This window comes from Arvicola amphibius, chromosome X, assembly GCF_903992535.2.
Source record: "Arvicola amphibius chromosome X, mArvAmp1.2, whole genome shotgun sequence".
NCBI classification, from domain to species: Eukaryota; Metazoa; Chordata; class Mammalia; order Rodentia; family Cricetidae; genus Arvicola; species Arvicola amphibius.
This window is the reverse complement of record NC_052065.1, coordinates 23,418,271-23,562,449: the sequence shown is the minus strand read 5'-3', so window position 1 is coordinate 23,562,449 and position 144,179 is coordinate 23,418,271. Positions and strand designations below refer to the sequence as shown.

Sequence of the window (144,179 nt, the reverse complement as noted above, 5' to 3'; positions counted from 1 at the left end):
AATAGCAGAAGCAAAAAAAGAATTGATGGTTCTTAAAGAGATATTACAGGAGGCACATTTTATCTACATGTGAATCCAAATCTTAATTGTATTCTAGTCATATGGCCTTCCAGAATTTCCTCTACAGGAATTTTAATGCAGAGATAAGATATTATCTTAGAATGGATCTTTTTTACCACATAAACCAAGTAAAAAATTTAAAACGTATGTGGAAAAGTCTCTGAATTAATTATACAAAGAAAAGTAAGACTTCGTCAACTAGCAGGTATAGACCCAACAGAAATTATAGTTCCTTTTACTACTGATGAAATAAAAAAATATAGGAAACAATGAACCATGGCAAAGAGCTTGTGCTAATATTTTTAGAAGAAATTAATAGCAATTATCCCAAAAGTGATAGAATTAACTTTATATAGAGAACTATTTGGATTCTTCCCAAAATTGTACATGATGCATCAATAACTGGAGCCTGTACATTTTATACAGATGCATATAAATCATTGAAGGCAGGTTACAAATCAGAAGAATTAAGTAAGGTGGAACAAAGCCCTTATAATTGTGTCCAAAAGGCAGAATTATATGTTATTCTCATGGTACTAAGTGATTTTAAAGAACTTCTCAATATAGTTACTGTTCACAATATGTAGAAAGTGTTGTCTTGCATATTTAAACTAATGAATTTATTTAAGATGATACAGAATTGACTTCATTATTCATACAGGTTCAAGATATAATCAGGAATAGGCTTTGTCCCATATACATAACACACATCCAATCCCATACAGGTCTACCAGGTCCTCTAGCACAAGGTAATGCAGAAATTGATCGATTATTGGTTGGAAGTGTGCTGAAGGCCTCAGAATTTCATATGAAACATCACATCAATAGCAAAGGTTTAAAGAAAGAATTTTCTATTAAATGGTGACAAGCTATGGAGATTACAAAGAGATGTCCTACTTTCTCTCTATATAACCAAACACCATTACCAGCAGGGAGTAATCCAAAGGATACTCAGAGGAATGAGATCCAGCAGATGGATGTGTTCCACTTTACAGAATATGGAAAATTAAAATATGTATACCACACTATTGGCACTTATTCAGTTTTTCATTGGGCAATTGCCTTGAGCTTAGAAAAGGCTGATTCAGTAATCAGGCATTTATTAGAAGTTATGGCCATCATGGATATACCTGCACAAATAAAGACAGACAATGGTCCAGCATATGTGTCTAAGAAAATAAAACAGATTTTGTGTATTAAAATAGAAAGCATATTATAGGTATACCAAACATTCCTACTGATCAGGCAGTTATAGAAAGATCAAATCAAATTATAAAGGACATGCTAAACAAACAGAAAGGGATGGAAACTACCTCCAGAAATAGATTTCATAATGCTTTATTAACCTTGAATTTTTTAACGCTAATGAGAAAGGAACAATGACAGTGGAGAGATAGAGAAAACTTCTTAATTAAATCAGCCAGTATAATCTACATGGGAAGAAGGAAAAGATAAGATCTCTTGAGTAAATTGGGAGCATGTGTACCTTGGGAAAGGGTTGAAGTAGAGGGAAGAGGCAGGGAGGGGAGCAGAGAAAAATGTAGAACTCAATAAAAAATAAATAAAAAATCAGCTGGTATATTTCAAGGATGTGTTGACCTCACAATGCAAACCAGGAGATATGTTACATTGGGGAAGGGGTTTTGCTCTTGTTTCTATAAGAGAAGAAAAACTATGGATACCATCAAAATTAAAAAAAGATCTGGTTTGAAAAAGAGAAAACTTTTGAGAAAGAGAAATGACAGCTCAACCACAGAGGTGACAGATGTGGGAGTCCCCTCTGTGCGTTGCTTGTATTGGTTAATGAATAAAGAAACTGCCTTGGCCTGATAGGGTAGAACTTAGGTAGGTGGAGAAGACAGAACTGAATTCTGGGAGAAAGAAAGCAGAGTTAGAGGAACACATGGAGCTGCCAGAGACAGACATGCCAAATCTTTCTCAGTAAGCCACTGCCATGTGGTGATATACATATTAATAAAAATGGGTTAAATCAAGATGTGAGAGTTAGGCAATAAGAGGCTAGAAATAATGGGCCAAGCAGTGATTTAATTAATACAGTTTCTGTGAGGCTATTTCTGGGCTAAGCTAGCTGGTCAGCTGGGAAGAACAAGTAGGCCCTCTCCCTACAACAATTGGTGCTCCAACAAGGTCAACTAACTCCACGTAAAATCTGAAAGGGCTTTAAAAGGAATTCTAAACAACAACAAATATATATATATATATATATATATATATATATATATATATGAAGAGCAAATATATATATATATATATATATATATATATATATGAAGAGAGAGAGAGAGGGAGAGAGGGAGAGAGAGAGTTTAACAGATTTTTGCTGTTTGCTGGGGGCATGTCACAGCTCCTTTAGGAGAGATTTTCCTGACTCAGCAGCCATAACATAAAAAAGTGGCGGTTTTAAAATGCCAACTTTCTGGGCTATGCTGCTGGTGCAACCTCTGTCTCTTGCAGGAGAGATAGAACATTTGGATGGGGTTTGTGTGTAAAGTTCTACAGCTTGCCTGCTGGAAACATGGACTCGCTGTGTGCCCAGAAGTGAAGCAATGCATGCGGCTCAGAGGCACAAGCAGCTCACAGGCACAAGTAGCTCAGAGGCACAAGCGGCTCTGCCATGATGAGCTGTGCAAAGCACCAAGCAGGAACTACCATATTTATCATAGTAAGAGCACAGCTTAAGCTTTAGACTGGGCAGGCAAACAGGTAGTACCATATTACCCCTACTAATGGCGCAACTTAAGTTTTTAAGAAGTGCTCCTGGACAGTAAAAAATTACAAATTCAAAATAGGACAGATTCAGACATAAAAGAACTCTAAATGGGTCACAGTGTTGGATAAATGTACATAGACTTGTGAGAGAGAAGAAAAAAAGTATAGAAAGTCATAAAATAAAGTAATGCTTTAAAAAGGATAAAGTCTTTAAAGAGACGGAGTACAGATAGTGAGAGATTAAAAGTAGTAAAGAAAAATAATCCACGTAAAGATGGAAAATTCACAGAGAGTCTGGATTATGTATATTATTGTGTTTCTTTAAATTTTTGACTGTAAAGGAGCTAAGTACAGAGAGACATTTTATTGTATGGGCTGCTAAGCTAAACCAGAATGTACATTATAAAGGTATCTTGACTTCAAAATTTGAGTCTAAGGATATGTTGCTTTGGAAAAGAGGTTCTTCTTTTGTTTCCACAAAAGATGAGAACTAATGGAATACTTCCAGACTAATATGGTATGATAGACCACGCCCTCATGAAAGGTTGCTGTGAACACCCTCAAAAAATTGCTTTGCCCAACTGATCACTGAGATGAACCTAGCACACAGGATACACCATGAAAGAGCTTATTAACAGCACCCCCAAACAGCAGGAAGCAATATGGACAAAACTACTCCCATATTCCCAAATATTATTTATAATTATTTGCTTACATTTAAAGGGGGATATGCTATAAAGATTTGCATTTGTATGGACCTTGCTTTGTTGAGACAAATTTAAGGTTAATTTTGTTATATGTATATTTCTGCTCTTGATTAAAGTATTGTGATTGTGTAGTTCATTATAAAATGTAATGTATAATTAAGAAATACAGGTTAATAGATAATCATCTGTAATAGTCAAGACTGTAGTTATGTTAGTTAGGTTTTCTAGATGTATAGAGATATGTTTCAGTTAGTTAGCTATTCTTCAAATCTTTCAGAGACCGTCAAAATATGGCATTTAAATATTTTTTAAATTTAGGACTTTCATGACAATGAGACACATCTGCTCCTGGCAGAACCAATTACTTTGAGAGAAAAATGGGCATCGAAGAGACTTCTTAGCTATTTGGGCAAGAAACTGCTCTTGCCTGAATTGCTAAACTGGACATGCAGTACCCGCAAAAAACTGACTACTAAACTTGACTAAAGGTGAGATGATCCTTCAGGGTTCCTGCTTCATAAAAGACTCTGCAAGACATTCTGCAGGATGCAGAAGAAAGTGACTGAGCTGTCTTTGAAATCTTTTGCTTTATGAAAAAGTCTGCTGAATACTATGGGCTTGAAGCCAAAGATGGATGCCCCAATGTACAAAAATACTTTGGGTGACTGTCCACACAGCAAGATGTCTCTGTCAATTCTAGAGTTTGGGAGTTGCTTACAATGTACTTCCTGTTTACTTAAGTAATATTATATCCTTCTGGAGTCTTTGATGGAGTTAAAGAATAGATAGATAGCTATAGTTATAGTTTTACTTAGTTATGATAAAAGATATAGTAAATAAAAATATTGTAACTATCATTCTTGCTTGACACCTGTTCTATGTAATTTTACTATGTTAAAGTTAAAACCTTCCTTTTTATTTAAACAGAAAAGGAGAAGTGATGTGGGAGTCCCCTCTGTGTGTTGTTTGTATTGGTTAATGAATAAATAAACTGCCTTGGCATGATAGGGTAGAACTTAGGTAGGCAGAGAAGACAAAACTGAATTCTGGGAGGAAGAAAGCAGAGCCAGAGAGACGCCATGGAGGCACTAGAGGTAGACATGTCGAATCTTTCCCAGTAAGCCACTGCCACGTGGTGATATACAGATTAATAAAAATGGGTTAAATCAAGATGTGAGAGTTAGCAAATAAGAGGCTAGAGATAATGGGCCAAGCAGTAATTTAATTAATACAGTTTCTGTGTGGTTATTTTGGGCCTAATCTAGCCAGGTGGCCAGAAAGAACAAGTGAGTCCTCTCTCTACAACAGTGACAACCATACAGGTGGTAAGAAAACCTCATAAAGGATATATAATTTTACAGTTGTATTTTATGGGTATGCATGTTTTGCCTACATGCATGTCTATGTACCACATGCATGTCTGGTGCCTTCAAAGGCTAAATGAGGGCATTAGATCTTTGAGAACTAAAGTTACAGACAGTTGTGAGCCACCATGTGGGTGCTGGGAATCAAACCCAGGTCCTATGGAACAGCAGTCAGTTCTCTTAACCACTGAGCCATCTTTTCAGCCCCCCACATATATCACTTTAAAAGATATTTTACAATTTAGTGTATGCATGTGCCTACATGAAGTTATGTGCACCATTGACTTGCCAGGCTTTCAAAGGTCAGAGGGTATCAGACTTCCTGGAACTTGAATTACAGGTTGTTGTGAGCTATCTTATATTGTGCTTGGAACTGAAACCATGTCCTCTGATAGAGCAATAAGCATCTTATAACTGAACTATCTCTTTAGCCCCCGTGTCTACCATTTTTCTCCCTTAACTTTTGCCAATACCCCACATCCTCTATTATGCCTTTAGTTATATAGTGTCATAATTAATAACTTTGTATTTCATTTTATTTATGGTTAGGTCTTCTGTGATTTGCCTATCAATTGTAAATTTAGATAATCAACATTTACATTCTTATGACTTTTCTCACTTTGAGCTGAGTTGTATGTTTTAGTCATTATAGATCTAAAGATCCAATGTACTAAATGCACTACTTTAAGGAATACTTCTATTGATGGAAAGGTATAGCTCTACAGAGCCAATGTATTAGATATACTACTTAAAGGGAATATTTCTATTAATGGAAAGAGATACAAAGTTACATTGCAGACAGATGATGTGAATATAGAGAGAAGTGTATATGAGGGGATAAATTGCAATTAATCTAAGCATTATTCACCTCTTTAAGAGCCGGTAAGAGATGCAATGAAGCCAGCCGCCAGGTCAGACATGCTGAACTTTCCCGGTAAGACACCACTCATGGTGTTACACAGATTATTAGATATGGGTTAGTCAAGATGTGAGTAAGAGGCTGGAAATAATGAGCCAGGCAGTGTTTAAAAGAATACAGTTTCCGTGTAATTATTTCAGGTAAAGCTAGCCGGGCGGCCAGGAGCCGGGTGGCGGGAAGCGGCCCACAGCCCCACACTACAGAATGGTGCCCACGTGGATAACTGAATCCACAGAAAGCTTGAGAAAGCTTGGGAAAGAATAGAGTAAAGCATGGCTTCTTGGTAGCAGCAATTTCTCGGGTCTGAACATGTGTTTTTCGGTTTTCAGCCGTAGCAAAAAAAAAAATAGTTGTGCTGTTTTAAAATGCCGGCTTTCTAGGCTGTCCTACCAGGGCAAACTCTGTCTCAGGCAGGCAGTCCGACAGAGTGTGGTCTGTGAGCAGAATGCTGCAGCTTGCTTGCTGGCAGGGACCTTGAAACGCCATAGAGTTGTGGCAATAAAAATGGCTACAGCGGGTACCTCTGTCATGAGCCTGGAAAGCTAAGGAATGGGCTGGATCTAGCCGGCAAAGCCATGGCTTGAATCCTACCCATATTTCTCAGTAATTTAAAGGCTCATATGGTCAGAAAAAGAGAGATAGAGTAAAGAGAGATTCAAAAACAAAGAAAACGTCTAAATGATTTACACTGTGTTAAAAATGTATGCATGCTAAAGGTTAAAGTTCTTAGGGTAAAAAAGGAAGAAAGTAAGTAGTTGGGTGTGATAGTACACACATTTAATCCCAACACTTGGGAGACAGAGATTGACCTCTGTGACTTCAAGGTGTGGTAGAACACGCCTTTAATCCCAATGCCTGGGAGGCAGAGACAGACAGATTTCCGAGAGTTCAAGGACAGCCTGGTCTACAGAGTTATTCGAGGACAAAGATATACAGAGAACCTGTTTCAAAAAGTAAAAGTAAAAATAAAAGAAACAGAGGTTAAAACAAAGCTGCACAAAGATGTAAAATACACAGAGAACCTTGATACTGTATGTTATTATGCTCTTTTTGAATTGTTTGAATGCTGAGGAAGAAGCAATAGCTGCTAAAAGATATTTGTTTATAAATGCTGCTGAACTAATCCAAGATAGATATTTTGAAAATACCTTGACTTCAGAATTTGGATCTAAGGATATGATACTTTGGAAAAGAGATTTTTCTTTTGTTTTTACAGAAAATGAGACCATATGGATTGCTTCTATCCCAATATGTTATGATAGACCACACCCTCCTGAAAGGTTGCTGTGAACACCCTCAAAAAATTACTTCGCTCAACTGCCAACTGAGATGAACCTGGCACACAGGTTACACCATGAAAGACCTAATTAACAGCGCCCCCATTCAGCAGGAAGCATTTGGAGAGAAAAAACTGCGCCCATATTCCCAAATATTGTTTATAAATGTTCTTTTACATTTAAAGGGGGAGATGATATAGATATAAATAAGTTGGATTGTTGTGAATCTTGGTTAATGATATTAATTTAAGGTCAATCTTGTTATATGTATTTCTGATCTTGATTAAGGTATTGTGATTGTGTAGTTCATTTAAAAATGTAATGTATATAGGTTGTTAATGGATAATCATCCATAATAGTCAAGTTTGTAGTCATGTTAGTTAGATTTTCTAGATATATAGAGATATATTTCAGTTAGATAGGCATACTTCATATCTTCCAAAGGCTACAGAATATGGCATTTTAAATGTTTTAATAACTTAGATTTTTTATTACAATGAGACACGTCTGCTCCTGGAAGCTCCAATCAACTTCAAGAGGAAGATGGGCATCGAAGAGGCTACTTATGGAGTTTGATAGCCATTTGGGCAAGAAACTGCTCTTGCCTGGACTATTGCATAAACTGGACATAGAGAACCCTCAGAGAGAGGACTGCTGAACTTGCCTAAAGATGAGATGATCTTTTGGGGTTCCTGATTCATGAAAGAGTCTGTAAGACATTCTTCAGGACACAGCAGAAAGTGACTGAACTGTCTTTGAAATTTCCTGATTCATGGAAAAGTCTGCTGGATACTATGGTCCTGTAGGCCAAAGATGGATGCCCCAACAGTACAAAAGAACTTTGGGTGACTGTCCAGGCAGCGAGAAGTCTCTGTCATTTCTAGAGTTTTGGAAGTAGCTTACTTCTTGTTCACCTAGGTAATATTGTGTCCTTCTGGAATCTTTGATGGAGTTGAAGAATAGATAGATAGTTATAGTTTTTCTTAGTTATGATAAAAGATAAAGTAGATATAAATATTGTAACTGTAATTTTTGCATGATAACTGTTTTGTTATATGTAATTTTACTATGTTAAAGTTAAAGCCTTTCCTTTTTGTTTAAACAGAAAAAGGGGCAATGATGGAGGCGGGTCTTCTATCAATCTGTTGATTTCATTGGTTAATAAAGAAAACTGCTTGGCCTAATAGGTTAGAAAATAGGTGGGTGGAGTAGACAGAACAGAAAGAAGGAAGTGAGGTAGATGGCTCAGACAATTGCCCTGCCTCTACAACTAGATGCAATGAAGCCAGCCGCCAGGTCAGACATGCTGAATCTTTCCGGGTAAGACACCACTCGTGGTGTTACACAGATTATTAGATATGGGTTAGTCAAGATGTGAGTAAGAGGCTGGAAATAATGAGCCAGGCAGTGTTTAAAAGAAAAAAAAAGAGCCGGTAAAATGATCTATTTATATTCCACTGTTCTATCTAGTTAATGATGATACCATCTGTTTCACTTTTCTTTTTACACCCATCTCCTAGCCTTTGATATATCATAGCCTTAAGTAGAAATTAGAGGTGTTTTTTAATGCATCTCATATGTTCCAAATAGTAAAGTTTGCTGATTATTTTTTTAAGGGAAAACATACTTAATTTCCAAAAGGCTTTAAAGCTGACTTCCTTTGTAATTTGCTTATGGTCAAGCTTGCTGTTGCCTTTGATCTGAGAAAATTACCAGATGCTTAGCAGAATGGAGCACCTAGTAATGAATGTGTCAGGTAGTTGACAACACAGATGTCTGGGTGTGATGTTTTGGCCATAACTGATGCTGATCTTGCCACTGAAACATAGGAGGATCAGCTAGCTCTGCTGACCTTTACACACCAGATATGGATTAACTTCTATGTCAATAGAGTACCATGGTGGTTTTCAACCAATAGATACACAATTCACGGTGAGAGATGTTCAGATAATATTTTTCCTTATAAATCTACACAAGCACAAGCTGAAATTTGGTCTACAATCTTGAGAAAAATGGATGATTTATTCTTGTATCTTGGCTTGTACACATCTGACTCTGAGGAGTAATGTTTAGATGATTTTTGCTAGCAATTGTACTGTTACTCAAGTGGGAATTGTGTAACTGAAAAGGGGAAGTGATGCTTAGCAATCAAGTGATCTAACAGAATGGAAAAAAAACCTATAGATTATTAAATCTAATGTGATTGTAGGATTTGTGAAGATGTTTTGAACTTAATTTTTTCATATAAATAAGGTTTGTGCAATCTTTCCTGAAGGATAATGTTTCAGAATATAATGCTTGGGGCATTTCCCCAAAATTAGACAAGCACAACTATTAGTTCTCAGGGTAAAATCCCCCAAAATTAATTCCCAGTGGTTTCTTCTCATATATTGCTATTCCTAGTACTTCCCTTTAGCCACAAAACAGTTACTTGGGGGTTGAGTTCTTTGTGGTACAATTTAAAATATTATGTTTCCTTAGTTATTAATCTATTTTCAATATTCTAAGATGGACTATTGGTTTATAATTTTTCCACATTTTAGAAATTACCAGTGGTCAGATTGCCCAGTTACTGCCAGAACAGCACTTAAAGTTGAGAAATCATGTCATTTTTTAAATTTCACTTCTCCCTCATGAAAACTTATTACATGTGTATACATGTGCACAAGCACACACACACACACACACACACACACACACACACACACACTTCAAATAATAGACGGCTATTTTATGAAAGACATAAAAATATATAAAAAGTAAATTTAAATTGAGTCACTAAAGCTTTCTTTTTTCTTTGTAGGGTTAAAACAGGGTCTGGATATATAGGCCAAACTGGCTTTGAATTTCTAATTCTGACTCAGCCTCCTGAGTGCTGGAATGTGTGTATCAGAACACCTGGATCTTCACTTCTTTTTTAAAATATATTTTTACATATTTTAAATAAAATTGTATCACCTCTATGCCCCCTTCTTCCCTCCAGCATCCTATTTTATTTTAATTTAAAAGTGAAAATCAACATGGATTCAATTTTTTTCATTGACATACCAAGATACTGGTCTTTACTGGCACCATGATCCAATCATTCTCAGTGCATATTTTGGTTCCATGAACCTTGTTTAATTTGCTAGTGGAAAGGACATAGACCCTATTACGAGAAAATGTGAATTTATCACTGACATACATATCCATTAACTGTAGGACCCTTGCTTATCAATTATCTTTCCTTGGATAGTTTTCTTATCAACAAGATTAAGATTAAAATGTCTACATTGTAACGTTGCTGAGGGAGTACCTGAGGTATGCAAAAAATGTTTGGTATAGTAGTAGCTCAATAAATGTTTGCTATTTCTATTATTACCATTTGCCTTAGGTGCTATTCTTTTAATCCATAATAACATCAGAAAACATGTGTTCACAGCTCCATGCATTACCTGGACAGTGACAGCTGTAACTGATGGACTCATTAGAATAACTCTCTTGCAAAGAGACAGGGTGTCTGCTAGCCAGATTCACCCTTGAATAACAAGTTCAATAACACAGACGCAAGGAAAGGATACTGATGTCAACATTTAAGCAAGCTTTAATAGCTGTTTCTAAAAGTTATTCCCAGACAATCTTCTCCCCCAAACTATTCATATACAATGGCTGCAAGTACTAAAATTCCATAAACACAATATTGCAAAAGCAAGAAAAACTAAGACAAGCATGTATAACCTTATTTTCTCATTTGATACTTGTTACTAAATACAAATCTCAATATCTGTTACTAAATTCCAAGAAATAAATGCTGAAAGAGCTATGCTGGCAGCTGGCAGCTGGGAGCTGGGGGCTTGGGAGGGAAAAAAGGAAGTTCTCAAACAAGAAGCACATTGCACTCACTTTCCATCTCATAACCAGAATAACACAGGGTAGATCTCTATTTTGGGAACTATGTTTGTGTCTTTAGAAAACTGGAGAGACATTCTTGGAGCAACAAACAGAGAGACATTATTTAATAGCACTTGGAGACATATGTTCAAATTCCATGTAACTGATGTCTCCCTCTAGCTCAAACTTCACTACAAATAATTAAAATTATGCACAGAGTATCTTAGTCATGTTAATTATACAAAGAGAATATATGTTCAATGATTGAACTAATGTCTAGGGTACAACATGAAGGGGCTGAACCTTTCTAAAGGAGGAACCTTTATTGTGGTGCCATGTGCACATCTAGGAAGGTCTTATTTGCTGCATCCAACCTTCAGTATTCTAAGGATGTTAGCAGAACAAGGGCAGAAAAGTAATACAAGGGACATCGGAGCTCTCACTTCATCTAGTCCCTTCAAAATGCCCACATAACATCAAAATTTGGACCAGAATTGAAAAGATTCAGCACTATATGAAGTCAAAATAAGATGACTCCAAATGCCTCTTTCAATTGCATGCAATATATACACCACAGAAATGGAGGATGAAACATGACCACTCTGAGACCCCTTCCCCCTGCCTTTTCCTTTTGAGGGTACTTTATTTTCTCTTCTGTTGTTTCCACACTTCCCCTTCTCTGCACTAAGACCTCTGCCCTTCCCTCTGCTCTTTATTCCTTATTGCCAAAGCTGTGTAGCTATAAATATCTGTATCCTTGGTGGTGGGACAATCATAACTATTTTTAAAGAACTTGTGGCTACTCTAGCAGTGATTTAGACTCTGTTTTGCACTTCTGACTACCCATCAAATATTGGGTGTGATTTCACTATTTGAGGATTACAGTTTCTATGATTTATATTTCAGGAAGATGGTGACATTGGTAATGAAAATGCTGTAGTAAAAACAACTTATTATATACACACATGAGATTTATTTGTATAGGCATTAAATCAAAAAGAATAAATGGACAATAAGCAGGATACATATTATCAGATACATATTTGCTAGAATTCAGTTCAAATTTACAAGGGTTAGCTAGAGCAGAGCATTTCTGGCAATAAACAGATGTGTTTTTCTTTCAGGCTTATGGACTAGGACTAGAAGTGTTAGCCAGCAGCATCACAGGAGTTTAGGTCTCTGACTTCATCCATCCTGCCTCCAGATAACAACAGGGTAAATTCACTAGGCCAGGCTATCCCACTGGTTCATATCCTGCTTTCTACCCCCAGGGGAATCAGAATCCTCTGGTCTGTAAAAGTAACAGAAGGGTAATTTTGTCTCTGATCTTAAATGAATTCCACTCTGACATTGTGTAGTTCTACATGCTTGCATTTGTTTGTTCACTCATTTATTCATTCAATAAAGTGACCTTGAACCCCACTCTGCCAAGCACCTTGCTAAATGCAGACTGCTACCTTAACTCCAGCCAGTCTAATGGTCCTTTGTAGGAATAATCTCTGGCGCAGTTAAGCTGCCGTGCTGGTAAACTTCCATGTCAATGCTGTCACTATTAAGTATTAAGTCATTGCCAGCATCATTATCTCTTCCATAAAAAGCACTCTCCTTTTGCATAATGCTAACTAATGTTAAAGATGAAACAAAAATGAGGATTGATAAACTACCCTTTGTAATACTCTCTTGTAGGAGAGGGCAGAAAAATTGATTCTCGAGACAACCTGGTATTAAATACGAAAAGATGACCACACATGGGGAGTCAAGTGGCATAGATCGGGTTTCAGCTTCTGAATGTGAAGGAAGGTGCTGAAATTATTTGAACTTCTATTGTTTATCCAACAATGAGTCCCAGACAATTCTTGCCTAACCCTCTTCTGGCATGGCAGAGGGAAACGTGACATAAAGCAACATAATAATGTTTGTAAACGTGCTGTGAAAGCCATGAAACTGCATGCAAGTGTGACCTAACAAGCAATCTTTGCAATTCTTATAAAGGGGTGGCTATGTCATCATCATTCACTTTCCTCCTCCTTTCTTCAGAGGATGGAGCTCATATAGTCAACCAGCAATATTGGGGCATTTGGCAGCATACACTTATTTCTTCATGAAAGAGCCGAGTTAGAAGTTTTCCTTGTTGAAAATGAAATGCACTCCACGAGGGCCGGACTCGGAGTTGGAGATGCTTTGTTTGTTGAGGGTGTTAGCCAAGGCTTCAGGACCACAGAGGAAAACTCCTATTCTGGTGCTTTTGAGAAAGAAAAGAAAGTTTCAGGTTTTGGCATGAGTTGAACAACAAAGTATGCAGGTAGATTTTTTTATTAAGTAGAGCCCCTTCTAGTCCTATGTTTTCCATAAATGAGAAAAAATGTTCACATTGATCACAAGGAGCAGGCTTAGTTCTGATTGTAGGGTCAGCTGGAAAACTCAAAAGTGGTTGATACCCCCAGAAAATGAAATCCAAATAGAGATTTTGGAAATTTCTACCACAAGAATAACAGGGCTAATATGTGAAGCTACAATGTACTTTTCTATAGAACTCTAGTCCCCCACCCAAATCTTTCTAGTATACTAAAATTAGTAACAAACCTTCATTGGGTACCCCAACTCTGACAGCAGCTTCATCCCTTTAAGTCTCATAGTTGAAATCCTTGCTTTTCAAAATGTGGCCCCACGCCATTTTTTTTAAAAAAGCACCATGTTTTTTAATAATGCAGGTTCCTAGGCCTACTTCACACCTAATAATTCAGAGCCTGTATGTAAAAACATAGCAAGGTATATATGTGCCATTCAAAGAGTGGAAAACATGGTCCAAATAAAGTAGGCGTACCAAACCTGGGGCCAATGGGCCACATGTGTATCAAAATAGCTGTGCATGCAGCCCAACACATTTGTAGATCATGTTGCAATGGCAAGTCAAAGTGTTTGCCACATCTATTCAAAAAGATATATTTATGGCAAGCTCATGGGTTTTTCACGTGTTCTAGGAGACAGGGGAATTTCCTCAAGGTTTCATGAGGGATAAAACTGTAGGGACACCAGAAAGAAACTTGTGTCATCTGTCAACTTATGATTTGACTCAGACACTTGAACTGAAAGTGAAGGTATAACATTCTTAATCATAAGCATAAGCAGTACTCACTACTTAAACATATACACTAGGTAAATTTGGGCAACTAAACTAGAGAAATTCTATCGTGCAGCTTGGATTAGGACGTTGAGAGGATTACTCTCCACATAATTTTGCTATGGTTTAAAGATTGTTTCTTAAAGTCAGAGATATCAGACATCTGTTGGAGAAGAACTCAACCCCATTACAGTATTTTGGAAATGTTAATGCTAACTTTTAGACTATAAAGTACAGTCAGTGCTCAGAGCTGCTGCTTTATGGCAGACCACAAGTTTCAAGACCACACTGCTTACTTAGGGTGTTGACTTGCAATTGTCTTGAATTCATTATCCCAGTTGGGCCGTCCATACTGAGTCTTTTGTTTTAGGCCTGTGATTACATCTTTCTCCTCGTCGTGGTGTACAGCAAAGTGATTGGCCTGTTACAAAGGACATACATTCAGAAAAAATAAACAAAAAACATGGTATAACACACATTTTACAAAACAAGCTCTTAACACACACACACACACACACACACACACACACACAGGTTATGATCATAAGGGGTACTATCTATTCCGGAAGAAAGGGAATGAAAGGGTCCTCTATACCCGTCTGCTATCCAGATTCAATACTAGACATATGGATATCAATAAGTCAGTTCTTTATGAGACAATGGCATAATCAATGGTCAGTAACTCCTTTTACAGAAGGTGCCTTTGTAAAAAGCTTTGTAAAAGTTCAGGTGTAAAAGAGATAACATTTGAAGCAAAACACCCCCTGCATTAAAGAGAAAAATCCTCTTTTGCAATCCAAATAAGGCCAACTAAACTCGAAGGTAAAGGAAATAGAATATAAAGATGAGATAACAAAATGAGAAGAATAACTGCGCCCTGAATGAAACGTGGCCTTGATGCATTACAAAAGCCCTGTAGAGGCAGGTGCCTACAGACCTTCACTGCTGGCCCAGTTAGCGTAGGCGGGGAGTAGAAAAGTTGAAAGGAGATGAATTTCAAATGCTATGACAGGAAATCTCCCAGCTGCTTGTAATTCATTTTCAAGTGCTGATCTCCCATTGTTGGGTCAAAAAGAAATCAGCCCCAGCCTTTCAGTAAGTGATCTAGAGCCACAGCTGCTTGTGAGTCATGGCAGGGCTTAAGATGAACCAAGGGCCGGGACTCTGAATGGCTATGGAGCCAAAGGGACACTGGGACACTGATGACAGGAACACAGTGAACCTTTCTGTCCTGGTCCTAAGCTAACAAAGCTAGGAGGTAAACCGATGACAATAAATACAGCTAGTTATTATTCCTTCCTGTCTTAGACACATCCTGACCTCAAGGTCACATAGAGCAAGTTTTAGCTGGTTGCAAGGCTAAACCAAAGAATACTAAAGTTAACTATTTCCTCCTTGGTTGACTCAAAAATTCTGTTTTTGCCTTCAAGGACTGTATTGCCTTCTAAGAAAAGAAACTGTATACTCCAGGGAACCTGACCTAGTTTCCTTTCATGTTGACGTCATAAAGTGTGATAAAATCTACTTAGGAGAGAAAGGGTTTATTTGGTTCACAATTTCAGATTACAGTTCACCATTGTGGAGAAGGCAAGGTGGAAGGGACTGGAAACAGCTAGTCATATTACAGTCAAGAGCAAGAAAGAAAGGAGCATGCTGCTTGCTTTCTGCTCCTATGTAGTTTTCTCCTGGCCAGTATAGTTCAGGACCTCCTGCCAAGGGAATGGTGCCACTAGCAATGGGCTGCATCTTTCGACATCAATTAGCAACTAAGGCAATCCCCCACAGATATGCTCCTAGGCCAATTTGATCTAAATGTTTACTTAATCAATTGAGATTCCCTTCCCAGGGAATCTAATTAAAACTTATCATTATAGGCCCTAATGAGGCTTCATACAGAATTTCTTAACATTGTCAACTATAAGCCGTTCATATTGCTAGGTGTTCTGTGAGGGAGGATGTATTGCATTCAGTTGAAGACAACTAACTTATTTTATTTTAGTAGTCTCCAATTATTTTTCACCACACATTCATATACATAATATATATACGAATTGTTCTCCATTATATAGGTAGATTTATTTATTATTAATAACTGCAAATTGCTGAGAGTTGCTGACTGCAGGTTCTGGAGCAGTCAGGCGGACATTTACTTGTTGGATGCCTTTAAGCAAATAACCTACTCAGTTCTAGGCTTTTGACTGTAACGAGACAATAAATTTAACAAATAAAATTAGACAATCCACACAAGCACTAAAAACAATGCCTGGGGACTGGACCGTGGTGGCACACACCCTTAGTTCCAGCATTCTGCAGACAGAGGCAAGCAGATCTCTGTGAGTTTGAGGCCAGTTTGGTCTACAAAGTGAGTTCCAGGACAGCAAGGACTATTATAACACAGAAAAAAAAACCTGTCTCAAGAAAACAAAACAAACAAAACAACAACAACAAAAGTCTGGAACAGAATTCAGAGTCTGCAAAGGATTAGTTGTATGACCCGAAATCCATAAATGTTCAAGTCTCTTACATACTTTAAATCATATCTAGATATTCATGACACTTGAGACAATGTAAATACTATGTAACTAGTTGTTACACTGTACTTGAGAGCAATTACAAGGAAAGAAGACCGTGTATGTTCAGTATGATTACTTTTCTCCCAAATATTTTGATTAGGTTAATGAAATATACAGAGCAGAACCTCAGTCAGATGGAGAGCTGACTGCATATAAATTTATTGAATATATCATAAAACATGCATAACATTAATATACAAGACAGGGACAGACTTTTCTTCTTATTTCCATTTTGTTAGTTCTGTCCATCTGTTTTGAGATTCCTGCTCCTTGGTGGGAACCGTGTTCTAATGTCAGCACAGGCCCCTTAGTTTGGAATCAAGTCTCAATGGTTTAAATGTTGTGACGGCGCAACTGAGTGAGCGTGAGCAAGCTGGGTCACTTGAATCCATTAGCTGTTCCTGGGGAAAAAAAAATGCCATGCACAGAACATACCAATAGGTAAAAGGAAGCCAGCAAACTCCGGGCACGCTAAGAAAGCCTGAGAGCTATCTTCTTGTCCTCACCTGAGCATCATCCCAGCCAGTAAGGTAGATGTTGTAGCTGAGGAAGTCGGCGTTGTTCCTTTCCTGCATTTGGGTCTCCAGCAGCTGCAGCAGGTCTGCAAACCACTCAAAGGCATGTGTGTCCCTGCACAGCCAGTAGAAGTAGATCTGGAGAAGGGGACACAGATTGGATTATATAAGGGGTAGTCTTTATCACCTTCAAAGAATGGGTTTCTAATGCTCTCAACATTTTCATGATGCCCACAAGGCCTAGAAACAGGGTTTTAGAAATCCGATGGTATTTGTCATTGTTTCAAGACAGGCTCTTTAATATAGAACTGGTCCCAAACTCGGCATCCTCCTGTTTCTGCCTCTCAAGTGCTGGGATTGCAGATGTGTATTACCACACTGTGGACTCATTACACGAACCTTCTTTGTCCTTCAAGCATGAAGATCAGTAAATAGCGTTTGGAAGCTACTGGAGAGTTGGTTCAGTGGGTAAGAGTGCTTTCTGCTCTTCCAGGGGATGAAAGTTCTGTTCCCAGCACCCATGTCAAGTGGCTCACAGCTGCCTGGTACTGTTTCTCAAGGGCATGTGTACTCTTCTAGCCTCTAGCAGCACCTCTATACATCTGGCATACACACGCATAAGTGTGTGTGTGTGTGTGTGTGTGTGTATGCACGTGTGTACACACACAGATGAGCACACACACATAAAATAAATATTTAAAGGTAAATCAATAAATAGATGGTTTAGTTAATACATAGCTAATCCCCATCTTGTGGTTCTCTAGCTTCCCTGTGTGTGTCAGATGCTACTTCTCTCCCAGAGTTCTTGGCTTCCTATGTATCTGCTCTGAAAATGCCCAAAGGAATCAACATAGTGACTACCATAGGACATCCCTGCCTGGGACTGTCAACCCCCCACCAAGTTCCTAGGGGAAAAATTAGTTTTACTCATACCTTCGTCACATAGAACAAAAGTAAAATAGAAGAATGAAATACGAAGCTAGCCTCAATGTCCCTATCAGAACCTATCTTAACAGTTATTAGAATAATCTGAGATTTACCAAGACATCTTTCATCAAATAATTGACATGAAACAGTCCCCTAGGAATTTATCCCGAAGAGACATCCACAGGCAAGTAAAAAGTTCCATGTCTCCCACCTTATTCTGCTAAACAGCAGTATTGAAAAGCTGAAAATAGAGTCAGTATGATTATATAATCTCGTATCATTATATAAGGTAGGATGGGGCTAGGGAGATGGCTCAGTCATTAAAAATAGAAAAAAATTAAAAACAGAAAAAATGTTTTCTCAAATTTGCTGAATTTTTAATACTGCTAAACAAATACAGCATGTTACTTTTGTTAACTGGTCTGTTTATATGCAAGCACATAAATTTATCTGACAATCCTCTGAGGAGAAGTCTGCCTCTCTGTAATCACTCAAACCTTTCCCCCACTTGCCCTGATCTCTTGCTTTTCAGCATGGGATCTAATCTAGGCCCTCCAGAGAATAAGAGGAACTTACCTTTTTGAGCCTCAGATTTGTGGCATTATTGCAATATTTGTACCAGACAGACTTGAGAATGGAGGCAAAAGGCGTGACTCCGATCCCCGCTCCCACTAGCATCACCACTTCATAGCTGAACACATCTTCACTGGCTGTGCCAAAGGGCCCATCAACTGCTATCCTGAATGGAAAGGGAAGGGGATAGTTGTAGGTGTTCCTTAATCTGCACAGGAAGTAGAATACATGCTGTTGTTGGACATGGGTGCTATGCTGAATCTGCTGAGATAGTGTATATATGGGGAGTCTCTATAAAATGGCTTTCCTGTAAGTCATTAATGCCACCACTGGGGCTGAAAGTAAGACTATAAATGATTATCTAACTGAAAACCTTTCCTAGCTTACCATGAGCTTTTTTCCATTTTTTCTCTTCTTTCCCTCTCCACACACAACACACACACACACACACACACACACACACACACACACACCTTTAGATTTATTTTCATTGTGTATGGATGTTTGCCTGCATGTATGTCTGTGAACCAGGTGCATACTTGGTACTTATAGAGGCTAGAAAAAGGATAGTGGGTCCCCTGTAACTGGAGTTAAATAGTTGTGAGTGCTTAGAATCAAACCCAGGTCTTCTGGAACCACAGCCAGTACTCTTAATGGCTGAACCATCTCCCCAGCTCACCTTTGTCTCTTGTTATGGGGAAATATATCTGATTTTTTGCTATTATTATTATTACGATGATGATGATGATGATGATGATCTCTCTCTCTCTCTCTCTCTCTCTGTGTGTGTGTGTGTGTGTGTGTGTGTGTGTGCGCGCGCGTGCACATTTGCCAAAGTGCACATGAGGTCAGAGAATAACTTTCAGTAGTTTCTCTTCTTCAACCATGTAATCTAGGAGGACAGGGAATGGACTCAGGACATCTGGTCTGCACAGCAAGCTCTATTACTCATCAAACCATATGGGAAGCCCCTTGGGGTTTTTGTTTGTTCATTTGTTTGTTTGTTTTGTTTTTTAAAACCAATCTCAAGCAGCCCAGGCTGGCCTCAAAAGTTTCTGTGTTATCAGGGAGAACCTTGAACTCCCGATCCCCCTGCTTCCACTTCCCAAGTACTGGAATTATAGGCATGGACCCCATATCTGGCAGGGCAATCCAAATTTGAAATTCCTAATTGCATCACACATTTAGGTAAGAATGTTTTGCATAATGACATAGTGTTGAGTTGATAGGATCACTTTTCATTTGTTTATTCTCTAAATAACTTGAAAAGCCTTTCTTTAGTGTCTACTCTGTCCCTAGTACTGTGTGAGACAAGTGGAGAGAAGGATGCAAAACAAATAATACTTTCAAACAAATGACATCATTTAAAATTTAAGAGTATCTCTGATATAATTTTTGTTTGTCAGAAAAAGTTAACATAACTTGGCCTTGACCCTTACATATTTAAAGAAAGTTGAGGGTATTACTAATACTTGATATCAATGCTTTCTAGTTTACCTAAGATATCTAAACATACGCATAAACATACCACATGCAATGGTAAACAGACATACATTATATTCTTTGAACCAATGTGCTTTGTCTCTAAGAAGATCAGGTAGTGAGATGGAGAATCACAACCATTTAGCACCAATTCTCGTAAACTCATGCACGTTTCCCATATGTGTTCTGTACTCACTTAGGTAATTTCCAGGCATCTTGGAACTCTTGTTTATCACAGCCACAAGCATTGAACAGCCCTTCTGTCCAGTCTCCCACAATACGGATATGAATGCTAAAAAAGTCTTCCTCAGGCGCAGAGGTCAGGGTGAATGGGTGCCATTCCAGCTTGGACACCTTAGGACACTTGACAAAAATGTACTGTCCTACCTCCATCTTGAATCCTTTCTTCTTCATCTGAAGCTCAATGGTTTTGAAAGGGTGGGTGACCACCTATGGAATAAAACATGACCCCGAAAATTACATGGCACCAAAACATTTGCATTTTTAGGATTCACATGGATAAAATAATTAAGATGCCCTACCTGTGCTTCTTTTTAAATACCAACACAGAAGCAGATATATCTGTCATTTGGGATTTGTCCTCAATTATAGCCACTGGTTAAGGATAGACTAAAGGATGGGCACAAAGTCCTAGTTTTCTCTCTTCAGTCTGAGACAGCTCCAGCTCTCCCTTGTAGGATCAGCTGACATTGCAGCTGTAACCACAGTGGGCACCAGGTCAACTCCTCTCTCTTCCTCATTTTACCCTTTTTACCTCATTTTAACTGTTTGTCTCTTGTTTGTTTTGAGATCTGGTTTCTGTATGTAGCCCACGGTAGCTTGTAACTCGTGATGTAGCTCAAACTGGCCTTGAGTTCAGGCTCTCCTTCTTCAACTTCCTGATTACTGGGATCATGTGAACGTGCTACCACATCTGGTTTAACTTTCATTATGAATATAGCTCCTGAGAACACACTCCTAATAAGTCTTTTACATAGAGTTTTGTTTCAGAGTCTCTAGCAGGAAATGAAAACTATCCGTCTGTTGTGATTTTTCTCTCTCTCAGATGCTAAAAAAGGCACAAAAAAAGAAAGAGAAGTTTCCAGTTCATTCTTTCTGTCTTCCCTGGTCATGAGAGAGGGCGTTGGCACATAGACAGAACATAGAGATTTCACTGACTACATATATTGCAACAGCTCCCAAATGAAGTCAACCATACTGTCTGTTCTTGTACTGAATCACATCTTAACGTGCCCTGCTTCTGCACTTCTGCTCCCAGAGAGGATGCCATCCATCTCTCCCCAAGTCAGCCCATATATTCTCCATATACACAACAGTCCATTTAAGGTCTGTCTGAATTATCCAAATGTAGTAAATGGATAGCTAACTCTAAAACAGAACAAAATGAGGGAAACAGAAAGTAGATCCTCTTTTTTGTGAAAAGGATATCATCACTTCCAAGTCAATTTCAGCACTACAGCTATGCTCTGGAATCAACCTAACTGTGGCAACCATGACTGGAGAAAGAAAATGTGCTGCATTTTCACACTAGATGGCTATTAAAAGCTTTCAAAGGCTGGCATCTGGCCATGCGCAACACGAACCTGAATGACATAAGTGAAATAAGCCAGACATGAATGCAGCATAACCTCACTCATACAATGAATATGAGAGAGTTCTGCTCATAGAAATTGAGTGTGAGAGGGCGGGTGCCAAAGGATAAGGGGAGCAGGGCGGCAGGAGGCATGGGAGTTCATAGGTACCTGACTTGCAGTCAGGTAAAATGACTAGGTTGTGGTGTTCTGGTGCTGAATGATAGGTTGCATATGTCAAGACTTCTGGGACCCTGGGCATTTTTATAACAGTGAAATCATGTATGTTTGACTTGAAGCTGTGCTACTGCTTTACTTGGTTGCACAGGTACAGCACAGGGGAACACTACATTGTAGCTTATAAAGATACACAATTATGAGCTAACTGAAAATGAAGTCAAACTTAAAACCAAATGGAAAGGTAATGTCCTGCTCGAAGACACCTACCATACCTAGAAGAATTTCAGAGGTACAAGTACAGACAACCCAAAGGACATCAAAGGAGGGAAAGTTCTAGAGAACGGAAACAGCTTCTCTAAGCTCACTGATATTGCTGGGCTTTTCTGTCCACGAGTAACTTCAGAAATGTGGGGATTGCTACCAATAAAAGTTACTATTAAGGCTGCATCCAAGTGCCAAAGTACATGCTTAGCATATGTGATGCCTGAGTTTAACCCGTAGAACCACCAAAACATTGTAAAACATTTTCAAAACTTGGGATTTAAGTGTATCTCATACGACAAGGCTGCAAACAACTTGCTCTGCTCTGAAATACAGAATTGGAAAGCATCATTTGAATAGAGAAAATTATGTCGAAAATTGTTTACCATGTTGTAATTTTGTGTAGTAAAAACAGTTCTTTCATGTTGCAATTTTATTACACAAGGAGGATTTAACAAAAACAAGACATATTAGTAGACAGCACTCTCACTGGAGGACTTTTGGATAACCCCTCTTTCTTGTATTTCACGAGAAGAAAGTGAACGTTTATTTTCCTCACAAGATAACAAATTTACCCTAGAAATACATTAAGGAGAAATATTTGTCTGGTTTGGTCATGTCTTATTTATGAATGAAAAAAAAATTGTGGCAGGCCCCTTTGTCAATTGCTAGACTTTTAAAAATAACACAATATACATAACATAAAAGGAGAGCAGTTGCGTGTTCCTACATTGCAAAACTCTCAATGCCAGCAGGACTAGCTCTACTATGACTCTCCGTAGGTATCAACTGAAACAAGTTTGAAGGAAGACGGAAGGAATTTTTGTGTCTTTCAAAACATGACCTATAATAGGCTTTTTGTAAATCCCTTTTGAAGTGAATTGATCAGAATTAAATTTTATTTGACAAAACAATCTTGTTGGGTGTTTACTGTAACGAGGAACTTTCCTATCTATCTATCTATCTATCTATCTGTCTGTCTGTCTGTCTGTCTGTCTGTCTGTCTGTCTGTCTGTCTACCTATCATCTATCAATCTGATAGAGTCTATCTAATTGTATATCTCTCTCTTTATTTCATAAGGAAAAATAAAACACAGGAAAATAGAGAAAAAACACTCCAGACTTGGAGCCTGGAGACCAAATGCAAGGTAAAAAATTATGTCTTAATCCACTTGATATATTGAATACTGCAGCATTAATACACTGTGGTTACTTATAAAGAATGGAAAAAGAAACTAGAAAGGTCTTTCAACCTCCTTTATAGGTTTCTTGCAGTTTTTAGTACCTGAAAGTTTTTGTCTCACTAATACATTCATTTCATCATTAAGTTAAATTCATTAAAATAAACTGTAGGCTTTCTGTCTTCAGTTTAATAAAAATAACATGGCAAAGAGATCTTTTTGAACATCAATATAGAGAATGTGAGACTTGCCCATGTGATACTTAGCTACTAAGAATTCCGACATGAGTCAATACCTTGGTGATGACCACCTTCTGTTGTGATCTCCAAAACCGGACCAGTCTCTCACAGAGATACAGGAACATGGGACCCACTATCCATTTCCAAGTCTGTAATTGCATCAAATACAAACATGAGATGTGTTAAGGGAGTGGTGACAGCTAGTTAAATATTAAGAAGAAGAAATCATTTTATAAGCCAGGCTAACCTCTGTAAGCTTGTTTAAGTATTTACTACTGATGAGCAGGCTTTTTTTAAAAAAAAAATAAAATAAAACATAATATATTAAACTATCAAAAGTTAAGATAAAGTGTAAAGTCAGTAAAACAAACATTGGGATTATATGTTGTGTGATCTGTAGCTGTGGTGTGAGGCTTTCCAAGAAGAATTTCCTACAAGAATGAGATTTCCTCTCAGTCTTACAACCAAAGTTGGATTAGCCTACAACTGAGGACAGATGGTACCAGAGTGAACCTGACTCTTTCCAGCAACATGAGATTTTTTTAACGCAACGTTGCAATTGTTTTCTCCCGGCCATTGAGTCTCCAATTAATCTTTTTCAAGACGACAAATTTTGTGCAAGACTTCCGCTATCTTCTTCAGTATTCTGGTAAACTCTAGGAGCTATGCAGTGCTTTTGCTGAAGAGACACACATGAAGATTCTAAAGCTTCTATCTAAGTCTCTGATTAGAATATGGAAATTGCTTCATAGATTTTTAGGCTCCATATAAACATTTAGGCCCAACAGTTCTGCCTGTTGGATTCCTAATCTAATATTTAAAGTACCAAAAAAATTAGAAATATCTAAAATTTATTTTTTCTAGAATGGAATCTGAAGTAGAAAATAAGAGCCATATTTCTCGTGTATTCTGGTTGGTTTTGTTATTGTTTTTCTTGTCAACTTGACACAAGCTAGAGTTATCTTGGGAGAGGAATCTCAATCGAGAAAATGCTTCCATCCAGATTTCCAAGTCTTGATTGTTGATTGATGAGCGAGAGCCCAGCTCACTCTGGGCAGCATAACACTTGGGCTGGTGATCCTGGTTTCTGTAAGAAAGCAAACTGAGCAAGCCAGGAGAAGCAAGCCAGTAAAAGCAAGCCAGTAAGCAGCACCCTTCCATGGCCTCTGCATTAGTTCCTGCCTTGTGTTCTTGTCCTCACTTCCTTCAGTCATGGAGTGTGACCTGAGAGTTATAAACGGAAATAAACTATATTTTTGACATTATATTGTTGGAAAAATTGAAAGTACTCAGATTCTTCACACCACTATTCAAAACTGAAGAATATCTGTAACAGAGGTATGGAGTATTCTTTTGGTCTACCTCATCTTTATAGGATGGATATTTAAAAGTCTCCCATCTATTTCCTGGTTGATACCATAGAGTGACATCAAATAGCATTATACTTGGACATTTCCTTTGATATCCTCAGAAACCTAGAAGTAATTTTGTGACTGTTGCCTGCAAAGGTAGGAGAATGCACTCTAGCTGTCATCAAGGAACTGTGCCTTCCCTAGCCCATAAAATAACTGAAAATAAGGTTTGTTTTTTACCCTATTAATGGCTGAATATAGTAGGGGCAAGTCACTGCTGAGTCAGCTTGATTTCATTTATGTACAAGGATACTCAAAAACATTAAGCTGCTGTAGAGTGATGGGCATAGTAAAAGAATATTCCCATGCCAAAAGAATAGGAGAAAACGGGATGGGAGATTTGTCTTTATGTTATACAATGCAGGAGAGTTGTAATACTAGTTATACAAAAGAGTTAGAGCACTAGTCAGAAGTCCCAGACAAATGTTGACCTTTGTTTCATTTTACAACAGTGGCTAGAACAGCAACCAAGAAATTATAATGTCTACCAATGAGAAGAAAGATAACATGAAGATTATAAAGCTTGCTTTATGGGGAAGAGATATCGAAGAACACTCAGAATGGAGTTCAGAAGAACTCTCTATGGGAGAAAGCAAGAATTTCACCTTGTTTCCCTGTTTGCCCTTGCCTTGCCCCTCCTCTTTCACAAGGTGACTGCCTTTGGTGTTTGTATGATTTTGGCTGTGCAACTTTTGTCATCCTGATAGATAGAATCCTCTGATGAATAAATACAGCCCAATGTGCTACTTCATCTGTTTTCTTAACAGTTCTGAAAGCCATATAGAATGCCATATAGACTTCCTGGTAACCAAAGAGATTTATTTGAGCCATACAACTCATATCAGGATAGAATCCCTAAGTGCACCTCTGAAAATCATTAACTGATATTATTGTGATCTTCATAGCCAGAAGAAGAGGAGGAAATGGTGGTAGTGGTGGCTCTTAACCCCAAAGAGCAATTTAAAATCATTGCTTTCCAACTTCATTCTAGGACATTGACAGCAGATCAATGTAAAGTTTGTTTTTCAAGAAAAAGTTCTAGCCAGTTCACATAGTAAAGTATCTATAACAATATTTGTACCTGTTTCTTAAACCTACCAGTAATAGCACTCTAAAAGAAACAATAAAAATACATACCATAGGAGGGTTTCCAGAGAACTTGGGTACTGGGCACTGCTTTATTGTTCCCCATTGTGAGATTTTGTCTTCACAGAATTTTATATCATGCTCATTCAAACTATCTGTAGTCTGTCCACGTACAATTCGTCTGATGAATTAAAAAAAAGTCAGTCTACATCACTTATTAACAAGACAGTAAGCTGCTTGAGTGTTTTAGACTCTTGGAATCCAGGGCCTCATATATGCTAGGCAAGCACTCTAACAATGAGCTGTACTCCCTTACACTGATTGTGGACCTATTGCAAGTATTTTAATGAGGGCCCTGAACACTTTTATATCACCCCTTCTGAATAAGTCAGGGAAGGAAATGAAAATCTAGGTGGCAGTACAAAGAACATGGATGTGAAACATTTTATGGATTGTGAGTCTTGGATTACCAACATGTGTTTTTCTTTAAGGATAACTTGCTTCCTTTCAAGTATCATTTTTGTGTTTAGACAAACAGAATCCAGAAAACTGATAGTTCTAGTAGGCTGATGGTTAACCCTTCATGCAGATTTGAAAAGGGTCTTTTGTGAAGACCCTCCCACAAGCCAATGTGTGGCCAGCAGAGAGCAGACTACCTTTCAACCTTTTAGGCATTTTATATTCTGGACAACTCACACAACCATACACAATGGCCTTGAGGGTAGCAGAAGTGCTTTATTTGTAGATCCCTAACTCGTCTAGACCAGGCATGGTGCACACGTGTTTCCCTGAACTCTACATGTTAAGACATGAAAAGCATAAGCTTGAAGATTCCAGGCCAGCCTAGTCTACAAAGTGAGACTACATCTGGAAAATGTTTAAAAAATGATATCTTTCTGAAAAGGAGTTAATCATCCTCACAGATACAAGCAACCAGTACCTTGTTTCTTAAGGTGCTTTGAACTCAGTAATTATTAGGTAAGCAAATATTAGAATATTAGGCAATTCTGAGTTAGTGATGATGGAGAGAGGGAGGCACAAAATGGAGTAAGTTATTTCAAAGAATGCAAATGCCATGATCTTCAGAATATATTAATAGAAGGGACAGGGAAGTTCATTTGTAAACTTTATTTGGAATGCCTGAAATTTAGCATATCATTTAGTATATTCTGAGAATGGTTTAATTCATGGCTATTAACCATCTTCCATCCTTTTGTGAAACAGGGTCTCATTAGGTCGCTTTGGCTGACCTGGAACTTACTGTGGAAACTAACCTTTTCCTACTCCTATGTCTTGGTGAAGAGACTTTCCTTGTATGAGTACTAAGGGGTAGGTTTGAGGAAAAGCACTATTCATCAATTATCTCAGTTAATTTGCGGAATAAGATTGAGAAACAAGTATTTTTTTGCAAATTTTACATGAGGGTACTAAAGCAGAATGATTTGTTGAAGATAATTCTATTTTTCACCCAGATAGCCTTGACTTCAAACTTCAATTCTACCCATTCATACTTTGGTAGTCTTGGTAAAACTAACTTCTTCTGAGTATCTAAAGTTACTTCATCTGTAAAACAGGTACATTTCCTCTCCTTAAAGATTGCATTTAGTGACCAATGGACATGGCATGTGAAAAGCAGGAGCCTGAGGAATAGTGATCACAAAAGATATTTATTCTCTAGCTCCCATGGGGAATAAATAATAGAAAAATATGATTTTTCTCCTTGTGCTCTACATAATAGGAGCAAAAGTCTGCAAATCAGAATTTCAAATCCAGATTAACGGTTACCTAGCCATGAGATCCTGAGCAACCACTTAACCAGTGTCAACGGCAACTGTGACTTAGAGAATAAAGCAAATACATCTCTGTCTGATCCAAAGGAATGCAGCCCTCTGTGCCACTCTACAAACAGAAGTGGTGGGATTGGTAAAGGAGGGAGAGGAAGAAATGCTTCACTTTTGTAGGATTCTCTGAGATAGCTGGATTGTGGGCAAGGTCTACCTTAAGACACTCGGTTACGTTAGGGGATTGTTCATCCCACAGATTTCTCAGTGCTTAGAAAGAGTTTATGAGGGTTTCAAAGCGGGAAGTAGACTAAGAATGCACACAGAAGGTAGCCACTTCTTCACATCCTTCCTCTTTTCACTCTCAAGTCACCCAGAGCTGACTTGGCTTGAGTTTTGCATATTTACTTTCCCCACCCTTATGTTCCTGGAACTCTATACCCATCATGGAACTTCCCTGGGCTTGGCTTTTCTGTGCAGGTGGTATAAAAGAGTAGAAAAATGAAACCTGATATTAAAGCAGATTTTTCCAAGCATACAGTCTAGCACTGTGTATCTTTATGGGAGTGCTCACCACAGCCCACTCTAGACCACCTGTTCTCTAGGCTACACACCAGTTGGGAGTGGTTCGGCACATGTATTTTACCATTTTTACTTTGGGGTTCCACATCTATACATTAGAGGAGTTAAAAGAAACATTGAATGTCAAGTTCTTAACACCTGATATAGAGCTTGGTAGAAGTTATTACTTTTATCATATTCAAAAGTTTAAAGGCAATGCCCACGTGTTTTTCTAGCTAGCATTTCTCCACTGTTCTGCAGATAGATCCTCATACTCAGAAGGCAACCAGTAATGATTGTTTGCTTAAATCAACAGAAAACCTCTTCAACTGATTAATCACTAACTCTTTTACTTTGGGATTTTGCTTAACCTACTTGTGATTTACCCATAGGAAACACTGTGGTGGACAGTCAAGAACCTACCAATGCTTTCAATAACGTATGGCCAGCAGAGTGCAGACTACCTTGCTTCTCTTTAGGTAGGACTTTGTAGTGGTCAGTCTACACAGTCATACGTGGTAGCCTTGAAACTAAACATAGACAGTTTATTTTATATACTAGGTATATGTTTCAAGCTTATTTTAAGTAGCTGCATTATAAATTAGATGGGTACAACAAGAAAGCAAAGATGTTGTTGTTTCTTTTGACTGACCTCGGCTGTCCTATTACATCCCCTCGGTAGAAAGGATGACCACACAAAAGCAAGGGAGCCACTGTGCCTGTCACTGGGCAATACATATAGACAGTGAACCCAAAGCCTTTGGCAATGGAGTTAGAAAACTCACTCAGCTCCATGGATGGCAAGGCCGATGAAGAAGATCACAAAGAGATGGTGCGTATACCAAAATACTTCAAAGTAAGACCTCCGGATGGTTTTGGTAGAGGATGTGATAATTAATATGAGACACAGTGTGATGACAACTCCGGTGATGCCAGCCAACCGAGTCACGGCCACGTAGAGGCCTCCTTCAGGGTTCTAGAAAATAGAAACATGAAGGCTCATAACTGCAGGACTGTCACTATTAAAGCTGTTGTATAATTTATTTCCCGTCCCTTTGGCTACCCTCATCATATCGCTCAAGGAGATATGGTGTTGAGGCTTCCAAATTTAAACTGTTCACATTGTTGAGGTGTCATAGATAAATAAGAACTATTACATTCCATGATTCTGACGGAGTTCAACTAGAAAGGACTGGCCTAGTAAAAGTTGTCCTCAAAGTGTCAAAGTGTCAAAGTGTTCTCTTTCTCTTTGATTTGAAAAGGTCACAGTGCTTAGTTGGCCAATGAATTTAGAATAGCTGCCATCTGAGGCTGGGCTTTACCATGCTGGATCCTGAGATGATAGTTCATGGGCAAGTGACTTAGAAACAAGGTGTTCCTAGAGAAGCTGCCCAGTAAAGGCACAGCTCGGAGAAAAGGAGAAAGCCAGGCAAGGGGGAACTCATGGACATCTCACAGGGCTAGCTTTAACTTGACCTTAGAGATGCTCTCTCATTATGTCTATTTTCAGGAAACTTAAAATAAAAATGGTAAAGTGTGTAGGTCAGATCTCTTAGCAGATGGCAAAAGAAGGCCGTGATACACAGAGATACACAGGGTCAGGCTGAGGCTGACCCTATTTTGTTTGTTTGCTTTGCTTTGTTTTTGTTTTTGTCTCCAATCTCAGAGAGTTCTATTTAATAAGGCTGAGATAATGTCATCCCCTCAGGCATGCACAAACCACTCTGAGAGTAAACTATACCTCAGAGTTTGGGAAGAAGCTATACTTCAAGGCCTGCATTCATCAGTTATTTGCCAAAGGCATCTCAGGGAGAAGTAACTAAGCAGATCCTTTCAGATCTCATCCTTGGGCAGAGACACGGCAGACAAGCTAAAGAATTGAGAAGGCAAATACTGTGGGGAAAGTTCAGACCCAATAAAAGTGACCCAAGGAAACTGGGACAGAGTATGACAATGTCAGTTCAACTAATATAGTCAAATTGTCATCCCTTAACCAGACTACAATCCACAGTTCCAGAGAAGCTAGGTAACAAGGAGAACCCTAAAAGGGACACATAGATTACCCTGGGAAGGGGAAATAGATAAGATCTCCTGGGTAAACTGGGGAGGGGGGGGGCAATAGAGGGGAGAGGATGAGGGAACATGTGGGAACAGGATGGTAGAGTTGGGGGAGGGTTGGAGTTGGAGAGCAATGAAAGAGAGATCTTGATAGAGGGAACCTTTATGGGTGTGCCTGAAGTGACCTTTTCCTGCAATCGGATTGGCGAATACTCTGTCATCCCAGAGCCTCCATCCAGTAATTAATGGAAGCAGATGCAGAAATCAGGCCAAGTACTAGGCCAAGCTTGGGAAGTTCAATCAAAGAGAGGGAGGAGTATTATATGGGCAAGGGTGGGAGGCAGTCAAGATTATGATGGGGAAATCTATAGAGATAGCTTACCGGAACTAGTGGGAGTTCATGGACTCTAGACTCTCGGCTGGGGACCTGCATGGGAACTGAACTAAATCCTCTGCATGTGAGTGACAGTTGTGTAGCTTTATCTGTTTGAGGGGTCCCTGGCAGTGGGACTAGGCTCTATCCCTGGTACATGGGTTGACTTTTTGGAGCCCATTCCCCAGGATGGGTTGCCTTGCTCAGTCTTGATGCAGGGGGGAGGAGCTTGATCTTGCAGCAACTTGATGTGCCAGGCTTTGTTGACTCTCCATGGAAGGCCTTAATCCTTTCTGAGGAGTGAATGGGGGTGGGTTCTGTGGGGGAGAGGGAATGGGAGAAAGGGTGGGGGAGGGGGGACTGTGGCTGTGGCTGGTATGTAAAATGAATAAAAAAATTAAAAAAATTGTCATCCTTATACATCACAATGAACAATGGAAAGAAAAATTACCCACGGTATCACAGAAAAAGCATTTATGAATCACTTCAGTTTTTCTTATGTCAGTTTGAATGTAAACATTTTGGAAAAATTAAAGTTTTTCTTTGTCTTGTAGATGTTTTTCTAACCTCAGAAAATTTGTTTGAAATTCCATGGGAAATTTAATTAATCTTCCTAAGCCACATGGTTCATAAAAATGGCCAGAGCTCCTTTCTAAGTGGAAGAAGCATCAGAAACTCATGGTATGAGAACCCATAGATACCATGGGGGTTCACAGGTGCCCACAAAAGCAAAAGTAATTAAATAAATCTTAAAAAAACAAGACCTTTCTGAAATCATGCTTGAGTTTAGACAAAACGTGGGTTCTTTACCTATTTCAGATAGCCCTGTTCTTTTCTTTCTGCCTCCCAGAAAAATAAGTAAGACAGTAGTTCCAGGGCTACCCCCAATTTCAGATCATATATGATTCATACAAATACTGACTTTCTTTTTATTTTATCTTTATTTTCTAAAAAGGAAAAAAACTATCTTTTTTTCATTATACATATCAATCCAAGTTCCCACTCTTTCCCTTTCTCCCATTCTCTCCCCTTACCCCCTACTTCCATCCACTCCTCGGAGAGGGTAAGATACATTGTTTAAGGGAAGGTCCAAAGCCCTCCCTACTATATCTAGGCTGAGCAAGGTATTCATTCAAAGATAATAGGCACCCAAAAAGCCAGTACATACAGTAGGGATAAATGCTGGTGCCACTGCCAGTGACCCCTCAGTCTGCCCCTGCCATGCAACTATAAAGCACATTCAGAGGGACTAGTTTGATCCTATGCTTGTTCCTTTCCAGTCTGGTTGGAGTTGGTGAGCTCCCATTAGCTCAAGTAGACTGTTTCAGTGGATGAACCCATCATGGTCTTGAGCAAAGAGGCTCATATTCTCACTCCTCCCACTCTCTAACTGGACTTTAGGTGCTCAGTTCAGTGCTCGGATGCAGGTCTCTGCCTCGGTTTCTATCAAATACTGGCTTTCTTAAACCCTCCCTCAAATCATCTAATATAAGCCTAAATAGCCTAGCAAGTCCCTTATAACATCCTCTGCAGGTATTCACTTGGATTTCTTTAAGGCATGAAATCTCTTTCATTGTGGCAAACAGTGAAGCCAACTTTGATCGCACATGAATCTCTTCCTTATTTTATTGGTGTGCACAGTCATGGGTGAGAGGGAGTTACTACAGGATCTGCATACAAAATCTCTCCCGGAGAGTTCAGGGATTCAGGAAATACCTGAGTAGTCTGTGCACATGCCACCAAGAGGGCTGACATTCTAAGCCATTGGCAAACTCTCATTGTTGACTTTAAGGGACAGATTACAGCTTTTCCTTGTTCTCAGTTTTACTAGCCCAGAAAACATTTGAATCAGAAAAGGGGAGGCTTACCTTGATTTTTTCTCTAGCAAAATTGAGATACTCTTCATTGTCCTTGTCACCAATTTGAGAGAGTGCTACTGAATATGGGTCAGAATTGTTGACTCTGGCATTCACACACCACTCCACATTGAACAGATGTGCAATGGTGTGGATCGCTGAAGAGGGCAGAGAAGAGAAACAAAGCAAAGGAGAGGTATGCAAACATTATTGGAGTCAAGGTTTCTGGCCACATCCTCTGACTCCCAAGTGAAACAAAGGGATGGGGTCCAGGATGCTGTCAACAAAAACTGGGTCCCAATAACCATGAAAGCAAGACCGTTCTAATAGTCTAGCTTCTTTTGACCTGTGGGACTGTGGGAAAATCGTGCAGCCTCTCTGGTATTACTTCCCTCATTTGTAAAATGAAAGTGTTGAACTAACAGTTCTGAAGAGTCAACCAATTTCTAAGATAGACATTTGATACAGTCACATCTTCTCTTTTTCCCTAATGTATCTGTGCTCAAGTGAGAAAAGAAATCATGTGATGTCTGATAAATCACCTCCAGAGAACAGTGACAAACATAATTGAATTAATACAAACTGATGATCAACAGCATAAATGTCTTAAAATAAGGTTCAAGGAAAACTGTATTCACTATCTCATTATCACTTGCCTAGAACTTCCTAGGAGCCTGCTACTGTTATAAGTGCTTTACAATTACTCAGTCCTTATATGAAACCAATGAGCTAAGTACATTTAATATCAGGTCACTTAAAAGATGAGGGAAACGGGGCATAGAATGCTTTAAAACCTTGCCTAAGGTCACCTAGCCAAAAAGCACCTGAATTAGGGATCAAATCTAAGCTGTGTGTCTGCATTCTTACTGGTATAACATGCTGCTTTCTAACAGAATATTACCATTAATTTCTTTTGAAGTATTTCACTTAGTACAACTCAACGTCCTGCACAATCTTATAGAAGAGGAACCCAGTTAAACACTTCTAAGGTAAGCTCATTTTCATCAGGTAAGAGAGATTCCTCACAGGCAGACTAAAGCCTTTTTTGTTTATTACTATTTGTGTCTATTTTCTGGCATATAAAATATTTAAGTGAATTCATGGAGACTGTATAACAGTTCTAGGCACATCCCATACCACAACAGTGATAATATAATACATTACATATAAAAACATATTGTACGCATACATATATGTGATAATAGTAATAATCACTAAGGCATGTAGGTGATAAGGGGTTCCTTAAGATATTTTCAACTTATAGCTCATATTTCTGCAGATTTACTGCAAAAATCCACAAAGTCTACATTTGTAACAATGTAATTCGGTAGAATTAATAAAATTTTTTGTGTGTTCACTAACAAACATTTTTTCATATTAAGATCATAGAAAATGGTGAGAATACAAGAGCAGACTTTATGGCATATTGTTATTTTATTTATATAAGAAGATTGTATGGTTTCCAAAAACCACCGTTAGTGTAAATCCTAACATCAGAAAATAGAGTTTGAATGAGTTTGAACTGAACTCATCTGACCACCATATAATGGACATAATGGACTTGTAGAGTCTGATACACGTGTGTATCCAAGAATAGAGGGCTCCTCTGTTACAACTGGTTTGCAATTCAAACATCTTTCCACTCTTACCAGTGTGAAGCGCTATCATCCATGCCACCATTTTATGGAAAGTGAGGTTCCGATCCAGTTGTCTTCGAATTCTTGTTGAGCAACACTTTGGATGAAGAGAAAAAAGAATGGTGGAAATTGTTCATGTCAAAGCCGTCTATGTCCCAGGTGCTGTACATGCATCATCTCATGTAATTTTCATAACCGCTCTACGAGGATATAGTTCCATCCACTTGGTTGATGAGAAAATGGACGGAGGTAGTAAGTCATCTCTCCCCATTCAAACGCCAAGTTTAAGTAATATAGTTCCTGTTCTCATAGTGACATGAAGCCCTCTTTCAAATACCTTTTTCATTGTATAAAGTTTTGAATTTTTGACACAATATATTCCTAGTTATGAGGAATTTATTTAAAGGGGGCCTACGATTTCATAAAGAATTGGCTTATTGTTTGTTTCCTAGGAGTCCAGTGGGGACAAAGATGAGTGAACAGTTCTAGAACAAGTGAGTAGGTCTTTAACCCAATTGCTCATATAAACTATAGAAGGAGGAAAGTGGACTCACTTGCTCATCTAGGTCACAGACATTACAAGGAAGATCACTGTCACATAATAATAATTAAAAATAATGATGATGATGTTGATGGCAGCAACAATAACTAGCAGCTACTGAGTGCTTGTGGAAGAACTTCTCTAAGCCTTTTACATGTATTGGCTTACTTAATTCTTACTCTTATGTCAGTTTTATTAAGGAGAGACCATTACCTAACAGCTGAGAAAACAAAGGTGATTATCCTGCCTTATGTGATATAGCCCAGAATGGACAGAGATGAGATTAAATCCAGATCATCTGAGAAATTTTTGTATCAATATTGCAGTAATTTAAATCATCCCTTGACACTCAAAATAGAAAGTTGTCGAGTGCATTTGGTTCATATCCATATGTTAGAGTGCATGGATTTGAATCTGGAGTCAAGTCAGTGCTCAAAGCAGAGAAAGCAAAACCTTGTTGATGGTTGAATAGACGCTTATCCTCACAAAATCTGACAATTGGCTTGTTCTAGCTGCTTTGCACCACAGTATAAATGTACTGTCATAAAAAGTTAATGTTTTTTAAAGAGGACAGTGACCTTCTAAAACAATTTAAGGTATTGTCAATACACAGATCTAAATTTTGTATATAATTTAAATAAGGAGGTTACTTATTTTTAATAAGATATTCTGACTTTGTAGAAAGATATGATTGGTGGAAAATTGTACCTGCTCTACTGTTTCTCAGTTCATTACACCTAAAAGGAAGGAAGGCTACATAAAAGGTGACTCTTTGAATCACAAAAATACTAGTAAGGAAGACGATAAGGATTCCAAATAAAGAAGAAAAGCTTCATCAAGTATCTTGGGGGACCCAGGTAATTTACTTATTTATTAATCACTCGATGCAATAATACAAGTATTCTTGTCTCCATTATAGACAAAAAATTAAAATTTCACTTTGGCCGTCTAAAGTCCACGTCCTTTTCCATCAAATCAGATGCAAGGACACGATCACTATTATTCTAAGTGCCTCAAAAATCTGACTTAAATTTTAGTTTTGGGATCCTTAGTGGAGAATGGTCAAAGAAAGTGAGGGTAGGAGAACAAAGACTAGAATGGAAAGAAGCCAATAAAGGGCATATTAAAGGGCTACCACTGTGCTTTAACAGTGTGGTCAGTGAGCCTTGACAGTTTGGTTGCTCACCTTCCTGGACCTGGAGGGAGTTGGGAGGACCTTGGACTCAACATAGTGTAGAGAACCCTGATGGCTCTTTGGCCTGGAGAGGGAGGGAGTGGGGGTATGGGTGGAGGGGAGGGGAGGGAAGGGGGAGGAGGAAGGGAGGAGAAGGCAATTTTTAATAAAAAATAAATAAACTGGGAAAAACCAAAAAAAAAAAAAAAAACCCAGTGTGGTCATTCAGACTAGGCAACTCCTTTATAGTTTTAAGGAAATAGCCTCCTGTTTCTTAGCTGCCACAGTCCTTCAGTTTTTAAGAGTCCTTCTGATAGGCATAATTCTGGAAGACTTGTAATGACGTTGTGAATCTTCTCCCTTGACTTTGGATGAGACCTGTGACTGGGGTGTATGATTTTGTTAAACAATAATGATAAAATGGATTCTGCAGATGTAAAGTCCGAAATTGTCTTAAAGAGGGAGTTTTTCCCTCAGGTATCCGACACTATCAATAAACTCTTGAAATCTAGGACTAAAAGTTCCAAGTGGAGGAAGTCAGAGATTAAAAATACAAGAAGGATTTAAGGTACTGTTGCTGAAATGGCGGGGCATGTAGGCTCCAAAAGTGACCATGGGAAGACTACTAGCAAGGAGACAGGGACCTGCAACTATAATGAATGGAATTTTGCTAAGAAGGAGCTTGGAAAAGGGTTTTTTGGTTTGTTGTTTTTTGATTTTGTTTTACAGAGCTGAGGAGGAACCCAAGGCTCTGTGCATGCTAGAAACATACTCTATCTTTAAGCCCAGACTTTCAGAAGAATATTTTAAGCCAGTTTCCAGGTACACTCATTTCCTCTCAGCCCGCAAACATGTTTTTAGTCTTAATTTCACAGAAGGCTGAGTAGAGAAGTCAAACAGGGTGCTGAACCTCTGATCTACACAGCTTCCAGCTTGTAAATGAGGGTTGTTCAAAACAATTGCATTCGGGACAATTCATTGCACAGGAGTAGATAACTAATAGCATCCTTCCTGGAGTGGCAAACTGGGTTGGACTCTTAAGAATCACAGGATAGGGGCTGGAGAGATGGCTTAGTGGTTAAGAACACTGACTGCTCTTCCAGAGGTCCTGAGTTCAATTCCCAGTAACCACATGGTGGCTCACAGCCATCTATAATGAGGCCTGGTGCCTCCTTCTGGCTTGCGGGCACACATGGAAGGAATGCTTTACACAAAATAAATAAATATTTTTTTTTAAAAAGAATCACAGATGTCAGCACTCAGGAAGCAGAGACAAGTGGATCTCTGTGAGTTTGAGACCAGCCTGTTCGACAGAGCAAGTTCCAGGACAGGCTCCAAAACTACAGAAAAACTCTATCTCTGAAAACCAAAACCAAATAAAGAATCACATGATGGGAATTAGTATAGTTGAGAGCAGCCATGAATTATTTTTTGAAAGGAAATTTTGTCTTCATATGTATCTGTTGTGAGTCACAGACCTACCACTTAGTTGTAAACTAATTTTCTCCCCTGTATGATAATTGAAGTTCTTCCCTAGGAAACATGTAGTCATTGAAAGATGTTTCATTAGAATCTGATGTTATTTTGCATCATTGTGTAACTAACTTCTCAACTAATGTACCCTGAGTCTCCAGCTAGAGGGCTAGCATCCTATACAGAGATCAACATGCTATGTACTTTAAAAATTGTTCTTTAATAATTGTTTGGTCATGCAAATGAAGCACACTCTTTACTGCCTTGAAAATAAAATAATCATTAACCCTATCTACATTTGCCATAGCTTCTTTTCCAGTTTCTTGAAGGAGGGATTGAGAGAATAAATTACTAACTTCTGCATTATAACAAATTTGAAGAGAAATAGTATGGCTTTGTTGGGCCCCCTATATCATCTCCATAGCCCCATCTTTATTGCTATCATTAGCAGTGATAAAATTTGTGAAATAATACATGTTGATGCCCTTGCTAACTTTGACATGAACATGTAGAAAAACTAAATGCTGTATCATAACAATGGAGAGATAGGATTAGGTAATACAGAGTCCATTCAGAGATAACCATTATATCTTAACATGCATTAATGAAAAGAACATTTGATTCAAAGAGAAAACTAGTGAATCAATGGAATAGGTCCCACCAAGACAGCGGGCCTTCATTTTTCCTAACCACTGTCTTCAGTGTAGTCAGGAATGGTAAACAACCCTAAAGAGAAGCCACAAGTCATGCTGATGCTGAACTTTCAAGAAAATGATCTCTTCACCACTTCCTGAAAATGAGGTGGGATGATCAGTTTGTAAAGTTTGAAAGAAGGGCTTTATCTTTGATTGCTTGGGTCCTTTCTGTTCCTCCTTACTATAAAAGATACCATTTCTGTGCTTCGGCTCACCTCTAAATTATTACCAGCCATCTCCCAAACAGCCAAGCTGTCATCATGCCTTACAGCTTCCTCATGGAACTACCTCTTTGCCTTTGTCCACTAACTTCTAAAAGGAAGTTTCTCTGTTACTGTCACAAAGAGCCTTGCCCAATTTCAACAATCATTATAGTGCAAGGGCAATTGTTGGGACATCCTGGCAATTTGCTATGCTCTATTGAAACTGAATTTCAAAATAATGAAAAGTGGAACTAAAACGAAGTACTTATTTGATAGGGTATATCTTAAGCTTTTTAGCTCTGTTTTATGTATACTTGGTCTGATTGTATTTGCATTACATATTTATGAACATTTTAGGTAAAATGTCAAGAGCTATCCTTACATCTCCTGACAGAACTCAGGTAAAGAATCTGACAGTAATGTCCACACATGGTGGCAGTAAAACTATGTGAAAAATATGAAGGATAACACTTTTTATGGAACTCTTTATAATTTATATAACTTTTTTTATAGAACTCTTTATAATTTTGAAATTCCATGTTAATTCTAGATCTCTTCCACAAGTCTCTAAGCTTTTAAAGCTTGTGGCTTTCTGCCTTTAATCACTTTGTATCTCCAGTTATTAATATATAGAAAGCCCTCTACTACGGTGACAACTTAATAATCAACAAACATAAATAGTCAGTATATTTTATTAAGAGTATATTCATTCATTTTTCTTCTTTTTTTCAACACTGGAAATGGAACTTAGAGCCTTTTATACTTGGCATGTTCTTTACCACTAAGCTACAGTCCTTCCTAGAAAGGCATATTTATGTTTAAATTTGCATTATTTGACCTGTTTCCCTGCTAAAATCATTGCTGAGACGAAAAGCACAAAGGGGCCCCCTCTAGGACACATGGTTTGAGGCAGAGCCATGATGAGGCCTTCTGATTCTGAGACTATATAAGGCAAACGACCTTACCTTTTAACCTTCCTGTTTTAGTCTGACCTGAAGATTAGGATGGTCACAAGTTAGAAATTTGTTTCTACACATGGAAGTTCATCAAAGATTTCTGTATGCTTAGGCCTATCCTTTTTCCATCTCTCTCAACAAAGCTAGATGAGAGCCTTTACCTCTATCCTTTTGGGAGGGGCCTAAGGATACACAGCCAGAGGGCTTTTTCTCCTCTGGGTACCCAGAAGAATTCAAAACCAAAGCCTGAATGATTCAGACCTCTAAAACTGAACAGAAATTCTGTGTCTGTTTAGTTAGTATGGTGTTAATGGAACAAGTTTTTGAAATTATTATATCCTTATCATTTCTAGAGTAGGTCATTTAGCAGGCTCAAATACTCATATTAAACAGAGCCACAGGGAGAGTTCAAGATGTTTAGTTGACACATGCAAAAGCAAACAGTCTCTGGGAGCACAATTTCCTGGCTTTGAATCCTCCCAGTTAATCTTGCTCCTACCTCACTCCCTCGACATGAGTTCTACATCAGTGAGCTGTGGCCGGTCCCACTTCCAACATCAGTCACAGCACACTCGTGCACTTAAACCGCGAGCAGAAAGCAGCTGCAGTTTTCAAAGTTCACACGTCTGCTTGCCTAGTTCAGAATGAAGGGCATGCCATACCTGTCAGAGACCATTGCTCTTGAGGGAGGGGAAGTAGGCAGGAGTAACAGAATAGACCGTATGAAAGCACCAAGAGCAATTCTAGGGGAGGAAGCGTAGAAATGGAGATGAATGGCAGAGAGACGGGTAAGGGAAGCAGTGGAGCAGCTGATGAACAATATTCAAGAATATATGAAAATACCAGAAGGAGAACCATTACTTTGTCTGCTAATTTAAATAAATGCATAAGTAAGTGGCGGAAATTGTTCTTTTGTGTGAAGATCTATTTGGTTATAGAATTGGGCTTTACTACAATTTAATCACTGCTATTAAAGGTTCTCATGTGGGTCTTCACCTGTGGGCCACAAGTTGCCCCTAAGATGACATTTTATATGTGCTGCTCATGGGACATGGGTCCTCAAGGCAATGCAACTTCGGGTTGTGAGGTAATCAGGATTTCTTAACTGACCACCTTGGTGAAAACGCTGCCTGTTTCTCAGGCTTTACTTCCTCTAAATAGAAAGTATTCAAATGGGGACAGGAGGAATTTTTTTTAAAGGCAACCAAATCAAGTCTCCATAAAAACAAAAAGTTAATGTGCAATGGTTTCATCTAGCAAGGCTTCATGTGGCTCCTGTACTATTTAAAAGATAAGTGGGTAGCTTGGCTATCCGTCTTTCAATGCAGTGAGATTGCATCTCCGTGGAGTCTTGGGAGATTATTTGGGAAGCCTCATGGTCGATGTCTAACACCGGGTGCTCTTGTTAGGTTTTGCCCTGGTTTTGCTCAGTCTGCAAGATCAAATTGTGACAAATTGAAATAATGACTTAGACAAAGGAGCATTGTCACAGAATTTTCCAGATGAAGAACCTGATCCTTTCCAGAGAACCTCCAATGATTTTTTTCAACATTCTTCTTCTTTTTCTGCCTGTCTGACTTGTTGTTTTGCTGTTGAGCAAAAATGAGTCTAAGATTTTACTCAACTACATATGGCCTTGCAATAGTGGAGGCATGACTTGGGTCCTGCGTGCTAGGTTAATGCTGTACTACCGAGTTACCCCTTTTTCCTGACTCTTCGTGTAAAATCAGAGCCCTGAGGGTGGAGTTTAGGGAGTATGTTTAAGATGAAATGGTATTTTGTAAAGAGGTGGGTAGTATCAAAGCTTAATTGTCTGCTCATGCCCTTTTAGCAAATTGAGGGTTGCATGTTTCTAGATACAAACTCTTCTTTGGACTAATAGGAATGTTGTGTGACTAGGAAAAGGGAGGCAAAGTGAAACACAAATTGTACCTGTAACTCACCATCTAGTTCATATATTCAGTAATTGTTGGATCAAGCGTTAATTCTTTAGCTATACATTTAAGCTTCTACTTTGGCAGTAAAATCCCTGCTTTCTTTCCCAGTCTTATTTTAGAGCAGTGGTTCTCAACCTGTGGGGCATGACCCTTTGGGGGATCGAACAACTCTCTTTCACGAGGGATTGAAAGATTTGGATGGTTACATTGTGATTGACAGCAGTAGCAAAATTACAGCTCTGAAACAGCAAAAAAATAATTTTATGTTCTCCACAACATGAGGAACTGTAGTAAAGGGTCGCAGCATCAGGAAGATTGAGAGCCATTGCTCTAGACAGTTACCCATCACAATTCCTGTGGCCCAGAAGCATAGTTTGCTTGCCGTTTTCCTTCAAAATTGATTTTAACTTAAATATTTTAAGATTTTAGGAGAGAGATGGGGGAGGGGTAGATATTTGTGTGGTAGTCAGAGGTCGATGTTAAATGTCTCCCTCTAATTTCCACCTTAGTTTTGAGGCAAAATCTCTCACTAAATCTGGAGTGCACCAATTCTGCAAGGCTAGCTGGTCATCAAAACTCCAGGTCCCAGGAGGGTGCTAACACCTAAAACTTCATCAGGAATTTTTTTCAATGTAGAAAAATAATCCAAAGTGAAGCAGTGTCTTGCTGATAATTAGATTTTAAAGGCAGTTACATGAAAATATACCCAAATCAAGCTCAGGATGCTGCCTGTCCTTGACTTGAGTAACATGTTCAACCTGCCCAATTCTGTGCACTGTTCTATATTTCTTCCTATGGGAAGAATATACTACCTCTCTTTCTCCCAAGCCAGATAGAACCTGACTGTATTCATCTTCATTCTCCAACTATACAAACGTTCATAGAAGGAAAACAATCTAGCCATCAACTCATACATTGGGTAAATATTATCTTTTGTGTTTCTTTTGGTACTGACAATTGCCATAGCCTCATGCATGGTTGGCAATCACTGTACCAGTGAGCTGCACCATCTGCCCAACAAACCACATTTAAATAGAACACAATAAAGAGTGATACAGAAAGTATTATAGTATTTCTCATTTTTTGATAATAAGATTTCTCACCATGGTCTGTGCTTTTGCCCATGCTATCTCTTGCCCACATAGAACACGTTTCTGTTCCATCAACAAATTCTAGATGTTGATTTATCCTCACTACTCAGGCTACTTTCCCTCTGCAACCTTCCTGGCATTCCCTGCCCCATCTAATGTCATTTCTGACTTATTTGATCTGTCATATCTGATCCTCAATGGCTCTTTATTTTAATGTTTTATGGGACCTACCATATTCTTTTCTGTACAATGTTATTTGAACATGTATTAAATTTTAAAATATAAATGATTATTTTTATTTTCATATAATGTTACCAGTTATATATATATGTATATATATGTATATATACATATATATATATATATATTCTTATAGGTTAAAAATACTCTTTCTATATCAAGGTGCTCATTGAAACATTAATGTAAAGGGGCTCTGGGCATGTAGAAAGCCCTGATACTTCCAATCCCATGGGACTATAAATGTTTACTTTGTTTTTCTTTATTTTTGTTTTATTTTATTTTTTAAATTTCACTATGTAGCTGAGGCTGGCCTAGAGCTCCTTATGTAGCCTGGAATAGGCTCAAACTTAAGATATGTCTGTCTCAGGCTCCTCATTGCTGGGCTTATAGACATGTGGCACCCTAGGAATCAACTATTTCTCCTTGTATTTTCATATAGTGTGTTTTTCTGTGCATTGATTTAATTTGCTTGAGATGTTACACAGAAAATGTGTTTTCTATGATAAAATTTTAAAAATATTCTTGAACAGTTCCTAAATAGCACATGTCTGGCTCATATACTCTTAACACATGTATGTTTACTTCATTACTATTGTTGATGTATAGTTTGTTTAGCTGCTTCTTAAATTTTCCAAATTAAATGACTGTTTCAGGGATGTGTGTGTGTGTGTGTGTGTGTGTGTGTGTGTGTGTGTGTGTGTTTGTGGAGATATATGATGTATATTACAGCATAGGACATGGTGCATCTCATGAATATTCTACACAAGGTAAGCTTCACAAAACATTACTTTGTTCTGCCTTAGAAAGAGCATTTGGCATGATGGATTGAGAATTTGAGGCACTCCGTAGAATGCTTGCTCTTACCGCGCTGGAACCCCTGAGGAAGGAGAGCAGATTTCGACACACTGGTAACAGGATCAGCATGCAGTTGAAATTCAGGCAGGCTGCAGGTGCCCTGGCCAGAGCCAGTGCTGACTAGAAGAGAGAGGATTGCGAGCAGAGAGACTTTGGTGAGCAGAATACCCATTCTCCTCTTCCCTGGAGTCCCATCATGGAACCCCCAAAAAGCTCCCTTAAGACATCTGGAATGGAATTTCCTTCACAGCGGAAGAGTTTTCTTGGGGTCCACTGATATGCTTTATTTTAACCTGAAGCTGCCTATTTACCCAACTGAACATTTTAAAGTTTCAAACTTGAAGAGAAGTGGAAATAAATTGACTTTGAGTTCTTTTTAGCTACCTGCCGGACTAAACGTTTTAAATTTTCGCTTGTGTGCTTTATCATCTACCTAGCTTTCCACCCCTTTCTCCATCAGAGGAGAGTATCAGGTGTCCTCCTGTATTTCTATGGTGCTCTGCTTTATTGCTTTGAGACAAGGTCTCAGCTTGAACCAGGATCTTACTGTCTTTAGTTTAGTCTGGTATTCAGCAAGCTCTAGGGATCCTACTATCTCTACTACTCCCTTGCCCTTCCAGTGGTGGCGTTATAAGTGCCTGTGGCCACACTTGACTTTTTAAATGGGAACTGGGGAACTGAACTCTTGGCCTCATGCTTGAGCAGCAAGAACTCCTATCCTTTGAAACCCCTCCCATATAGTTGATACATTTTAAAGTAAGTTGCATGCATCAGTTTACTTCCTCCTAAATCTTTGAGCATGTATACTATTAACATGAGGTCAGTATCAAAACTAAATCTTTGATTTTAAACAAAGTCCTCTAAGCTGGTATGGTGTAATACTTGAGCAAAACTGGTTTAGCAATGTCTAAAGAAGTTGCCTATGATACAAGAACAGATCAGCATGAATACAGTAGAGACAATTTTAATAATGTGAAATGATTGTTTGGCAATACTGACATATATGATTATAACATATTATTAATGTAAGTAATATTTTCAGCATTATATAACAAATGATGTGCTCTGGGAGTGGCTGTAGTTCTAATTATTTTCATTTTCATTCTAATTATTCTTCATTCATGAAGAGACCTGACATTTCAAGGAAACAGATTACTTAGGGACTCAAGGAAATTCAAGGACCTCTGCTTGGCTGGCCTACTGAAGTGACGTAGTACACAAACAAGTTCCTGCAAGTCTCCAGATAATAGCTTGAAGTTGATTTTTTCAAGATCATTTCACATGTCATTAGGAGGAGGACTTCTCCATGCCAAAAATATGATATGAACCATTTAACTTAGAAAAAATATAGGAAATTTCAATTGTCAAACCAGTGTCAAACCTTTATGAGTGGCTCCCAGTAGGCTTTCCATTCTAGAGATTCCTATGTTAAGTTGGTATATATTGGTAGCAAGAGATGCAGGTAGGACCCTCTACCACACTTCAGTTTGTTACACTATCAGGCCTTAACTGATTCTTGCCAAAGAATTTGCAACTGGGGAGTGAAGCTGGTGATGTTGTCTTGGTTGGTCAGAATATTCATTCTAAATCTTAAAAGGAATAAATAAATACGAGCACATCTGCCTACAAGTATGAGCTGGCTGATATTGCATGAGGAGGAAGTTCACTTACCCCGAGAAGTTTTCGAGTATAATAGTACTTAGGTCCATCATCATAAACCTTGTAGGAGTTGACAAAGAGGAAGACATTCAACCCCAACCACACCAGCTGCACAAACAGAAAAAGTTGGATGAGGTTTATAAACCTAAATAAGTAGAGTCCATATGATACTGGAGTCAAATGAAGGACAGGACTTCCCCCACGTTCAGACTTTGACAAAGGGGGTTATAAAGCTGAGCACAATCAGCTTCGAGGCAGCTCTTTCCTATCCCCCCACCACCCAACTCTTTAGTCACTGGCTTGATCTTCCCTTGTTGTTTTGCATGATTGCTTCACTACTTGGTCAGCGTGCGAAGTTAGGATCAGCCTGCCTTGTCTCTTTTCATCTTAAAATCAGAGAGGTAACAATGGTTGATAAGTAAAGTGAGATCACGTGGAAATTAGGTATTGTTGCTGACCCTCGCTCGACATGTAGGAAATTGAACTCTCCTCTCCCAGATGCCAGTCACTGACTTGCAGCACATACAGCTTACCATTCTATTTGGTAAGTTTTCCTTCATTTTTAAAGGAGGGCATATTGAACATGGGCAAAGGGGTCAAGGTCATGGAATTTAAACAATAAACTTTTTAGATTTTAAGTTGGCATTTGACGTTAACAACAACCTTATCAAGGGCTGATACTGCCCAGTCTTCTACCTTCAGTTCCAAAGTGATTTTCTTTCAATATGAAATTACTAGCTATTATTAATACTAGCTATTAAATACCCACAAATGTTTCATAACAGTCTCTCTTTACAAGGAAGGCGCTACAGAAACTTCCTCTCTTGCCCTGTCACTCTCCCCAACTCTGAATTTCTAAACCATGTCTTTACTTTCAAATATATGCATACACAACTTAAGAGATTACTTCCTGGGGAAACTGTAATTAGAATGAAAATTCTATTTCAACTTGTTTCTTAAGAATTAATTACAATGGTAGTAAGGACTCAGGACTCCAGTTTTAAATCCTGATGTTTCTAGCTTGCATTGGAATGTTGGTTTGGCATGAACTAACTTTCAATCAAATATTTTTTGTTTTAATTTTACTCATGCTACTTATTTATTTATTTATCTCTAGAACTCAAACATTCCATGCATTACATGGTGAATTTTTACAAAACTTCCATTCATAAGCGATTTTGATATCATGCTTCATTAGCTGTTTGGCAAGAATAGATACCACATTTCTTCCAACTCAGTTAATCCATAATTGCTTTGCTGAGAACACTAACTTAAAAGTATAAATCAGAAATCAATGTGTAATTGAAAATTAGCCACAGCCTTATTTCCAAAATTGTTTCTCAAGATAGATTAATAGTTTATATATAATTCAATATTATATACATACTTTATATGCACATAAATGCATATAATATACACACTACATATATGAGTCTAAATAATTTATTTAAATTCTTTCATCTCGATTTGTTGTAAAATTCACAAGTGACTACAGTTCAGAACTCTTAGGGAAAAATGTGCTTATTTTAAAAAGAAATTTGAGAACTTTGGTTGTTTTGGTGCTATTACTGAAGTAAAGGTTCTTTTCCCATCCAAGAAATTTTTAAGAACAAATATTATTCAGAAAACAGTAAGGTTTTAATTGAGCATTTTAAGTAGGTAACATAAAATGTGGACAAATTTACCTCCGAGTAACTAAGAAAAAATATCTCAGAGATCTTTAGTATGATCTTCTATTCTCTCTGTTAAATGCTGGCTAATTTCACAGTCTTAGTAGCTCAGAAACAAACTGGGAGAAATGAGAGATGTTGGTGCATAGTTTTAATTAAGAAGTTTGGAATGGGAGGATTAACTCAATCTACTTACAAATTGATGCTTGTTCACAATGTAAGTAAATTTCTCAAGCAAACAACAGCAAGAAAACCCGTTGCTCTATGTTAGCTCCCAAGAAAACCCCAAAACATTAAAGAATTATAATTTATCTCTTTTTGTTACTTACAATGACAAAGATGGAGAGTCCCTCATTCACGGCCCAGTTCCCCATGGCAGCAAAGGTTGAATGTGCTTGGTCTGCCTTTCTTCTCTACTGTGCTTCTTCTTTGCATGAGGAAATGAAAACAGCATTGGGGCAATATGTTTCCTTTGCTATTATCAGAAATTAGCTAATCATTGGTCAACTGAAAGCCTGTTTCCATAACAAATTTAAATCTTTAAACCACATAAAAACTACAGAAAGAAAAATAGATCTTGTGATTCAATCACAAGTAAATACATTGGAAAATGAGACCAATTGCTACAACTGAGAGGCTATTTGTCAAGTTTTAAAATTTGCTTTATCATTTATCAGATTTGGGGCAGTTTATGAATATATTATACACAGTGACTTATGTTTTTGTTTAAACAAACTAGTTTTCTACTTGTAATTTTCAAGGTATCCACTTAACCATGGATAAAACGTGTGGGTTCTGGGTAAAACATACTGAACACATGTCACATCTTCTGACCAACTCTTATAGCAGCATTTATTCTCACTGGGTAAAGTAAAAAGAGTGATAGATGATGCTTTTAGAGTGCTAACCATGTTTCAATTTTCTATCATAAAGTAGATATAGGCCTATATTATGTACATATATTTGTGAATTGTAACATACATATTAATACATATGTATGCATACACAGAAAAATACTTGTGCCCACATATACATCAATTCAGTTGATTCTCACAACTCAATCCCTATAAAGTAGGTTCTAATTTATGATTACATTTACAGATGAGAAAACCAAGACCAAGAGCAGTGAACTTATTTAAACCCAGTTACAGTGCCAAGGAATAATGCAGGCGGTCGTTTGAAGTCCATACAACTGACATTACCTGTAAAGTAAGGTACCAGAAAAAAAGTTTAAATTTGTTAGCACCACCTTAAATCACTCCACATAAAACTATAGGAAAGGAAACTGTAGTAAAAGTACCAAAATATTTAGGTAGCAAACATGTTTCCAGGCAGACATTCTCTATGCTAAGTTGGTAGACATAGATCAAAGGTGTGTCAGTGTATGGTAGATGCTAAAGCTAGGGGTAGCACAACTACTTCTGGCCACTCTTCTGCCTTCCAGACATGAAACAGATTAGGATGGTAACCTGACCATGTGAAGAAAGTACAAGGGTGGCTGCACGGCTAATAGAGAAGTTCACGAAACAAACTGGAGCGCTGGAAGAAGACTCAAGAGCACAAGAACCGAGGTACAAACTCTCTCAGTTGCTGTCTTCAAAACACACAACCTCTGGGATTGTGGCAATTAGCAAAGCAGCATTTTTTCCCACTGCATGATATTTAAAGAAAGGTATTGTGACATTCTCCATGGTAATCAGAACATATACAACACACATAAAGGCAAAATGACCTCCTGGGTTCATTCCCAAAATAGATAAATTCAAAGACTAGTTAGGAAATCAGAACCTTGTCAAGCTATATGTTTTGTTGGTTGCTGATCTGTTTGCCTACCCTCTCCAGGAACTGCTGGATTTCACAGAGAACTACATTTGTCAGCCAGCTTAGATTGATGGCTTCCGGTTGGTTTAGCTAAACTGGAGTAGAGGAGAAGCCACAATGGTTCTCACCGCAGAATTTTGCTTCAAGAGACATTCACCAGGTTGGTGAATTGTTACTGGGCCTCCAGCTTCCCCTAGTCTGTTCTCCCTTCAATGTCATGAACACCTGCTAGTCAGGAGTATTGTAGGGCTCCATGTTGCCAGATGGCCCTGGCTGCCGTGTGGGGGTGGGAGATTAGACAACCTCCTCCCAGTTCCTCTAACTGAGAGGTAACCACTTCCTGTAGTTGTTCTTTTTTATGTTGCCTCTTGTCCCTTTTGGGATTCTCCACTTTTCCATCACCCATGCAACACTTTCCTGGTGTGAAAGCCCCTCTGTTGAAATATTGTGGTTTCTGTTTTTTAATTGGATTTTGAAACAAAGTAATTTAGTTTGAGTACTTTTTCATGTAACTAAAGAAGTTAATCTTATATGTCTAAAGAACAATAAAACACCATAAACATGAATTCTCTTTCTCTTCTTCACTCTCAGATTCCTTCATAAGGATGACTCCCAGTCCTTCAAGCCATTCAAAATTTGACAAGGTCTCCTCTTCTGTTACTTTCCCCTCTTTTCTATTTCCCTGCCTAATGGTTCATCTTTCCTAATCTAAATTTTTACATTTTCCTCACTGTTTTTCTGGTGCTTTCTGATGCCTGTGCTCTCCTGCAGAAAAAGTGAGCGTGCCGTGAACATTCACATGCGAAGCAACGATATTTTCTATTTCTTATAAACATGCTGCTTGGCTATTTCCCCCTCCTTTTCCTTCCCCCTAAAAGTTCAGAAGAAGAGTCAAAGAAGGAAGCATTTTTGCCACAGATAAGCAACCATTGCCTTCTGGTGATTTTCCCCCTCATGACAGTAATCACGACAGTCTGTAGCATCTTCATGAGGCTTAAGAGCCTCCATCAGTTTCACAGCTGGAGAAGATCACTTGCAATGAACAGTAAAATCTTTCTTCCATGGAAACGAATGTCCCTTTTGAGAAGACTTTAAGAAAACTGCAGTGTGCACTGCCCTTGGAAACACAGGTGAAAAGAGTGATAAAGGAGCAACGGGACTAGCTGTGTAGTACTGATTACACACGAAGAGGAAAAACACTCAAAACTCTGTATTAGCTAATGGGTATTAGCTAAGGGCTCATCTTGTCCCAGTCCCTTCAGCTGCCACTGTCTCTTGAGCTGTTGACATTCAGTGAGACTGTGGAAATCTTAAGCATGAACTCACAAGCCCTTGAGACAGAGGAGAGAGGCAGCCCCAAGTTTCAGAATATTCCCCGATTTCACTTCTTGAATATGATTCTGTTTTCTGCCTTGATAGCTCAATCTGCAAATTATATTTTCCCCAAATTCAAGAAGGAAAATTGCTATAGAAAGGGAGATATGTAACTACATCAAATGTCCTGACGAATTTTGTTCTTATTTCTGATGAAAGTGTGCTTCCCTTCTTTTGTAGCTAGCGTGGGTTTGCTAGGCTTTCCAGAATTGTCATGTTTAGCTAAATCTGAAAGTATGGGTGTTGTGGTCCCATATTCTTTGCCTAAGGTTTACTACCAAGAAGTCCCCTTAGACACAGTGATTGTTCTAGGTGTGGGCTCTTGATATAAACAAGACCAATGATTGTTTTTGCATCCTCTAGAGGAACAAAGTTAAAACATTTTTCTCTTCCTGTTTGTCAGTGATGTATGCCTTGCGTGACCACAGTCTGTCTCTACTATCATGTGCTCATAAGTCTGGATAAGAATTCTACCCAGACATGGAAGAATAGAGTTAGAAGTGACCGGGAAGCCTCCTCCCTGAGGATCAGTTCTCACAGATTAGAAGGTGCAGTGAAGCTACCAAGGGAAAAAAGCAGTCACAAGTCCTACCCAGACGTAAAACCTACAAACCACAACAATTACTGGCCAGGCAATTGTGGCACTTTAATCTTTAATCTTTGGGGTAGCCAATATCTGTCTAAATGGACTAAAGACACGCTCATTAGGAGGGAATTCATGCCTGGTACAACGAACCTAGGCAACTGCTAGTGACTGGGACAGTCACAGACCTTAGAGGGGAACCTAATACTGCCATTTTCCTGACCCAGTACAATTTATAACTGTATTCGAATTATTTATCCTTATACCCACACCAAAGAAGCTTATCTCTTCCCTCACCAAAGAAACTACTTTTGCAGCAATGGCTGCTATGGAGATCCACAACTGGTCAAAGCTTAGAGAATAAGGGACTGTGGGACACTGTTTGTTTTCTGTTCCCGTGATAAACACTAGGACAAAAAGCAACATAGGTTTATTGCATCTTACAACTCCCAGGCCCCATGCCATCATTGAAAAAGTCAGCACCAGAATTTAAAGAACCTGGAGACAGGAACTGAAATAGAGACCACGAAGGAATGCTGCTTACTGGCTTGCTCCTCATTGCTTACTAAACCTGCTTTCTTATACAACCACCAGGACCACCTACCCAGGGATGTCACCACTCAGAGTGGTCTGAGCCCGCATTCATCAGCCATTAGTCAAGAAAATGTCTCACAGATAAGTCACAGGCCAATCTGATGGAAGCAATCCCTTAATTGAGGTTCCTTATACTTAGATGACTCCAGTTTCTATTGAGCTGACAAAACCTCACTGTCAAAGGTGAGTCCCAATGATTATATCTACCATGCAACCTCTACACTTAAAACTCAGGAAACATAGAGGAAGAAGGGGCACAAAGATTGCAAGAAACAAGACTGGGATGCCTGCTGCTGCTAGAGAGTGCATTGAAAAGAATGCTGTACCCATAAAATCTCAACAATATGGTTGCCAAAATAAGATTCTCATAAGGATAGTACCAATTCGTGAATCATTGTTAATGAAGAAAATCTCACAAGGCCCTGCCCCTAGATGAGGAGCTGTAAACAATCGGTGGCTGCAGAGGGAGGGGAAAAACACTTTTTTTTTCTGGGGTTAAGCACCTTGATAGGTTATCCAATCCCAAGTTGTCAACCTCAAACACACATTGATGGGGGAGTGTCTATATGTTACTTTCATTGGTTAATAAAGAAACTGCTTGGCCCTTTAAGAGGACAGAAAATGAGGTAGGTGGAGTAGACAGAACAGAATTGTGGGAGAAAGGAAGCAGAGTTGGGGAGATGCTTCAGGCAGTCGCCATGCTTCTCCTCTCCGAGATAGACGCAGGTTAAGATCTCTCCTGGTAAGCGACTACCTCCTGGTGCTACACGGATTACTAAATATGGGTTAATTAGTAAATAAGAGGCTGAAACTAATGGGCCAGGCAGTGTTTAAAAGAATACAGTTTCCGTGTAATTATTTTGGGTAAAGCTAGCCGGGTGGCAGGATACAGCCCCGCCCTTCCATCTACAACACATTCATGCAAACAACTCTAAATGGACTCAGCAGGTTTTCTATAATACATGTATATATGTAACAATAAAAATTATAAAATGAGAGGTCCATGTATCTCAGAAGGGGGGCATAGAAGGAGTTGGAGAAAGAGGTGGAAATGATGTAAATACAGTACTTGTGTGAAATTCTCAAAAGAATTTAAATTTTTTAGACTTAAAAACCTAGAAGGCATATACAGAAAATTATACCAACAAAAATAAAATCTGACTTAGTAACAAAGGAGGGATGAGGAGATTTGAAAAGAGATATGCTGCCAATGTTTAAATTCTTGGATCTTTTCTGTCTAGACATTTAGGCATCTCAGGTATTCTTACAGAGTAGAGTTCCTAGGAAGCAATCTCTAAGGTAGAGACTAGTATGTAACATTATTAGGGAGATTTCTAGTAGGTAAATGTATAAGGAAGGAAAGAAGAGATAAGAAAATATGAGTGTGCCACAGAAGAAAATGAATTATCATGCAGCAACACTCAGCAATCCTGCAGGAAGATCTGAAACTGGAGTGACCCACAGTAACCTTGAGGAAGATGACTCCGGATTTTAGTTGTTTGGTTTGGTTTGAGGTCAAGTCTTGTAACTATAGCCAAGCAAGGCTGAAACTCACAGTGCTTCTTTTGTTTCAGCCTTCTGAGTGCTGAGATTCCCAACATGGGATGCCATACCTGGAAAAGATGGTTTTATCTGAGACAACCTCTGTAGGTGTTTGTAGTGTGATAGAAATAATATGCCTTCTCCATGAGAAATCACTCTGCACACTTACAGAGGAAGGAAAAGCTCTTTCCTGAAGCTAATTCTCAAATAACAGTCAACCTTGAATAGATGCCCCTAGCTTATATACTCCTTGGGCTTATGAATTGAACTAACACACACACACACACACACACACACACACACACACACACACTCTCTCTCTCTCTCTCTCTCTCTCTTCCTTAAATCTCTTTCGGGTCCCAGCTACACTTGGAACAATTTAAAAAAGAAACAGGGGACTGGAAATCTGAGCACTTCGGCAGATGGAAGATTTACACAGCAAAGATATTGGCGGAATTGTTTTTTAAGTACACCAGTGCTGTTCTTCCTGAATAGTTGTTGCTCAGTCATCTGGCCCACCTGGCAGAATAATGCTTCCTGATAAGCTTTTTAGTGTTTAGTTTTGAAGTACTAGAAAGGTTGTAGGGTATAGAATCCCAGTTCAACCTCTGGTTCCCTGATACACAGAGGAAGAGACACTGAGAAAAGTCTCCACTTGCATGCCAAAAGCTTAAGTGAGTACATAGCATCTGGCAGTGTAGTTATCCCTGACCAAGAAGAAAGAAACCATTGCTGAGAGTCCTTTGATCTAGAACTTATAGAACTCATCACTGTGAGTTCTAAACTTTAGGTTTTGAAGTCATTCAGTCTATGTAACTTTATTAAGACAGCCAAAGCTAACAGCTAGGTGGAGGAGAAACATCTAGAAAGCCCCACATAAGTCTGGGACTTGATGCATGTCCAGGAAAGACCTAAGATCACAACAGCTCACCGCAGACTGATTTCTAGGCCCAGATCAAGCAGAAAAATGAAGATGTTACGTAGGAGGCAAGCTCTGGAAAGGATCGGTCAAAGGACCCCCTAAAGCAGGACATACAGAACAATATGTCATGGTGGTAATTCCAGATGGGCCAGATCAGGGCTCCAGGAACAGGATATAAAAACAATAATAGGTGGTGTTGGGCCATTCTTTGCTAGGTGAACCACTCACACTAGCTTCAGCAACTTCCATAACAAGAAAACATAAAAGAATGTTGCTAACCTTTTTCCGAGTGGTTTTGTATTTTACTTAAATGCTTATACACATTATTGAATCTTATATATCTACTTAGATTGAATTTTTGGTAAAAAAAATTCTTCTGAGAAATGTATGCCCTTTTTCTGGAAGTAGTCACCCTGTAGGAGGGCAAAAAGGGGGGAATAACACAAGAAAAATAAGCCCCATGTCTGTTAGGGTCAAGGTTTTTCTTCTGGGTTCAGATCACTAATTTCATATATATGTATGTATGTGTACACACACACACACACACACACACACACACACACATACATGCTTGCTTCTTTATTTACTCTAATACTTTACTGCTTTCTCTACCACCATATCTCATCTGAAGCACAAGAACCAAGACTGCATCTGGGTGAGGAACAGAAGAAACTGAAGCTATCACCTTAACCATAACAAAGAGTAGCGTCAAATATGGAATCACCTAGCTGAGGGTTGAAGGAGTGACCTGCCTGGATCCAGAGCCAGTCTTCAAGGACCTAGAAAATGTTTCCTTTCTTTTCTTTTCTTTTCTTTTCTTTTCTTTTCTTTTCTTTTCTTTTCCTTTCCTTTCTTTTCTTTTCTTTTCTTTTCTTTTCTTTTCCCTTCCCTTCCCATCCTTCCCTTTCTGTCCTGTCCTGTCTCATTTATTTTTTCTCTTTTATATTCTTTTTTAAAAAAATGATGCCAGGCATTTAAGAATATTTCTGTCAAATGACCAGATAACTTCTCAGCTAAATGAAAATAGAGCACACACAGCATCAATTGACAAGACCTATTGCTCATACTTGGTTCCCTTGCCCAGCCTTAATACAAGGAGGTGGGGGGAACTTAGTCCTATCTCAACTTGATATGCCATGCTTTGTTGACACCTATGGGAGGCCTGCCCCTTTCTGAACAGAAACAGAGGAGTGGACTGGGGAGGGACATTGGAGGGTTTGGGAGGAGAAAAGTGAGGGGAAATCTTTGGTCAAGATGAAAAATAAATGAATAAATTTAATAATAAAAACGAATATGGTTTTTACAAAAGAGCTTTGTAAGTTAGTAAAAATATTATTGACAGTAAGTAGGAAAACAACAAAATTTTTGCAGAGGGGAGTGAAACTTAGTAACTGCATGACAATATTAAAAATATCTAGTTTAATACAGACAATTACAAAACATAAAAGATAAAATAAACTATTCCCCATTCACAGGAAAAATTAACAAAAAAGTCCCGAAGAAATCAGATATTGGACTTAATTAGCAATATTAAAACATTCTCATAGAATTAAAGGAAAACATAAACAAAAAATTAACAGAAAATATAACTATCATAAAACTGATGTTTCACAAATATAGAGTATCGATTAAGAGACAGAAATTATTAAAAATAGAAATTTTGGGTTCAATAAATGTATTCATTGAAATAAAGATGTACTAGAAAATTTGAGACAAGTGGAAAACACAACCAGTGAACTAAAATACATGTTAAATAAAAGTATTTACTTTGAGGCACGGTGAGAAAAAAGAAAGAAGAAAATGAAGAGTTTGTAGTACATCATAAACCATAATGCATGCAAAGTGCATTATGTCCTCATAAAACAATGAGGACAGGACCATGTGATAGTTACACTTCATTGTTAATTTGCCAGAATCTAGAATCATCTAGGAAATGAACCTCTGAACATGCTTGGGAGGGAGTTTCTGGATAAGGTTGAAGTCTGACTGTGGGTGGCATCATTCCATGGGCTGGGGTTGTAAACTGCATAGAAAGGGCAAAGGAAGCTGAGTATCACCATGCATTGTTCCCTGCTTCCTCACTGTAGTTGCAATGTGATCTGCTATCACAATGTCTTTCTGCTATGACTTTCCTGCCATGATGGCTTTCAGTCTCAAGCTGTGAGTCTGCCTAAACTGTTTCTTCCTTAAGCCAGTTTTGTCAAATATTTTTATCACACCAAGAAAAGCAACTGATGGGGGCTAGAGAGATTACTCAGATGTTCAGAACACTTGTTCCTCTTGCACAAGACTCAGATTCGGTTTCCAGTACTCACATGATAACTCACAACCATCTATCACTCTAGTTGCAGGGGACCTAATACCCTCTTCTGGGCTCCAAGGGCACTAGACACACATGTGATACAGATTTATACTGATAAAATAAAGTTCAACAAAAATAAAAAGTAACAAACACAGAAGAAAAATATATGAAGAAATAGTGTAAATAATAAAAAGGACTCTCCAAATTTGGTAACTGGCATGCAGATGTTCAGCTCAACAATCCCCAAGCAGGGTAATAAAAGAAAAAAGTTGTTCATAGTACACACATAGTGAGTTTGAGGCCAGCCTCGGTCCCATAAAAACATGTCTCAAAACCCCAAAATCGGGGCTGGAGAAATGGCTCAGCGGTTAAGAGCACTGCCTGCTCTTCCAAAGGTCCTGAGTTCAATTCCCGGCAACCACATGGTGGCTCACAACCATCTGTAATGAGGTCTGGTGCCCTCTTCTGGCCTGCAGGCACACACACTGACAGAATATTGTATACATAATAAATAAATAAATATTAAAAAAAACAAAATCTAAAATGGAGAAATAAAATCATTAAAAGATAAGGACAAACTGAAAGAATGAAATTCTAGTAGAGCTATCTTATAAGAAATGCTAGAATGATACCTTTAGAATGAAATGAAAGATTGCTAAATATACTTTGAAGGTATACAAAGAAAAAGTATCAATAAAAGTGATTATTGATTACTTAATATTTGTAGGTTTTTCTCTATATTTTCATTGTTTAAAGTTGTGTTTTTAATTAATAAATAAGTTTAATTTTAGTTACTACTTTGAAAATTATGAGTTAAATGGAGAAACATGTACACACATTTCTACATCTCCATGTCATATAGATATTAACAGTGTTAATATTTATCTAAGGATTTGAATCAAATTTTGATTTTTCTAATTAAGCCTTGTTTTATGGATTTTACTTGCAAAGTATGAAGTTTTCATATAATTGCCTAACAACACAAATTTATAGTTGAATGACAATCTCTAAAAGTCAAAGTGAAATTAATGAGTATATATAATGGAACTTTCCTTTGATTAGCAAACAAAAAGACCTTATTTGTTTTTCACAAAGAACCTGTCGCCAAATGCAGTTTCTTTTGATTTTGTTACAAGAAAAGAAAACAGACCTATTTTCTTCTAAAAAAAAGAAAAAACAAGGAAACTAAATCAAGACAGTCTCCTTCTAGAAGTCCAGGCATTAAGAAAATATAGTCATTATCACGAACACTCTTTCTTGTTAGATCAAAGGATAATTGCAGTGGCTCTTTTTATATGAAGTTGTCTAAAAGTTTAGGAAACAAAGATAACCACTCAGAAGAGTAGCTAAGAAACATAAATCTCATTCCTTGGGGAGACTGATTCTCCCTCTGTCATTAGCCACTGTCCAACCTTGTGGAATTTCCCCCATAAACACTGGCATACCAACTGAGGTTGTCATCATGCTAACCATATTCAGACAACCATATTGTTGAGATTTCATGGTTGCATTTTCCATGTTATATGTACAGGGCAGTATCTAGCAGCATATATACTGGTTCATTGGCTTTTTTAAGAATTTTTCCAACATCTCTTCCTTGATATCTTCTGAGCCTTAAGTACAGAGGTTGTGTTGCAAGATATATTAGCTGGGGTTGAGCACACCACAGTAACTTATTCTTTGCATTTTGACAAATTACATATCTATAATAGTCTTCATCTATTACAAAAGAAACTTCTTCGATGAGGGGGTAGAGCCGCATTTATCTCTCTATGTATAAACATATACATACACATGCATATGCATGTAATAATAATAATTAGAAATGTGTATATCCACAGAACACAAATAAATAGAAAATCAAAGTTCCTATTTCCATAGATCTCACTGCTTTCCTGACTCTCTTTAGTGCTCTATTCACTCTCCCTCCCTTCAGCTCCTCACTATTGACTCTTCTAATAGAAAATGAGAGAAGAAAGTAATAAAATACAACAACTATAGATAATAATGTGGTGGTCTGAATGAGAATGGCTCCCAATGTTCATGTGTTTGAATGCTTGGTCCTCAGTAAGAACTGTTGGTGTGGGAGTTCCTGTTGTCTATGTATTCTTTCTATTAGTTAATGAATAAAGAACTGCTTTGAGCCTATGGCAAGGGCAGAACAGAACTAGGCAGGAAAAGGTAGGCTGTATGCTGGGAAAAGGAAGGCTGCAGTCGGGGAGACACCATGGAGCTACCAGAGACAGACACTGGAAACTTTAGCTGGTAAGCCACAGCCACATGGTTAATAGAAATGGGTAAAATTAATATGTAAGAGTTAGCCAATAAGAAACTCGAGATAATGGGCCAAGCAGTGATTTAATTAATACAGTTTTGTATGATTATTTCGGGGCTAAGTGCTCAAAAATCAACAAGCCCCCCCCCACCTTCCCTCCTACAAACTGTTTGGGAAGGATTAGGAGCTATGGTCTATTTGAAATAGGTATGGCCTTGGTGGAGGAGGTGTGTCACTAGGGATGGGCTTTGAGGTTTCAAAAGCCCACACAAGGCCCAGTCCCTCTCTGCCTGCTGCCTGCAGGCCATGTTGTATAGCTCTCAGCTACTGCTCCAATGTCATGCCTGTCTGCTTCCTGTTGTGGTGATCATAGACTAACCCTCTAAAACTTTAGGCAAGCCCCCAGTTAAATGCTTTTATAATCTTTGGTCATGGCATCTCCTCCCACCAATAGAATGACAGATAAGACTAGGACCAGGGTATTGGTGACCACACTGTTATTTGGAAGAATATGGAAGACTTGGGGACTTTGTACTAGAAATGTGGTTGAATGCTTTAATCAGGACTTAATGGCCATCCTGATAGGAGCATAGAAGACAGCAGTGCTGAGTGAAATTTGGACCATGAAAGCCTGGTTTAAGAGGTTTCAGAGTGGAAGAATATTAGTAAGTGCCTACAGACCATTTCTGTGATATTTTGGCAAAGAATGTGCTGCTCTCTTTCCTTCTCACACCCCAAAAAATTTTCTTGAGGCTAAATTGAAGAGGTTTGTATTAATGTCTGTCATTGGCAGGGGAGTTTTCAAAATAGTTCAGAATTGACTATGTCACCTGGTTGTTGGTGTTCACTCGTATGTAGCTCTACGGTGAAATGGCATAAGCCAGCAAAGAGGAACACAAAATTTACAGTCTGAGGAGGAAAGTAGCACCAGGAAATATAATGTTGGAGCCCAGTCTCATGCTCAAGGAGATTAGAAGTTTAAAGAAGAGCCTGATGCTAAATGGACTAAAGGAAGCTGTGCTCTCAGAGTGAGACTCCATACAGTTCATCTTGCAACCCATAAAAGAAAAAGGCTTGATAGATTTTTCTATAAACAACAACTGAAAGCTTATGCAGATGAAATTCAAGGAGGGGGCCATATTCCATTACCAGCAAGCAGCAGAACTTGACAGCTTCAGCCAAGTGGTTTTGGCTTTAGAGTCAGGAAGGAAACAAGAAAGGGGTTATGGAATCTCCCTCCATGGCTAAGGAAAGCTGCATAGGCTTTGCATGACAATGCCAGGGTGTTCCTGCATGGAGGTTCAGAGAGGCCATTATATGAAGCTGTGAAGGTGCAGCCTGAATTGTGTTGGAGACTCCAAAATGTTGGAGACGTCAGAGTTGTGGAATACCTGCCAAGGAGAGCTACTAACAGGGAGCAGAACCAGCCCAAGAGAGAGAAGTGTTTTGCACTTAACAAAGCTGAAAAGAGTTGGAGATCTGAAGAGCTCTTTGACATCGGATATGGAGATGGAGAGGTTTGAGTTTGTCGAGCTAGTTTTCAATCTCTTCCATTGGTCCAGTATTTCCTCACTATGCCCCCTTTACTCTCTTTTGAAATGGTAATGTATATGCCGTGCCATTGTATATTAGAAGTATGTGATCTACTTTTGGGGGGTTACAGTTAAGAGATTGTCTTGAGTCTCAGAAGAGACTTTGGCCTTTCAAGGATAAACTGAAAGACTATGGAGACTTTTGAAGTTGGACTTTATGGGGGCCAGGGAGTAGGATGTGGTGGTTTATATAGGAATGGCTCCAAAAGACTCATAGGCTTGAATGCTTGGTCCCCAGTTAGTGGAACTGTGTGGGAAGTATTAGGAAGTATGTTGCTGTTGGAGAGATAAGGTCTTTTGGAGGAGGCATGTCCCTGTGTGTGAGTTTGAGGTTTCAAAAGCCCATGGTAGGCCTAGTCATCCCCCCATTCTGCCTGCAAGCAGCCTGTGGATCAGGATGTAGAGCTCTCAGCTACTGCTCCAGCATCATGCCTATCTTATTCTTGTCAAGATGACTATGAACTAACAACTAGAAACAAGTCCCCAATTAAATGTTTTCATTTATGAATGTTGCTTTGTTTATGTTGTCTCCTCATAGCATTAGAAGTGACTAAGACAAGTTGGTGCTAACACATATTTAACAGCTCTCTCTCTCTGCATGCAATGCAATCTTGATTTGTAGCACTATTAATTTTTTCCTTCTTTGTTTTTGAGGTTTTGTTGATGTTGATGATTTGTTTATTTTTTTGAGAGAGGCGCTATCATTTAGTCCTGGCAGACCTTGAACTTATACAGAGCCAAGATCCACCTCTCTCTGCCTCTCAAGTGCTGGAATTAAAGATATTTGCCACCATTCCTGGCCCTTTACTTATTTATTTATTTTTGTACTTTATTGTCTGGAACTCATAGAGCCCAGGCTATCCATGAATGTTTGACAATTCTCTTCCCATAACTTCACAAGTTCTGGGATTACAGGTATAAACCACCCTACAGTTATCAGTTTCTGTGGTATATACATTCCCACCATGACTGATTTTAAGAACAGTCATAATTAATATTCTGCTCATAAAATTTCTGAAATTTATTTTTTTATTTTTTTTTATTTTTTTATTTTATTTATTTATTTATTTATTTATTTTTTACTTTTTGAGACAGGGTTTCTCTGTAGCTTTGGAGCCTGTCCTGGAACTAATTGTCTTTTATTAAAAAGCCACTATGAAGTGTATTTTGCATAAAAACTTAATGTGTAAGTGTAAGAAAAGACCAAAGATATAAGATGATAAATACAATTGCTAAAAGGTATGTATGAAAATAAAAATAAAAATGAGAAACTTTATTCTAAAGCATACTTATTACCGTGAAAAAGGCAAAAGAGAGACACTTAAGAAATTAGCAAGAATGAAAGAAGAAGGTTAGACAGCCAGAGTTTTAAGGCCTGTACTCTGAAAAGTTTTAGGGAATTCTGAGAAAGAAAGCAGTCCAAAGATCTTGGGAATTATATGCTTGTTAAATCAGTACTCAAGAGTCTGAAGCAGGTGTCTTGTGAGTTCAAGACCAACCTGAGCTACAAAGCAAATTCTAGGCTATCTTAGACTATGTGGAAGACCCTGGCTCAAAACCAAAACAAATGTAGCATAAAATAAGTGAGGGGAGGGACTATCATGAAAATAAAAAGAAAAAGTAATTAAGTCGCCATTTTAGTTGAGAGAATTTATTTTAAAGGATTTTTTTAAACACATAAGAATTTTTCAATTCACTTCATATTCATTAACCAAAGCAAATCACCTGGACGGTGACTTAGAATGAGTGTTATGAAGTTACAGGCAAAAAGTATAGATAGAAGGATGTATTAATGCGTCCAACAAATGCAATTGCACTACCAAACTAGGTATTTTGGAAATTGAGGGAATATGGGAAGTGTGGCCCTTCCATTCTTCATAGAATTTATACTATAAGTGGATAATGCATAATTGTTTTAATATGCAGTATGCTAAAGACTGGTGATATAGCTTAGTGGTAGTGCGCTTCCATGTCCTGAGTTCAGTCTGCAACACCATAAAAAATATACTGCTAATACACAGTGTCATAATTGGTGTAATTGCAATGTACTTGTTTCATATTCGACAACTTAAAGCATTTTGTTACCTATTGCTTTCAAATAACTCAAGTCTTTGTTTACAATAAAAATAAGGTCTGTTTGAAATGATTTTCATGCAATGCATTGAAATTTTCATATGATGCATGAATGTTTTATTTTTTTAAGAAGGCAAAAGAAGAATAAGATAAACAAGATACATTTTCTGTCCCTAGTGGATGCAAGGTCTATCATGGGATTTTAGTTTTTATTTTCCTGGGCTCTATGCTACTCATATGCATTCCTTCTATATAGTTTATGAAGATGCACCAAGAAGGAATGGAGAGAAACTTTTACTTAAAACATTATTGGGACAGTGATTCCAAGCTCAGTATGGCACCTGGCAAATCATTAAGCATATTCCTTTAGTATGTGGATAAGATTGAAGGCTTTTGTCTCATTAAAACTTTTAGTATTGAGTAGGAAAAGCTACTCTGTTACATAATCAGTTTGTAAGGAGTAACATTTCATTTGAGGTGTGGTTCAAATCATAGTTTATTAAATCCCATATTTCAGGAGACAGCATGCCTTTAAATGTATGCCTGAAACACAAAAACTCTATGGTAGGCCAATTGGTCAGTATGTTAACACCAATCACAAATGTACCAACTAGATATCTAGAAAAAATATCTCATTCCTTTAGACTGGCTGGACCAGTGATATCTAAACTTGGAGGTAATGACATGGCCCTAAGTTTGTAAGTGATAAAGAACAAAAAAATTCCTATTGCATTTGGAAAAACAAATATTACTGATGTTCAAAGATAAATAGATATGAGAAACTGAAAGGAAGTTATGAATTGTTTTAACCTTTAGTCCAGCATGTTTTCAGGACTGGCCTTACCAACAAATCGCTCTTTAGTGGGTGTATCACAATTACATTTACAACAAAGGAAAATCCCATTCATTTGATAGCTACAGAACCAAAGTTTATCAAGCAATCTCTCTGTAATGTCTTATTTATACAATAAAGTGGTCTTTAAACAGGTCAACAGATAAGGAAAGACTTCCTAGTAGAATTGGTAGCAATAATAACATTTGATAAATGACTAGGATTAGCAGCCAGAAATAGGCCATTAAAAGTAAATGTTGCTCTGAATTGAATTGTGTCTCCCCCCAAAATAGGTTAATTTCCTAAACATGAATACCTCAGAACATGAACTTAATGGAACTATAGATGTAATTAGCTAAGTTTAGGTCATACTGGAGTCAGAAGTCACCTTAATCCAACACACCTGAAGTCCTTACAAGACATAGCTGGGAAAGCCCAAGAAAAGAACTGCATCAAATGGGCACAGTTGCCAGCAATTTCTAGAAAGTCAAAAGAAGGAAGGATGAGTACTTGTTTCAGAGCAAACAAGGCCCTGCTGACACCTTGAGTCCAGACCTCTATTCTCTAGAAATCTGAACCAATAATTTCTGTGATTTAAAACCACCAAGATTTTGATACTTGGTTAAAAGAGCCAGAAGAAATTACATTGCCTCTCTGTTAAGGAAAACAACATGTTCAAAGTTGTGCAATGAGAATAAAAGTAATAATGGCTCAACCAGAGCAAGCAAACAACTCAGTTGTAAAGTCATGAGAGAAAGAGGCAGGTGATGCCAAGAAATGAGGCTGACTATAAGAACAAGACAATCAGGAGCTAGATTATGCAGGAGTTGTGATTCAAAATAAGATAAAGTTCTTTGAATAATTTAAGAAGGTAAATAAATGATAGAGTGATCAATTTTGTTTCGTAGAAGGGTACTATGTTTCACTAAAAGTAGATTACATGGATCTGGAAGGACGATTAAGAACAAAAAGTGCTTGCTGGGCAAGTATGAGGACTGTAGATTGGACTCCCCAGCACCCATATAAATGCCACAGTGCCAAGTGGGTGTGGTTGCCCACCTATAATTCCAGTGCTTGGAAAGAGAAAATGGGAATCCCTGAAGCAAGGTGATCAGCTAGACTAGTCTGTATCTGTGAGCTCTAGGTTCAATTGGGAGATTCTACCTCAACAGATTAGGAGAAGGTGGATGAAGAAGACTTACAACCTCGGGCCTCTACACATTCCTGCAGCCCCACACATGGTAATATGTACATATACATATATGCACACCACTACACATTAAGAGAGAGAGAGAGAGAGAGAGAGAGAGAGAGAGAGAGAGAGAGAGAGAGAGTGAAGATGGGCTAGGCGGGTGGTGGCACACGCCTTTAATCCTAGCACTCGGGAGGCAGAGGCAGGCAGATATTTGTGAGTTCAAGGCCAGTCTGGTCTATAAGAGCTAGTTCCAGGACAGGCTCTAAAGCCCAGACACAAAAAGACAATTATAATATGTACTCACTCATAAGTGATTTTTAATCATAAAACAAAGAAAACCAGCCTACAAACCACAATCACAGAGAACTTAGACAACAATGAGGACACTAAGACAGATATACATAGATCTAATCTACATGGGAAGTAGAAAAAGACAAGATCTCCTGAGCATGGGGACCTTGGGGGAGGGCTGAATGGGGGAGGGGAGAGAAAGGGAGGGGAGCAGAGAAAAATGTAGAGCTCAATAAAAATCAATAATAAAAAAAGAGTTCTAGGAGAATCCAATAAACTGGTTTCTTCAAAAGAAAAAGTTCTCAAAAGAAACAGTTAAATAAAATAAGAAAATAAATAGTGAAAAATACTACAGCAAAACCCTGTCTCGGAAGAGAGAGAGAGAGAGAGAGAGAGAGAGAGAGAGAGAGAGAGAGAGAGAGAGAGAGGATGGATTTGTTGGGTCAGAAAAAAAGCTAAGAAGTAATTAAATTCATCTGGGTGAGCATGTAAATTGATTATTACTGGTTGAGAAAAGACCCAAAGCTCAGTGGATTGAAATAACATCAAAAATTACTTCTTGGGGGAGTTGTAGAGTGGTTAAGAATTAGATGACTATTTTAAACTGTTTCTTCCTAGGCATCTGAATCAAACTGAGAGTCCAGTGATTTGGATCAGGCTTGGCGGGGAAGGGCTCTACACATTATTTTACCTTCCTTCTGGGAACAGTAGACAAATATGAGCACATATTTATTGTAAAACTGAAAGCCATACAAGAGGGAACACTTAAGCATCCCCTCAAGCCTACACTGGCACTGTATCTCCTACTTCCTGTTACCTAAGGCACATCACATGGCCGAGCTTAATTTCAAAGGCCAGGAAAAAGTATTCTAACACTTGATGGGAGGAGCTATAAAGCCATATAGCAAAGGGTATGCATCTAGTGAAGAGGTAAAGAATTGAGGTCATTAATGCAATCAATCCACCAATTATAAGGGAAGTTACTCCAAGCACATCCTAGACAAGCCATTCCAGAGGTCACGGAAAATACTCACCAAACATAGTAATGTTGAACTCTAGTTTATATTGGCATTCTGAACTCCTAGCTGCTAGAACTGTGAGAAATACATTTTAAGCCACATTGTTTATAGTGTTTATTATGGTAAGATAGGAGAACGCCATAAGAAGAAAGGAGAGATCTCCAGAAAGGAACACTCTTGGAGACTTGAGGTTGAAGAACAAGAGAAGAGGACTTGAAATGAAGAAGAGGCAAGCTGTCAGCAAAGAACACATAGGCCTGGAGCTACAGGGATGGCTTCCACAGAAGACTCAAAGACCAGTTATTTGATGCCAAGAATTAAGTATGAAACAGGTTAGCAGCCGATACCTGGGATTAGCAATAGGAAGTTATTAGTGACCTCATTTAGGGGTTTCACTAGAGAGCATAAGGGGACCCAGATACTGTGTATGGATGGAAGTGGAAAACTGAGTCACCTCAAGGTGGACAAGACTGTGACAGGGAAGAGAGAGCTTGACTGGCATAGAGAAGAAATCTGCAGATCAGAAGGATTCAATTTTTTTTTAAAAAAATATGAAGTTGTAAACACTATGTAACTGGAACACAGACAAAAGGGGGAGGCTGAACATAGAAAAATTTGCATAGAGTAAGGCTTCTAAGCATAGTGAAAGAAAGAAATGGAAAGTCTTCTATAGGAGGTGGTACCTGTTTTGTGAGAGCAGGGGAAGAGGGTACAGATACAAGAAGGTGTCCAGGGCCAGTGGCAGGAACATGAGACTCTTCCTATTTGTGGTCACCATTTCCTTAGTGAAAGAAAAGGCAGGGCCATCTGTCAAAAGTCAAGTGGTGAGGAGATCTTTCTGAAGGCAGATGCTAGCTTACAATACTATGGGTGCAGCTCGGAAGGGGAGATTTGACTGTAGAAACCCCAAAAGATTTGCAGACTGAGTTAACAACCAACTTGAGCCTAAGCAATCAGAAATCAGTAGTACCTACATGCAAATGTAAATGGAGAAAGATGAGTGGCTAACACTTGAGTTTCCCCAAACAAGTTGTTCAGAAGGACCCAGCATGAAGGAAAGATATATACAAGAGCTGGGAGTGGTGGCACACACCTTTAATTCCAGCACTCAGAGGCAAAGGTGGGCAGATTTCTGAGTTTGCTAGGGTAAATACAATCCCAATTTCCACTCTTATAGCCATTGACTGTGGGTGAACCCATCCCGGTAGCTGAGTTGTCTGTCTGCACCGTGGAGATTTATAAAAGAGTTCAGGCTTAATTTTGCACCATGGGCTGAGAAGTCCAGAATATGTATTCCTTGGAAAACATTGGAGGATTGCGAAACCAGAGAGCCATGGAGCCCAGGTGATTGCACAGATGCATTAGGAGCCTGGGAAGAGATGGTATGTATAAAACATATTTTGATGGTGCCTCTATTCTTTATATTCAGATTGAACAGATTGCTAGTATTCAGTTCCCAGATGGCTTAAGCACCAAACATCTTCCTGGTCTTCTTACCCTATTTCAGTTGTGAAGTTGGTAAAGTATATTAGTTTTCTTATTGCTGTGCCAAAAAACACATAAAAAATCAATTTAAGGAAGGAAGAATTTTCTATTATTATTATTATTATTATTATTATTATTATTATTACTATTACTATTAATTTGGCTTACAGTTCCACAAGATACAGTCCATTATAACAGGGAAGGCATGGCAGCAGGAGCTTGAGGCAGCTGATGGCAGTGCATTCATAGTCATGAAAGAGGTGGGGCATTTCTAGTGCTCTGGTGTTTAGCTCATTCTCATTCTCTCTCTCTCTCTCTCTCTCTCTCTCTCTCTCTCTCTCTCTCTCTCTCTCTCTCTCTCTCTCTCTCTCCCTCCCTCCCTCCCTCCCTAGAACTCTATCCCGTGGAATAATGGTGCCCACAGTTAGAGTGTATCTTCCCATCTCAATTAACACAATCTGAAACCCCCTCCATATAGTCATACCCAGAGGTTTTTCTTCTTATGTCATTCTAGGGTTTGTCAAGTAGAATCAATATTAACCATCATATGAAGTTGTGCAAAATTTGGTTGAATACTGACCCCTGCATTTACCAGCTCTGTGACCTTGGACAAACCTCTTTTCACCCCCTTCTTTTAGACTCCTTATCTGAAAAATGTGGTTAGTATAAACCTTGCTGAATCAATGAGAAACTTAGAATTAAGAAAATTTTCTAGGTGTGATCTGACTGGTCAGTACTGAAGTGAAATCTTAACTTCCTGTGTTGTGGAAACCACAAGTCAATGGTGAAATTCCACACCAATTGTGCTACCATTCTAAGACTTACCTCATTTTACTGGCTCATAAGTGTGCAACCAACACAGCTACTGAATTTTTTATTTAATCCGCAGCAATTGTGTTGTAGTAATTGCTAAGAATATCTCTTCTGTCAAGTGTATGTAAATTAAAAAGCCTCGTGGTGGGGTTGCTGTATTAACTTTGCAGGATGCCATACCAAAGAACCTCAGGCTTTGGGGCTTAAATAATAGAAACTTAGTTTGTCATAGCTCTCATTTGTAAAAGGAGAGAACCTGTTGGTTCCCAGCCTCCTGGCCAGTTTAGACCCGAAATAATCACATAGAAACTGTATTAATTAAATTGCTGCTTGGCCCATTAGCTCTAACTTCTTATTGGCTAACTTTTATATCTTAATTTAACCCATCTTCATTAATCTGTGTATCACCATGTGGCAGTGGCTTAACAGCAAAGCTTCATAACGTCTGACTCTGGTGGCAGCTTCATGGTGTCTCCTAATTCCTCATTCCTCCTCCCATGCCATAGGTCAAGCCAATTTTCTTTATTCTTTTGGTGTAGCTGAAGGAGAAGGCAGCCCAGGCTGGAAAGCCCCGTAGGCTGCATGGTCCTGTTAACCTCTCTTAAACCCTATATTATTCTCTATTTTTCTGATTTTTTAAATTACAAAAATAGAATTCCAGGGGGAATTGGCGGGCACAATGTGACCATTATCCAGTTGTTTTCTGCACTAACTGCTGGGCAGCTTATAATTTTTCTTCAGTTAGAGGCCACTGATTTACCCATACAGGCTTATCACTTTTTTAAATAACTGGGTCTACATGAAGTACAGGATTTTCAATGACCTCTCCTAAAAATGCCATAACCCAGCCATGGGAGGTCTAGAATGACAGGATGGATCCTTCCATCATTCTCCTTACCCAGACCTTGATTGGTCAACAACCCTTGCTGAAACTTGATTAGAACAGCTGTGTTGGGGGAATATAAATATACCCCCATCAGGTCATAATGTCTCAACTCCACAAATTTACAGGTAAATGAGGAACAATGTATGGCCAAAAATTTCTTTAGGACCCTCTCCATCTCTCCAGTAAAGCTCATTGCTACTTTGTTCAGGATTTTGAGTTTGACCAATTCCTTGCAACTTTGTAGTAGTATCTGTTTTAGGCCACTCTGAATGCTATTAACTGGCAGTTATAGCAGAAATATCCATACCAGTATCCAGAAGACAAGAAAAGCTTTTTCCATTTATAAACAAAGTGATTTCTGGTCACTGTGGACCTATGGCTTGTAGCCAATAGGCATCAGATGAACTAATTCCAGCCTCTCCTCTTATACCTCCCTTAACATGATTTGTAGTTTGTACTTTTGGTAATAAAATTAATTGTGCAAGCCTCTGGCCTGTCTTTACCATAGAAACTCCATTAGGTGAGTGAGTCAGTAACCTTGATATCTCCTTCAAAATCAGCATCACTGACTCCAGGAGCAACAAGAGTCCCTTGCACAGCGGTGCTACTTCTCCCTAGTAATAATCATATACTGTCTTCTGGTAAAGGCCCATAAACTCCAGTGGGAAGAGTCTGATTCACCATTTTAGGAGTTAAAACTATATAGACAGAAGAGCTGAGTATGAGCCCTGCACTGCCTGGGGTTGCTCTGCAAAGGTCCTGAATGGATTTTCTTGTAGGGGAACAGACTGCTGGATTGCCCCATATATTTCTTTGGGGGCCTGAGGTGGATCCCTCTCCTCATTTCCCAACAGGGAATTCCCTTGATCATCTTTCTTTGATCTGCACTCGTTAGTTCAATGTTTTCCTCTCCTATACCTCCAGCACATACCCAATTCTTTCCTTTCCCCTGGGCTTACTCTCCTATCAGGATATTGCCCGACCTGATACCCCATAAGACCACACCCAAAGCAGCATCAAGGGGGCCCTGCAGCCCTCGTTATCTTTGGGCTTTGATTTCTTTGTTGGGAGAGAACATTGTTAACTGTCTTTCCCTGTAAAGCAGCAGCTATAGTCAGTCCCTGTGTACACAAGTGACCAATATCTGAACAGATCTGAATATAATCAGAGATATTATTTCTTTCTAAAAAGTCTTCAAGCAACTTTACATACATCATTAGTGTTCTCAAAGGCTAGCTCTTTAATTATCAAAAATCCTGCTTCTGTATCTCCAGTAAACTTTGATGCCTGTGTCAACCTTGAGACAAAGCCCTGAATGTGAGCCTATTCTACCTTTTCAGAAGGTCAGAGAGTTGGAGCTTATTTTTGTTCCTTCCAAGTTGTTGTCAACAGGTGTGGCTACAAAACAAGATACCTGACCTAGGGTGTGGTTATTTGGTGTTTTGAATAGTAAAATGGCTCATAGAGGTGGATCTGCTCTACTCTGACCAGAAGGTCAAAGAATTCAAGACTACTTATGCTCTTCCTTTTAAAATAGGAGGTTTGGCCTAGGGAGTGACTGCCTACAGGTCTAGAGTGTGTTCACTGGCCCAAACATCAAATGCTTTACTCAGGAATTAATGGCTTGATGTCTCAAGTATTGAAACAAGTAACTGTTCTGGTTGTCCTTTGTGTCATGTTAAAGCAGTCTTTTGACTTCTTTTGCCCTTTTGTATTGGGGTATAAAAGGGTGTGAAAAATAAACACAGGTGAACTCAGAACTCGAAATTCAGTATTCAATGAGTTGCTCTCCCATTTCTACGCTGTGTCTCTGTGTTTCTTTCTTATCTCTGTTCCTCCTACCTAACATTTCTGTTTTTTTTTTTTTAGAAATTTAACTCTTTTTTTATTGCATGTTTTCTTTTTTCTTTTTTAAAATTTATTGGATTAAAAAATTTAAGTTCCCACTCCCTCCCCTCCTCCCATTCCCTCAACACACCTTCCCACCCCACCTCCATCTACTCCTCAGAGAGGGTAAAGCTCTAGGTGCCAACCAAGTAAATTCTCTGTCATTTTTTAATGAATGACTCAAATAAATTTTATCCTTCTCAAAGATCTCTGCTGAAGTTTGACAGATGAGAGGTTTTTCAGTTTTAAAAAAGGACAGCTTCACCAATCAAATTTCAGTAAATTACAAATATAAGTTATTAAGGTGTGTATCTACAAGTTATAAAGGTGTAAGGACAAGTTCATGCTATCAAATTTCTCTCTCCAGCTGCCTTTCATAGTTTTAAAGATACTTTTTATTATGCAAAAATATCTGTCACAGTCATTCTGACATAAATATGCCACTGCTTATATAATGTGTATGTCTAAAATCTGTTTTTACAAACCCAAAAAATTCTTGTGAGTTCCAGGGAGATGAATTGAAAGATCCACCTTAAACAGGTCAGATATACCCCTCTCAATTCCCTGGTCCTAATTTTTTCCCTAAACTTAACTTTGTCCTCTGTTCTGCCAATACCTTAAACAGGTATAAGAGACACCAGACATTTCCATACCACAAACACCAGATAGAAGCAAAGAGACCAGTTATGCCAGGATATGACGAGCACCAGCCTTCTTAGGTTCCCCTACCAAAGATGACACCCACAAATAAGCATTCTTGAGAATCCATCGCCCCAATTATTTTAACCTGTGGTGCCTAACCTCCTGCCTTTGTATTATAAAAAAGATGGGAATGTAATGATATGTCCTGTCCCTTTAAGAGACAAACCACACCCACTCCCTCCCCCATCCGCTGAGGCAAGCTGATCTTCAGCTTCCAACCTGAGTCCTTTCCTTTTCCATCTCTCCCCCAAAGAGGCAGCTTCTGCCTCTCTCCATTCTCCCCACGTTTCCCCTTCCCTCTCTGTCTCTCTCTCTCTCTGTTTCTCTCTGCTCTTTCCCCTTCTCCCCTTACACCCTCTCTCTTTCCCTTCCATAACCCACTAAATAAATATCTAACCTCACTCTGCATGGCTTGCCTATCCATGTCTCTGCCTCTCACCCACCACATGGCTCCCTGCCCGGGACCAGCTGCCTTCAGAGACCTGCGGCATGGTCTCATGGTGTTCCCATCTGTCTGTCTCTCCTTGTGGGACTGGCTGCCCCACTGAGGTCTCCATGTGGTTCCCTGATTGCAACTCATGGCCCACTGAAGCCACTTGGGGAACTATACAGTTCCTGTCTGGGATTGGCTGCTCTTGGGACCTGCTTCCCACAGCCTGCCCCCACTCAGGAATCTACGGTGTGGTCTCAAGGCCCACTGACCACTGTAACCACTCAGGAACCTGCAGCATTTTACTTAATCCATTTCACCCTCTCCTTCTCCCCTCCTCTTCCCCTTCTACTCTTCCCTTTCCCTCTACCCCCATGTTCCCAATTTTATCAGGTTATCTTGTCTGTTTCCAATTTCCAGGTGGATCTATATATGTTTTTCTGTGAGTTCACCTTATTACTTAGCTTCTCTAGGATCATGAATTATAGGCTCAGTGTCCTTTGTTTATAGCTAATATCCACTTATGAGTGAGTACATACCATATTCATCTGTTTGGGTCTGGGTTACCTCACTCAGGATAGTGTTTTATAATTCTATCCATTTGCATGCAAAATTCTAGATGTCATTGTTTTACCACTGAGTAGTACTCTATCGTGTAAATGAGCCACATTTTCTTTATCCATTCTTGGGTTGATGGGCATCTAGGTTGTTTTCAGGTTCTGGCTATTACAAATAATGCTGCTATGAACATAGTCGAACAAATTCTTTTGTAGTATGACTGAGCATCTTTTGGGTATATGCCCAATAGTCCTACCTAACATTTCTAATCCTCACAGTCCTACCCTGGAATGTATGAACCTGCTGTTGCTGAACCACGACAGAAGTCACTGCAAAAATGGTGGCTTACAACAGAAGGGTTTAACAGATATGGCTTCATTCTGAGGCCTCTCTCCTTGGTTGTTTGATGGTGATCTTTTTTTTTGTTTTCCCATGGTATTTTTCCTGCCACAATCTTTTTCCTTATCAAGAAAACAGCCATATTGGATTAGAGCTTGTCTATTTCTCGCAATGTAACACACATTAGAAACACTCCACACCATCTGTCACCTACATTCAGAGGGTCTAGTTCCAATTTACGTGGGTTCTCCACCTGTTAGTCCACAGTCAGTGAGCTCGCACCTGCTTGGGTCAGCTGTTTCTGTGGATTTACCCATTATTCTCTTGGCCCTTTTGCTCATAATATTATTCTTCCCTCTCTGTGACTGAATTCCAGGAGTTTGGCCCAGTGCTTAGGAGTAGATCTCTGCATCTGCTTCCATCAATTGATGGATGAAAGTTCTGTGGTGACAATTGTAATAGTTATCAAGCTAATTGCAGAGAAAGGCCAGTTAAGGCACCCTTTCCATTATTGCTTAGAGTTTTTGTTATGGCAAAAATAAAACAGCACCATTCCAGGTCCCGAGACCACAGCAGGCCATGAAAACAGCCAGTCCCAGCCAGGCAGGGAATCGCATGGTGGGTGAGAGACAGAGACCTATTAAGCACACTATGCAGAGAAAGTGGGCATTTATTTAGTGGGTTATGGAAGGGAAGGGCAAAGGGAAGAGGGAGGAAGAAGGGGGACAAGGAGAGAGGCAGAGAAAAAGAGAGAAAGAGAACCTAAGAGAGAGAGAGAGAGAGAGGAGGTAGTAGGAGGGGAGAAGTGGGGAGAAGGGAGAGAGGCAGGAGCTGCTTTTTTGGGAGAGAGACAGAAAGAAAAGGACTTAGGCTGGAAGTAGAAGGAAGATCTGCTTGCCTCAGTGAACAGGGGAGGGAGTGGGCAGGACTTGTCTCTTAAAGGGACAGAACATAACATTACAGTCTTAGCTGGGGTCATTCTTGTGGATTCCTGGGAATTTTCCTAGTGCCTGGGTTCTTGCTAAGCCCATAATGGCTCCCTCTTTCAAGGTCTCTCTTTCCTAACTCTTGCTCTCTGTTCTTCACCCAACTCGACCCTCCCAATCTCTCATGTTCTCCTCCCTGCTCCCCTTCTCCTCTCCCCATTCACCTACCACCTTCCACCCATGCTGCCAATTTACTAAGGATGTCTTGTCTATTTCCCCTTCCTGGGGGATCCATGCATGTCTCAGAGTTCTCCTTGTTTCCTGTCTTCCTGGGGTTGTGGACTGTAGGCTGGTTATCCTTTGCTTTATGTCTAATATCGACTTATGAGTGAGTACATTCTGTGTCTGGATTACCTTATTCAGGATAGTTTTTTTTCTAGTTCCGTCCATTTGCCTGTAAATTTCAAAATGTCATTGTGTTTTACTGGTGAGTAGTACTACAATGTGTAAATGTACCACATTTTCTTTATCCATTCTTTGGTTGAGGGGCATCTACTTTGTTTACAGATTCTGGCTATTACCAATAATGCTGCTATGAACATAGTTGAGCAAATGTCCTTATGGTCTGAGTATGTATCCTTTGGGTATATGCTCAAGAGTGGTATTACTGGGTATTGAGGTAGATTGATTCCCAATTTTCTGAGAAACCACCATACTGATTTCCAAATGGTTGTACCAGTTTGCATTCCCACCAGCAATGGAGGAGTGTTCCCTTTACTCTACATCCTCTTCAGCATAAGCTTTCATTAGCCATTCTGACAGGTCTAAGAGGGAATCTCAGAGTTGTTTTGATTTGTATTTCCCTGATGGCTAAGGAGCCCATTCCCCATGGAACGATAGTTTGCTCAGACTAGATACGGGGTGGGGGCTTGGTCCTGCCTCAAATGATGTGACAGACTTTGTTGACTCCCATGGGAGGCCTTACCCTGTTTGAGGAGCAGATTGGGGGAGGGGTGGAAAGGAGATTGGGGGTGGAGTAGTAGGACAGGAGAGAGTGGGAACTGGGATTGGTATGTAAAATAAGATTATTTTAAAAACTAAATTAAATTTAAAAATGCAGCAGCCAGTGGCTGTTAAAAAAAGTTAAAAAAATTTAAAAACACTCCAAATGTTTGGAAGCTGAAGAGAATACACATGTGCTTCAGTAATACATAACAAGGGATTGGCTTTCTTTACAGCAAATGAATATAATCTGAGGATTATTCACTGAGTGAAGAGGTATGTAAAACAGCCAACCTCTCTACTAATTTTAAAACGCAAACTTTTGATTCTAAGGTGCTCAAGAAGATAAGTAAGAAAATAATAAACACTCCCAATGTAGAGGATTTTTTTAATATTTCTCAGCTAGGCTGGTTTGGGGGCATGTGTTTCCCACTGGAAACATAACCATAAGTGTATTGGGGGTTTTATTTCTGGAAGAATCTCTGCTCAAGAAGAACAGGGTGCTGCAGGTCCTTTTCGGGTATGCATATGGATGTCCTCTTAGACATATTGAGGAGATTCATCAGAATTCTACAACTTCTTATTTGAAGCAGAAACTCTTTCAAATTGAACAGTTACTATACAGAAGGGAACAGCTGTTCAAGTTGAACAGTTGCTATATAGAAGGGAAAAGCTGTTCTTTGAACATTCACTACTAGCAGGTCCTAGGATAGCTTCTTTCTGTTCATTAATTCTAATACATAATTTACTCAAGATTAAGATGTATCTCTTCCCATTCCCCATCACAGAGTATTTTCATAAAAATAAAGTAACATATCTAAAGTTTCTGAGTAGTGGAGATAAAGGTAGGCTTCAAATTAGATTTGTCTAAACACAATCATTAGTACATTATATATTATATATTCAAATGATCTTCAACCAGTATTGCTTAATATCGTATTCAGTAGGTCTAAGTGAGTCTCTACATTTAAATTAAGATAAAAAAATACCGGGCTGGGCATATTGCTCAGTGGGTAAAAGCACTTATCATGAAAGTATGAGGACCAGAGTTGAAACCTGAGATTCCACAGGGTAAATCCACATATGTCTGTAACCCAGTGCTTCTGTAAAGAGATGAGAAACAGTGACTGAAAAATCTCCAGAAGGCCAAGTGCCTGCTATCCTGGTTTATAGTGCACAATTTAAAAGATCCTGTCCTCAAAATAAGGTGAAAGGCAAAAACCAACACTTAACATTGTTCTCTACCTCCACAGTTGTGACATGGCATACCTACCCACAAACTCACACACAAAGGTGAGTATACACAGAGAGAGACACACCACACACACAAAAAAAACCCAAAAAACCAAAATACAATCCAAATGTTAGTTCTTTAGTTAAGGTGGATGAATTTCAGATGCTCAGTTACCACATGTGAATAGTAGCTCCTATACTGGACACATAGAAAACATTGTGTCACTAAGAGATGTATTGATCTAGAACTAAGTGATCCTTCAAGCTTTCATTGATGAGATATTTTGTAACAACCAAAGAAGATGGAGAGCTTGGGTTTTACAATTCATATTAAGTAGTCTTCAACCAGTTTGTGGTAGAAATTACTGTTGAACATGTGTATTCTCCTGATTCAGAGCTTACAGTCATACTCTCTTAATGAGATTTATTTTTTTCTTTTCTTTTTAATATTTTTAACCAAAGTCTTACTATGTAGCCCAGGGCAGCTTTGAGCTTTCACTGTTTCTGCCTAATCCTCCCAAGTGCTAGCATTACAACCATTCTCCACCATGCCCGCATAGTTATGTGTCAAAGTCTTTCATTTTTTTATTGTAGTGTGTGCATTTAATATGAGAAGCAGTGTCAACGTCAACAAATTTTGAAGTACACAATGTAGCATTGTTAACACCAGGCAATATGTTGTATATCGTGTCTCTAGCACTTCTTTTTTATGTATAACTAAAACTTGTTATCTGATGAACAGTAACTCTCATTTCTCCCACCCACCCCAGGCCCTGACAGTCAGCAGCCTATCCTCTGTTCCTGTGACTTTTATTACTTATAATCCCTCATACAAGTGAATCAGTGTTTGCCTTTCTGTGCCTGGCTTACTCTAGTTACTATAATGTATTCCAGGTTCACCATATTGTCCAAATGGCAGAGTTCCCTTTATTTTAAGGCAAATAATATTCCATTACATATGTACATCTATAGTTATGTCTATGAATGTCCTATTTTCTTTATTCTGTTAATGAACATTTTGGTGGTTTTTTTTTTCTGTGTCTCATCTGATGTGAATAATGGTGCAATGAACACGGGAATGTTGGTATTGCTTCAAGATCACTGGTAAAATAGTTTTGCATAAATACCCTAAAGTAAAATTGTACCAGATTGTAATTCTAATTTTATTCTTTTGAGGAGCCATGCTACTGTTTACCACAGTGATGTATTACCTTACATGCTATCAACAGTGTACCAGTTTCCCTAATTCTCCCCATGCTTGATACCACTTATTATCATTTTTTTCAGTAACAGGCACCCTAACAAGTGTTCAGCATCTACTCGTTTATTTGAATGACCATTTGATTGACATCAGTTTCTTCCATGTCATATTGTCTGTGTTAGCAATTTCCCATTACTGTAATTAAGAACTGGAATAAAAAAATTAATTCAGAAAAAGAGAATTTTGCTTTGGTTGCACATTATGGAAGCATTGGCCTTGGTTGGTTGATCCTGCTCCTTTTTGGCACATGTTTAGGTGGCACATTATTGTGGGAATGTGTAATAGAGAAAATGTTAACATCTATGCAGAAATAATGAAAAGAGGAGTAGGAGCAAGGGAGACAAAAAGAATGGAAGAGGAAGAGAATATGAGGAGAATGAATTAAAAGAGACCAAGGTCCCACAATCCCTTTTGAGGATACACCCTTAAGTGATCTACGATGTCTCACTGGGGTCTGTTTGGTAAATTGTTCTACATTTCCCAACAGGTCTCCACTGAATAGCAACCTCATTACACATGAGCCCTTGGCAGCTTGGGTACAATCTATAGCATGTAGCTTGCCATTTAACTATTTTTGAGTTCCTTTTGTATTTAGAAGTTTTTGATTAATGTTGTCACATTTTTTGAGTTTTGCTTTTTTGTGCTTTGGCTTCATATTGAGTAAGTAATCAATACAAAGCCTTGGGGGTTTTTATTACTTTATATTTACATTATATATAATAGTGTATCTATAAGTTTAACAGAATTTATGCCACTTTGCTTATACAATCAACCACACAGTGAAGTTGAACTCTCACCACAGATTGCTCCACTCCTGTCTCTTTCTCAGAACTTGGGGATGTAGCTCAGTGGAAGCAGCAGGAAGGGGACAATTGGTCATGGTGCTCTACAGGAAAACAAGGCCCGTGTATGAACAACTTCACACTGTAGACAAAGCTTGTCTATATCCATCTCCACAGCTACAGGAGTACTAGCTCCTTTCTCCACCTCCACAGCCACTATTATCACAGTGTAGTCCCCATGGATCCTTTGCAGAGTTGCTTCTTTCTGGGAGTGAGGAGACATCCTAACTCCAAATCAGGAGACTAGGTACCACTAAGCTCCCTTTCTGTTTCTCCATGTACATCAAAACCACTCAGTTCCATGCTGCCCTGGAGACACTGCCTATTTTGTTGGCCATTTGCCCCTCAGCTGAGGTGACTGCCTGGGTATGGTTAGGCCTCTTTCTCTTGTTACTGCAGATGGACCTGAAGGATAGGACCTCAGCATTTCTGAGATGCCAGATCAAGTGGGCACTCCTGACTTCTCTGCAGAACTGTGAGCTCATAGTGGCAAGAAGCAACAGCATCTGGAGCTTGTGGGAGTTTAGGCGTAAGGCAGTGAGTGATAGAATCATTGTAGTTTAAGCTCTGAAGTCAGAACATGTGATAGGCCAGAGGACCTCCAAGGAGTGGGAAGCTAAAGGCATGATGTTGAAAGAGGGTCTGGTTGTAATCCTGGTTCTTCCTCTTACTGAGGGCATGGCACTTTTTAAACCAAACTGTGGTTGCCACATGTATAACAGTATCTGCCTACTCTGGGAATTAAGTGAGGTGATGCATATGAATGTATAGCTGCCCAACACGTAGCATGAACTCATTAATGGTAGCTGCTGCTGTTAAAGCATTGTTAATGTTCCCATAGTGGGGGGAGAAGAGCTGGTGACAAGACAGTGCCTTCTGAAGGGTAGCTAAATGCATCGTGGACCATCCGAGATTATACTAATGCATATTGGTCACAAACTTATTGGATAACTGTGCTAAAAAGGACCCCGAAGTCAAGGCAAGTCCCAATGTAGTGGCAGAGTATCATCCCTGACCACTACAGCCTACACTGGCTTTGCAGACAGTGTCAGCTAGCTAACTGGGACTTCACCTTTCCTGCTCTTTCAGGATATACTAACTTTTCATGTATTACAACTGGTTCATTTTAAACCGATTTCTTGTTAGTGCCTCAGCAGGTGGGTAGATGGGTGGGGGGGATAAACCTCTAACTCCTTTATTTGGGTGGGTGGTTAGAAGTATCTTTAGAGATAAGTGAAGCAGTGGTGGCGATGAGCAGAGGGAAATCAGTAGCTAGACACAGAGAGAAAACTGGCAAGAAGGTCTAAAACCTGGGCAACCGGTCTAAGCACCTGTGACCAGTGTGCTAAGGCCAAGAGAGCGCTCCTCGGCCTGAGTGAGCAAACACTGCCACCTGCTGGCCATGGAGAATACAAACGCTGAGGGACCATTTGCAAGACCACACACTTGAAAAACATCATTGAAGATTGGGGGGGGGGGGGGTGTTGAAGGAAGAAGGAAGAGAAAAAAAGAAAATACTTAAGACTTAGTGTTTTACCATGTGCGTGTAAACTTGTGGTTTATATACCAAAACCAGACAGAAGAGGCAATAAGTTTAACAGGTAATTTTTGAGTGTGCATCCATTTTTTTTTTCTTGTGGTGGCAGTTTAAGATAGGGTCTGGCTACTTTGTGCAGGGTGGCTTTAAACTCCAGTTACAGAACGATTCTCACATCTCAACTTCTGAGGAAAATTTGGAGCACAAGTGCATGCCACTGCATCCTAGTTTTTAGTGGTTAACAAGTAGCCAATACTAACAACGTGCAAGTCACCAGTCTAATTATTGAACGGATCTTATTCACTACATTTTACATTTGGGCAAAACCACACATGATGTATGTAGTCCTAGACAAAGTCGGTCTGCAGGGAACTGTGTGTGTCAACTAACAACCCAGTCAGTGTAGTTCCGAGCACAAGGGATACATGTGAGATATAGAGGAAGTGAGAGATTGCAAATATTAGAGTTGAGAGAATAAACAGGTAGGGCAATAAGAGAAACTAATAGGATACATGAAAACAATTTCGTCTTCCCATACTTAAGAAGCTCCTAAGTGAGTTCCCTACGGTGTCGGGGAATATGGGCCTGCAAACCTAATACAGGATATGGTCATTTCTTCAAGGAGGTCTGTGTCTAGTTGAGGGCATCGGACATAGGAGGTGACATCTGAATGCACACAGCAGTGCACAGAACCATGTGGGAAGCTGTGTAGAGCAGGGCAGGTGACAAGCAGAGGAAGTTACCAGGTAGCAAGAATGGAGTTCTAGATTGTGCAGCCTTTTATCATAAGCCACACTAGATAAATGGAAAAGTCTGAAATTCCAAAGGGCTTGAGGGTAAGGATTAGGATTTCACAATAGCAGGTTGAAGACCATCTAGGGAGGACGAGGTTTACTGATGGATAACCAATTAACATAGTCTCTCTACACAGGCATTTGATTTATGAATAGGGTGCTCCATTACCTTCCAAGCAACATACTGGGAATGAATCTCTTGAGCCTCCTGTGTCTAAACACTGTGTTCCTGCAGCTCTTCATTTTGTGTCACTCTGGACACACAGTGGGAGTACAAAGGGCTAGAGAAGCAGTCAATGGATTTGAGCACAGTTCCTGGAGCCAGGCTATAGTCATGGCCCTGGTTGGAATTTCACAGCTGTGTGTCTTTGGACAAGTTACTTAACTTCACTATTCCTACTTTCTCATCACATTGTATTCAGGATAAAGATGATTGAATTCTTGTAATGCCTATGGACCAGAGCCTTGGGGTCAGTGACCTAATTCTATATAGCTGTACTAAGGGCAATAATCCGATCTTAAGATTCATTGGAGTGAACTTTTCTTTTTTTCATTGTTTGATCCTGTCTCTTAGTCACCTTGAGTTATTGACCTGGAATTGGGGAATGGAAAGAAGTAATTGGGGCTAGACTATTTGAAAGAAAGTAAAATGTCCCCCTCCATCGAGACATGGGAACAACATAATTTTCAGTGTAGAAATCAAGCTTTGTTCTGAACAGAATCCTCATCATTTCCCTGGCTCTGGCTTCACACACACCTCAAAAGTCAACCCTCTAGAACCGAGTCCACCTTGCTCCCCAGTGAGAGAGAACACCCCTTTCTTCCAGCACGGCATAGAACCTGGGATCTGCCCCAACTAGAGGGAAGAGAATGTGAGAGAGGAGAGGTCAGTTTGGCACATGAGGTCCCACCCTTCCCTGCCGGAGTTATTGAAAGTTAATGATTGCCTAAAGAAGGGGTACCATTTCCTTCTGGGTTGTCACTGCTAAGTTATCCATGGTCTTTAAACAATGCCTATGCATGCTGATACAAGGAACTCTATTAAACGCGCCAATGGAAAAAGGCCACAGAAGTCGGAAGGGGACCAATAGGAAAGGTGGTCAGTAGTAGAAGCGGGGGGGGGGGGGGGGGAGGGAGAGGGGGAACAGATACGGTCGTAGTACATGTGCAAAATTGTAAAGATGTTACCTTTTTAAACATTTAATTAAATAAATATGAAAAATGATTTGGGATGAAAGGCGAGTGGCATAGTGAGGCTGATGGAAAGGCCTCTGTACCTTAATGGCCGTCCCAGAACTGTGTCTGAGATGAGGCCTATTAAATTGACCAAGACAGTATCTAATCTAGGGAATTTTGTGTCCCTTTCCGTTAGTGACACTAATGGATGCTTCTCTGTGTTCATGTAGAAGCTCCACCCCAAGCCTCCTCCCCCTGGGAGTTGCCGCAGTCCAGACTTTGTCCCTGAGAAAGCCCACCAAACAATAACTCCTCCTCAGAGATGTTCAAGACCATTCCCACAGGGTATTTAAACTCCCCCCACCCCCAGAACAAACATGTGGTTTTCTGGGTCTTCCTTTCCTGTCTCCTCTCTGGGAGCTGGAAAGCCATCCAGGAGCTTTTGTATCCATTAAACCTGGGCTTTTTCTAATTCATTTAGACTTAGTCTGAGTCAGATTATTGTATCAGCAGAGAGGCTTATCCGGGTGCAGAAACTTTTCATCTGGAGGTTCCACCGAGGGGCTCTTTCTCGCACTGGCTTGGGGCCATGTGGTGGGAAAATACCCTTCTACACTCGCACCTGCTCTCTGCCAGGCTAAGATCGGCTTCCACTGAGTCAGTGGTCCTTTCCAAGTCATTGCCTTAGAGTCCCAGTGCCTCCTGCGATTTTTAGGGTTTTCTGCAAAAGACACGGCTGCCCAGGCTCCCAACCTGTTACTGGGACAGGGACCTGCCTTGTCCTTTGGGATCCCTTTTTTATAAGACATCCATTTCAAAGGAATTTCCTCCCCCCTCCATTTTTTTTTTTTTTTACCCAAAGCCTACTACAGTGGACGCATTGTGCTGGACTTCAGTTCTTGTTGCGAAATGGGCACCTGCAATTCAAGGCCTGATCCCCAAATGACCTTGGGCTGGCTTTTACAAAATCTTTTAAAATTGGGGCTGCCGGACACCTTATGTCCTAAACATCTAAAAACTTCTACCAACATGGGGACAAGTGAACAGAACTCCCATATGCCCATGGTATCTGGGTACTGTGCCCCTGCCCTTCCCTCAGTGGTCAGTGTCTCATAGCACTGGTCTTGGTTTTAGGGCCATGGTGCCTCCAGATTCCCGCCTATCTTGGAATTGGGATCCTGAAAGTTCTGCCCTGACCATGCTGCTGGAGCCACTGGTTTTAAAGAACATATCTACTTTCATGTCTCGTTCATTCACCCTTACCTCTCCTGTACAACCAGGGAATGAAGCACAATATATAAAAACTCAGGGACAGATCCTGGGGTTCTGAAAAGTAAAACAGTAAGCCACTAGCTCTTACCTCAACCTCAGTCTGAAAATGGTGATCCTGCCTCCAGGGATGACAGAATAAGACTCAGACTGAGAACTGTCTCCTCCCGTTTTATAATTCTCTATAGTACTGGTATTAAAGGTATGTACCATTGGGATTAAAGACATGCACTTCCAGGTTTCTATGGCAACTAGTGTGACAACTGGGATAAAAGGTGTGTGTTACCACTGCTTTGTCTGTAAGGCTGACCAGTGGGGCTGTTTTACTCTCTGATCTTCAGGCAAGCTTTATTTATTAAAAGGCAAATTAAATGCCACTACAAAGGCACTTCTCTATCCCCTCTTTCTGGCAGTTAATCCCCCTTCCTATGGCTAGCCCTGTTCATAGGGCCAACAATAACAATCTATTTTTTTTCTCTTAGCAACTTGTCTTCTCATCTTCCTCAAAGAACAGGTGCCTGAGGTCTCCAGGATGGCAGTTAACCGGATGTCTCTCCAGTCACACCTCCTGCTGAGTGTAAGCCCACCAACTCCCAACTCTCCCTTCCCCCACATTGTCCCATGCCTGAAGGAAGTAGCCAGACTTGAACCTGTGCCCCTATAGCCAAAGAGTCTGGGATGTTTGGGTAGAAACATCACCCCAACCCCTGGCATTCATATACCCAGAGTCTGGGATGTTTGGATTATAGCTTCACCCCATCCCCTGGCATCCATATATCCAAAGAGTCTGGAATGTTCAGGTGGAATTTCTATACCAAGTCCCCTCTTCTGTGAGTTGCCTCAGTCCAGACTCTCCCACAAGAAAGCCAGCCAAATGATGACCCCTCCTCAGAGATGCTCAAGATCACTCCTACAGGGTATTTAAACTGACCCCCAGAGAACAAACACATGATTTTCTAGTCTTCCTTTCCCTTCTCCTCTCTGGGGGTGGGTTGGGGTCTGGGAATCTAGCCAGGAGCATTTGTATCCATTAAACTTGGGCTTTTTTAAAAAATTTGGTTTGATTCAGATTATTATGTCAGCAGAGAGGCTTGTCAGAATGCAGAAACTTTTCATTGTGTCCCCTCTAGATCCTAAATTTTCATGAAGGAGTGTAAACCAGCCCTTTGGTGAGGCCACATGGGATCCTGAAGCCCAGTAATACCTGCAGATGCAAAGCCGCAGGCTGAAAATCTTCTGTGGTACCCTCTGCTGGGAGGAGTTGAGTCCATGGGCCAGAAGAGGGGATAGTTAGCACCATCATCTACACAATGCAAATGAGGGAAGACTAAGAAAGCAGAACAGTGAGACCTCACCAGTGGCTGACTTTAGGACCAGCTGCCACCAGGAGTTGGAGCGAAGGAGGGAAGGAGAACAGAGAGGGAAAGGGGGAGAGGCAGGGAGGAGAGGAAGAGAGACAGAGATGGAGGGAGGGGGAGGGAGGGAGGGAGGGAGGGAGGGAGGAGAAAGGGAGGGAGGGAGGGAGGGAGGGAGGAGAAAGGGAGGGAGGGAGGGATGGAGGGAGGGAGAAAGGGAGGGAGGGAGGGAGGGAGGGAGGGAGAAAGGGAGGGAGGGAGGGAGGGAGGGAGGGAGGGAGGGAGGGAGGGAGGGAGGGAGGGAGGGAGGGAGAACTTGAACTTCTCTGCCCAAGAAGTTTAAGTGTTCTCTGCCATGAGGTCACACTGTCTTCTGTATTTGTGGTGGTTATCTTCTCACTGAAAGGAGGGCGGGGAAGTCATTCCAAAAGACCTCCTATTTTTAACCAAAGGTAACTGGTTATTTCTTTTTTCCTTAACGTTGTTTTGAAATTAGCTTATGAAGTGTCAGTTTTCCTCATAGCTTTTTCATGAGCACTTAGTTTTGATTGACTCTCCCCTACTACTCTCTCTACTTCCCATTTTCCTTTGCCCACCCTTGGTTATATTCTTCCACCCCAAGTATTTTTGCTACCACTTCTGTCACATGTATATTATAACCACTCTTTTTTTGCCCCACTCATGAAGCTCTTTCTGTGTTCCTGACCTCTATGCATACTCACTGTCATATACACAGATACAAACTTAGAGGCAAGGATTCCTTTATGAAAAAGAACATGGAGTATTGGTCTTTCTGGGGCTGTGTTACCTCATTCAGGATAATACTTTTCGGCTCTATCTAATTGCCTTCAAACTTTATCATTTTATTTTTCTTTACAGCTTAATAAAATTCCACTGTACATAGGTACCATATTTTCATTATCCATTTATTAATTAATGGACATCTAGACTATTTCCATTACAGCCAAGCAGTAGCAGTAACAAATATGGATGATCAAGTATCTCTATAGTAGGATATAGAGTCCTCTTAGGTATATGCCCAGGACTTGCACAGTTACATGGCGTGGTGGATCTATTTACAGCTTTTTGAGAAACATCCACTTTGACTTCCACAGTAGCTTGCCTAGTTTTCCCTCCCACCAACATCCTGGCCAGCAGTTGTTGCCAGCTATTTTCTTGATCTTATACTGGGGTGAGATAAGTCTCAAAGTAGTTTCATTTACATTTCCCTGATAATTAAGGTTGTTGAACAGTTTTAAAATATTCATTGGCCATTTGTATTTCTTCTTCTGTGAATTCCCTGTTCAATTTATTAGCCTATTTTAAAAATTAGGTTATGTGTCCTTTAATGGGCCAAGCAAGATGGCAGCCGAGTAAATCCTCAGGCAGTCTTTCCATAGACACACCAAGTAGAACAGCTAGTTATTCACACATCAAACTAATTTCATAATAGTTAAGGAAATCAGGAAAGAGAATGTCACATCTGCTTATAGTGTAACAAACTGAAAGACTTGCAGAAGAAAACAGGAAGCAAAAATGTTTCCCCATCACTGCCTTTGCAGCCGTTACTTTTCTGTTGCTTGATCAAAAGTCATGACCAAAGAAACTTATAGAAGGAAGAGTTTATTTGAGCCTATGGGTTGAGTCTTATGAGTTCATCATGGTAAGAATGCATGGGTGCACCACTTAAACCTCCTCAAACAGCATGAACCAGGGACTAAGTGTTTAAACATGGAGGCCTATGTTAAACATTTTTAATTCAAACCCTTACAAATTTCCTCCATCACTAAGAAAAACCCAAAGAGAAACACTTCCCACTTGGGGGAAAGAAAAAATTAAGTATAGGCCTTAGACTTGAAATCCAGGATTGGGCATGTCACAGTGAAAATCTGGGAAAAGTCCCACGATCCCTGTTGTTAGGTTAGCAGTTTAATATTGAACCACTGTAACAGTGTATAGCAGGCAGTAGAGACTGCCCCATTCCCAACCTCAGGCAGTAGAGTGGGGAGCAGAACCCAACCAACTGAGGAACAGAGTGGGGATTCTAAGACAGGGATTTGTCTGAGAGTCCAATAGCAGACTCGACGTGAGACCAAGATTTAAGTTAAAAATGAAGGTTGTGTAGGTAGTCCATAGCTCAGACAGCTTGTAGACCAACAATCAGATGGAAATCTATGTGCCTGTAGGACAGGCTTGAGTTTCAACTGCTTCAGTTCTATCCATAGAGTAGGCTTGTGAACATGTTCTACACCTGAGAATGTGTCCAAGCCCCTGCGACTGATATATAGATGTGACCCAGCTTAGCATCAGCTTTTGTAGCCAGGGGACTGTCTCGACCATTCACCCCCAAGTTTGCCACAATAGTACCCACATACAAGAATCTTGAACTGCCCCAGGACTAATCCCAAACTATCTTGTGCATCAAGTGGGACAGATTTGTGATTTGGCCTGCATCACTCCCACCTAAGATGGCTTTGCAGCTCCTCACAACTCATGACATTCAGCTGCAATCCATCTTAATACAAAGTACAAGCCAAGGTGACCAGGGTTCTGCCTTCAGCAACAATATATCAAGTTTAGGCAACACAGTGCAAGGTTCCACTCACTGAGGAGTAGCACCGAGTAATAAAGCATACAAATCTTGGCCCTGGAACTGGCTCAGCTGCTCAAGCCAAACATGGGCAGGTCTTATATCCCCCATTCACAGTTCTGCCTGAGGTTAGAACTCTGATGCAGTCCCTGTGCTAATGTAGGGCAAATAATAAAAATCCAGAGACAGATATTGGGGTTCAATTTGAAGATCAGCAAAGCAAAGCAGCCAACCACTAGAGAGACCGTTTACCTCTACCAAATCTTCAGACTGAAGGGGGCAAGATCCTGTCTCCACAAATCCTCAGACTTGCACTCCAATGAGTTCATGTCTCTTCCCCTTTATATTCTTCTCTCTGTGATGTGGGATTTCCCTCTGTATGCTGTGAATATCATTGGTTAACAAAGGAACTGCTTTGGGCCTATAACAGAACTATAGGGGAACAGAGATAGGCAGAGAAAACTGGACTGAATGCTTGGAGAAAGAAGGGCATAGTCAGAGAGAAGTCATGTAGCCTGCCAGAGACAGATGCTGGGAACTTTACCCACTAAGCCACAGCCGTGTGGAGATAAAAAAGATTAATAGAAATGGGTTAAATTAATATGTAAGAGTTAGCCAATAAGAAGCTAGAGTTAATGGGCCAAAAAGTAATTTAAATAATACAGTTTCTGTGTGATTATTTCGGGGCTAAGCAGCTGGGAACAAACAAGAAGCCTCCTACTACATCTCTGCCTAGTCATATGGCTCCTGTCTCCACCTGCCTAGTGCTGGGATTAAAGACGTGTGATCCCAATGCTGAGATCACCTTTGAGGGAGCTCTGTTTCTCTTTTAGACAGATTCAATATTGTGTAGCCCAGGGTGGCCTTGAACTCACATAGATCCATCTGCCCTGCCTCTGTCTCCAGAGTCCTGGGATTAAAGGTGTGTGCCAACACTTCCTGGCCTGTATATCTGACTAGTGTGGCTGCTTTGCCCTCTGATCCGCAGGCAAGCTTTATTTATTAAAACACGAATGATATACCACTATATACAAAGGGAAGGTATTCAGCCTATGTCTATTGGACTTTCATTCCATCGCTTGTGGCTGATTCCAACAGTCCTGAGTTATGACTCTAAGTAATTAGCAACCCTTTGAAGCATAGCTCTTGTTCCTAACCCATCGTTGTGCTGATGTTGTTGAGCAGTGGTCTCAGAGATTGGCACAGTCTATAGCTTTTGTGGCCACAGGATCATGGGGCTAGTCCACAACGATTCTTAAATGTCTCGGAGAATTAAAACAGTTGTTTTCAGGAAACTAACTCAGTAAGCTTGAAGAAAACAGAGAAATGTGTCAATATTGTAAAAAAAAGAAACAAAAAAATATAGGAACAATTTAAAAGTACAATAGAAGTTATTAAGATGAAAAATACATTTAGGAAAATTTAAAATATAAGATCTAAGTATAATAGACAGAAAATGTAAGTAGTATAGAATATAAGCCATTTGAAAATATAGTTTGAGAAGAAAAAAGAGGAATAAATAATGCTTCCTGGTACTTTGGGGGACAATACTAAGCAAATATATGTGGTACTGGGGTTTATCCGAGAAGCACCTGAGAATGCCAAAGGATTAGTAAGCTTATTTATGAATTAGAAGAATCAATATTGTTTAAAAGTCCCTTACAAAAACACTTATAGTTTGAACATAATTTCTCTCAAAATTACAATGGCTTTCTTCACAGAAGTAGTAGTAAACACTCTTCTAAAACTTATATGAAACCATAAGAACTCTCAATAGTCAAAGGCATTCTGAGCAACAAGAACAAAGCAAAAGATATTATGTTACCTGACTTTAAGAGATATTATAAAGCTATAGTAGTCAAATCAGCATTTTATTGAAATAAACACATACACACAGCACACTGGGAAAGAACAGAGAGTCTAGAAGTTAACTCATTCATCTATCACCAGTTGACTTCTGACCAAAAGTGCCAAAATACACTGTGGAAAAGAAACAGCCTCTTTAACAAACTGAGTTAGAAAAACTGTATATCCACATGCATATGACTTTTGGGGCCTTAATATAAGACTTGACTTTATCAAACTACTAGAATAAAGCATAAGGGAAATGCTTCACAATATTGAAATTGGCAAGATTTTTGGGACAAGAGTCCCTACAAAATACATACAATGAAAGCAGAAGTATATAAGTAGAATTACATCAAGTGTAAAAGCTTTAGTACAACTAAGGAAACATTCAATACAGTGCAGAGACATCCTATAGAATAAGACCTACTATATCTGACAACACTTTGATATTCAAAATATATGAGATCCTAAAAACTCAACAGCAGTTAGAGAACCCAATGTCAAAAGGGCATAGATCAAAACAGATAATTCTCAAAAGGCATACAAATGAACAACAGATACATGAGAAAATACTCAGGATCATTAATATTCAGGAAAATGCATATCAAAACCACAATGAATCATTACTGCACTTCAATAAGAATGACTAATGCATTTTTAAAAAGATATTAAGCATTCGCTAGGATATGGAGAAAGGGTAACCCTCATACACTATTGTTGGTAATGTAAATTAGCTCAACCACTATGGAAAACAATATAAAAGTTTCCCAAATTTAAAAAATAATGAAAAATAAAACTACCATATGATCTAGCAATTCCACTATTGGGTATATAACCAAAGAACTGAAATAAGTATTTCAAAGAGATCTCTGCATTCTCATGTTCACGATAGCACTATCCACAATATCCAAGAAATGGCTCTAAAAAGGCCATGTGTAACAGTGGTATAAATGTTATAGAGGTCACTAAGAGCACTTTCTGATTGCATTTAAGACCTATTCCACAGGATGGAGCTCATGCCCTGTAATGTAAATCTAGTCAAGAACCTATGCCTGAAGAAAAGGTCATTGGCAGCTAGGGGAGGACCAACTACCATTGTTTTGCTAAATGGTATCAAACTGCTCTTTAAACACATCCTTATACCCATAGATTAGTACATCTCTCAACAGTCTTTGGAGATTTTCTCCCCCAGTAGATGGCAATCATCACAGAGATTCACAGTCAATCAGTGTTGAGAATAAGGGACTGTGGCATACTCAGCTCTAAATGGGACATCTTGTCATATTCCTTTCTCCAGTGACTCAGGAATCATTGCAAAAGTAGTAGCAGAAAGATTATAAAATGATAGAGTTTTACATAAAAACTCACAGTTGCTATGACTGCATGCACAAGATCACGCTGGTAAATATTATATCAAGGAGAGGGAGAAGTGGTGATGGTTAAGAGAAGCATTGGAAGGGAGGGAGTGGGGGGTATATTTGATCAAAACATCTTGTAATCATGCATTAAATTCTCTCCCCCAAATTAAAAAAAAAAGCCTGCTCTTTTCTGAAGGTAAACAGAGGATCTAAGGGAAAGGGGAGGAGGGCTTGGGAGGAGAAGAGGGGGGCTGCCATCAGGATATAATATATGAAGGAAGAATAAATTTTTTTTTAAAAAAATAGAAACAGGACATTATTCACCAGGCCACATGTTTGAAGTAGCTCTGTGTACTCTAACGCAGACCACAGAAAGAAGCCAAGTGGCCAATTCTAAATGCCCAAGTAGTCATAATAAATAATAATTTGGAAGAGGTAAAATTAATTTTGTTAAATGAAGTCATATTAATTTTATTAATCCCTATTATTTAGACAAGTAAACGTCAAATATTTGACTTCATCATGTCATCCAATGTAAAGGTAATCATTGTTAATATTTTTTTACTTTGTTTTAGTACTAAAATTCTAGAATATTCATGTTTTATACTTACATATTTCAATTTGAAGTAGACACATTTCATATGCTTGGCAATCACATGTGGCTGCCATACATGACAGATTGGTGCAGACATAATAGCATTCATTAATATTAGATGCTAATATGAGTGCTATCTAAGAACATGACATTCTAACATATAATTTATTTCCCTTTGGAGAAGAGACCTTATATTGGGTCCTTAATATTGATATTGGGACCTTAATAATATTTGTTTTATCCTGTAACTCCAGGCAGCTCTGCCAGGGTACAAACAGCCCTGCATACCTGAGTAGTTCTTTGGGGCTTAATAGAATCCTTGTTTATCTTTTTCCTTAAGAATTAGTTCTCCAGAGAAAGGAGAAAATAAATTCAGTGTGAACGGTAGAAAATGGGATATAAAGAAATTCCAAGGAGTTCTAAAACCTGGGAAATGAGGTCAAAATTCAGGCAAAGAAATAGGAATTTTTTTAAATGTAACCCATAGTACTGGGTGAAAAGTGTTGACCCTAGTATGTAAAAACTACTCTGCCTTAATATACTTCCTGGATCCTTTGTTTTTTTTCTTTATAAATATATTTAGTAGGGGAGAGAACAAACAGTTCTCCACTACCAGAAATTATGCAGTTGACTTTCCCACATTTGGGGGCATCACAGAGTTCATTCAACACAACTGGAGTGCAATGAATAAGCCTGGGGAAACCATCTTCATGATCATGGTATCACTCCTGCTGTTCCTGGAGGACCCTATCCATACTTTAATAAAGAGTCAAGATCAGATTTCAACTGCAGGATTAGGTGACATTAGCTCTTTTACAGGTGAAAGATTTTCCCTCTGGTAGAAGTGGCTGAACCCATTTTCCCACTAATCTTGTAAATCCAAATATTGACAGAAGAAATCCATACATGAAATACCTACAGGAAATATTTTTAAGAAATATAAGTGCAGGTCTTTCGTCTATCCTTTTAAACACTGGAACGTCTTGACTCTTTCTAAAGCTTGGGAAAGAATCCTTCCACATGTGTCAAACCAGCTAATTAGAAGTCCACAAGGAAGTTAGGTGAAACAATAAAGCATTTTACTTCTTTCTTGCAATAATTTTCTTGTTCTTAGGGACACTAAAGGGAGAGACTGATGTCTATATGGGTAGTGAATTATTTTGGAGCCTGTGAGCTGATACTAAAATATGGCTATATAGTTCCTTAACCAAACTGTGTTTTTCCACAGTGGGGGCTTTTAGTAGACAGACGAAACTATCCCAACAGAGAAATTGCCTCATAGAATACTGGGACTGAATGAGCATGTGATCAAACCAGACTCTCTGAATGTGGCTGACAATAAGAGCTGACCGAGAAGCCAAAGATAATGGCACTGGGATTTGATTCTACTGCATGGACTGGCTTTTTGGGAGCCTAGTCTGTTTGGATGCGCACCTTCCTAGACCTGGATGGAGGGGGAAGGGCCTTGAACTTCCCACAGGGCAGGGTACCCTGACTTCTCTTAAAACTGGAGAGGGAGAGGGTGAGAGAGGGGGAGGGGGAGGGAAATGAGAGGAGGGGAGGAGGTGGAAATTTTTAATAAATAAATTTTAAAAAAGAAAAAAGAATAGTAGTCCTGTAGTTTCAATCACAGTGAATGTTTTTTTAAAATAACTTATTTTTGTGTGTGTGTGTGTGCACTTTTCAGAGTGTTTTGCCTGCATGTACATCTGTGAAGGTGTTGGATCCCTTGGAACTGGAGTTACAGACAGTTGTGAGCTGCCATGTGAGTGTTGAAATTGAACCTGGGAAGAGCAGTCAGTGCTCCCAACCACTGAGCCATCTCTCCAGCCTCACAGTGAGTGTCTCTTAAATTTACCTGACATGGTAGTGGTTCTGTTTTCAATTTGTAATTCTTGCTTCTGCTGTAGGCTGGGAGGGCCATGCTGATTACTCTGACTACAGTGACTACTGTCACAACAGCATCCCCATTGGCTTGAAAATAATTGTACATGTGTGTGTGTTAGATCCTTCTAGTTACTAGAGAGAATGGCAATTCTGCCACTCCATTTAAGAAAGTCCTCTTGGTAGGAGAAGGCAACAACAGAATGCCCTTCTTCGTGCTATCGTGGTGGTAGTTGAGGAGGTCTTGAAACCATTCTGAAATAGAAAATTTTACATCCCATTTTATTTCTTGAGTCCTGTCACTCACTACTAAAACTCACTCATTAGCTGTAGACTTGAGGCAATTAAGATCAGAAGCAAACTGATATGAAAGTAAACCAGTATGCATAATGCAGATATATAAAGAGGATGGTATTACCAGCATTCTAGGAAGTAGGCTAATCAGGTTTCAATCAGAAACTCATCATTAAGAGAGAAAATTAATTCAGAGTGGGAGGCAGAGAGGGAGGAAAAGTACACACAGCATTTTCAAATCTGCCTCCACACATCTTTTCTTTGGAGAGCAGCAAACCCTGAAATTCCTCTCCTGCACAAGGTGTTGGCCTACTACAGTCACTGCTAAAAGTTTTCTCATCATCTGCTGTAGAGATGCTGCTGTTGTACATGCCTCAAAGCTAGTCCTGGTTCCAAACCCTGCTCAAACCAACACTGCTGAACCCTAATAACTTGCATAAAAATACCATGAGGTAATATGTAAAAGCCTTTCCTAGCAGGTGTGCCCAACCATATGACATAAAAGAGCACTGTCATCTAGGAATTTCATGCTTAAGAGCTATACAATTAATTTAAAAAGATTGCAAAAACCCACCTCATAATGTTTTAACGAAGTGTTGGGTCTCCTGCATGGGTAACGTTGCTGCATATGATGAACAAGTTGGACACACCTGTGTTCTCCAGAATGGCTCTGCACAACAGGGACCTCATCTGCCAGGGTTTGTAGTATACTGTGAAAGAAGGGGTTCAAGGTTTCTGAGTGAGTGCTTAATGTACCAAGTTTTGCTGCTATGAAGTACTTTTTCCTGAACAAGAAAACCTGCTGAGAACATTCATTTAATTACCACATGTAATTGGCATGTCTGAGTGCTTTTTCAGTTGCAAAGACATTCATAAAATATATACCCCCTTAAGCTATAGTTAGATACGAGAAGGACTTTCTAGTATTCTATTGCCAGGTCACTACAGATAGTGACAGTGTACTGTGCATTACAAAATAGCTAGGAAAAAACGATTATGAATGCTTTCACGAGAAGGAAATGACAAATGTTTGAGGAGGTGGACCTGGTTATTTCTAATATGAACATTGCACAGTGGATACATGTATTAAAATATCACACACCTCCCCATAAATATGTATAATATTTTGTCTCATTATGCATCCCTGGCTACTCTGGGACTTGTTATTTAGACCAGAGTTTGCCTCTGCCTCAAGTGTCTGACATTAAAGACATGTTCCACCACATTCAGCAGTCTGTATAACTTTCGTTACTTAGAAAAAAAGTCAACTTTAAGAGAGACACAGAGAAATGTGGCCGTAGAGGAATATCTACTCCTCTCACCTCTTTGCTCATCTTTTTATAAAAAAGCACATTTTATTGAAAGTAAATCTGTTTTCATACAATATATTCAGATCAGATTCCTTTTCCCCAACTCCCTACCAGATCGTCTCCATTTCCACATCCTCCCAACTCCACTACATTTCTTTTTGTCTTTAGAAAAAAATCCCACAAAACCAGAAAACACACACACACACACACACACACACACAAATACTCACACATGACCAGAACCTATAAAAACAGAAAATTGGAAGCTATAATATTCAAGCAAAAAACAAACAAGAGCCCCAGGAGGGAGGGGAGGTATGGGTGGAGGGAAGGGGAGGGAAGGGGGAGAAGGAGGGGCGGGAAGGGGGAGGAGGAGCGGAGGGAGGGGGAGGAGGAGGGAAGGAGATGGAAATTTTTAAATATAAAAAAAAATAAGCCATGAGAAAGAAAAAAAAAACAAACAAGACAAAAACAAAATACCAAAACAAAGTAATAGAAAACAAAATGTCTACAAAAATACCACCGAGTTTGTTTTGTGTTGTCATATACAAAGCATAGGTGGAGGCTACTGAAAGGGGTTGCTGCACCCAAAACGGATGAGGGCTACCCTTTAACTTCATATATGGAACCCCGCTTTTGTCTGCCCCAAAACACATACACAATTTGTGTGTGTATAGATATAGATATATACACATATACTCTAGACCCTCCCCCAGGAGACAAGCAAACTTGCCAGTTTGTAGGGAGCAGTAAGAACTCAGTTGGGGTTGGAGGAGGGGTGAAAACTGTAAACAAGCCTACCTAAGAAGTATAAATCCCAGTCTCTGGCCTCAATCTTTGGAGGCCCTGTCCCTGTGCACACCAAAGCTTGACCCCTTAACAGGGGGAGGGGTAAGACAGCCCCGCCCCTGTGCCTGCCAAAGCTTGACCCCTCCCCCAAAGACAGGCAAGACAGCAGGTCAAACCTTGACCCTTCCCCTGAGGAGGGGCATGACAGCCCACCAAAACTTGACCCCTCTCCAAGGAGGGGCAAAACGGCCCTGCCCCTGTGCCTGAATAAACTTGACCCCTCCCCTAAGGAGGTACAAGACAGCCCCGGTCCTGTACCTGCTAAACCTTGACCCCTCCCTCAAGGAGAGGCAAGACAGCCCACACCTGTACCCCTAAACCTTGACTCCTCCCCCGAGGAGGGACAAGACAGCCCCACTCCTGTGTCTGACAAAACTTGGCCACACCCTCAAAGAGGAGCAACACAGCCCTATACCTGTGCCTGCCAAACCTTGACCCCTCCCTCAAAGAGGGAAAAGACAGCCCCACCCCTGTGCCTGACACACCTTGACCCCTCTCTCAAAGTGGGACAAGACAGCCCAGCACCTGTGCCTGACAAAACTTGACCCCTCCCTCAAAGAGGGACAAGACAGCCCAGCCCCTTTGCCTGACAAAACTTGGTCCCTCCCCCAATGAGGGGGACGACAGCCCCACCCCTGTGCCTTACAAGACTTGGCCAGTCCCCCGAGGAGCAAGACAGCCCCACCCCTGAACCTGCTAAACCTTGACCCCTCCCTCAAGGAGGGGCAAGACAGCCCAGCACCTATGCTTACCAAACCTTGACCCTTCCCCCTAGGAAGGACAAGGCAACCTGCCAATTCTTTACCCCGTCCCCAATTTAAACTGCTCCTCGGAAAGTCTCCCTGTGCCTCCCCAGCCTCTTCTCCTTCCCCTTTCCCACCCAGTCTCATTTGCTGCTTTCTTGTTTCCCTTGTTGCCACCTGAGAGTGCAGAAATCCCATTAAACCTTGACATTCTTTAATTCAGCTCGTTGTCATTTGGCTTGATTGGGATTTTTGCGTTGGCAGAGATCTCGTGTTAGAAAAATTCCTAACAGGAAGTTTTATGTTTGTTTGTTTGCAAGGGGCAAAGCTAAATTCCCCAAGATGGCAGCTTCTTGGTATGGAGAACAGTCAGTCACCATAGACCCCAAAATTTAAAAAGAACTACCATATGATTTTTCTGGAAATAGTAAACAAATAGTCAAATAAATAAAATCAAGATGTTTAAAACACAACTGCATTTTCATTTCTATCAACACAAATAAATCTGTAGGACATCATATCAATCAAAATAAGCCAGACAGAAGAACAAATACTTTTTGGATGTACTTACATGAGGTATCTAAAATAATCAGACTCAAACACAGACAGTGGTTGCCAATAGCTAGGGGACAAACCATTGTTGTTATTTGGGTATGATAGTTCAACTTTATACTGTGTAAATTCTAGAGATCTGCTATACAACATTGTGCATAAAATTTTTAAAAGATTATTATGAACTTTAAGAGGGTAGTTTTTTGTGTTCTGCCAAAAAAGAAAAATAAGCAAGAAAAATAAAACACTGATAGTATGAGCAATAGGGTCAAGACCATGATGGGGACATCCACTGAAACAGTTTACCTGAGCTAATGGGAGCTCACCAACTCCAGCCAGACAGTTGGGAAACCAGTATAGGTCAAAATTAGGCCCTCTGAATGTAGGTGACAGTTGGGTGGCTGGGGCAGACTGTGGGGCCACTGGCAGTGAGACCAGGATCTATCCCTACTGCTTGTACTGGCTTTTTGGAACCCATTCTCTTCAGAGGGATACCATGCTCAGCCTAGATCTAGTGGGAAGGGCCTTGGTCCTTCATCAAAGCAATGTGCTAGAGTTTGTTGACTTCCCATGGGAAGCCTTACCCTCTCTGAGGAGTGGGTGGGGGTAGGGTGGTGGGGAAAGTAAAAGGAGTGGGAGGAGGGGAGGGAGTGGGAACTGGGATTGGTATGTAAAATGAGAAAAGATAATTTCTTAAAAAATAAAAAAGCAACACAATGAAGCTTTTTGAGGTGTGGTATCTTGCCTGTGGTGAGAATATCATGAGTGTTTGCAAATGTCTAAACTCATTAAACTGTACAAATTCAATATGTGTGTTTTTGTGGAGCAATTATACTTTAATAAAGGTATTTTTTTAAAAGGAAAACATCCTATAGCTATATGTTTGCAAACTGAAAGGACACCTTCAAGCAGCAAAGGAATTATTAAAAACAGCCCATATCTAGCTCATGTTCTGTAATGACCCCTTTCAATATGTAATTTTTTCCAAACACAGAAGCAATTCACTTTGATTTTATAAACATATAATATTTATATAATGGTCACAAAAAGCTAAAGTAATCTCATATTTCATATTTATGAATCACCATAACACTCATGTTTATCTAGAACTTATGTATATATATATTTATGATATACAAGTACCATATATTTATTTTACATATAAAATATAAAATATATATCACATTTGTCTTTGTCTCATATACAACTGAGACAATTTGCAGAATCTTAGTAGCAGTACCCAGCATCATGCATTCAATAAATTGAGCAAATTCATACACAAATAACAGTGTTTTCATGAACAGCTGCTGTACTGTAAGGCTCAATGTTAGCATTCTTAAATTTATCATGCTATGGCAGGAATTTCCATCTTACATTAAAATTTATAATCATAACAAACCATTTTCAAATTTGTCGTTCAAATGGGCCTTAAATTTTAAGTCAGTTGAGGACTACACAAGAAATGAAATGCAAGACATTTTTTAAAAAATTACTTTATTATATGAGGAAACATAAACAATATTTGAGCCAATGACTCAGAGAAGCACTCCACAAAAGTTCATATCCTCAATCCATTGGCTGAGGTGTACTGGCACATACGACCATATTAATGTTGTAAGATAGATCTCAAGGAAATGCTGTGTTGTCAAGACAATCGATGCTAATGCTTATTTTCCCATTTACAACATTGAACAGATTACATTCACATTTAATTAATGATTTGAATAAGCCATTAAAGTTGTACTGTACAATCATCTAAAGATGCTGTTATATTCTTTATGAAATATAATATCAAGACAATAAACTTACTTGCCACCAAAAGCAGTTTCTCAGATCCATTGGATCTTTTTTTTTCTGCCAAGTACTAAGGGCTTTGGGCGATTTTTAAAATACTCATTGCATATATTAATTGTGTGTGTGACAGAGAGGCAGGGGTGGGGGGAGAGAGAGAGCCTCTGTGTGAATGCCATGGTGTGCTTGTGGAAATCAGACAACTTGTGAAAATTGTTTCTCTCCGTCCACCATGTAGTTCCCAAGGATGGAACTCAGGGTGTTGGGTTTAGTGGCAAGTACCTTTCCCTATTGAGCCATTTCACACACTCTGAGCACTAAATTTTGTAATCAACTGATGGTAAGAGAGGGCAGTTACATAGAAGAACAATGACCTATATGTTCACTCAAAACACTGACGTGGATGAAACTACTTATTTCAGTTCAGACAGTAAATAAAAAAAACAGAACACATACAATAACCTGTTTATAGACTTGAATAATATAATTCTTTAAAGGTATTTTGAAAATATTTTAAAAATATTTTTGTATCTTTTACTTAATGAAATCTTTCCAACAGTTTAGTGAGGTAAGTTGGACAAGTATATCATCTTAATCTGGTGAGAGAGGAAACTGAGGCAGAGAGTAATTAAGTAAACTTGGGACTGTAGTAGGAAAATGCCTATGTGCCAAGAGACTGAAATAATATTTAATTTGCCAAAAAAGAAAAATCATTCTTTATAAAGCTTGAGCTGGGTCTTCAGTGTCTGACAGTTTATCCTGTTAGTTCTGAGGTCATTCAAGATGCTTACCAACGGTCTAAAGTAAAGGGGCTTACAATATATTTTAAAATTAAGAATTAAAAATATTTTAAGTCATGTTTCCAAACCAGGCTGGAAAAATACAAGTGTCCTTACCCTTGTCTAATTGCGAACCTCCTAGAAAGTGACAAGCTGGTGGCCGACTCGAGCCTCGGTCCCAAGGCATAACCTAAAATTGGAAAAGGATAGCAGTGCCTCTCCCACCAGTCACTGCGGATCTTCAGGGAAGGTGCTCTTTCACATTAAAGAGGGAAGCCATGTGGCATCTGGAAACATAACGAAGCGATTTGACAAAGAAGCATTTTGGAAATGCTTAGGAGCAGTCTTCTACTCTCTTGTCATTTTGAACACCTTAAATTACGAGATAACCAAAACAAGAGTGCACCTTAGCTTTGCTTTACCTGGAGTAATATATATATATATTTTCAAAGACGATTGCCCCTGTATTACAGTTTTGTACCTCTGAAGATGAAAAGTACAAAGCACAGAGAAATGTCTGTTCTATAAAGTATCATTTTGATGACATATGCTAACTTTATCTAGTCCTATTAAAGACAGGAAAAGTGGCACATGGGTCAACAGAGAACAGACAATCTTAAGTTTCATTTTTATATCTTAAAAGTAGTCAAAATGGATATACTGCCTGTGGATTCTCATAGACTTAAACTAGAAATGCCATGAGAATTACAAACAAGGAAATATACTTCATGAAAGTAAAATGGATGTTCTACAGTTTAGGACCTTACTGATATATATGCATATAAAATGGTATAAATATTACAGTGTGAATGACATGTCAAAGAATATTTACTGTTTATGAATCCTCTGGTATAGTAAAACTTATTTACCAAATTAATTTTCATGTTTATGAAATTATTCATCAATGTGATAAAAAGAGTTAAAAAGCAAATTATTACTAGTATGATAGCCAGATACATGTGGTCAGAAAAGTACATGTCTGCTCTGTCCCACAGAATCCATAAATGAAGGTACCTTTGAAAAATTCTTAAATCTTGCTACAACTCTCATTTTAAATTGGTGTAAACTTTATAATCATGTCTTTCTAGACATTTCACTGTCTAAATTTTAGTGGTACAAATAACAGCACTGCTTACAGGCATTTTCACCAGGCTAGTGACAATATTCACCCAACTCTTTAAATGGAAACAAATAGCTGCAGATTAAAGAGAAATTACACACAAGAGAAAATGAAGAGCTTATTAAAATTAACTGACAATGATGTCAAGTCAAAATGCATTTCCCGAAGAAGATCTTCCGCTTATCTCACTCCTTCCTATAACTGAAAATGTGTCTAACTAGGGGTGGTAGTGAGGAAAACACTCCTTTCTCTTCAAATCATGAAAACTAAAACATCCTATATACTGGAATTAGGGAAGAGACTTCTATGGGGCTTTCTAGAAACAACAGCAAGTGAACTGAGGTAAGTCTTGTTAAAAAATTTCCTGGCAGATGAGGAAAGGGGCAATAGGAATAAAAACTATTATTTTATTATTTCTTAAAATATTAATCTTAGCAAATTCTACTAGAAATTTCCCAGAATTATAGGACAAGACTGACTTATGAGGAGAACTGAGCCTACCTTCTAACCAATGAATATCTTCAGACATTTGGAGAAGTTAACAGTTCTATTTATAGAAACTTCCATCATTTTGATGTTCTAATAACTGTCCCAGTCCATCCTGATCCCTAATTTCTTCAACATGTGGAATGAAACTCAGCTTTCCTAAATAACTGTACCAATGGATCATAGGGAATAAAGTCCCCAAATCTAGGCATGCCAGAGTGGCTACAGCTGGTTATGTACAAAAAGTCTTAATGAGGTGAAAATGGAATACACTGATAAAACAAACTTAAACAGCTCTCCCTGTAAGTTATGATAGGAATGAGGTTTAAAAATCCCTTGTAACCTATTCTGACTATTACGGTGACTTTTGTATAAAGCTATATTCAGTATTAGTAAAGCATCAGGCTACTGAGACAACACTGTAGAAAACAAGCTTTTCTCTTTATTATATCCGATGAATACGATCAGCTCAACTGAAACTTCAGGTATACTGTGTCAATGAAATGGCCAATAAGACCTGCAAGAACGTAACAGAGTCAACTGTGAAACAAACTGTGGGGTAGTAGGCTTCCCCAGTGCATTCCATAGCTACCTCAAATCAAAGAGCTCTATAAAAGGCAGTAGCTCACAAGGAATTGGCAGCTAATTCCCTTCCTTATCCCCTGTGCAGGGCTCATTACTTGTATGAAGAACAGTTATTAATCCAGAACACAATATCCATTTCTTGTAAGACAGCTCAGGTTCCATTAAGCAGAGTATAGATCAACAACACTCCACATCTTAGTGGTCTCAGGACTTAGTCTACTGGTAGAAGGTGTTACATCTTGATCTTGATCTTCATCTCGTTCTTCATCTTGACCTTGATCTTGATCTGTGGATGACTTTAAGTCTGTGTCTACATTTACTACTGATTCAGAGGATTTTCTCCTCATACAGGACCAGCAGACACACCTGAGACATGACCTAAAGATTTCAGAAACACTGGAAGAGAAGAGCTTTTTGCAAGGGTGAAAAAACTGATAGAATACAAGCATGAACAGAACGCCTGTGCAGTATGCAATGAGTAGCTGCAGAATCAACAGAGGTGCACAAACATACATGTATATGTCAGTTTTGAAAAAATACCACAGGAGCAGGAGGACAGAATTCTCAATGAATCTCATCATGTAGTAAATTAGCAGTCGGTACCAATTCTGGGATTTGCTGATGAGGTCAGGACTGTCGATCTTGAGCTGTACAGCTGACCAGCAGAACATGTTGATACCAGCGTAGAGTAAAGTGAGGAAACACAGTACAATGGTGGTACCCACTCTACTCAGGGCCTTCTCAATGTTCTCGGGGAACGGAGAGCCGCTGCACCAGAAGAGGATCCAAGGGTATAAGAAGAAACTGAAGAAGTTGACAAGTATGACTGCCACCACCCAGATTTTCAGGACAGAGGTAAAGAGGACCAGGACAATGACCCGAGTGGCAATCTCAAAGCTTCTCCAAAAGAAGATACAGACATAGGCCAGGGGTTTGACTTTGACCTCGTACTCATCATACTTGATTTTGATGGCTAAGATGTTGCAACGTAAGGCTCCATATACAATGGACAACAGGGACAAGGACATGATGATACCTGAAGAGAGAAGAGAAAGAGCACAGTCAAATCTCACTTCCACCAGGAATCCTATGGCCAATGTTCTGCCATCTCCCACCCACAGGCCTTGAATTCCTCTGTATTACACGTGCAGGCTAACTTCCTGTTGATATCTGAGACTGCCTGAGGACTTTTTCCAGACTCACAGAGGACTGCTATAAACACATTCCTCCTGTTAGGCTGAAGCACTACGGAATTAAGGTGCATGGGTGACCCCCTCAATAACTCAGTTCCAGCTACAGTAAGAGCTAGTTTCCTAACCTGTTAAATAGAGTAAGTGTGAAGAATATATTCTATGCTATTTCCCAGTGTATGCCCATAAGGTTATCTTCTAGTCACTAACTGTGATTTTTATCTCATCCCTTTCCATCCCTCAGTTTTCTCTCATTAGACATTCCTGTCAATGTTTGTTAGACATTCCCTTCAAATGCATGCCTCAACTCCTTAGGGTTTGCTTCAGAGGCATCTCAGACTGAAACTTATTCCTGATGCCAATCTTGATCAATGAAAATATGAAGAATCCTTTACATAATGTGTTCATTTTGTCAGTTGTTCTATTAATTTCCGCAGAGTCAAGACTGTGTCTAGCATTTCCTCTTGACGTTTTAAAAATACTTATTTTATTTGTATGCATGCCTGATTGGTGGTTCCAAAAGACGCCAGAAGGAGGCACCAGATCCTTTGGAGTTGGGAGTTACAAGTACTCAAAAGCCACATGATAAGGGCAATGAGATCTGAACGCTGATCCTCTGAAATAGCATGCTTTTAACTGCTGAATACTACACCTCCAGTCCCTGATATATCTTCTTGATGTCCCTCAGCACATCCCAGTAGTATGCACATAAACGGAAGGCACTCATTAATAAATTACTCAAGATGTTTGCTCTACCCTAGACTGTTTTAGATGCTTACTATAGGAATTCAGTTAGAGTGTTGAAAAAGGAACAAATCTTGCTCCTAAGAGTTAACCTGCTTTTAACTGAAAGTTTTTTTGTTTTGTTTTTGTTTTGTTTTGTTTTGTTTTTAACAAGACAGGGTTTCTCTGTGCAGCTTTGGAGTCTGGAACTCACTCTGCAGATCATGCTGGCCTTGCACTCACTGATATCTGCCTGCCTCTGCCTCCCAAGTGCTGGGATTGAAGGTGTGCGCCACCACCACCCAGCACACTGAAAGGTGTCTTTACAAATGTCTCAGGTCTAGGTGTATATTTCCTAAAATGGCTTATAGTAAATGGGTAAATCCATTACTTATAAACAGTGGCAGTTTGAGTACACAGGATGTGGCCCATTTAAATGGAGTATTATATAATGTTCCAGATTACTATACTATCTGCTTTGAGCTCTATTATCTAATAAATATACAACCATTAAGACTCATGGGTACAGAGTGTGGTCAAAACATAAATGCAATAACTTATTACAGGATTCTACCACCTTCACCTATTAGCATGAGGAGGAATGAGAAGCTATGTGTAGTATGAAGGAACAGGCTGCGTCCTGCCACCTGCTAGCTTAACCCCCTAAATAACCACAAAGAAATTGTATTAATTACTGCTTGGCCCATAAGCTCTAGCCTCTTATTGGATAACTCTCACATCTTGATTTAACCCATTTCTAATAATCTGTATATCACCACAAGGTCGTGGCTTACTGGGAAAGATTTTAACCTATGTCTGTCTCAGGCAGGAGATTCATGGTATCTCTCTGTGATTCTGCTTTCTTCCTCCCAGAATTCTGTTCTGTCTTTCCCGCCTACCTGAGTTCCACCCTATCAATTAGGCCAAGGCAGTTTCTTTGAAAACAACAGAAATACAGAAGGGCCTCCTATACCAGCTATGAATTAGGAACCATGAATCTGGCTCTTGGTTTGACTTTTGCCACATCAATCTAGGAAAATGGCAACCTCCCCATTTTCTATTTTCTCATCCATAAAATGAAAGTTATGATACCTTTCTTGTTGATTCTTCTTCTTAAAAAAGGTCTTGACATATTCTTATTTATTTTAGAGCAGCTTTAGGTTCATAGCAAAATTGAACAAAGAGTTCCCCCAAACCTTCAACCCACACAGATGCCCAGTCTCAATCATTATCTTTATCATCTCGCAGAATAGTGCATTCACCACAACTGATGAACCTATACAGACACATCGTTATCACTGAAAGTGCAGTTTACATTAGGTTTTACTCTTGTACATCCTATAGATTTGGGTAAATTCATAATACATGTCTCAGACATTGTAGAGTAGTCTCATTGCCCTAAATATCATCAATTCTTTGTACAGTCATCCTTCCATCCTCTGAACTGATCTTTATACTGCACTCATAGTTTCCATATTTTCCAGAAAGTCATATGATTGGGATCACATATTATGTGGGCTTTTCAGATCAATTTCTTTCACTATTTATGTTTTCTCTAATATATAGATATAAAGTGAGCTTGACAGCTCACTTATTTTTAGTGGAGAATAATATTCCATTATCTAGTATGCTAGTTTATTCACTTATCAACTTAAGCACATTTTGGTTATTTCTAAGTCATAGCAATTATGAATAATGTTGCTATAAATACCCACATGCAGGCTTTGGTGTGGGTATCAACTTTTCATCTCCTTTAGAAGAAATACAAATGTAATGACTGCTGGATCACAGTGGTGATCTCATTTTGTATTTTAACCAAAAATGAAAGAGAATGCATCTGTTTCTCTGTAGCCCCAGCAGCATCTGGGGTTGTCAATGTTCTGAATAGTAGCTAATATACCTAAAGTGTACCATACAGTGTCCTGGAATATAAAATTTTAACTGAAAGAAAACTGAAATTATCAATTCTTTTTTGTGATATTACACTTACAAACCCATCACCAAACCTCAGACCCTTGAGATTCTCCCATACTATTTTCTAACATTTATACCATTTTGTATTTTACATTTAGGTTTGTTACCTATTTTGAGTTTATAAAGAGTGAAAGCTCTGTGTTTAGTCACATTTTGCAGTTATTCTATTGGGGTATTTTATGGAAAATATGCAGTTATTCTAGGAACAATTGTTGAAAATATTATTATCCTATTGTATAGTCTTTGAAGTTTAAGCCATCAATCTAGAGATGCTATTTGAAGTAAATGAAAGGCCTGCTTAACAGGAATATATAGGAACAAGCTAGTCTTCTCTGACCTCATGAGTAATTAAAGAAGTTAAGTAAGTGTTATTTCTGAATATGGGACCCAACAAATGGCTAAAAAAGTCTGAATTATCTTGGTAGTGTTATAGTTACCTGACCAGTCAACTGATTACTGTTCTTGCTGAATTCCACCACTTTCACTTTAGGGTTAGCTTTAAATACTTGTTCTAGAATCCAGTGTTATTATAATTTAATTCCCAGCCTGACCCTGAAAGTTCCGAGCAAACTGAAGAAGTAATGGCTGAAAGCATGAGGGATCATCATCGGCCTGTCCCTAATGCTTTGGTTGGCTTTTGGGAACCTATTGCTCATATTGGTTGCCTTGCCAGGCCTTACTACAAGGGGAGGAGCTTAGTCCTACCTCAACTTGATATGCCCTGCTTTGTTGATACCCGGGGAGGCTTGCCCCTTTCTAAACAGAAACAGAGGAGGAGTGGACTGGGGGAGGCAGGTAGAGGGGAAGGGAGAGGAGGGGAGGGAATGGGAGGTGGGAAGAGAGGGGAAACTGCAGTTGAAATGTAAAATAAATTAATTTAATTAATAAAAAGAGGGATCATCACCACCATAAGCTTATACAAACCTTTGCTAACATATTGCATATAATTCTTTGAGTTCTTTAGTCCTCTCATCATGATCCAACCCTTTACCAGTTTTAAGCAACAACCAATCTACTTTCTGTCTTTATGGATTTCCCTAATTTTGAATTTCTTATTTGTGAAATAATATAATGAAAGAATTTTTCCACCTATTAGTTTTAAGGTTCACACATGTTATAGCATGTATCAATACTTCATTCCTTTTTATTGCCAAGTAACATGTGAGTTGTTTCCAGTTCTCTGCTGCTGTGAATAATAATATACAAATAGTTGTGCACACATATTTTTTCCCTTTGACTGGATAGGAATTATTGGATGGTATAGTAGTTTTATATGTAGAACTGCCAGCCTGATTTCCAAAGCAGTCACAGCATTTTACATCAAACAAGCAGGTATAAAGAATTCAATTTATTTATATTCTCACTAACATTATTTATTATCTAACTTTTCATTTTAACCATTCTAAATAAAGTGAAGACTTTTCTTGAAAATTTAATTTCCATTTTCCAAATGACTTAAAGGTATTTTTATGTGCTAAGTAGCAAATGTATATCTTTTTTGATTGCTATTGTTTCAGAACTATGGACCAAATTCATAAATTTTATCTTGTCATAAAGGTATTCCCTCAAACTCACTAGTCAAATCTGTACAAACAGATATACTATATAAAAACATTTTATTTATACATACCTGTCAATAGGCACTTAAAATGAAAGGGGGAAAAAAGCAAAACCAGAAAGGATTTCCATGATGGCAAAAAGGCAGATCAATTTTTTTTATTCCAATATTCCTACATAAACAACTGACAACTGATCAATTAGGCATTCAAAGATATCAGAAACTGACCAAAGCAAGGAAAATTTCTGGGGTTTAAGATATGAGAAAGAAGAAAGGTCCCTAAGAAAAATTCTGAAGCAGTTTTTTTCCTACAAAATAGTGACTCAAATAAAAATTGATACTAAGAGATTAAAAACTGGAATGAAACTTTCAGCAGTCGCTCAAACCTATTCGATTTGTGAGTAAATATTGACATTTAACCTCAAAATGGCCTTGGTATATATCACAAGGTTTCAGGTGGCAACACAAAGACATTGGGTTTAAATATGACCGAAAAATAGACTGAGCCCTCACAGAACTGAAATACAGATTCCAATTGACTGAAATTGTGATCCATCCACATTGATTTGCTAGTTCAAGGCATCAACATGAAGTAAATTAACTTATCCAGAGTCTCAAACCATCTTTACTCCTGTATACACATATCTAGAGTAAATTAAATCTAACATGGCACATAAACAACAGATTCAAAAATTTCTTACATACAAATATCAATGGATTATAAAAACAAACCTAGAAGAAATACAATGTTAGAATTATTTAACAAAGCATAAAAACTATAATTAATATGCTTGTGAAGTTATATGGCAAGATATTTAAGCATACAATTTTAGAAACTCAAATTGAAATTTGAGAACTAGAGAATACAATTAAAATTAAGGGCTCACAGGCTGGCAATGGATCAAAGCACTTGCTACCAAGCCTGACAATGAATTCAATCCCTAGAACACACGCGGTAGGAGGAGAAAGGATTCATACAAATTGTCTTCTAACTTCCACATATGCCACTACAGCACACATATACATACCACATAAATAATAAATGCAATAAAAATTAAGTAATAAATAGGTATATTTAATAGCAGATTAGACAGAGTCATATATATATAATTTATATTTATTAGAAGGAAACTTAGAGGTAAGTACTCAAATGAAAATAATCAATGACCATGTAAATATAGAAAAGAAGAAAGGAAGAGAGAGAGGCAGAGAGAAAGAGGGGAGAATAAGGTAAGGAGGGAAGGAAGGAGGGAGTTGAGAGGGAGAGTGAAAGGGAGGGCAATATTTGAATCAATAAAAGCTGAAATTTTCCTAAATTGCTAAACTACCAAATCAGACTCAGGAAATACTATAGGATAAACACAAAAATAAAAATATGCATATAATGTTAAAATGGCTGAATATCAAAGCTAAAGCTTGAAAAGTAGTCAGAAATAAGCAAACAAACATGATCCATCTCAAAAGAAATGAAAATGGAAACCAAAAGAGAAAGGAATGGTAACATCCAAGTGCCAAGCACATAACTTCTGACACAGACATCCATATCAAAAAATGATATAGATATGAATAGTTTACATTGGTATAAATCTTGCTTTAATGATATAAATTTAAGGTCAATCTTGTTATATGTACATGTATTTCTGATCTTGATTAAGGTATTGTGATTATGTAGTTCATTTAAAAATGTAATGTATAATTAAGAAATATAGGTTAATAGATAATCTCTATAATAGTCAAGCATGTAGTCATGTTAGATTTTCTAGATGTGTATTTCAGATGGATAGGCATTCTTCGTATCTTTCAAAGACTACAGAATATGTCTTTTAAAATGTTTTAATAACTTAGGGCTTTTCATGACAATGAGACACGTCTGCTCCTGGCAGCACCAATCTACTTCAAGAGAAAGATGGGCATCAAAGAGGCTCCTTAGCCATTTGGGCAAGAAACTGCTGTCGCCTGGACTGTTGTATAAACTGGATATGAAGAACCTGCAGAGAGAGGATTGCTAAACTTGCCTAAAGGTGATATGGTCCTTCGGGGTTCCTGATTCATAAAAGAGTCTGTGAGACATTCTGCAGGACACAGAAGAAAGTGACTGAACTGTCTTTAAAATTTCCTGCTTCATGGAAAAGTCTGTTGGATACTATGAGAGTGTAGGCTGAAGATGGATGCCCCAACATTACAGAAAAACTGGGTGACTGTACAGGCAGCAAGATGTCTCTGTCAATTCTAGAGTTTTGGAAGTTGCTTACAATGCACTTCCTATTTACTTAGGTAATATTATATGCTTCTGGAGTCTTTGATGGAGTTAAAAACTTATAGTTATATAGTTTTCCTTAGTTATGATAAAAGATAAAGTAGATATAAATATTATAACTGTAATTCTTGCTTGATAACTGTTTTGTTATATGTAATTTTACTATGTTAAAGTTAAAGCCTTCCTTTCCTTTTTAAACAGAAAAGGGGAAATGGTGTAGGAGGTCCTTCTGTTTATGTGTTGCTTTCATTGGCTAATCAATAAAGAAACTGCTTGGCCTGAAAGGTAGATAAGACAGAACTGAATTCTTGGAGAAAGGAAGCAAAGTCAGAGAACCACCATGGTGCTGTCAGAATCAGACATGCTGAATCTTTCCCAGTAAGTAATGACCTAGTGGTGAACACAGATTAAAAGAAATGGGTTAAATCAAGATGTAAGAGTTAGCCAATAAGAGGCAAGAGATAATGGACCAGGCAGTGTTTAAATAAAATACAGTTTCTATGTGATTATTTCGGGTGTAAGCTAGCAGGGTGGCTGGAACAAAGCAGGCCCTCCCTCCATCAACACAAAAATGAAAGTAAGAGAAAGATACCTTATGAGAAAACAAAAACCAGAAGAGGGAATGTGTCAGCAGCAGATGTGCTGCAAAGAAAATGCTAAAGATAGTAGTTCAGGCTCATAGATAATGATCCCATACGGTTAAAAAATGGAGATGCGAGGCTGTATGAAAGGACTAGAATGCTAACTACTACCCGATTTTAAAACATTATTTCCTTTATTTTTTCATATCATAATATGATTACATCATTTTCCCCTTTCCTTTTTCCCTCCAAACATTCCCACATATGCCTTATTGATCTCTTTCAAATTCATGGCTTCTTTTTTCATTAGTAGTTATCGCACACACACACACACACACACACACACACACACACACACACGTGTGTGTGTGTGTATACATACATATATGTTCCTAAATATAACCTGCTCAATCTGTATAATGTTACTCATATGCATGTTCAGAGCTGACCAATTGGTATTATTAGGTAACCTATTGGTGCACTCTCCCTGGAGAAAAATATTTCTTCCTCTCTCAGTATGCCTTAATTAACTGTAGCTCTTTATGTTTATTTTTATGTGTATGTGTGAATGCCTGGTGCCTGCAGGTCAGAAGTGGAGGATCTTCTTTCTATGTGTTGCTTTCATTGGTTGAATAAAGAAAACTGCCTTGGCCCTTTGATAGGGCAGCCCTTAGGTGAGTGGGGTAGACAGAACAGGAAGCTGGGAAGAAAGCAGGCTGAGAAAGCTGCCATGGAGCCAGCCTCCAGGTCAGACATGCTGAATCTCTCCCAGTAAGCCATAGTCACATGGTGATACACAGATTTAATAGAAATGGGTTAATCAAGATGTGAGAGTTAGCCAATAAGAGGCTAGAGCTAATGGGCCAGGCAGTAATTTAACTAATACATATCTCTGTGTGATTATTTCGGGCATAAACTAGCTGGGTTGCTGGGATGACAAGCAGCCCACAGCCCGCAGCCTGCTACTCCATCTACAACAGATTGGCGCCTCAACGTGATGGACTAAATCCACTTAAAAACCTGAGAGGGCTTAAAAAGGACACACATAGAGAGTTTAACACAGCCTTTTGCTGTTTGCTGGCGGAGTACTGCAGCTCCTTTAAGAGAAATTTTCCTGATTCAGCTCTAGTGTGTGGGGGAGGGGAAGCCGCACCATTTTAAACCAAGGCTTCCTGGGCCCTGCTGCAGGTGCAATCTCCGGCTAGGGTGTTTTTCTGGGCCCGGATGTTTGTGTTCCCGCTCGGGATAGGGAAGAAAGTACTCTGAGACCATGCCTGAGCTCCCAGCCTGGGCAGACTGTGGTATCAGGCTTAGACAGGTGGGAGAGCATGGCGGATTTCTGCCGCCATACAAAGAAATGTTTCCAGGCTGTGCAGTGCTCTGCATGGCAGATTTGGCTGTAACTCGAAAAGAAAAATGTGCCACACGATCAGAGTTAAAGTGCTGAGTGCGGCTCCTACCTGGTGGTCCTAGAGCTAGCAAAAATGGTACGTCCACCATTTTGAAATTGGAGAGAGGTGGAGCCAACATCCAGAACAGCCCACCCCTCTGGGGCTCAGAGGCACAACTGACTCAGAGGCACAAGTGGCTCTGCCATGTTGGACTGGGCGGGGCAAGCCCACAGTACCTGTTTTTGACCTAGGAATGTCACAGATTAGATTCTTAAGTGCATAGTGATTTAAAAGCACAAAGCAAAAATGTTCCTGGACAGTAAAGAGTTACAGATAATGCAATAGGACAGATTCAGACATAAAAGACCTCTAAATGGGTCATAGTGTTAGACATACATAGGCTTGGGAGAGAGAAGAAAAGAAGTATTAAAAAGTCATAATATAAAGTTAATGCTTTAAAAAAGGGTAAAGTCTTTAAAGAGACAGAGTGCAGATACTCATAGATTAAATGAAGTAAAGAAAAATAAGCCACATAAAAATGGAAAATTCACAGAGAGTTCGGATTCTGTATATTATTGTGTTTTCTTTGAATTTTTTGACTGTAAAGGAGCTAATTACAGAAAACATTTCATTGTATGGGCTGCCAAACTAAACCAATATATATGTTCTAAAAATATCATGACTTCCAAATTTGGATCTAAGGATATGATGCTTTGGAAAAGAGGTTCTTCTTTTGTTTTCACAGAGGATGAGACCCTGTGGATTGCATTTAGACCAATATGGTATGATAGACCATGCCCTCCTGAAAGATTGCCATAAACACCCTCAAAAATTTACTTTGCTTAACTGCTGACCGAGAGGAACCTAGCAAACAGGATACACCATGAAAGACCTGATTAACAGTGCCCCCATACAGCATGAAATAGTTTGGAGAGGAAAAAAACTACTCCCATATTCCCAAGTATTGTTTATAAATGTTCTTTACATTTAAATGGGGAGATGATATAGATATAATTAATTTGCATTGGTATGAATCTTGGTTTGTTGATATAAATTGAAGGATAATTTTGTTATATGTATATTTCTGATCTTAAGGTATTGTGATTGTGTAGTTCATTAAAAAATGTAATGTTTAATAAAAATATAGGTTGTTAATAAATAATCATCAATAATAGTCAAGCTTGTAGTCATGTTAGTTAGATTTTCTAGATATATAGAGATATATTTCAGTTAAATAGGCATTCTTCATATCTTTCAAAGACTACAGAATATGGCATTTTAAATGTTTTAATAACTTAGGGCTTTTCATGACAATGAGACACATCTGCTCCTGCCAGCACCAGCTACTTCAAGAGGAGAATGGGCATCGAAGAGGCTCCTTATGGAGTTGGTTAGCCATTTGGGCAAGAAACTGCTCTTTCCTGGACTGCTTAACTGGACACAAAGAACCTGCAGAGAGAGGACTGCTGACCTTGCCTAAAGGTGAGATGATCCTTCAGGGTTCCTGGTTCATGAAAGAGTCTGTGAGACATTCTGCAGGATACAAAAGAAAGTGACTGAACTGTCTTTAAAATTTCCTGCTTCATGGAAAAGTCTGCTGGTTACTATGGGCCTGAAGGCTGAAGATGGATGCCCCAATGGTACAGAAGAACTTTGGGTGACTGTCCAGGCAACAAGATGTCTCTGTCAATTCTAGAGTTTTGGAAGTAGCTTATAATGCACTTCCTGTTTACTTAGGTAATATTATACCCTTCTGGAGTCTTTGATGGAGTTGAAGAATAGGTAGATTGTTATAGTTTTCCTTAGTTATGATAAAAGATAAAATAGATATAAATATTGTAACTATAATTCTTGCTTGACAACTGTTTTGTTATATGTAATTTTACTATGTTAAAGTTAAAGCCTTCCTTTTTGTTTAAACAGAAAAAGGGGAAATGTTGTAGGAGGATCTTCTTTCTATGTGTTGCTTTCATTGGTTGAATAAAGAAAACTGCCTTGGCCTTTTGATAGGGCAAAACTTAGATAGGCGGGAAAAAGAGAACTGGATGCTGGGAGGAAGAAGGCAGTGTGGCAGACGCCATGACTCTCCTCTCTGAGATGGACACTGGTTAGACTCATGCTGGTAAGCCACATTCGAGTGGTGATACACATTAATGGAAATGGGTTAAACGAATATGTAAAAATTAGCCAATAAGAGTTAAGAACTAATGGGCCAGGCAGTGTTTAAATGAATACAATTTATGTGTTTTTATTTCAGGGTATAAGCTAGCAGGGTGGCTGGGAGCCAGGTAGGACATGGCCTGCTCCTCTATACAATAAGAAGAGAGCACTGGATCTCTCTGAACTGGAGTTACATGTGGTTGTAAATTGCTATGTGGGTGCTGGTACTCAAATTTGGGTCTTCTGGAAAAGCATCACTAATATGTCTCTACAGCTACAAAATTCAAATTTAAAAGGGTACAAAAGACTAAAGGCACTTCACACAACATAGCTATCACAATAGCAACTGAAAATGTGAAAATGAAATCAAATTTATTAGTCATTTGGAAATGAAAATTCAAACTGTCAGGTACAATCACTAAATTACTCTAAGAAAAATAAAATCATGACATTTGCAGAAAAAGGGATGGGACCTGTCATCATTATGTTAAGCAAAGAAAAACAAATACCACATGATAACTCTCATACATATATGTAACAATAAATATTTATTAAATTGAAATTTTAAAGACAAAAATGAGTATCATTTCACTGCCATTGTGAAGTTGCTGCAGAGATATTTTTTAAGGCTTCTACTCTGGCAGATGTCAAAAAAATAAGCACAGTAGCAAGGTCTACGTACATCCTGCACTATAGCTTGTTTTACAGCTATAACCAGTACAAATAGACATTCTCATCTGTCAAAATCTTCAAATCTTAGTGACAAAGATATTACTTTTACCATTTTCTTGCTCTTGAACATAAGCTACTTTTAGCAGATTCTTACTCAGAATTGAGGACTTTTCCTGAAATACAAACTCACATTTTATTGAGTTGTCAGACTGCCAGAACAAATATTTTGACCCATTATTTTACAACTCACATGATGTCAATAAAGCTGTATACTCTACACTCCCTGGAAATCTTGAATCATTTTACTCTTTTCCTCCCCAGAAATACTTCAATAAGACCATAAGACTGTCTCCTTTTGTGCTAAAAAATATTGTGATTTTTTTCATGCCAAAGGCTTATTGTGAAAATTTTACAAGTGCTAATCACTTAATTCTAGCAATGATATAGTATCAATATAAAGTAGATAGTTTTATTATTCTCATATACTGATGTTCAATAATCTCCCTGGTACTGCTAAACCCAGTGAATAGTACTGGTATTGAAACTTGAGCATTCTTGTTCTAGAAGCTTGATCTCAATCAGTTGGTTTTCCTACCTAAATAAACTTAAGCAGGTCTATTTCTCAGCTTCTCCTTTTTAATCTCTATCACCAATGAGAGACAAGAAAGAGTCTGTTATCCTTATAACTACTCAGCACTGGGACTAGAGAATCTTCCTTGACTCTTTTGTCAAGTTAATCACACTTCCTTGTTTCCACTGAGCCCACATTCCCACCTGCTTTCTACTAGATGAGTATTCTGAAATGATGCTGCCTATGCCCAGAAAATGGATATGCCTTATGTCACTAAACTGGTTTCTAGGAATCACCTCCCAAGACATAAGCAATGCCCAGAAAGAGGTAGGGCAGGGGCACACTCCTCTATCTGCCCTTCCAACTTGTCTCCCTCCTTCCTTATCATCCTGTCTCAGACAGAGAGAAGTATCAGTGAGTTGAGCTGGACAAGAAAATGCTAGCTTTTATAGCCAGATGAAGGAAGGAAGTCCCTGTACTTCTGGGTGGGGCCCTCCAATAGGCTCTCTTACAGCCATTCAGAATGCAATGCAGAGGTTCTCCATTCAGCTATATATCCAAAGCTAGGCCAAGGTATGGCAAACCCTCATAAATGCAGTGTCCCGTGTACAGTGAACTTTGTAAACAACCATCTATGATCACTGGACACCCTGTGGTTAAAACAAGCTATTTTCTCTCTTTCCTTACAAGACAGACATATTCTTTTTTTAAAGACAGACATATTCTAACCTCTATTAATCAACTCATATTACTCAGTAAATCCCCCATCTCTTTATCCTTCTTTGTTTTTAAATGCATTATTCTGTTGTGCTCACTATGGTTAAAAAAATTTCTAGTAACTGAAACTTTCAGTAACAGCCTGAAATGAGCTCTTATTTTATCATTCTACCAAAACCCTATTTTTAGATAAAAAGACACATTAAATTGATATACCTGAGCCGGGCGGTGGTGGCGCACGCCTTTAATCCCAGCACTCGGGAGGCAGAGGCAGGCGGATCTCTGTGAGTTCGAGGCCAGCCTGGTCTACAAGAGCTAGTTCCAGGCCAGGCTCTAAAAAAAAGCTGCAGAGAAACCCTGTCTCAAAAAAAACAAACAAAAAAAAAAACAAATTGATATACCTGAGAGACTAAAAGTGGACAAAGGCAAAAATCTTGTATTATTCACTGATGTCTGGCATATGGTGTATTAAAAATCTTTGTGTGGCTATAATAAAATGCCTGAAATAATTAACTTCAAAAGATAAAAGGTTTCTTTTGAAGCCTATGGCAATGTAGTACATCACAGCTAAGAATGTGTGGTGAAAGGGACAACTTTCCTCATGGCAGTCAGAAAGCAAAGAGAAGAAGGGATCGAGGATCCAATATTTCATTCAAGGGCATGCTCCCATGATGTATACTGGGAAACTGGGTGTACTGGAATGTAACTTCCCCAATAGTGCCACAGGTTAGCAATCAAGCCTTAAACACAATGTCCAAACTAGTTGTAGGTATTCTATAATTATTTATTGAATAAGTTAGTAACAAAGATTTATTATTAAACCAATAAACACTGTAGATGAAGCAGTATTAATATTCTTCATTTACTAGTACATCATCAATGTATGAATGTATACACACAAATGTTTTCTCTAATCAACACTGATATTTGGATCCTGGTCTATATGCAAACCATGATACAAAAATTGTTCATAGAAACTGATAATAACTCCAAGTCCTGAAATGAAACCCAAAGGAAACTAATTCTCAGAGATCCTAAAGGCATGAACCTATTGTCCCAATTTTCTGTAACATAATGAACATCAGATGATGTATCTTTGTACTAACCTTGGTGTAATATGCGTTGAATTTATGTTTCTTATTATTTCTCCCAGAGAAGATTCAATTCCTTTCTGCTTGTTGAGTCTAAATCATTGTTAGGCCTCTTGAAGTACAATTAGAAATGTCAGAAATAGTTTTCAACATGTAGAAAGCAGTAAAAGCTACTTATATATGGAAATATATAGACTGAATCTTTAAACCTTCTTTCTTTTTTTTCCCCTCATGGTTTATTTTTTTTATATTTAAAAATTTCCATCTCCTTCCCTCCTCCTCCCCCCTCCCTTCCCTCCTCCTCCCCCTTCCCTCCCCTCCTTCTCCCCCTTCCCTCCCCTCCCCTCCACCCATACCTCCCCTCCCTCCCTCTCAAGGCCAAGGAGCCATCAGGGTTCCCCACTCTATGCTAAGACCAAGGTCCTCCCAACAGTGTGGCGGTTTCTCAGGAAATTCGGGATCAACCTACCCCAGGACCCAGCAATTCCACTATTGGGAATCTACCCAAGAGATACCCAATCATACAACAAAAGCATATGCTCATCTATGTTCATAGCAGCATTATTTGTAATAGCCAGATCCTGGAAACAACCTAGATGCCCTTCAGTGGAAGAATGGATGAAGAAACTGGAATATATACATGCTAGAATACTACTCAGCGGTAAAAAACGATGACATCTTGAATTTTGCAGGCAAATGGATGGAAATAGAAAACACTATTCTGAGTGAGGTAACCCAGACCCATAAAGATGAACATGGGATGTACTCACTCATATTCGGTTTCTAGCCATAATTAAACCTTCTTTCTTAGTCTCCCATATAATGATTAACTGAAGAATCAGCCTTACTGAGGAAAGGCCACTAACATTAGTGACTATTGTCCATACTAAAACATCTACATGAGGGTTGCCCTGGATTCCATTCTCAACATTGCAAAAATGTATGGCTATGCGAGTCAGTTCAACTCTTTATGTGTTCACCTTGTTTATGAATATCCAGCCATTAATCAACTCTTCATTTTCTCACTTAGTACAGAGAGTACAGAATCAGAAAAGACTGAGAAGTGAAAAACTGTAAATCCAATTCACCTTCAAAGAAAAACGTGTGTGTGTGTGTGTGTGTGTGTGTGTGTGTGTGTGTGTACATACACACACTCATTATCAACAAGGTACTATTAGACATGTGCTCTAGGCATTAAAAAGATGCTTGGAGTAACATAGGTGTGTTAGTATGTATAGATTTTTTTCTCAAATTAAAGTTCATGAGGACAGTGATCCTAATATAATGTATCATAAAAGTTATTTCCTTGAAAACACAAATAAAATTGATAAACATCTATCAAGACTGATCAGTAAAGACAAAACCATGAATGACCAACCTAAGAAAGGGATGATATCAATATAGCCATAAAGATCTTACATGTCTGAGAGGATTGTACTAGTGATTTTTCTATTGCTGTAATATAATTCCAAGAGAAAGGCAACTTATAGAAGAAAGAGGTTTTTTGGCTTACTGTTCCAGAGGGATAAAAGGCCATTAGGGAGGAAGGATTTTAGGAGCCAAAAGGGTCGAGGACTGCAGAAGAACACGGCCCACTGAATCAGCTAAGCCGGGCTCACAGGGGCTCACAGAGACTGCAGTGGCAACCAGAGTCTGCATGGGTCTGCACTAGGCCCTCTGCATACATGCTGTGGTTGTTTAGCTTCGGGTTTTTGTTGAACTCCTAACAGGTTTCTCTGACTCTTTCACCTGCTCTTGGGACCTTTTTCCTCTTATTGGGTTGCCTTATCCAGCCTTAATATGAGCGTTTGTGTCTAGTGTTATTTGATCTTGTTATGCTGTGTTCAGTTGATATCACTGGGAGGTCTGCACTTTTCTGAAGGGAAATGGAAAAGCAATGGGTCTTGGAGAGAGGGGAAGTGTGGAGGAGGACTGGGAGAAGGGGAGGGAGTGGAAGCTGTGGTCAGGATGTATTGTATGGGAGAAGAATAAGAAAGCGGGGAGCCCATCATGGCAGATAAACATGCCAGCAGCAGGCATGAGTGACCAGAGCAGGAATCACATCTTCAAATGAAGCACAAAGCAGAAAGAGCATACTGGAAGTAGGATGATGCTATATAATCTCAAAACCTGCCCCCGTGATATACTTCCTCCAGCAAGGCTGTACTACCTAAACATCCTCAAATAGTACTACCAACTGAGAACCAACATGTAAATGTTGTCAGAATGTCTCTCCCTTAATCTCCCTATCATTCCTGCAAAAAATTACGCTGATATTTGCAGTTTGCAGATTACGAGACTAATGGTCTATGACATTAGGGCGGTAACACAACTACTTGGTATAAAAGTAGGCTATCTCAGACTAAGCCACTGATCTTAGATCCAAAGGGTTTTTAGCAAAGTCACAGCTGTGGTTCTGAAGAAGAGGCTGCTTCACATGCAAGCATACATCCTGAATTTACCATTACCATTGCACCAAATCAAGAGGAAATTTCTATGCAAGAATGTGAACCCTGTACTCTCTATGTCTAGGTTGCTACAACGCTCAAGTATCCAATGCAAAGTCCCATGCATCCTGGCAACATAAAAATCTCAATAACCTCCTATATACATTTAACAGAAATTCAATTCTGAGACTCTTCAGGCCAGAAAAAAGAAAAAAGAACACAGGGAAAAAACAGAAAAATAAGGTAAATGGGAAGAGAACAAACATTGAAAATATTGAAGTTATTTTCATAATCAATTATGTACCTTAAATTTTTAAATTAATTAAATTATTAATACTTTTGCTTTAAAAGAACCTGATGTCAAGGAAGTCACACAAATCAAGGAGAAATGATAATGCTATAGTCATAGAGCAGAACATATCTCCCCTGTTTTCCAATCTTACCAAAATAAGTTTATAACAGCAATTTCAATTGTGAATACTACATTTTATGAAAAAGTGACATGTATATTTTTATCTCATATGAAAACGCTTATTTAAAATTATTTTCAAGGTTTATTTATTTTAAGTGTATGAATGTTTTGCCTGCATGTATATATTTATATGCATTATATATGTGCCTGGCATCAAAGGAAGTAAAAAGAGGGGGTTGTATCTGGAGTCACAGATAGTTGTAAGACAAGATGCGTATGCTTGGAACCAAACTTGGATTCTCTGCCAGAGTAGCAAGCATTCTTATTCATTCCAGGCCCTCAATGAAGAAGCTTTGAGAGTTAAAATGACAAGTATGCCATTGGAGAGAGATGACTAAAGGCTATAAAGAATGAAATGGAAAAGGAGATAAGCTAGTTGTTTGTGAGTATATAGAGATAAGTTGTAAAAAGGAGGGAAGATGTAGTGTTGCCTTGGTGGGAAAAACCACCAGGCTAATGATTAGAGAAAACTGGCTTCTATGCATTTCAAGTAGAAATGTGCTACTCAATAATGCTAACTCAGCAACTGTATTATCCTAGAAGGTGTTCACTTCTGTCTTTCAATCACCTCTCAATTGTGCTTTGTGGAAACAAAATGTATACCAACTTGGTTTTATGCCTAGACCAAAAAGACTTTGCAGGCTTTTATCCTTTGACTCTTCCAGAGCCTTGCCATCAACATGGTAGCCTACTAGGAGAAGTAGAGACCACACAGAAGAGGGTAATTTCAGACACAGTCACCATCAATCAGTTATCCCCAACTGACATGCTGACTATATTCTTGACAATGCTTAGCCAAGATTGACCTAACCTAGCCTAGACTGTGATGGCTTATTTTATATGCCAATGCTAAGCTAACGGATTCCCAGATAGCTGGTAAAACACTGTTTCTGGCTGTGTCTGTGAGAGTGTTTCTGCAAGAGATTAGCATTTTAATCAGTAGACTAAAGAAGGTCCACCCTCACCAACGTGGATGGGGATCATTCAATTTCTTGAGGGCTTAGATAGAACAAAAAATGATTGCTGAGGATATCCTTGAATTACTTCCCAACCTCCTACTGCAGTCTCACAAGTGCTGGGATTACAGATAGCATGTACGGCCATGTCAGCTCTTCTTTTCCTATCATGTTACTCCTTAAATAGCATGGCAAAAATAACTAGGAATTTCTAGGTCACATAAGAACAGAAAACGTATTAGGCATGGTGAAATGAAACTATAATCCTAGAATTCAGAAAGCAGAAGCAGGGAGACTAGGAATTGGAATCCAGCCTGACCTATATAGAGAGCTCTAGCCTGCCAGCCTGGGCAACATAAAGAGATCTTGACTTAAACAACTTCCAATTTATATCTCTTGCCAATCTGAATCTGAAGACCTAGCTTCTATGCTTTGAGAAGGATTGCCCCAGCACCAGGATTAAGGGGAGTAGCAGAGCAGAGGGAAGGTATGGGAGAGCAGGGAAGGAGGAAGGAGAAAGAGAATAAATTATGAGAATGAACCATTCAGTTAAGGAAAAGTCTACATGGAAAGGAATCATAGCTTCCACCTCTCGGCCACAGCTAAGCAACCAATATGAAAGAATACCAAGTTGTCAGGCCCTAATTAAACTGGCTCAGTTGACCCCACGTTTAGCAGAGAAGAGCTGACCCTGGTGAGACTATGTACAGATTTCAAACAACCATGTGCAAAAGAAAAGAATATTGTTATTTTAGATCACTATATTTTGTGATATTTTTAAAATTTTACTTTTATGTATATTGGGGTTTTTCCTAAATGTATGCTGGAATGTATGTACACTAAGTCTGTGTATCATATGTGAACATATATACAGTACACGCAGAGCCAAAAGAGGGCATCTGACCACCCCTGAGATGGGAGTTACAGACAGATAGGTGTAACTGCTTGCAGCTGCTGGGTCCTCTTTAAGAACAGCCAGTGTTCTTATCGAATGAGTCATCTCTGGTCCCTGTGGCATTTTTAAAATTATTTTTTGAGATTATAATTATATCATTTCCCTTTTCTTTTTTTCTCCCTCCAAACCCTCACATAAATCCTTCCTCGCTTTTTTCAAGTTCATGGCTTCCTTTTCATTGTTTTTACATACATATATGGTGTTCTATTAATGCAGAAATATATAATGGATACACAGTCATCTTAAAATCAACAAAGGAAACTCCAGTAACAAGTCAAAAAAGATAGATGAAAATGTAAAGCCCCTGTATCCTTGGTGACATTGTTATGCTGATCAATTAGTCTACTATGGGAACACTGCTTCAGTACTTATTATGTGAATATACATATTTATATTTTAAGCCTTTAATTGGATATGTAGTTACTTGAAATTTCTTAATTGACAGCTCCATCTTTCTTCATCTATAAAACAATATTAATGTAACTAGTCTGCTTACTCATAGAAATACCATTTGTAATATCAATTGATTTTCTCTTTTCACCATTTGTTGGCAACATATTGAATACACTTATCTGCCAGGACTGGGCATGTTCAAGTGAATATGACAATGACCAACAGCCAGCTCCTGTAGTTCATGTGGGTTCACTCTCCTCACCTCCCTAAAAAAACCTTACACTTAGTGTGAAGGCATAATATATAAAAATGAGACAATTATCCATATTCTAACTATGTCAGCATTTCAATGTAGTCCATTTTAGACATTTTGAAGATCTTTGTGTATATGTGTGCAACTGAGTACGCATGTAAAAACTGAGATGGACAGGGTAACTGAAATGTATAATTTCAGTTATTAACTCAGGTAAAGGACTACATATAAACACAAAAGACTATCCTTTAACTCATCCTCCTAATTTGTCTCTAAGAAGGTAGAAATTAAAGCTACTGTATTTAAATTAATTCATAAAGTGGAGTTGGTTCTGGAAACAAATAATAAAATAAAATCGTATTCTCCCCCTCCAGAGGCTATGAAATGTTTTTGGATAACATAGATCTCTAGAGTGTGACCTGATCAAACAGATGAATTTGTTAAGTCACCAAAGTTTTTTTTTTTTAAAAAAAAAAACTTGTATTATAAAGTTAGACCTATGTATCCTAGTTCATTCATATTTCACACAAATGTAGTAGAAATGGGAGTAAATAAATTATTAATAATGATTTCCAATCAACACCTCTAAAATCAATTCCAGCACCCTCTACTAGGCAGCTCTACCTATCCAATGTACTTGTGGAAGAACTACTACAACTGTGCTCTTTTTCATTCTTACCAAGCTCTCCAAGAAAATAAATCCTTTATTGCTTCCCATCCAATTTAGTCCAAAACTTCATTCTCTTTCTGAAACCTGAAGCACCCATTCTTTCACAGCATACATCTTACAGAAATTATCCCTGGATGAAATTAGGTGCCTTTCCACAGTTGTATGTGCCATAACTCAAATTATCATCTCTATTCAGATGACTATTCTCAAATGCCAAAGTTTGAGACAAAAAAGTTCATTTGAGAGGCAGGCCAAGAAAACAGAATGAAGGAGTTAGGGAAGGCAAGAGGGAAAAACACAAGCCCAACAGAGACATCATTAAGCTGGTTACTGCTCCACTTACTGCATGATATTCATGCCTACTGGAATCCACAGGGGCTCATCTAGACTGGATCCCAGTCATCTGATGTAGTCTGAAGCATTGCCTATTAACTGCCATTTCCCTTAGTTTTGAACTGATCCAATGAATGTTATTTTTCATACAGTGCCCAGCTGTACCTAAGCTATATTCTCTGGCACAGACAAAAGTACTAAGAAAAAGAAAATACTGTAATGTGTGCTAGGGCATGTGCTCACAGTGGGACAATGTGCACCAAAACTTTTACCACAGCTGCAAGGAAGGACATGTACCCAAGAATCAGAGTACCCAAGAATCTGCCCATTTTATCCATTCCTAACTCCACACAGAATGTTAATAATCCCAATGGTGTGTCCACTCTTAGATGTCGTAATGTGAGAGAAGTCTAAAGCACATTTATAGGTTTAACATCTGTGACAGTGTTTGCTGATGGTAGGTATTAACATGATTTTTCTGAGCTGTGTTGTGCTTTTGTCAAAGAATAGGGCTACAGTGGCCCTGGCCAAACTCTGAAACTCAAGCATCAGCATTTCTTACTAGACTGGAACATTTCATCATCAATTATACTGCCTGAGTCCAAAAAAAAAAAGATGGTACCCACAGTTATTTGCTGCTATAGCTGAATTCTGGAGCAATGCATCCCCTGTGGTTTTCTGAGGCCCTATTGTTTGCCAGCTCTGGACTATATGCTGTCAGGTCACTGATACAAAGAATGCAATCTACATTGAAATTACAATATTTTCCCATCAAAATATGATAATATAAATTGTTTCTGTTGGTTTGGCATTGTTAGGAGGGATGCCTCTTTTTTGAGAGAAGGTCTATCTTAACCTCACTATGTAGCTATGAACAATCAAACCCTATTTGAGATCTTGACTATGAGGTTCTGATTTTTAAAATCTTTAATAAATAGATCTAGATTTAAGAGTTTAATAAAATAAGTGTGTCTTCTCTGAATTACCAATGTATACATAATAATACAAAATTATATTTTTTGTTGATTTTTATTGAGCTCTACATTTTTCTCTGCTCCCCTCCCGGCCTCTCCCCTCTCCTTCTACCCTCTGCCAAGGTCCCCATGCTCCCAATTTGCTCAGGAGATCTTGTCTTTTTCTATTTCCCATGTAGATTAGGTCTATGTAAGTCTCTTAGGGTCCTCATTGTTAAGTTCTATGGGAATGTGATTTGTGGGCTTTTTTTTGCTTCATGTTTAAAAACAACTTACAAGTGAGTACATGTGATAATTGTCTTTCTGGGTCTGGGTTGCTTCACTCAAAATAATGTTTTCTAGCTCCATCCATTTTCCTGAAAAATACAAGATGTCGCTATTTTTTTTCTGTTGTTTAGTACTCCATTTCTTCATCCATTCTTCGGTCAAGGAGCATTTAGGTTGTTTCCAGGTTCTGGCTATGACAAACAATGCTGCTATGAACATGGTTGAGCACATATCCTTGTGGCACAGTTGAGCATCCTTTGGTATTACTGGGTCTTAAGTAAGTTTCCCAATTTTCTGAGAAATTGCCACACTGGCATCCAAAGGGGCTGTACCTATTTCATTCCCACCAGCAATGCAGAAGTGTTCTCTTTTCCCCACAACCTCTCCAGCATAAGTTGTCATCAGTGTTTTAGATCTTGGCCATTCTTACAGGTGTAAGATGGAATCTCAGAGTTGTTTTGATTTGCATTTCTCTGATGACTAAGGATGTTGAACATTTCCTTAAGTATTTTTCAGCCATTTTAGATTCCTCTGTCAAGAGTTCTCTGTTTAGGTCTGTACTCCATTTTTTTATTGGATTATTTGTTCTTTTGATGACCAATATCCTGAGTTCTTCGTATATTTTGGAGATCAGACCTCTGTCTGATGTAGGATTAGTGAAGATCTTTGCCCATTCTGTAGGCTGTCGTTTTGTTGACCGTGTCCTTTGCTTTACAGAAGCTTTTCAGTTTTGGGAGGTCCCATTTATTAATTGTTTCTCTCATGTTTTCTTGGAAATGTTTTTCTAAAATATACATGTTCATGATCAAATGAGCTAGAATTACCATTAGCAAATATTTAAGATTATTAAAGTCTAAATTTATGTTGAAAAATTAATCATTGTTTTATTGAATTAGTATAAGATATTGTAGTGGGTTACCTTGATTAGTATTTCTGGGGTTTTTAGAAAACTAAAGATAAGATACTCAGTGTGCTTTCCAAAGATAATATCCAAGTGAGATATAACACTGGGAATAGATGGATAAATATAACATCCACACTAGAGCGATTATAGCTTTGGGCCTGTAAATGAATATGATCATTTCTGCCACATTATAGAAGGGAAATAAGTGGTGTAAGGGATGCATAAAGTGTACCCATTAGCCCTACTAAGTCTGATGAAAGGACAGAAATTTGTCATTTTCCACCACTCTTCTTTACTTAGGAACCACACTTTACAGCTATAATATGTGAATGAAATACTTCTAGGAATCTCAAGACAATAAGGTTTATTTTTTGAGACAGAGTCTCACATTGTAGCTCAGGCTGACCTGGACTTGTGTCTTCCAGATTGGCCTTGTTGAACTTATGGCAATTCTCCTGCTTCAGCCTCCCAAGTGCTAGGAATATTTTAAGGGCAAAAATGATAGTGTTTCTGCCCTAAAGCACAGTGATTTGCTATTCTATGATGCAATAATAATAATAATAGTGAATGACAAATTGAGCATTATAGAAAACTGTAAACCGATGAATTAAGAATGTTTTTATAGTACCACAGGTTAATTTACCTGAGTTTAAATCCCTAAGGTAAACTGACTGCCTTCTCCCTCCCCAGTAACAGTTAACTGCCAGCATCTCCTCAGGGAGGGGGAGGATCTCATGAAGCTGCCTTCTACAGTTGTATTGCTTGCTTATGGATCCTCTCTTCATCTTGCCAAACAGCCTGTTAACTGCCATTAAGCCCTCGGAGGGGAGGGGCCTCTTTCCTCCTCCATGAGGAAATGTTGATGGTCTAATCTTGCACAGGTCTTACAAGTTATCACAGCTGCTGAGAGTTCAAATTACAATGCTATCTTACTTTATTGCGTTAGTAAGACCATCAATAGGTACCTGTGGCTTCTTTATCACAGCAAGCTAAAAACTTTTTTTCTCTATGAAAATGACAGTTTGGGGGGTACTAATGTGCTCTCATCATAAATTACTAAAACATTACTTATATTGGTTTTCTATGACTACTGTAACAAATTACCTAACTTTAGTAGTTTAACACAGAATACATTTATTTTCTTATACTTTGGAAAGTAAATAACTATGCTCCTAACATGGACTCTAGGGGAGAATCTATTTTCTTGGCTTTTTGAGATTCTTCAGCTACATTCTTTGACTTCTGCCCCTTTCCTTCATCATCTTGCTTCTTCAGTCCTCAAACTGTATTCTTTCTTCATAACCTTAAACTCCTATCTTGGTGTTATAATAAACTTGGCAGTCTCATTATCCATAAATTCTCTTTGCCATATAAAGTGACATTCACAAATTCCGGAGGTCAGAACCTGAATATCTTTGGAGGAGACATTATTCGATGTAACATATTTTCTATATAATGTTGATCAAACAGCAAAGATTGAATTTCCGATCACAGTGAGGGATTTCCCTATAAAATGATCATGTCCTTGACTATTCTTTTTAAAACAACAACAAAAAACCAAAAAAAGCAAAAAATAAAACACTGCAAAGCTTACATTTATAAATATGCCAAAATCTTTTTTATACTTATCTAAATATTTTAACTTTGATTAATAGAAAACCAAGGTACAACTCAAACCTCCTAGCAACTGGTTAATTTTGCCTTCCAAAGCCAAACCCAAAACGAAAAATAAAGTAAAATAAAAAAAAATCCACGTTATCTTTCATGGATAAACTCGTCTTTAAGATTTCCAAAGAAATGTTGGAAACAAAAGATTTGTTCTTTCAATTTATAAGAGTGATGTTTAAAAAATTACCTTCATTGATAAATCACAGGAAAAAACACCAAAGCAAAAGAGGTGCTTAGTCTTGTCTATGTTAACTTCAGTAGGGAAAATGGTGTTGATACAAGTATAGTTAGGATTCTTTATGCACAGCTTCTCCACCTACAATTCAACCAACTAAAGACCAAAAATGTTAAGATAATGTGTATGTACTGAAGAAGTATAATACCTTGTCATCCTTCCCTAAACAATATAGAATGAAAAGTATTTACATCCCATTTACACTGTGTTTTTATAAATGGCCTAGAGCTGACATGAATTATAGGCAAGTGGTGGTGTATGCCTGTAGTAGTCCCAGATAGTTAGAAATCTGTGGCAGGAGGATCATTTGAGCTTACAAATATGAGATCAGTCTAGGCAATATAGCAAGGTACTGTTCACATAAAATAAAATGAGATAAAATATAGGGAAAATATGGGTATATACTATAAATAAATATAACACCACTATATATACTGGGCTTAAACATGAATCAGATCTTCATATCAAGAAGGGTCATCTGGGAACCAATATCAGATACTGGAGGACAGAAGTATTAAAGTTCTAGGTTATATGGGAAATTTCTAGAGCCCCACTTCTAAGTATCAGGGTCCAGTTGGTGCTTCCTCATGATTAAGGTAAAACATTATAGTGTTAGAAGTTGTTATTTCAGTAAATTAAAAATATCAAATTTTTCTTTTTAAAATTTTGTTAAGTATCTTTTAACAGAAAGTTTTGAATGAAGACACATATCACACTTTATTAAAAACATACACACCTAGAAACTAGTATATGTGTCTTTAAAAATATGCTTAATCATTTCAACTGGAACATTTTGACCAAAATACTTCCTTTAAATTAGTTTATCGTATTGTGCATATCACTTTTTCTATTACTATTATATCCTTCATATTATATTTACTATGCACTCCCAGCTGACTGTCCAGTTGGGAAAACTATTAGAAGTCACCAGTGAACCAAAGATACATAAGTTTCAGTCACTTCTGGCTAATTTTTGATCTACAATGAACCTACAACTGTCTCAGAGTTCAGTGAAAATGGACTTCAGTGACTGTAGAGAAGAGGTTCTTAGATGCAGGCTCGTGCCATTATGTAAGCCCTTTTCAGAACACCAAAGTGGTCAGTTTAATACCAGGGTCTGCTAGGTAGAATGCATGGGTCTCCCTGGAAAAGGGAAATGGAAGAGATCTCCTAGGTGAACTAGAAGCAGATGGGATGGAAACTTGAAGGATTGGGTTTGGATGTGAAGTGGGAAAATACTGAAAGAGATGACTGGAAATAGGGTGTTTTGGAGTCAGGTAGAAACCTTATGCAAGGGAAACTCCCACGAATCTACAAAGATGACCCTGCTATGACTCCTAGCAATACTGGATATGTAGCCTAAACTGACCATCTCCTGTGATCAGATGGGTGACTACATCGTCATCAGCAAGCCTCCATCCAGTAACTGATAGTCAGATGCAGAGACCCATAGCCAAACATTGGACAGAGCTCAGAGAATCCTGCTGAAGAAGAGGGAGGAAGAGTAGGAGGCAGAGGGGTCAATGACACCACAAGAAAACCAACAGAAACTACTAACTTGGCTCATAGGAACTCACAGAGTCGGAACCACCAACCAGGGAGCCTTCACGGGACCAACCTAGGCCATCTACTTATATGTGACAGTGTGTAGCTTGGTCTACTCGTGGGACTCCTAACAGTGGGAGCAGAGGCTGTCCTTAATGCTTTGGTTGGCTCTTGGGAACCTAGTTCTCATACTGAGTAGCCTTTCCCAGTCTTAATACAAGAAGAAGTGCTTAGTCCTAGCACAACTTGATATGCCATGCTCTGTTGGTATCCATGGGAGGCCTGCCCCTTTCTGAAAAGAAACAGAGGGGGAATGGATTGAGAGAAGGGGTAGGGAGGAAGGTAGGATAGGAGGGAAGGGAAACTGTGGTCGGGATGTAAAATAAATAAATAAATTTTAAAATGAAAAAGAAAAAATAACAGGGGCTGGAGAGATAACTCAGTGGTCAAGAGCACTTCCAGATAATCAGGTTCAATTCCCAGTACCCACATGACAGTTCACAATCAGCTGTAACTACAATCCTAGGGGATATGACATCCCATTCTCACCTCCAGGAGAGATGCACACATGTAGTGCACAGGCATACATGTAGGCTAAACACATACATAAACTATTTTTAAGTTACATAACAGTTAATACTGGAAAGTCAGCACCATGTCCAGTAGAGTAAGATTTTGATTAACAAAGCCCAACTCAGTCCATTTTTTCTAACCTGTACCCCAAGTAAGATACCAGGCTCGAGAACCAGGCCGGCTCTGACCAAAAACATTCTTTGAGAATAGAGCTTTGAATATAATGACTATTGTCACTGAAGGCCACAGAACTAGAAGAAACTCAGAACCTCTGGATATAGAGATGCTTCATTGCAGGGAAGGGAGGAGGTTAAAAATATCAGCTTGTGATCAGGGGAGCTGTCCATCTCTCCTGACGTTGCTGGGGAGAGGGAAGATGCAGTAGTAACGAGCAGGCGAGAATGAGCTAAGTTCACAGGGTGCTCTAAGGTTGATGGAAGGGAACTACTTTGGATAGAATGGTACAAGTGAGAACAGGGAGAATGGAGAAGAGGATCTAGGGGATCAAGAAAAACAAGCTATATATGAAAATGTCATAAGGAAACTCAATACTTAGAAGTTCATTAAAAAATAAGTTGGCGTTTTATAAGAGGCTTTACAAAGAAAGCTCTCCATGGAACCATGAATGTGTGTGGCAGAAATCTTGGGAAAAGGGTTTTGACACACACAAAAATATCATTGGGAATTATGTGGCAAAAGCTGTTTCAGGTTTCATAAGTACATCTTCCAGAGCCATAGCACAATTCTGGCACTTCATTCTACTATTATTCCTGTGAATGCATCAAGGCAAGTTGTGCTTTTCTACTTCTAATAAGCCAGGCATAGGGAACCACCAGAAAGAACAAAGAAGAGAAGCAAAGCCTGCTCACTGTACTCATTGTCATCTGCCTCTGTCCTCTGCATAATTAGTACTTTATTGTCCTATCCCTTGGACAGCAGAGGGTAGTAGTCATAGCTAGTAGTCCCAATACCCAACAATCACTGAGCACCAGGCACAGATAGATGCTTTTTGGAAAAGTGGCCTGAGCTGGTGTTGACAGGAAAGCACTATGCAGCTATTATAGGAAACCAAAGAAGGGAGATTCTTATCTTCTAAACTCCACATGAAGAACTCACTGCCCAGAGGAAACAGGGAATGTCCAAGATCACATGGAAAGAAAGTGGTGCACTGGGACCTGAAACTGAAGTCTTCTGATTCTGTTGTGAAAGTTGACTGGACATCCTCTGAGAAGTCCTGTCTAAAGGGCCAACAGCAGCATAGCGGGGAATACCAGGACCTGATGAACAGTGAAAACTTGAAGTGTGGACATTCACAGGCAGGGGCATAGATTGTTGGCACACTTAATTTGGGTTCTAGAACTAAGTGAAAACAGCACTTGAGAGTGTTAATAATAATCCCATGGACTTTCTGTGAAAGACCAGGGACAAAATTTATATATAATTCAGAAAAACTCTTCAGACACAGGCTCACCCTTTGATGACACTGCATTGCTCTATGACATGCACCACCACTGACAACCCACAGCCTCCTTCTGAGAATGACACTGCCATTCAGCTGACAACTGAAGATCTGTATAGGTTCATTAATGTTCTGCTTAAATTATATGTTAGTTAGGTAATAGCATTTATATACTGGTGTTATTTAGTTTACCAGTATGCCTAAGACTGGAGGTGCATGACTTTAGTCCCAGAACTTGAGAGACACAAGCAGGTCTATCTCTGTGAGTTTGAGGCCAACCTGGTCTACATAGTGAGTTTTAGGACAGCCAGGGCTATGTAGAGGGACCTTTCCCCAAGAAAAAAAGAAAAGAATGATTCAAAAGCATATATACATATATTCCACATCTTAGTACTATACCTACTAATCCTTGTGCAAAGCTTTCAGAACGAGGCAAAAAAATTAAAATCTAAAAGAAAACCCAGACTATATTTCCTAGTTTGCGCATTTCCTTCTGGTTTCACCATCACCGTTCAGTGCTCTGTGAACACTCCTGACCCTCGAAGCTCATGCCAACGGTGTTCCACTTTCCATGGTCTCCTCTATCTCAAGTCTTCTGACCCGAGATCTTCCCACCAAAGAAACATTTCCTACCACAGTCCATGTCTTCATCCACCACTCTCCAGTTAGCAGCATTGCACTGGGAATCCAATGTGCCTGGGAGGCCCAACCCAGATTTCTAGGCTCCCAAGGCTTCCCATGCTCACAGCCTCCTAGGACTGCTTCTCTGCCCTCTACCCCAGCCAAATCCTCCTTCCAGGGCGACCTGTGTTCACACCTCACCAGGACCCCTTTCTCTTATCAAGACCTCTTTCTCTCTTGACCACCTCCTCCCACCAAGACCACTGCTCACAGAGTACCCTGTTAGAAATTTTCCCTGGAAATCAAATCCCCAATACTGACCACAGCTCCAAACGCATCAACACCCTCCTGGGTATTTCTCTAGTCCAAACAACAAACAAAAAAGAGTCAGAACCACTGGCTTCAGTTTAGATGCTTTAATAGCATGTTTGATTAGTCCCCCAGCTAGAACAACATTGTGACTGGTTGAGGTTGAAGGGTTGGTAGATCCTCCAACCTCCGAGACCTAGGCACCATCAGTTCTCATTGAGTTCTGACGTCTCTTCACCCAGAGATCTGGGGTCTCCGAAGAGTTCGTGGAGCTGCTCGTTGTTCTCTACCACTTGATACACGTGTTCTAGGGTGATGCGCTTCCTGCCGTTGGTGTGGGCCTCCTCGCCAGCCAGATCAAGGATATTAGATGTAAGGTACTCGAGCACACGGGCTAGGAATACTGGTGCAGAAGAGCTCAGGCGGCGGGAATACCTGCCCTCTCGCAGGTAGTGGTCTACCCGGCTAACAGGAAATTGAAGCTCTGCTCTGGTGCAGCGGGAGGTGTTGCATCTGCGGGAAATGTTGTGTCTTCTGGAAGTGTTGCCTTTGCAGGAGATGTTTCCTCTGGGTCTTCTTACAGCCATGGTGCTCATTTTAAGAGATTGGCTGAACTCCACAGCTCTTCTGGCCTGGGTCTCTCATAATAACCAACCCTCTGAACTACACATGTATTTATCTATTCAGGAGAGGTCTTTGTTACAACACAGACTTTATGAGGTCAATGGTATTCACTGAGCTCTGATGGCCAGCACAGAAATGCCCATATTAGGAAACTGCTCATCTTTTCATGTGTGTGTCATACATATACATGTGTACATGTTGCATATGTGAGTGTTTGTGTGAGTGTGTGTGGTGTGTGTGTGTGTGTGTGTGTGTGTGTGTGTGTGACCTGAATTTGTTATCTGGAATCATCCTTGATCACTTTTCTATCTTTATTTACTGAGACAAGATCTCTCAATTCAAGTCAGCGCTCACCAATACAGAGAGTCTTACTGGCCACCTTGCTTGAGAGATCCTGCCTTAGCCTTTCACAGCTGGAAATACAGGCAAGCCACCAAGCCCACCTGGTTACATCCTCTTTTTATGGGAACCCTTTCTATTGATTTTTATATTCTGACAAGACCTATGCGTCAATGGAAAACTCCTACCCAGAGGATGAAACTCCAGGTTATGTATCAGACTCTAGCTTTCTCTCAATTGATAGAGTCACCTTAGTGTTCCCAATCAGTATTCCTGTTCATAGGTTTTACTCTTCTTTGAACTGCTTATCACATTTGCCATTTCATTTAACATTTGCCAAATGTTTGCATGTTAATTATTTAACAGGTGTTCATATCTCCTTGAGGATTTTGATTTTACAATTTTAGATCATCTTAATTCCCCCCCCCCCTTGTTTTGGAGCACATACACAAATATACTTAACTGATTTACTTTATCTGAGACACTTTACAGATATTTCCAGTTCAATGACAGAAATGTACTCCCATGCCTACCCTTTTCATCAGTTCATGTGACTCCTATATATCAACAGAACACTTAAAATTTATTTTTACCATGTAGTCATTGTACCAATTAATGGATTTTTTTCAAATTTTAAATATTTATTTATTGGGGAGCATAATGTTCTAGCAAGCATTTGGGAGTCAGGGAACAACTTGAGGAGTTGGTTCTCTCTTTCCACCATGTGGAAGTCACTAGTGTAAGTTCTGGTCTGGGGCTCCATCTTTGGAGGCGGCCCCTGTGCTCACCAAACCTGACCCCTCCCTGAGGAGGGGCAAGGCAACCTGCCAAATCTTGACCCCTCCCCCAAGAAAGGGCAAGGCAACCCGCCAAAACCTTGACCCCTTCCCCAAGGAGGGGCAAGACAGTCCCACCCCTGCGCCTGCCAAAACCTTGACCCCTCCCCCGAGGAGGGCCAAGACAGCCCACCAAAACCTTGACCACTCCCCCAGTCTATTTAAACTGCTCCTGGAAAAAGTCTCAGTGTGGCCTTTTCTCCCCACCCCTCCACCCGTTACCCCTACCCCCATCCCTCCCCAACCCCAACCCCCCACTTCCCCCACCCCCAAATTCCCACCTGAGAATGTAGAAATCCCATTAAACCTGGATATCCTTTAATTCAGCTCTATGTCATTTGGCTTGATTGGGATTTTTGCACAGGCACAGAGCTTGCATTAGGAAAATTCCTAACAACTAGGTGTAGAGACAAGTGCTCTTAACAGTTAAGTCATCTCTCCAGCCCTTGTGTAAAGTTCTTTTTGATTCTGTTTTTACTATTGTGTTTTCTTCATTTCTAATTTAGTGTGCTGGCTTTTTTCCCTCTATCCCTTTACAGTTGATAAATTATTGTCCATAGTTAACAACAGTGACTGACACTTTTCTGGTTCTGTTCTATTTTCTATTAAGATAAAGTTTACATAACATAAAATTTACCATCTTAGCCAGTTACAAAATTTGGTGTCAACTGGCAATGTTATCAAACTGTTAGTATCCAACCATGGGCACTGCCCATGGAAACTGCTTCCTGGAAACCAGATTCAAACATCCTTACAGTTCTCATACCTCCAATCCTTTGCAGAGTAGCTTTAAGGTATTATGAGGTCTGATGCCCCAGTCTGGTATCAAACTCTTATATAGACATGGACAGCCTTGAATTTCTGATAATTGTGCCTCCACCTCCCAAATGCTGAATTATAGGCATGTGTCACCATACCTGGTTTATTCTGTGCTAGTGTAAGGGATCAAACCCAGAGAGCTTCAGGCAAGTTTAGGCAAGCAGTCTAGCGACTAGGCCACATTCAAGACTTCCACCCCTTTTTGAGACAGAGTATCTCTCATATATAGCAGACTGAAAACAAGGAATCTTAGACTTCTTATTTTCCTGTTCTAAGCCCTGTAGTAAAGTGTGCACCACCACACTTGGTTTGTGTGGTTCTGGGGACTGAACTCAGTGCTTCACGCATGCTAAGTAAACACTCTACCTACTGAGCTATGATACATTCCTAGCCCCTTTTGTGTTTCTTCCATTTCTTTTTCTTTTTTCTATGGTAATGAAAACTGAACTGAAGGCCATGCACTTGCTAAGTAAGCACTCTTCCACAGACCCGCATTCCTAGTCCTACCTTCTGACATCCATTGAAAACAGACTTAACTCCCTTTATGCACTCATCTCAGTACTCTTTCTTATATCTTCAGGTCTGTTCTTTGGTCTACTTTTTGAGATAGTTTTAACATCCCTTTTTTCATGATCTAAATAGAATCTTTAAATATGTTCATTTTTTAAAAACTCTAAATCTTAAATTAAAAAAATATCACAGAATCTTGCTTCTTGTACAGAGAGCTTCCATGACTATAACTGTGGCAGGAACCTGAAAATACTCTTTAGCATCTCTTCTGTTTTACCTTCATATCTAATTAGTCATCAGTCATTCCTTTTCCATATCTTTAATATTGGCTAACACTTTAAATCTTAAGATGCTCTATATTGTTTTTCCTTAGTCTCTGCCTCATTGGCCATTTTTAAATATAAAATCTATGTTCTGGAAAACTCTGACTCATTTCCAACCTTGGTTAGAATCCACAAAGTCTCCTTAACTTTTACTTTGCATACTTTATCAGAAGTAAAATAAATACACGATTAATCATTTATTTCACGTCTGTCATTTTCTTTCAAGGTGACAGGAGCCTGTCCATTTCATTAACACTTTATTGTCAGAGACAAGCGCAGAGACTAGAACACAGAACATACTCAATAGATCCTCATTGCATCCATGAATTAAACCCCACAAATCTAATCTTAGCTCACGGTTCCTCTAGTAGACTGTAGGTATGATTTCCCTCTTCAAGCAGATGAAAAGAACACCCTCTACCTCATGGGACACCACGAGAAACAAATGCTACGAGGTTCAGCACAGTACCTGCCATAAAATAAGTGTCCATGGAACAATCGCTATTACAGCTAACTTTACCTCCTACAGTAAAATACAGAAGGGTACCCTCAAGCAAGACGAATGGTAAGCTGTCTGAACCTTCCCAAAGCAGAACAATCTTAGAATTCTAACCTGGGTTTAAGAGCAACATATCCTCTAAGATCCCATTGACTTGATTAAGCTTCTGCTGACTAAACTGAGGGAGTCAAAAACTGCCCACCTTATCCAAAATGAAATTTCACAGGGACAGGGTGTGTTATTTGTTAACTATACAAAAACTTTGTAATAGTACATGATGTTATTTACATAAACTAGGCACAATAGACAAATCCACAGAAACAGCAAGAAGATTCACGGTTGCTAAGGACAAGAGAACAAGGAAAAAATAGTGACTGTTAATGTATAGGTTACTTCTATGTTCTAAATTTTAGAGTCTAATATGATAGGTAACAGTTATGTTGGCATAACACTATAAATATACTAAAACTACTGAATTTGCTTTACAAATTAGACTGCAGTTAAAAAGAAAATAACCCTCTAGCTATCATGTAGCTTGCTCAAGACCACAAAAATGACTCAGTTTCACACCTGGAAGCAGTACCATGCTGTAAAGGAAGCCTAAACTCTGCCCACATGGACAAGAGGTCAGTCCCTAAGAACATATCAGTATATGAGTCTTCAATGAATTCTAACTCCCACATATTTGAGCCACCTCAACTGGTCCACACTAGAGCACAGATGAACTTATCCTTTTGAGCCCTGACCAAAATACAGATTCATAAGCCCCCTCCTCCAAAAAGTGTTACCATTTTAACTCTTGGGAGTTTAGGTTAGCAAAGAGAACACAGATTCAGAACAAATGAACATCTAAATGGATTTCACCTAAATAAAAATTGTTTTGCTTTTCAGTTTGAACCTCAAATGAAAGCAGAAAATAAAAAAAAACATGCATACATACCTCTTTCAGTAGTGATGGCCTGCTGCAAGACGGTAATATACAGCTGTAGGGTCAGTTGTGGGGCAGAGCCTAGGAAAGCCTGGATCACTGATGCCCGACTGAAGGCAGAACGGTGGGTAAACATCTTGCCTTCTGCCTGGCCCACCTCCTTCTCAACCTCCTCTGAGAGGCCATCTTTTGGCATCTGTCGTTTCTTAGTGATGCTCACATAAGGCTCTTCATTCGGGTTGGACTGACAGTAGAGGCAAACGACTTCAAAACACCTAGAAACAAATTGAGTCATTGCAATTAGTGACTGGCAGAATTCTGTCCTTTCTCAGTCATCTTGTTTTCACTTAGCCTGATTCTCAAACCCTTGCCCGGCTATTCTAAATCTCTCCAAATCATTCGCTCTAAGGATCAGTTCTTAGGGGGTCAGTCTTCTACAAGGCCTCCAGTAGACCATTGGGAATTGAGCGAGAATCAAGAAAAGGTGACACTGAAAGCTACCAAGGCAAAGAAAACAAGACAATGGGAAGCAGTTAACACTCTAGAGCCACAGAAAAATGGTTAGCTTTTCTTCCTGACATACATTACCTGTGCAGCTGTAGATAAAGCCCTTAGATTCTGAACTTTCCCTCTCAATAATAAAATAGAGAAAGTACATACTTTGTCATCCTGCTATGAAAGAGGACTAAAGGGTAGAGAGCTGTGTGTAAACCTTCCACATAAAACTGATGCCACAAACCAGCCTAGTTAAAAAAGGATGTGCAGGCTCACTTAATCATTTCAGCACTCCCTAGAGTCTAGAGGCTGGGGAAGAATAATTGTCAAGCATTCAAGGCCAGTGTTGGCTATACAGTGAGTTACAGAGGAGCCTGGGCTACAATAAGGTTGAGAGATGGTGGAGGAAGCGGGGATGGAGGGAGGGAGGAAGGTAGGGAGGGAAGGAGGAGGGGAACATGAAGATGAATGAAATTAGGTACTTTTATAGCACATAGTCGCTAAATGCTTGGCATTTAGAATTCATTGAAAGACACAACATATTATCTATTTCTTTATCCTAATAATCCCATATTGGCCATGGTAAATTCAAACATGCCTGGGGTTGGCAAATGTCTTATTTAAGGAGTCCCAAGCCTGCTCTAGGGACACATTCTTAAGGAACCAGTGTCTAAAATTTTTGTCTCTAGATAATATTATAGACAGACACTGATGGAAAGAAAAAGTACTGGTGGCTATGATTTGTTTAAAGCAAATACACAGACACACACATACACACACACACACACACAGAGAGAGAGAGAGAGAGAGAGAGAGAGAGAGAGAGAGAGAGAGAGAGAGAGACTGAGACAGATTTGATGGATGGATCAATGGAAAGATACATGAAACAAAATGTTAATTACAGAATCTAGGTTGCAGGTACTTGGGTGTACAAGTCAATAAGATTTTCTTCTGCATGTTTGAAAGCTTACATAACGAAATGCTAGGAAAAACAAATTTTCCCTTAGTTTTAAACATTGATTTTTATGCCCTAAAACAGGCACTTTCATAACAATCTTACAATGCTGCTAGATTTTATGGCTTCACTGGGTTTATTGAATGTTGTTAACTTTCTAATATCACCTGGAGGTATCTATGACAACCTAAGTACATTTATAATTTGAAATAGTAAATTGAAACCTTCTTTTTGATGCAAGAAAAGAAATACAACAACCTTTCTGGTAAACACGAAGTGGACAGATTTCACGAATATTACCTTTGTTCACTTGTTTCTAGGGGGGAAGAAAGTGTGTGGTTTCTGTATTGGGGAAGTCTGTCTACTGTCTTGTAATATATATTCAATCAAAGATGATTGTTGGACCATATTGAAAGTGACCAGGCATAGAAGATCGAATAAAATGGTCATGGTATTTATTCTCAGTGGTGATGACAGCAGATATAGTTTACTAAATCTGTCTACTATCTATCTTGTAATATGTTTTCAATCAAAGATGTTTTAATATATTTTATCAAGGCATGACAGTATAGTCTAGTTTGTTTGGAAGAAAAATGATAATACTTTTTAGTTTATGAATTCAAGACTACCTCCTCCAAAATTTAAACCTTTGACTGACAATGAACACCCCTGTTAATATTGTTAGACAACCAAAAGTGGCAAGGTGTAGAAGAGAGGATAACGTGGTTGTGATATTTATTCTCAGAGGTGATAATAGCAGATGTACTTTACTAGATAGCTTGAAGACTCCCACTCCATTCATTCAGAGGTGCTCACTATCTAGACGGGATAATGGAGCATATACAGAATAATATAATATGTAACACAACGATATTTATGTTGTACTTTTGGTTCACATGATAGTTTCTGATATACCAACTCACAAAGAAACCTTACAAAAGAATTTAAACCAGCACCATTTCTAATAGCAAAATAATGGGATTATTTTAGAGGTCCTCAAAATGAAAGGATAAATAAATATATACAAGCACATCCATTCAATTAAATACTATGTTGTTCTCAAAACCAACAGTTTAGGAAAATGTCTAATATAAATAGCATAAGACTTTTGGGCTGGTGAGATGGCTTAGTGGTGAAGGTGCTTGCTACCAAACCCGAGCACTTGAGTTTAATCCCTGGGTTTCTGTTAAGTGGTGAAAGAAGAGAATAGATTCTCCCAAGTTGTCCTCTGACCTTCACACATGCACCAAGGTATGTGTGAAGCATATGTACATGCACGCAAACACACACACAAATACACAATTAATCAAATTTACTTTTTCAAAGAAATTAAAATCCTGGGCTTGGAATAGAGTCTGCTCAGCATGTATTAGGCCCTGGATTCAATCCATAATAATCTAATTTATTAAAATAAAAATACATTTATCATATTTGAAAAAATATTTTATCATATTTGATAAGGAAGCATTTTTTCAGTTTTTTTCCTTTTGTTAAATTAATTTTTATTGAGCTCTACATTTTTCTCTGCTCCCCTCACTGCCTGTCCCCTCCTCTTCAACCCTCTCCCAAGGTTCCCATGCTCCCAATTTACTCAGGAGATCTTGTCTTTTTCTACTTCCCACGTACATTAGATCTATGTAAGTCTCTCTTAGGGTCCTCATTGTTGTCTAAGTTCTCCGGGATTGGGAAGCAAAGTTTAAGAGAAAGTTCAAACATATATTCACACAAACATACACATAAACAGTGAAATGACAGAACTGAATTATAGTGACTCAAAAGTGCCAATTGTGAAAAAGAAATTGTGTAAACAAGTTGTTAAACAACTAGTACATTGGTCAGACTTGACGAGGATAAATACATTTTGTAAATTAGTAAACTGCTGAAATTTGGATTCATTTTTCCTGACAGTTTACAATCATACCCCATATAATTTCTAGCAAGGATATAAAACAAAGCATTAAGAATTACTCTCTTTAGGCAGCTAAATTAAAGATTTCATTTTCTTCACTGTATAAAAATATTTTGTTTCTCTGTTATTTTAACAAATATTCTTTACTTGTGATATAAAAGTTAAACTTAGAGATTTTAAAGACCAAAATAAACAAGCAAAAGGTAGAGCATGCAAAAGCTGCTCTATGAAATGAATGAATAAGGGTTTGTAGAAAAATGAAATTCTATTGATGTTTGAGGAGAGTATATAAAATAGGGATCATTTATAGAATTTTTTTAAATGAAACTTGAGATCAACTTATGCAAATGACAAAGTTTACAGAAAAAAAAAATAACAGCACAGGAAGCTCAAATGTTGGAGCCTCTCACAATCCACTGCTTTCCCCAAGTGATATATTTGTCTTTTTCTTCCTTTCAGACAGGGTCTCTCTATGTTGTCCTGGCTGTCCTGGAGCTCACTATGTAGACCAGGCTGGCCTCGAACTCATAGAGATCCACCTGCCTCTGCCTCTGAGTGCTGGGATTAAAGGTATACACCAACATGCCTGACATATCTTAACAAAGCTTCAAACATTGTATCTTATAAATTTATGAACTGTCCCAAGACATCTTACCACTACTACTAAAATCTTGCTACTATTTATAAAAACTAAGAAACAAACTACTGTTTTCTTAAAATTCGGCCAAGACTTATCTAATTATTCCAATGTTGCTTCGAGGGTTGGTTTTAATTGTTGTTTCTCTGCATGAGCTACTTGAATAAAATCACCCAAGGTAAGGGCTAAGGATGTAGGTCAGTGGTAGAGGAGCAACATCCTTCATAAAGATTATTCAAGGTAATTTTTCAATATCACATACTCCATTGGTCAGGGAGCTTTTGTGTAATGTAAGTATTTTAGGTTCTATAGGCTATCAGGGTCTCTGCTCAACTCTGACTCTGCAGACAAATAATATATAAAGGAATGACTACATATAGTTATATTCCAATAAAACCTTATTTACGGGGGCTGGAGAGATGGCTCAGAGGTTAAGAACACTGAGTGTTCTTCCAGAGGTCCTGGAGTTCAATTCCCAGCAATCACATGGTGGTTCACAACCATCTGTAATGAGATCTGGCGCCCTCTTCTGGCCTGCAGGCATATATGGAGGCCAAATGTTGTAAACATAATAAATGAATCTTAAAAAAGAAAGAAAATAGAAAAAAAATTTATTTACCAAAACAGGTGGTGGCATGATTTGGCCAGTGGAGCACCTCATGATGATCTTTGCTGTAGATACTTAGTAATTTGATCATTTTTTTCATTCAGTTCCATTTCCTAGCATAATATAATTCATTTGTTAATCATAACAGCAGCTTGTCCCCTAGGTAAAACTAGGCATGTTGGTGGCAGTGCAAATTACTTGAGGTACCAAAGACCCCAATGAAAATACTTTTTCCAAAGAAACATTATGATTTCCTACAAGCCATATATTATGTTCATGTGAGGCACATGCTCTGAGAAGTGACATCAGAGACCTATGCTGGTTAAACAGAAACTATTGTGAAAACTTTGACAAGCCACTTGCTTAATCTCCAGAGTCTCAATGCCTGGACCAGAGAAATAAGACTGTGCCAGTTAGCTCACAGGGTTTTACTACAGGTGCATTTACTCTGCAAAGGAAAGAAATGCGTTTCAAATATGGACTGCTATTGTTTTTTATTTTTTAAGTTCCCTATAGAGAAATACTACTATGAGTCACTTTGCTATGTTCTATGACATATTTAGACTGTTTTAACCTGTATCTTCTAAACCTAGGTTTTGTTCAACCTCTCATTTTGTCTGCTAAATTGTGCTAGTAATAAAAATGGGGAGATTTACTGTTGTCAGTCTGAACTAATTACTGAACTAACTATGAAAGCTAACATAACTGTGAGAATAATAGGAAACATAGGGTAAAAGATAGTCTCCCTTTGGTTTTTCCAGAATATTTAGTATAACTTAAAGATTTTCCTTCAAACTGGAAAAAAAGATAATTCAAGACACTATCCAAAGTTCATATTAGAAAGAACTATATAAACTGTAGCTAAACATTTAAATATATGACTAAAATTATAATAAATAAATGAACTAAATAGTTGTGCCAATGACTCCCTGAAGTAATAAAGGGGTAGAAGTGAGCTAACAGTTATAGCCCATAATCATTAGTGTAAGGTATTGCAGACATCCATCTTCCCATACTAAGGATCTGACATATTAAGGCAAGCACTATATAGGATAAAATATGTATGCACTTTAATTGGGTCATATTGTATGAACTCAATAACAGCATCTCCCTAAAAATGGTAGTTTGGCTACCCTAACTTGAGTAGAAGTAAACTGCCCCCAAACAACTTGAAAATATTACTAAAAACCATTGCTAGGGGGTAAAAGGGAAGAAGTGTTGTGATTCCCTTGTTTGCGGGAATAACTGGATCTTTCTGAAAAGCTGATGATTTCAGAGTTCAAATTAGAATCTGTCATTAGGAAGAAATGTCAGTAATAATTTTTAAGTCATGTTAACCAAAAATTAACAAATTTCCTTTTTATTTGCAAGCTAAGGGTCTTGAAACCTTATTTTGTGTATCTCTTTTCAAAGATCGTGAGTTCATTACTTCTTGACACAAATCAGCTAATATCAGAATGAGACTCCTTAATAAAGTTTTTAAAGTACATTGATGACTGAAGAATACCAAAGAATTTATAATACAGGAGAAATTTGTCATATGTTCATATTTAGGAGGAAAAAAAAACCCTAAACTCACACTCTTCCATTCAGTACTATTGTTCTTAACATCTTAATATACTCCCTTGAACTCTAGATTATAGCTGCTGTTTTTACAAGCAATATTCTATCAGCTTTGTCTTGAGGTACTCTTAACATTAAGAGACACTTCTAAATGACAGCAATGATAGAGGATTCTTACTTGCCTGGTTAGTTTTGATTGTTTATTTTTTTTAATTTTGCTCACAAATGACTAACCATTTAAAGCTTTGAAGATGGAACTGCTGATAAAGTGTACTGAACACTCTACTTTCTTTTAGAGAACACAGAGAACATAATGAACCTAATTGCCTTTTGGAAGGAAGCCTTGGGTACATGCTCCAGAGCCTCATTTGCTCCTTGTATAAAATGGGGACAGGGATTGAGAGCGCCTATAGCATTGGCGGAGCACGGGTTTAGTATGCCTAAGGTCCTTGATGCAACTTTCAGCACCAAAATAATAGATATGCCGTAAACAAATGCAAGAGTCAATCAGCTAAGGCATGGAGGAGTGAACCAAACCCCTCAGCACCAGCAACCTTTGTGAATTCTCAGTTCCCCAAGCCACTCCGCCCAAATATGAGTTTCCTCCCCACAGATGACATTAAATGATGAATGCCTTGTCAAAAGTCAAACCTCACTTTGCTTCTTGAGCAGGGGCACTAGCAGGGCCACAGGGCTTGCTTAGGAACATGGGTTCCCTACTAGCTAATTGATTGCCATGCTTTCTAAGTACCCCTAACCCAATTTTCTGATGCCTCCCTGACTGTCAGCAGCAGTTTCTCACTACTACCAGCATAGATTTCTTGTCCTTTCTAGGAATCGCTAGTTCTTGAAGAATGGGGAACCTGTTTACCGAGTTTGCCATAACTGTTAAACTGCACAGTACAGTAAGCTAAAATGGTTGTGTTTAAAGTAGCATGCAAACTTTTAATATTGTGAATGCTTTTTTAATCTGAACATAAACTTTTACTTTCACATTTCCCCAAGTAAGATAAAAGATAGGAAAATAATACATTTAAATTCCCTTCAAGTTCTGAGATTAAAATCAGGTCTATTTCATTACTGTGTACTTCTTGTTTTGTGTTCATAGAGATTAATTCTCAGGGCTAAGGATTTAGCCCGGTGGTAGAGCATTTGCCTAGCCTGTACCAGGCCCTGGATTGAATCCACAGCACCACAAAGAGCCACAACAACTTCTCCCCCTAGAAATGGCATTAACAGTTTTTCTTAACATAGTAACTTCCTGTCTTCAAGGCACATTGTGTCTCAGACTTCATGACTATATTAGAAATTGGGCAGACTCAGAAGACATCTCTGGTACCGTATGTTTTCATGCTAGACAATAATCATCACGCTAAGAGAAAAGTAGAGCTCATGAATTTCTAGACTTCTGTATATGAATTAAATAAATTTTAACAAAGCACTTAGAGTAGTGCCTGGTACACACTCTAAGTGCCATGTGCTTGATAAACTAAATTAAATGACCCATAAAGGCTCTGACTTTAACCGCGCTTAGAGTAACTTCTAAAGACCACACATGCCAATCCTGCAGAAGTCCACTTGACCACAGAGAAAGACACGTATTTTTAGGAGACCAAAAAAGGCAAAGACTGCTTCTCTTTTTGAGCAAATTCAAGTTAACATTGGCAATTCCATCTATGGGTTCTGAAATCCAGGACATCTCCAGAGACTGGAATGGGAAGGTTTGGGCAAGCAGGGCATGTCAACCCTGGTTCTGGCCATCTGTCCCCTTCAGGAAGGCCTCTTCCCCAGCTGGGGCAGTAGAGGGGGGACCGGCCAGGGGCTGTGGCCTAAGGGCGGATTCTGGGTTCCGCACGCACCTGAACAGGGGGCCGAGCTGGAGCAGGTGCATGAGCAGCACCAGTGGCCTATCGCGGCTGAGGTCGCGGTGGACGAAGAGGAGCGTGAACTGCACCAGAGCACAGGGCATCAGGGAGAAGAGCAGCGTCAGCGCCTGCCACATGCGGTCCCCATCGGAGCGGTAGGTGCTGCTCAGGTAGAGCGCCGCTATCGTCTCGGCCACGAACAGGAACAGGGACGCTAACACCGAGGCCGGGAATTTCATCTCCGCGCCTCAGAGACTCGCCCCGCGGGTGGCGGCGGCGGCGACGGCCGCGGCGGTGACGGTTCACCGAGCGGTTCCCAGCATTCCCGGCCCTGAGCCGGTGGCGCGCAGCGTAGCCCGCCGAGGGCTCGCGGGCCCCGCGCAAGCCTGAGCCCAGCCTGGGGGCAACTGCCACAGGGGGGTGGGGCGGGCAGCGTGGCTCCGCTCGGACACGCCCACGCGCACTGTGCGCAACCGCCAGCGCGCGCCACAAGCTCGCGGTGGCGCGGGGGACAATGTTCCGGGCGGGTCGCGAACCCGCGCCTTCTGACGGCAGCTGCCTGAGCACGCCAGGAGGCCGCCAACAAAGCTGGCCCGCGCGCAGCCTCTGGGTCCTAGAGTCCGTAGGTCTGCGCTGTCTTGAGTGACTGATAAACCGCAAGCAGCAGAAACCAGAATTGGGGGTGAGGGAGTCTGAACTCCTTCCTGATCCACGATCAGTCTGGTTACTGGGCAGAAGAAAAGTCTGGTCAAAAGTTCAGGTTTTCCTGCTATCCCAAGAGGGCCTGAGCCCCCTGAGAAGGTTTTCAGAGCGCAAGTGTTTGGTCAT

At 39.1% G+C, this 144,179-nt stretch overlaps 3 protein-coding genes and 1 pseudogene across 3 annotated transcripts; all 4 read right to left on the bottom strand.

Moving 5' to 3' along the window:
- Positions 1-11,880: 11,880 nt before the first annotated feature.
- Positions 11,881-47,260, bottom strand: LOC119805427 (cytochrome b-245 heavy chain). Its single transcript, XM_038317383.1, has 13 exons — positions 47,159-47,260; positions 45,172-45,267; positions 43,510-43,620; positions 34,348-34,432; positions 32,711-32,856; positions 29,197-29,387; positions 26,121-26,250; positions 23,628-23,720; positions 20,315-20,568; positions 18,640-18,802; positions 17,128-17,274; positions 14,345-14,469; positions 11,881-13,169 (listed from the first exon to the last, which is right to left on the bottom strand). The coding sequence occupies exons 1-13, from the start codon at positions 47,201-47,203 to the stop codon at positions 13,043-13,045; spliced, it is 1,713 nt and encodes a 570-aa protein (XP_038173311.1). The 5' UTR covers positions 47,204-47,260; the 3' UTR covers positions 11,881-13,042.
- A 43,456-nt stretch (positions 47,261-90,716) lies between these two features.
- Positions 90,717-90,865, bottom strand: LOC119805662 (annotated as a pseudogene).
- Positions 90,866-100,360: 9,495 nt separating this feature from the next.
- On the bottom strand, positions 100,361-143,737 carry Xk (X-linked Kx blood group). The gene is made up of 3 exons (XM_038316246.1): positions 143,346-143,737; positions 135,333-135,595; positions 100,361-101,559 (listed from the first exon to the last, which is right to left on the bottom strand). Exons 1-3 carry the CDS (start codon positions 143,588-143,590, stop codon positions 100,685-100,687), a joined length of 1,383 nt encoding a protein of 460 aa, XP_038172174.1. The 5' UTR covers positions 143,591-143,737; the 3' UTR covers positions 100,361-100,684.
- Positions 130,649-131,029, bottom strand: LOC119804883 (histone H2A-Bbd type 1-like). The gene has a single exon (XM_038316655.1). The coding sequence runs from the start codon at positions 131,027-131,029 to the stop codon at positions 130,649-130,651; it is 381 nt and encodes a 126-aa protein (XP_038172583.1).
- Positions 143,738-144,179: the final 442 nt, after the last annotated feature.

Excerpts from the sequence above, each read along its gene's own strand:
- LOC119805427 (XM_038317383.1), bottom strand. The coding sequence starts at position 47,203 with ATGGGGAACTGGGCCGTGAATGAGGGACTCTCCATCTTTGTCATT. Across the intron at positions 34,433-43,509 it reads TCCTCAGGGGTTCCAGCGCG|TGTTGCTCAACAAGAATTCG; the intron begins GTAAGAGCAAGC and ends CTTCATCCAAAG. Across the intron at positions 20,569-23,627 it reads AGAAGGTGGTCATCACCAAG|GTGGTCACCCACCCTTTCAA; the intron begins GTATTGACTCAT and ends TTTATTCCATAG.
- LOC119804883 (XM_038316655.1), bottom strand. The coding sequence starts at position 131,029 with ATGGCTGTAAGAAGACCCAGAGGAAACATCTCCTGCAAAGGCAACACT.
- Xk (XM_038316246.1), bottom strand. The coding sequence starts at position 143,590 with ATGAAATTCCCGGCCTCGGTGTTAGCGTCCCTGTTCCTGTTCGTGGCC. Across the intron at positions 135,596-143,345 it reads CAGCTCGGCCCCCTGTTCAG|GTGTTTTGAAGTCGTTTGCC; the intron begins GTGCGTGCGGAA and ends ATTTGTTTCTAG. Across the intron at positions 101,560-135,332 it reads GGCCATCACTACTGAAAGAG|GTATCATCATGTCCTTGTCC; the intron begins GTATGTATGCAT and ends TTCTCTCTTCAG.